The 114,898-nt window shown below is 44.7% G+C and overlaps 2 protein-coding genes across 9 annotated transcripts; one reads left to right on the plus strand and one right to left on the minus strand.

Moving 5' to 3' along the window:
- Positions 1 to 21,142: 21,142 nt before the first annotated feature.
- Positions 21,143 to 76,013, plus strand: MED24 (mediator complex subunit 24). 8 transcript variants are annotated; one of them, XM_035135212.3, is made up of 27 exons: positions 21,143 to 21,262; positions 24,450 to 24,591; positions 30,983 to 31,065; positions 32,127 to 32,165; positions 34,563 to 34,636; positions 39,213 to 39,436; positions 40,030 to 40,141; positions 40,252 to 40,402; positions 42,134 to 42,247; positions 44,962 to 45,009; positions 46,282 to 46,364; positions 49,080 to 49,166; positions 50,030 to 50,062; positions 51,206 to 51,317; positions 52,844 to 52,986; positions 57,477 to 57,514; positions 59,081 to 59,163; positions 59,567 to 59,745; positions 60,700 to 60,799; positions 61,249 to 61,424; positions 62,295 to 62,559; positions 63,875 to 64,056; positions 65,388 to 65,481; positions 66,761 to 66,875; positions 70,038 to 70,118; positions 71,041 to 71,189; positions 73,852 to 76,013. In XM_035135212.3, exons 2-27 carry the CDS (start codon positions 24,459 to 24,461, stop codon positions 73,966 to 73,968), a joined length of 3,015 nt encoding a protein of 1,004 aa, XP_034991103.1. In that variant the 5' UTR covers positions 21,143 to 21,262; positions 24,450 to 24,458; the 3' UTR covers positions 73,969 to 76,013. The 8 variants fall into 8 exon arrangements, with proteins under 8 accessions (XP_034991103.1, XP_088512395.1, XP_088512396.1 ...); XM_088656269.1 differs by having other exon boundaries at positions 70,041 to 70,118; XM_088656270.1 differs by having other exon boundaries at positions 66,761 to 66,860.
- A 9,093-nt stretch (positions 76,014 to 85,106) lies between these two features.
- Positions 85,107 to 96,600, minus strand: LOC118095137 (myelomonocytic growth factor-like). The gene is made up of 5 exons (XM_035136154.3): positions 96,421 to 96,600; positions 93,870 to 94,024; positions 91,717 to 91,824; positions 88,757 to 88,903; positions 85,107 to 87,827 (listed from the first exon to the last, which is right to left on the minus strand). The coding sequence occupies exons 1-5, from the start codon at positions 96,434 to 96,436 to the stop codon at positions 87,675 to 87,677; spliced, it is 579 nt and encodes a 192-aa protein (XP_034992045.3). The 5' UTR covers positions 96,437 to 96,600; the 3' UTR covers positions 85,107 to 87,674.
- Between the last annotated feature and the right edge of the window lie 18,298 nt (positions 96,601 to 114,898).

Consider the following 114,898-nt stretch of genomic DNA (forward strand, 5'->3'; position numbering starts at 1 on the left):
TGAACATTCTTTTGGAACCCAAACGTCTGATGGGGTTCCTGTGGCTTCTGATTGGCTGCAGGAGCTTCCTGCAGCCAATCAGAAGCCGCGCTTTGGTTTCCGAACATTTTGGAAGTCGAACAGACTTCTGGAACGGATTCTGTTTGACTTCCGAGGTACAACTGTACAGTTAAAATAAAGATTAAAAGATACTAAAAAACCAGAGGCAGAAATACTCAGCCCAAGAGTAAAAATACTTGAAGGTTGGCAGCCCTATGCCTGACTTTACTTCATGATTGGCCTGCCCTGTTCTTCCCAAGCTGCTCCTGCTCTGCCCACTGAGAACTCGACAACCTCCTCTCTTGTAAGCAGAGAACAAGCAAAGTCCTTACACTGATATCACTGTGGATGAAATGGGGGAAATGTACCCCCGTGTATAGTGAGTGTATGGCATTCTCAATTTGTGCCTGTGAATAGGACCTAGCAAACACTAATCACAACCACCATTTATATTTTATATGAGAAAAGTTTTTTTAAGGGGGGGGGGGAAGCTTGCTCACCTGACTTCACTTAAACACCCCCACCCCCATGACATTGTGTGAACAAAAGAAAAGGGGTTAAATTGTTTTTTAAAAGGATGAGCAGTCAGGTTTAAATGCACATGTGAACGCTCCCCTCCTCCTATTGAGAAGCCAAAACAGCATCCCATTATTTCTCCTGGAAAGGGCAGCGAGACCTGGGTGTCTTATTTCAGCTGTCATTAATAAAAATTCTGTCTATTAAGATCAACAGTGCACTTCCCCCCCCTCACCCAACTACTTTCCACATCTCCCAAATCCCCAGGAGATCCACAGCCTAGTGAATAGCTAATAATGAGAATTAGCTGGCTTTTGTTAAAACCGACTTTCATGCAATTACCACCCCCTCTTGCTCCCCCCCCCCAAACAAACACCCAGCTAGTATTTACCATTTCTTCTGCAAATACACCAGTCTTTAATTTTAAGCCTGCCTGGCAGTAGCAACTGCTGTAACTCAATGCTGGGAGGTGGGGTGCGATATGGTGGGAAGAGGGAGGGGGTACCTAGTCATTCAGGAGTAAGGGGAAATTTGCAGCCAACTGCCAAGGGGCCTGTTTACAATAGCTTGCTGCCCCACCTAGCTACCAGAGACCTTCTATGAGATTTGTAGCCATTCTGAACCCACCCTGGTTAACATATAGCTATATATTTAATAGCAGCTTGGTCTGCTGACTTTAGCACACAGGCTTGTTTTATCTCCACATTGCAGAAAGCTTCACATGCTGATTTCTGCACACTGAACCTGCTGTTACAAGCATAAGAGCAGAGCAGGCTTCCCCCCCCCCGGTCAGTTGGCAACCCCACTCCTGACATTTTTGTTTTAGATCAATAACAGCAAGGTGTGTAGAAGGTGCAAGGTGACTTTTCTCTGAGCAGTCTAACTTGAGCCACATCTCTCTATCAGGTATGCTATTTCCTGGTCGGATCCCTGTGCTTCAGATACCTGCCTGACATGTAGAAATTCAACAGGTGAAGCATTAAATCCTCACAACAGTTCCCCATTGGACAAAATCATGCCTGGTGAACTTCTGCACAGGAGTCCTGCAAGAGTGGGAATCTATATACTGTATATAAAAAGGTAAAAGGTCCATGTTTGTGTTTTATGACCTTTCTCCGCAACCGCTTGACCGATTGCGTTGAAATTTGGACACAACGTCACATGTGAATATCCCAGGGTTTGCATACCGTTTGCGTAGACAGATGCCACACCTACGGCAGATAAAGCAGGTAAAACCCACTGTTTCCGAACACAAAACTCAGACAGCTGGGGATGCTGGGAGCACAGGAGAGGTTGCACAACAGCGGCCTCTAGCGGCAGCTACACTGGTACTGCAGGTAGGAAAGCTTCTCTCCCCACAACATCTCGGCTTGGCTTTACAGACTCTCCTGGGTGGGGGGGGGAGGAGGGGGCGGGATAGGTCATGGGTCGGGACAGGGTGGGGCCAATCACAGGGATGACCCACAGCAACGCGTGGCCGGGCCAGCTAGTAAGGTAATAAAAATCAGAAATATGAGGTGACTCCTGCCCATTTAAAAAGAATTCTGATATTAATGTGTCACCCATCCCATCACAATGGAGACAATAACTTCAGGAGCAGCTTTTCCTCCAAAACAGGGTTTCTCAAACTTGGGTCTCCAGCTGCTTTTGGACTACAGTTCCCATCTTCCCTGACCACTGGTCCTGCCAGCTAGGGATGATGGGAGTTGTAGTCCAAAAACACCTGGAGGGGCCAAGTTTGGGAAACCCTGCTCCAAAATTAGCTCGAGCGAAAGGCACATCCTTGGCCCATCTTTCCTTCCTCAGCCAGTTGACAAGCCAATCATTCTCCCTGGGCCTCATAGAACCATAGCTTCTTGGTAGCTACGTAAGTTATCAGAAGCAGAAATGGCTTCTGGTGTCGCAGCTTAAGAGCGGCTTCCCATGTGACAAAGAGATGGTGACAGAGGAAGGGATTCCCTGAGGGAGATGCCTAAGTTCCTGCTCTTCAGGAAATGCCAAATGAAGAAGCACGAGTCGCTTTCACTTCCCTCATCTCTGCCTGTTATATGATGAGGAAACTTGGCTAAGTTTGCCAACCTTTCCCCCCTGGCTTTGCCACTGTGCCTTCAACATCCAACTGATAAACATAAGCCAACTAGGTTAAGGTTTTCCCATCAATTATGCAAGGAAAAGTTGCATGCCCTACATTACCGCACAGAAATTTGCTGTGAAACGTGCAGGAGCAGAGCTAGAGGAAGACAAAATGGAATAAAGCAATTGATCGTAGCCCTTTACAGAGAAACACAGAATCACAGAATTTGGAAGAGACCACGTGGGTCATCTAGTCCAACCCCCTGGAACAGGAATTTTTTTGTCCAACATGGGGCTTGAACTCATTACCCTGTGATTGATAGTCTAAGAGCCTGAGTGGCATAGTTGTTTGAGTGTTGGACTAGGACCTGGGAAAGCAGGGTTTGAACCACCACTCAGCTCTGAAGTTCACTGAGTGACCTTGGGCCAGTCACCATCTGTTCAAGTGACAGAGATTGAAATGAAGGTATCCTAGTCAGAAATATAACAGGAAATGAGGAGAGAGTGGTAAGTTTTCAGTTATTCAGCTAATTTTGTATACGAGTTGGGGTGGGGTTTTTACAATCCACTCGAGCCTATAGGACAGAAACTTAACTGAAGAAGCATTTGGGCTGCTTCAAGTTGCTGGCCCCGGATAAACTGTGTTTGGAAGAGATGCTGGCATCCACATTAGGAAAAAAGATTTGCCTTGGAGGCAGTCCATTGCTCACCTAAGCAATGCATGTATGTAGCCCCGGGAAGAAATCCTCTCCATGGCCAGTCCCCAAGGGCACGGTGACCTCAATAGCCAACCCCAGGCCAAACCACAGGCATTTTGGATGGCTGAATGGACAGGACTTACCGTAGCTGGAGGAAGCTGCCTTTGAAGGGCAGAGGTGTAAAAGCCAATGTTTGCAGCAAGAAGGGAACCTGGTGCCTGAGAATAAACATCAACAGCAGGAGCCCCTTGTTCTCCTTAAAGGAAACAAGCCTCAGTTTGAAGTCTCCAAGTGTTTGAAGGCTCCAAGTGTTGCTGCTGATATAAGGTGGGGTGGTGGGTTGCTTCTATGTCTTTGCCATCCAGCCAATGTTTTTTTACATTGTAATTTTATGTTGTGAACTGCCCTGAGATCTACAGATAAAGGATGGTGTAAAGGTAAAGGGGCCCTTGACCACCAGGTCCAGTCGTGTCCGACTCTGGGGTTGCGGTGCTCATCTCGCTCTATAGGCCGAGGGAGCCGGCATTTGTCCGCAGACAGCTTCCGGGTCATGTGGCCAGCATGACAAAGCTGCTTCTGGAGAACCAGAGCAGTTCACGGAAACGCCTGCCGGAGCGGTCCCTATTTATCTACTTGCACTTCCCGCCGGAGCGGTCTCTATTTATCTACTTGCACTTTGATGTGCTTTCGAACTGCTAGGTGGGCAGGAGCTGGGACCGAGCAATGGGAGCTCACCCCGTTGCAGGGATTCGAACCACCGACCTTCTGATCAGCAAGCCCTGGGCTCTGTGGTTTAACCCACAGCGCCACCTGGGTCCCTAAAGGGTGGTTTACAAATGTTAATAATAATAATAATAATAATAATAATAATAATAATAATAATAATAATAATAATTCATCTTATTTACGTACTTATTTCCATTATCTAAATAAATAAAATAAAATGCACGTGAAAGCTTATACCCAGAACAAACTTAGTTGATCTCTAAGGTGCTACTTATATTTTTTAATTTTTATTTATTTCTTTCAACTGCGTCAGACCAACACAGCTACCTACCTGAATTTCCATTATCTGTATAAGCCACCTTTTAGGGCAAACCCTCCCAAGGAAGCATACAATAAAAACTTTTAAACAATATAATAAAGCCATATCATACATGACTTTAAAAAGCAACAAAAACGCGCAACGGATAAGTCAAAGGCTTGGCAAAACTGAAGCATTTTCAGGGCTCACTTTAAAAGTCTGAAGCTGGCGAGGGAGTTGACCAGAGGCCATTGACCAGAGAGACCTGCCAGCTTGGTCATGCTTAAGGGTAGGCCAGAGAGCAAAGTCTCTTAGTCTGAACTTAGGGCCCAAGAATATCAAATATGTATAGGCAGTCCTTCAAATAAACCAGTCCCAAATTGTTAAGGCTGATAAAAGGCATATCTGGTTACCAACACCACCAACACAGTTGTTGTTGTTGTTGTTTATGAGATTTATGTACAATCTCAGGGCAGTACAGAGAATAAAACACAGGATAAAAACAAATAAAGAAGTAAAACCATACAGGAAAACAATAGCCGCCCCCTTCCCACAGACACAGTAGAATATTAATCACCCAAAGGCCTGGCTGAAGAGGAGCATTTTCACCTGGTTTCTAAAAATATATAATGAAGGCGCCAGGTGAACTTCCCTGGGGAGAGCATTCCACAAACGGGAAGCCACTACAGAGAAGGCCTGGTCTTGTCTTGCCACCCTCCAGACCTCACAAAAAAAGGCCTCAGATTATGAAAGCGGAGTCTGGGGCAGTTTAAATGGGGAGAGGTGGTCCTTCAGGTATTGCAGTCTTGAGCAGTTTAACGCTTGATAAGTCAAAACCACCACTTTGAATTGGGCCCAAATACTAACTGGCAGCCAGTGCAGTCGGGCCAGGATCAGTGTAATTAATACGCTCACACCGTTTTGTCCCAATGAGCAACCTAGCTGCCGAATTCTGCACCAGCGGAAGCTTCTGAGCCGTCTTCAGAGGCAGCCTGATATTGTGAGCCTGGCTCTTTAGGGGGAGTAAAACCTCATCCACAACTGGCTGAAAACCTCCATCCAAATTAGCAGTCTGGCCAACTAACACCAGTCCTGTCTTGTTTGGGGCTGCTTCCAGACGGGGCCTTAATTCTCAAATGGGTTGTTTCAGCTTGTTTCAGCCCTCATTTATTCTAAAACTGCCTCCAGCAACCTGTTGAGGGTTTCATTTCTTACTGTTGGCGTACGTATATGTCAGAGCCTATGCTTGTGCCTGACACACCACCAGTCACACGAGAGCGGTGGCTGCACTTGCAGCCCATTATTGCTAATGGGTGTCTTGTGAAAGCTATTCAGGCAGCTCCCCATTTATGCATCGCCGCGAACCCAGAAGTGGCACGAAAAGGGGCAAAAACGGACCAAAAAGAGCAAACATTGCAAGTAAACAGCGTCTAGCAATCCCACAAGCCTTTGTGAGTGCAACCCCGGGAGCCCTTGCACTGACCGTTGACACCTGTGGAGGGTTGGAGCTAGAGCAAGAACGTTTGGAGGAAGAGGTTGTGTGGTGGAGTTTGGCGGATCAGGTAAGTGCTGGTAAGTACTGGGTGACCTTGGGCGAGTTACCATCTCTTAGCCTAACCTACCTCACAGGGTTGTTTTGATGCAGTGTTTCTCAACCAGTGTGCCTCCAGATGTTTTGGGACTACAACTCCCATCATTCCTGACCACTGGTCTTGCTAGCTAGGGATGATGGGAGTTGTAGTCCCAAAACATCTGGAGGCACACTGGTTGAGAAACACTGGTTTTGAGGATGTAATGGGAAGGAGGAGAAACATTTGCACCACCTTGAGTTCCTTGGAAGATAAAGGTGTTTATAAATGTAATAAATAAATAAACCCAGGCTCAGGACTTCAAATATGGCCCAGTCTAAGCAACTCTGTCTGGCTGTTGGGGCTCTCCCTACATCGCATGCCCTCTTCTCAGAGCACACCCCACAGCAGCCCTGTTTCTAGGGATGGATGGGGGAGAAATTCAATTCAGCACATGTTGAAAGCTGAATCTATCAAATTTGTACTTTCCCAAATATGCAAATAGAAACACAGTGTTTCTTTTAAACAACAACAACAAAAAAAAACTTATTTGAATTTTGCGATGTAGTTCTCCGACCAAATAATGCTTACAAAGATGCATACATGAGGGGGAAGCATGCATAAAAATGAAGGTGTTGGTGAAAGTAATGATCAGAATTGCATTACATTAGGGATATTGCTTGCAAAAATGTGTACACTCATCAAAAGTACAGATAAATATGTATTTACTGTATTGGGAGAAATTCGCACTAAGATGCTGGTGAATTTTTGTGAGGAATTTTTAAAAAATGCTGTCAAATAGGGGGAACTGAATTTAAGGCTGGAGAAATGAGAAACGAAGGGAGCTGAAAATGACAGATTCTTATATCCCTACCTGCTTCACACCCTCCTTTTTTGCCTGCCTGGAATGTGCCCTTGAATTTTTATAATGAATCTTCCTTGGCTCAATGGAGGATTGTGTGTGTGTGTGTGTGTGTGAGAGAGAGAGAGAGAGAGAGAGAACTCCCAACCTTACGAGCAATATGTGCATTGCCAAGGTTGTGTATGTTCCTTGTCTGCACCACACAACTGCAAAATGTGGTGACATGCAGAATTCAGCACCCTTGTTTTTAAAAATTAACTTATTCTACCCCTTCTGGCTCTGAAGATAAGCTTGGAAATGTTCAGGCAATATCTGATGGAGTCTCAGAAACTGAGGATGAGCAGGATTTCCAGTTGTCAGAGGATTGGGGGAAGGGCTTATGTGCCCCATCTAGTTATGTGCATCTATCCAGAAAAAGCAGAATAAAATTATGCAAACTAATACTTGCACAATGTTCCCAAAGGGCAGGTAACTAAAGCAAAATAAATAAATAGATGGCAAATCAGAGTAACATCTACTAACAGACAATTCCTTGAGATTGTCCCTCTTTGCTTGATGATCCCAAGGGGCTATTGAAAACACGCAGCTCTTGCAATGCTTTCAAAAGTTAGTTTGGCTTGGACTTGTGAATCTGCACTGGAAGTGAGTTCCAGACATGCCTCTCTGTAGGCTGTTGCCAATTGATGCATAGTGTACAGGTATATTAAAAGGGAGCCCCCCTGTGGTTTCCTAAGACTGCAATTGGAATTAAAAAGTAGGCGGCAGATGGTAACTACCCTGTTTCTCATATTTTAAGGCATCCCCATAAAATAAGCCATAGCAGGATTTTTAAGCATTCAAGGAATATAAGCCATACCCCGAAAATAAGACATAGTGATAGGAGCAGCAGCAATGCCGGCCGCGGCAGGAGGAGGAGGAAAAAAATAAGACATCCCTTGAAAATAAGCCATAGTGTGTTTTTTTGAGGAAAAAATAAATATAAGACGTGCCTTATAATATGAGAAACACGGTACCTGGGAGTAAGTCCTGCATAGTGAAGTAACCATGCATAGGACGGAGCTTAGGGTTGCCATATAGACCGGGGCACCCCGAAAGTTGTTGAGCTTTATTTATTTATTTATTTATTTATTTATTTAGTAATGTCCAAAGGTACAAAGGTTCAGATGGTTTAGCTCAGGCATCCCCAAACTGCGGCCCTCCAGATGTTTTGGCCTACAACTCCCATGATCCCTAGCTAACAGGACCAGTGGCTGAGGAAGATGGGAATTGTAGTCCAAAACATCTGGAGGGCCGAAGTTTGGGGATGCCTGGTTTAGCTCTCCCTAGGCATAGACTCACATAAAGCTGGGGGACCTACTCCTATTATTTATTCAATTTGTAGACCGCCCTTCATCTGTAGATCTCAGGGCAGTTCACAACATAAAAATACAATATAAAAAATATAAAAACACAAAATACATAATAAAAATAAGAACAAACTAACCCAAAAACATAAGTTGCACAAATTCTTCTACTCCTGCTTCCAGAGTAAAGGTAAAGGTAAAGGTAAAGGGACCCCTGACCATTAGGTCCAGTCGTGACCGACTCTGGGGTTGCGGCGCTCATCTCGCGTTATTGGCCGAGGGAGCCGGCATACAGCTTCCGGGTCATGTGGCCAGCATGACAAAGCCGCTTCTGGCAAACCAGAGCAGCGCACGGAAACACTGTTTACCTTCCCGCTTGGAGCGGTACCTATTTATCTACTTGCACTTTGACGTGCTTTCCAGAGTACTCAGCTGTAATATCTGAACTGGGGGAGTCCAGATCTCCAAGTCTTTAAATCCATGGTTTTAAAGCAAGCACAGAAGACCAGCCCCAACACAGCAGCAGCAGAAGTGGGAGGAGCTACACCATTGAGTGTAGGGCTCAACCGGTTATGTAGCGTTGCCATATTCTGAAGAGCAAAAAAGAGGACACATTTGCCGACTTCTGCTTTTAACTATGGATCTCTATGACGACCCTCCTTTTACGTACCCTGTGAAAAAGAGGATGTGTCCTGGGGAAAGAGGGCATATGGCGACCCAAGGCCCCTTAGAACACCAGCCTCATTACAGATAACAAGACACTGTGAACATTACAGTAGTCATGTTTTAGGAAAAGAGAAAACAAAAGCAAATTAAAAGAAAAATAGCTGCTGAGAGTCTGTCTTGCGCACGTACGTGTTGTGAGTTGGTGAGGCTGGGCCCACGCACTGAAGCATTTCCTACATGTGGCTAGAAATTTTAATGTTTTGCTCCATTTCTGTTCAGGTTTGGCCTCCAAACATCTGATGCTCTTACTCAGGGAATTTGATAGATTTCTCCTCCCGCTCCGTGGATTAGGTCTGACAAGACATGACGTTCCCCTCCCCAGTTTCCCGCAGTTTCATGGAAGAGCTGCCCTCCGACAAGCTTTCCCCCATCCCCCCACCTCAGTTGCTGGAGCAATAATAAAAAAAACTGGAGCAGCATCGGGGTCTCCACAGGGTCAGAGCCTCCCCGGAAGACAAAATTGGTGAGGCGGCTGCTGAACGACCTCATTGCAGGGGGCATAATAGCATTGTTCTTGGTATGGAACTAAATCGCAGTCACCCTGACGGGTGGAACCATAACCCACTTCCACACCGTCAGGGCTCAGCCAAGCTGGCGCTTCCAATGAATGAATGAATGAATGAAGTTCTATTGGATTTTTCCCAATGACATTGCCCTGTAATCCCCCCCCATATTTTTTTTTGATGCTACCCATCAAATCCTGACAGAAATAAAATGATCAAATATTACCAACATGCAAAAATATGCACATGTTTATTGTTAACAGTGCTTAAGGAAAAGAGCGAGAAACATAAATAACTGCTCACAGGGAAGCACCGCTGTTGTTTTCCTCCTAGGCTGGTGAGATTGTCCTTTTTGCAATTACCATTAGGCAGAGTGAGGTAGCCACTTCAGGCAACAGGTGCTGGGGGTGAAATGACCAGTGGGGAGTCATTGGAGGACAGCTACCTGTGCCCTGTGTTTCCTAACTTAGCCTTTTTGCTGTCAGGTGTGGTGGAAGAGGCCTTCCTTTGACAAGTGTGAAGATGAGATTCAGCAGCCGCTACATGGAATGGGAGGGAGCGACACCTTGTACAGTATGTTGCTTCAGGCAGCAAAATGGCTTGGACTGCCTGAGTTCAGGCCAAGTGAAGGGTCCACATTGCCCCGGCTGTGCCACAATTTCAAAAACAGATGTGAATGGTGGATCTGTGCTTGCTTAGTCTCCCTTGTTCATGTACAAAGTGAAGTGTGTCTAATTTTAACTTCAAAAAGGGTTCTCAAAAGGTAAGGACATATTTCCCCTTCTCAGCGCCCCACAGTTGTTGTTGGGGTTTTGTTTTGTTCCAGGCGTTTTTCTCACAGTTAAGCTCATTTTCCAGTGAGAATAATTCCTGGAGCAACAGACTGTGGGGAGTTGAGAGAGGGGTTCAGCAGCCTTTACTCACACTCCCCTTTTGATGTAAAATCAAACGCTCAACCTCTCCGCTTTCTAAATAGACGAGGCAGACCCAAGATTACACAAATGTCACATCTGCTGCTATTACATCTAATTTGGCCCACAGGTATAATTATGATTCTTGCTTTCTGTGCCCCACCTCTCCCAAAGTAAGTGAGCCCACACCTCCATATGCAATAGAAGAGCCTTTTCCAACCTGGTGCCCTCCAGATCCTTAGGACTGCAAGTTCCATCAGCTCCAGCCAACATTGTTCCTATCATTATATATTTATCTATACCCCATCTTTTCCCCTAACGGGACTCAAGGCAGCTTACAGATAAAAACAAGGACTGCTTCCAGAGGCAAGGTCGCCCTTCCATACGACTGCAAACCTTTCACCTGTAAGATGATTGAACTCTTTTGAGTCTTCTCAGTGAACGTGAGTGAGTTTTCCCTTTTAGTTTTGAGCATTTAATTAAGGTCTTATCAGGGCCATCTCCAGGTGCTTTTTTTTTGTAAATAAATAAATTCATTACACTTACAACTTGGTGTTCTTCCAAATAGCTCGGAGTAGCTTACATATAGTTCCCAAGTATCTTTCTAGCCAGGCAATTAATGTGGCCAAGTCTGATTAGTTTTTTTCCCCAACATGAGAACTGCACCATGTGCCTTCAGAATATTTGCTGGGGCCCCAGGCAATAATCTTAGAATCACAGAGGGTACCTTGTAGGCAGGGACTCTGGATAATTCCATCGGAAATGGAAATGGGAGAAGAAATTGCTGCGATCTGCATGTTTACTCGAGATCAGGAGCAGAGAATCACCAAGCAAACACAAGCGATATTTACTTTCTTCTTCTTCTTCTTCTTCTTCTTCTTCTTCTTCTTCTTCTTCTTCTTCTTCTTCTTCTGTCTGTGAAGGTTGCATAAGTAATTTTGTTATTTTTTGCATTTCTGTTACTGTTTCCCTTCCACTGAAATGCGCTGGCGTTAATTACATAATTAATTATGTTCGTCTCGGCCATACTTTACAGCGAGATAAATATCATAGGCTTTAGCAGCAGCCAAGCTGAAATGGAATGTAGGCAGTGCTGACTGCAATAAACACAGGAAACATGGAAATAGCAGCCTCTTTACATCCCTGCTTGTAGGTCACCTAGTCCAACTTCCTGATTGAGGCAAAAATATATACTGTATATCCAAAAGTAGCCTGTCTGCAAAGTAGCCCAGCTTCACAAGGCAGCTGGTTCCACTGTCCAACTGCTGTTACCAACCACAGACTTCCCATAATGTTCAACCAAAATGTGCCCTCCTGTAACTTAGGCCTGCTCTCTGAAGCACCACACAATAAGAGGTCTGCTCTTCACTCAAGAGAAATCAGTCCCACCCATTGGTCTCCTGAGCATCAGCAATGGAGTGGGACAGGGAGGGATCATGCCAGGATGGAGCATGGCATGGCACAAAATTAGAGAGAGTACAGTCATTTCTGCTCCCTGCAACCTGGAGAACCTCAGGCTTCCTGAGGGGAGTCAGCTATGTCCCGCTGGTCCTGTTCCTGGAGATACAATACAGTGGTACCTCGGTTTGTGACCACAATCCGTTCCGTGGAGGCGGTTGCTCGCCGAAGCGGTCGCCCGCCGAAGGCATGCTTCTGCGCATGCACAAAGCGCCGATAGAGCGCTTCTGCACATGCACGAGCTGCGCAGATCGCGTCTGCGCATTCGACGCTGTGGAACCCGGATGTAAACACTTCCAGGTCCGCGGCGGTTGCTCGCTGAGTTAGGCGTCAACCGAGGTTTGACTGTACTGATCTCTCTCTCTCTCTCACACACACACACACACACACACGTGCTGTTGCTAATAACAATAGGGAGCATTTCTCAGTACAAGAAACAATGAACTGGCTACACCATCATCTCATGAACACTGCACACAAATAGACACGCCTGCATCTCTCACTCACTCACTCACTTACCTTGAATGAGAGAAATAAAGACAAGCGGGCCTGAGAAATACTCAGGTGCCCAGTTGTTCAGATTCTTAAAACATTTGGTGTTGGCATCCAAAGAATGCACGTATGAAATATCTGTGCAGAGGTGCCTAAGAATTTGAAAATATTATTCCAGCACTTCTGCACCAAAAGGACCCAGTAAGTTAGGCTCTCAGTGCTGCAACACACCCATCTCCTGTGTCAAAACCCTTCATTGTTTCCCCTTTAGCTGGCGCAGCAGGCACTGCTTGGGCTGCTGCCTGAGAGGGAAGGAAGGAAGGACGTGGTGTCCTTCACTACCAGCTGTGCATCCAGAGCCAGGGGCAGGCAGCTCGATTTGCAGTCCAAACAATAACCAACAGCCTTCAGGGGACCAAACCATCACTAGGCTGGTTACTTGCAGCTAAGGGAGCAAGATGAACATCAGCTAAAGGGCTGAGGGGATTGCTAGCGAGAGGCTCCCCGTACAATGCCTCTAGTTTAGGAATGAGGCAGCACACACAAGGACATTATCCCTCTGGTCAATTTCTTTGGTATTATTGCGCATGGTTGTGTAGCAGAGCAGGCCAGCTGGCAGCCCAAGGCAGGACTGACCTGCCCATGAGGCAACACTGAGACAGCCGCCTCAGCCTCTGGGGGCACCAGAGAAGTGAGGAGAGGCGGCTCTGGTGGCTTCCACATTTTGGCGAGATCTTGCGAGGTTGCCCAGAGGCCTCATACAACCTCCCCGAAACCCCGATAAGCGATGCACTGGGAGTCTCAGGAAGGTTGTGTGAGACCTCTGTGCAATCTCACAGACCTCTTGAGAAATCTCAGCGGAGGAGCCCAGAAGCCGCAACCATGCAACCCCAGAAAGCAAGGCCTTGGTGAGGGCAGGAAGGGGGCGCAGAGCACATACACAAGGCAGCACCTTCCCATTTCATCTCAGGCCTCAAAACAGGACAGGCCACCCCTAAGGGCCGGCCGCACCCCTTGAAACGCTTCGAATCTGGTCCTTAAGGGGTGGCTTTACAAAAATGGACTAAAAACGTGCTCACCGTTCCCGAGAGTGGGCGACTGGTAGGTCCTCAAAGACAAGTAACCACCCACCAGACAGCCTTGCGAGGCATGAACCCTCCCTCCAAACATGAACACACACGAACACACACAGAGAGAGTCTGCCATAATTACGGGCATTCTGTTAGTTATTAATAATGATAGTTCAAAGAAACAGAGAGCGACTTGAGGCACAGCAGAAGGGGTGGGAGAATCGCACTGCAACATTATGACTCCCAGCCTCAGATATTGCTGCCAGGACTGATTTCAGAAGTGTGCAGAGCTATCTGGAGCACAGCTTTTATAATTGCTAGAAAGCCCTTTGCACCCTGCCCCATATCTTTCTCGCTGCCATCAACCTCTCTCACCCTGTCCAGTCCAAGTTCTCTGGCTCCTTTCCAATACAATGAAGGATATCAGGCCTCAAGGCATGTGGGTGGGGTCCCTTTGGCTCACATTCCTGTTGATGAGGTTTCCCCCCCCCCATACCTGTTCAGGTAAGGCCTCAAGCAATTCCTGGCCTGGATTCAATTGCTCACCTGGAGCAAAGCTTCTGTTTTCCCCACACTCTTTTGTGAATGGGCGTGGAATGTCATTGTCGGTTTCGCTCCTGGCAAGCTTGCTGTGCCTTTTAACAACTGCACAGCAGCCAGAAATTCGGCAGTTATGGAAATGTGGGGGGGAAGCTTGTCCTGATGAATTTCTTCCTGGCAAGGTTTTGCATTCAGATGTCTTCTAAAGGTTGTATACTTGCCCCCTTGGCTAAGGGGTTGAATAACTCTATACCCTGCAATATTTATCTGATGAAAATAGGGACGTCCTAAGGAAAAGCAGGACATTTCAGGATCAAATCAGAAACTGGGATGGCTTCTGTAAATCTGGGACTGGTAAATAGGGACACTTTGAGGGTCTGCTATTTAGTCCAATACTGTATTGCCTATTTAGTGGTAGATGCTTCCCAAGGCCTCAGGTAAAAGTAGTTCCCAGTTCTTCCAGCTGTTAACTTTTCAGATTGGAGATAGCAGGGATCGAACCCGCAACTTTGATGCATGCAGAGTATACACCAGGGGTCAGCAAACTTTTCGGAGGGGGCCGGTTCACCATCCCCCAGATCTTGTGGTGGGCCTGACTGCGCGCATGCAGTGGAGGAGGCTTCTCTCTCTCCCCTCTCTCTCCCCCAGCCCCTCCCCTCCCCCTGCCTACCTCCTCCGCCACTCTGCCTGCGGTTGGGCAGCGGTGGCAGCGCCTCTACTTTTTGGGACAGCTTTCCCAGGCGCCAGGCGCAGGGCTAGCAGGCGCGCCAAGCTCCAGCACACAGCGTGGCCATGGGGAGAGGCCGGTGGGCAGCTGGCAAGGCTTCCTATCAAAGCCCAGCCAGGAAGAGGGAGGGAGAAGGGAGGAGGAGGCGCCGCCGCCGCGGTGAGGGAAGGGGGGGATGGCAAAAAATGGCACCATTGGAAAAAAATGACGACCATGCCGATCCAAGCAGCAATTGCAGAACCATTCGTGGGCCAGATCCAGAGGGCAATTGGGCCGGATCCGGCCCACGGATCATAGTTTGCCGACCCCTGGTATACACTGTACTGCTAAGCTCTGCCCCCTCCTTTGTGTGCCTTATTAATGTTTCACATGTTCCAGTGCTGAAAACATGGCACAGAAAAACAGATTCTGAGGCCCATTCCCAGACTCAGATGTAGCTTTGCCATGGAAAAATTCTGCAGTGATAATAAATAAAGTCTTCTGTTTATTGTGCATTATTATGCCATGATGCAAGCCCCTCCTTGTCCTTCATATCATCCAGTTATTCTCCCCACCCCACCCAACCCCCAATTATCCTTGGGATAACTTTTTCATCCATTGGACAATATCTGTTCCATCCTTGTTCTATTAAGAAGAGAACACCTCCTACAGCTTTCCTGGAGACCTATCAAGACCTCCCCCTTTCTTTCATTTTTTAATATTATTTTTATTCCCAACATGATGTTGCAACTGAGTAAACATTTTACACATTTTCCCTGCAGCTTCATCTGAAAAAGGAAAGTAGGGGGGTATATCAGATTTTGTTTTCTCCCTCTAATTTGTGCTCTAAATCTGCAGAATGCGCTTTAGAACTGCCCAGCTGTTTAGAATATAGATTGTAATTTGGGACTGTGGGAATAGAGGGGGGCGCGCAGAATATGTTGGAGGGAAATCATTGGAAGCCAGCCTGAGCAAATGGGATAATTGGATCTCAGCCCACGTTCTATAAGTGGGTAAAGATCCATTATCTAGGGCTGTCAACTTGTTAACAAAATTAGTGGATTAAATTCACTATTTTGAAATGTAATCAATTAATTGATTTGCATACCGACACAATTTACACAGCGGTGCCTTTCGGAGAGATTGACGCAAGCAAAACATGACTTAACAATTTAATAAACAAGGGATACCACTCAAATAACATTTTAATTTTATATTACAGTCATAGCTGTCAACTTCCGGATTGGAAAATAAGGGATCAGCAGCGGCGCGGCACCGGAAGTCGCTTCTGCGCATGTCCAGACATGTGCAGAAGCGACTGCCGGTGCTGGCTCTGCCCGATTTCCAGTGCCCAGACATGGGCAGAGCAGCACCAGAAATTGGATCTGTGCATGTCCAGACATGCGCAGAAGCGACTTCGGGTGCCGGGCTGCCCGTGTCTGCATATCCGGGCACCAGAATCGGCAAGTGAGCGAGCAGCCAGCCGGGAGCCAGGACATTTACGCAGCTGAGGAGCCTCCCTGGCTAGCAGGAGCTGCTTTCTTATAAATCCGGGGGATTTACGGGATAGTTTGCAATTCGGGATAACAGCGGGAAATGGATTTTAATACGGGGGTTTCCTGCGAAAAACGGGAGGGTTGACAGCTATGATTACAGTACTATATCTGAGCCAGCATAAGAAAATGAAGCTTGGCCATTACCTGCCAATTAAAGTTTACCATCTTCAGTTAAAATATGTAAAATAAAAATTGTCCAGTAGCACCTTAGAGACCAACTAAGTTTGTTCTTAGTACACTGTAGTGTATCTGAAAAAGTGTGCATGCACACGAAAGCTTATACCAAGAACAAACTTAGTTGGTCTCTAAGGTGCTACTGGACAATTTTTTTTTATTTTTTAATATATTTTTTATATATTTTGACTGCATCAGACCAACACGGCCACCTACCTGAATCTTCAGTTAAAGCTATCCATCATCAAATCAGCCAACTGTATGGGGTCCTAGCAAAGCTAGCAACATTTATGGGTAGGTTTCTAGTAAGTTGTTTTGGTACCTGAGGGAGAAAATCCCACAAGCAGCTCTCCAGGAGTAAAAATAAAAATAAACTGAATTGTAGAGAGGTGCTGAGGATCATCTAGCGACCAGGCATGGCCAAACTTGGCCCTCCAGATGTTTTGGGACTACAACTCCCATCATCCCTAGCTAACAGGACCAGCGGTCAGGGATGATGGGAACTGTAGTCCCCGAACAGCTGGAGGGCCAACTTTGGCCATGCCTGATTTTAGTCCAGGCACCCCCAAACCACAGCCCTTCAGATGTTTTGGCCTACAACTCCCATGATCCCTAGCTAAGAGGACCAGTGGTCAGGGATGATGGGAATTGTAGTCCAAAACATCTGGAGGGTCTAAGTTTGGGGGTGCCTGTTCTAGTCCAACTCCCTGCAGTGCACAGATCTCAACTAAAGCATCTGTGCCACATAGCCATCCAGTCTCTGCTGAAAAACCTCCAAGGAAGGAGAGTCCTCCACCTCCCGAGGGAGTCCATTCCACTGTCAAGCAGCTCTTCCCATCATAAAGTTCTTCCTGATGTTTAGTCGGAATCTCCTTTCTTATAACTTGAATGCATTGGTATAGGTCCTACCCTCCAGAGCAGAAGAAAACAAGCTTGCTCCATCTTCCATATGACAGCCCTTTAGATATTGGAAGATCATATCTCCTCTCGGTCTCCTCTCCCCTGAGCAAAACATTACAACTCCCTCAACCGTTCCTCATAAGGCTTGGTTTCCAGGCCCATGATCATATTGGTTGCCCTCCTTTGCACACATTTCAACTTGTCAATATCATATTATTAGTACAGTACATATTAGTATTATTTGTATGCTACCCATCTGACTGGGTTGCCCCAGCCACTCTGGGCGGGTCCCAACAGAATATTATAAACACGATAAAACATCAAATCCTTCTCAAATTGCTGCCCTTTCATGACAAGCAAAGTCAGCTGTCTGTGACAGACACCTCACTCTGTCTCTTGGGAGAGGTTGCAGTTAGAACATCAAGCCAAGATGGAGAAATGTACTGAGGTCATTTGGGTATCTCGTGACAAAGCTAAATCTAAAACCACCTCCCAAACTACTAACCTGATCCTTTGGAGGCCATGCAACCCCATCTAATACTGGATGAAGACCTATTTTCAAACACGTAACCCATCCAACCTCAGAACTTCCGTCTTGCTGGGGCCAAGTTTGTTTTTGGCCAACATCCAGCTTGTTACCATCTACCTGGGTGACAAATGCCATTTCAGTTCTAAAGCTAGGCCCAAACCCACACTGGATGTGAGTTACCTGTTTCATTGACAGCGTTGGGTGCTTCCGATGGGTGTTTATTGTGGAACTGGTGCCCCGTACTGGTAATTATTATTTTTTGCAGAATCCAAATGACTTCCCCCAAAGAATCCTGGGAACTGTTGTTTGTTAAGAATGCTGGGAATTGTAGCTCTGGAAGGGGTAAACAACAGTTCCCAGTATTCTTTGCGGTGAGTCATCCCATTTAATCTGGATTCACCCCTTAAGATGAAAGCTAAACAAAAGGGCTTTCTTTTAGCTGGAACTTGCTGGAACTCAGTTCTGGCATCTCTCAGGTGGGCACCATTGGCATTCTAAGAGGAAAGGGAGGCAGTGCTATTCTTCTAGAAAAATAGCAGTGCCTGCTACAAACAACTGTTTTGTGGTATCTCAATTAACCATCTGCCGTTTTAAGCCCTCATCAAGCAGCACCTTTTTTAAAAAATTGTACTGTATTGGGGAATAGGTGTTGCAACTATTGAGAAATGGAGACTGGTGTGGGGCTGGTCTTGGCTTTTGGCAAGGCTTAGTGTATTCTGTACCACAAGGAGGGTTTTTAAAAACCAGCACTTAGATCAATAAGGTAAAAAAGGTAAAGGATCCCTAGCCAGTTAAGTCCAGTTAGAGGCGACTATGGCTCATCTCGCTTCAGGCCGAGGGAGCTGGCGTTTGTCCACAGACAGCTTTCTGGGTCATGTGGCCAGCATGACTAAACCACTTTTGGAGCAACAGAACACTGTGACAGAAGTCAGAGCGTACGGAAACGCTGTTTCCCTTCCCGCCGCAGTGGTACCTATTTATCTGCTTGCACTGGTGTGCTTTCAAACTGCTAGGTTGGCAGGAGCAGGGACAGAGCAACGGGAGCTCACCCCGCCATGCAGATTTGAACCGCCAACCTTCTGATCAGTAAGCCCAAGAGGCTCACTGGTTTAGACCACAGTGCCACCCGCTCTCTGCCACTTAGATCAATTCACAAACATATGAACGGCTAAGATCTGCTGCCCCACAAAATTAAGACTTATTATAAGGCTTTGCTGGGAACTGTGAAGGATAAACTGCACTGCCCAGAATTCTTTGAAGCAAATAATGTGCTTTGAAAGTATACCGGTAGTGTGTACACAGCCTACACCTGCAATTTATTGGTGTTTTCGATGCTTGCTGGATGTTTTAATGAGTTGCTTGATATTATCGACTGAAAATGCAAACGCAAATAAAAAGTAATAGGTGTTAGTAAAGAGAAGCTGCCTGCCCTGCCACGATTATTTTCTCCCCTGCATGTTTCATTTTTCCTGTGGCTTCCTTGATGCAAACACCTAGACCTCGTCCCTACATCCTACTACAACTAAGTCTAAGTGCATGCAACCACAGTAATTGCATATTCTTTCCCTTCACCCCCCCTACCTCTATTCCCCACCTCCTTCCTCTCTCGTCTCCTTTGGGTTATTTTCTAGATTGTAGACCTCCTGGGGCAGTGATCTGTCCACTCATTCTTTCAATGGATGACTCCATATAAACAATTAGTGATACAGTAATTATATTTGCAGCCAATGCCTTGCCTCCTTGTGATCAGCCGCCTCTGTGTCAAAAATTATGACATATTCCAGGGGTCCCCAAACTAAGGCCCGGGGGCCGGATGCAGCCCAATCACCTTCTAAATCTGGCCAGTGGACGGTCCAGGAATCAGCATGTTTTTACATGAGTAGAATGTGTCCTTTTATTTAAAATGCATCTTTGGGTTATTTGTGGGGGCTGCCTGGTGATTTGACACTGTTCACGCTGCTCTTGCTGTGGGATAGCTCAGCCTACCATGCCCACCGAGGCTTCGGCCACCACCTCGGTTTCCCATCTATGTGAAATGGGAATTCTAAGAACCTGCCTCATTGTTTCTGCAGGGGGAGGAAGGGGAAGAACGAACTCCAGATCAAGAGCGATTAGTACGTGATAGTGATATTTAAGTTGTTAACAGCTGGGGGGTGCTTTACTCCGACACCTCTGGCACCTTGTGCAATGGTTCCCCCGCTGAACTGTGCCTGGAAGTGCTGATGCAGATCTCAAAGCAGCCGGAATCCTATGTAGACGGAAGCGAGGTGGGGTACAGCTTCCAACACACTCAACCAATGGGTGCTCAACTGCATATTAGCCGTTGCACGTCAGCCTTGCAAGCTCCTTTTGAATGACAACAGCACAATATTTCATTCTCCCAAGTTCAGAACTGGAAGTGTAAGGCTGGGTGAGACTATAGCAGGAGTTCCCAAACTAAGGCCCAGGGGCCAGATGCGGCCCAATCGCCTTCTAAATCTGGCCCGCGGACAGTCTGGGAATCAGCATGTTTTTACATGAGTAGAATGTGTCCTTTTATTTAAAATGCATCTCTGGGTTATTTGTGGGGCATAGGAATTCATTCATATATTTTTTTCAAAATATAGTCCGCCCCCCACAAGGTCTGAGGGACAGTGGACCGGCCCTCTGCTGAAAAAGTTTGCTGACCCCTGCTTTCTGTTGGACTTAATGTATGGTTCTGTCGTACTTTTAGGTGAAGAAAGATTTGTACTATTCTAATAGTACAGTGCCTCTCTCAGATCATTGTAGCAAGTTATTTTTGAATGAAATATACTCCGGGACTTCATAAATATGACCGCTAAAATATTTTTATGTGTGCTGTTGCTGTTTTGCAATTATATCCTGCCTTTATTCTATCCTAGAACCCAAAGTGGTGTACAGAAGCTTCTCAGGTTGCCAACTGACCAGGAAGAAGCAGCCTAGACTGTTTTTTAGCCTCCTTGATGGCAACAGAGATAAGCTTTATAAACTTCCAATGCCTGCTCATAAAGCTGCAGACTTGAAGAACTGTTCTGACAATGGCTATTGGTCATAATAGTTAAATGGAGGCTTCACTTGCCAGAGACTTGAGGCAAACAACACCTTCCTCCCTGGCAGCACTCTCTCATGTAGAGGATTACATGCCCATGGGGACAACCATAAATTCAGGTGGTGTAGTTTTGCATTTGCACTTCAGCTCGTAAGTTTCAACTGGCTAATGAGAGACATTAAATAAAGAAAAAAAATAATGATAAGTAAGAGGGAAAACATAACTGAAAACCCACTCGCCCTAAGTTGTTTCTTCGCAGTGTTGATTTAGCTTACAGATTATAGGGAAATTATAGCCAGACTCAAATAATCACACTAAAGTAAACTCATTAACAAGGTCTGTTCAACAGCCTTTTCGCCTTTGTAAGCGTGCTCCGTCTCGCAGCCTAAAACTACACTTCCCAGAAGCCTGTGCGGCTTAGGTGTTGGTCCCAGCCAATCCGGGCAAGGTTCTTTGTTAGGTGCAAAGATGGCGGAGCCCAGGAACTAAGACAATTGTGTTTCTTTTGTACAGGGAAGGAAATCGGTAAGTGTTGGCAGCGCATTCTCCCCTTTTAGCGGCCAAATCCCGCTTTGGCCAACCAGGTCTCCTTGCCAGAGCTAGTTATAGAACCCGGGCATCCCAATCTCCCACCTTTGCTTTAATTCAGGGGCTAATTATCTTCAGCTTTGCGCGATCTCTTTATTTGTTGAATGAATACACCAGGTTCGATGTGTTCAGAATGTAACAGGGAATCCCATTTGCGTGCACATGGATTAAAGTCCCTCAGTTTAACGGGATTTACTCCCAAGTAAGCATGTTTAACATTGTAACCTAAGAGTATACACTCAGGATCTCCAGATCAGGCATAAATGGCGTGTATTAAATGATCTTGAGTACTTCTTCTTGTTTCAAAGTATGAAAAGTTTCTTGCTTGCTTAGACCAAGGTCCAGCATCATTTATTTATTTGTAAGAATCCTAGCACGTGCCAGGTGGTCCAACATAAATTAACTAGCAGTCCACTATGATCTGCCTTCTCCCAATCTCTTTTCTAGTCTACAATATTTTCCTAGGATTTTTTTAAAGGGCTAGTGTCTTTGACCTGGGTTCTCAGACCTCACTAATAGATGAGGAGTAGTTGGATGTAGTTATTAAAATGTGAAATGAAGGTATTTCATATCATTTTACTTGTCTCAGGCATTGGTTAACAACCACTTCATGGATTACTCTTTTCTTTTTCTTTTTGTAATGTAGCCTTAGGTTGACACTGTTAGACTCAGTGGAACGTCCAAATAAGCATGATGCACAGGAATGGATTCTCAACATGTTACAAGTAGGGTTGCCAGACTCAATAGAGGACAGGACTTCTGTGCCTTTAATTGCCCTGCTCTCTTTTGAGTCTGGAAACCTTAAAGAGAAACCAGCAGACCCTTTGCTTAAACAAAGCAAAGGCACAGAAGTCCTGTCCTCTATTGAGTCTGGCAACCCTCTTTACAAGTACAACTGTAAAGTGGGGACTATGATGTGTTGCTGTGTCTTCAGAGTGCACCATCCAGTGTTCATTGTGCTTTAAAGAGGACAGGTTTCTTCGCTGAGGCACTTACAGCCTAAAACGTGTCTCATAAACATATGCTCATTCAGGAGCGATGGTTAGTAATGGCTCTGTGAGTGTATATTTAACAGCAAATACTGGCTTGTGAAAAAGCCCTTGTTTTCTGAGCAGATGTAAGCTGGTGTGCATGCCTGCTTCTCACCTGTTCTGTGTGAGAGAATCCCTGCATAGGTGTGCTTGTTCTCCTGGTCTTATAAACATAGGACCAGCCAGCTCTGCTGGTTTACTAGTAAACTGGGATTTTTCCAAAAGAGGCATAAGAAGAGGACTGCTGGATCAGATGAAAGGTCCATCTAATTCAGCATCTGCTTTCCCACAGTGGCCAATAGACACCTCTAGGATGCCTACAAGCTTGTTTTGAAGATAGTGGCCCTTCCCAGGTATTACCACCACTATTACTGGTATTCAGTGGTTGACAGCAAGAATATGGAAGCTCCTTATAGGCATCATGGCTAATAGGCATTCATTTTTTTTCCTCTTCAAATTTGTCTAATCCCTTTTTAAAACTATCACCACATTTTGTGACTGAGAATAAATAAATTATACATTGTGGTGATGAAGGACTTAATTCTGACAGGAATCATCTACAAATCAAGTTCATTGTGTGACTATGTTCTAGTGCTATGGGTTGCCATTTTCTCCACTATTTATTTATTTTTCTTTCCTAACCCCCCTCCCAAAAAAAACCACCCAAGCGAGTTATTCCTTCCTCCTGGGAAAGGTACTCTAACCACTTGATCATTTGGGTTGCCTCTTTCTGCACCTTTTCCAGCTACCGGTACATATCCTTCTTGAGATGAGCTTAACAGAATGCATGCCAAAGGGGTAGGGAGGCCTGACCTGGGCCTGATCCTTCTCTCTCCTACCTGCAGCAAATGGGGGGGTGAATTAGAGCAGGCTTTCTCAAACTCGACCCTCCAGATGTTTTGAGACTACAATTCCCATCATCCCTGACCACTGGTCCTGCTAGCTAGGGATCATGGGAGTTGTAGGCCAAAAAACATCTGGAGGGCTGAGTTTGAGGAAGCCTGGATTGGAGTGATGTGCAAATGTGGTCTACCTGTCCTGCTGATCTCATTTAATTTTGGTTCTGGGTCAGGCAAACCAGATGGAATGGTGGGATTTACCAAATATATTCTGCTTTCTGTAGCTCAGCCCTTCTGTTTATTAGGGGGAAAAAGCATTCGAATTTGACAGGCGGAAATGATTTCCTTCCTAGGCTTGGGAGTATAAACCAGGAATTCAGGTTTCCCACTTTTTCTACCACCCACCCAACTTTACAAGCTGTGCTTGTAAGATTGGGTGGGTGGTAGAAAATTTGCAGGACCTACCAGTGCCATTTCATATTTGCTGCATTTGAATAGGCATGCAGCATTTGAAGCAAAGTTCAGAGACTTGTTTTTGATCATTTGCAACATTAAATTGCAAAATCACGCTATATTTTAAGCAAAGGAATTTATGCCTTTGGTCATCAGTAATTAAATGGGGTGCCTGACATAGTCATTCAGGCTGCAGTCATAATAAACATAATTAGAGAATTGGTTCTTTTGAACACAGAGGGACTTACATCCTGATTAAAAACATGCATAGGATTGGCTTGTTTAAAACCAGTGGGCTGGTCAGAGTTGCTCCTGTAGAATAACAACCTATCTAAAACCTGGACATGTTTATGTTTGTGCACAAGCTATATGAACGATTGTGAATGCTTCCCTCCCTAACTCAGCTAGCACCTCATGGCACTAGCTGCTTTTCAAATGTAGTTTGTGGAGGTGGAAATGGAAAGGGATGCTGGGCTGAGGGGCAGGATCTGGCTGCCTCTCACATTTGAATGTCAAGTACTGTAATGCTCTTTGAGGGAAACAGCTTGCCATAAGCTAAATGACTGAACAAAATGGGGCCTGTATATGGCATACAGGAGGTGGGAGGGATAACACAGTTTTTTTGTGTACAGGAAGTACATGGAAGGCACTGAGGAAGGGTTCTCTTAGCCTAAAGGATGTAGGGGTTACTCTGTGCACACTGAAAAATGTTATAGGGTTGTTTAATAATAGCGGGAGTGCTGGAAACTCGACAGGGATATATGGCAGAGTTGCTGCGTCATGTTTTTCTGTTTCCTTTAGGACAGGAAGATGATGAAAGTGGTCAACCTCAAACAGGCCATCCTCCAGGCTTGGAAGGAGCGGTGGAGTGATTACCAGTGGGCCATAAACATGAAGAAGTTCTTTCCCCGGGGGACTACGTGGGACATCCTGAATTTAGCAGGTCTGGTTCAAAGTTCGTACAAATCATAAGTGTTGAGTTTGTTTTTCCTAAAGTTAACTTTGTGACCTATAAGCAATAAACTGCAGTTGCCTACTGTTTTGACAGCATAGATATTAGCACTTGACTGAAAATGCCCCAGCCACTGCGGTGGTTTCTAGTTCTTTATAGTGCTGCATTATATTAAGTTTAGTCGCTACAGGGAGATCCATCAGTTGCATCATGTTAAGAGATGATGCAGGTGGTGCTGCAGGTTTGGAGTAACTACCTTTTTCCTCCTGAAAAGAAATATGTTTTCTGTAGTTTGGGTGCTGCCTAAAGAACTGTAGCAAGTTGACAGCTACAAATTACAAAATGGATAAAAAAAGTAATATTCGAGTCTTGCGGCTTTTCCAAATGCCTCCACATGAGTAAGAAGGTGTGTGTGTAGTTTGTTTGCTTTCAGATGTTTTAAATTGTTTTTCTGTTTTGATTTGTACCACCCTGTGCTCCACTGGGAATAGAATAGAAATTTAATAACCAAACAAAAAATCATTTCATGTGTATTGTGTCAGAATACAAGGCAGTAAACATGGCTAAATCACAATGTAGTTGTACATTTTGGTGCTGCAAAGGAAAATTAGTTAAGCCGAATGGGCACCATGGAACTGAATATTCCGGATTCATCAGTTGTTTTATATTTTGTATTTTAAAACTCAAGTTGTGGGCAGTTTTGAGAGAGGCTGCTACTGACATTGCCTCTGCCTGCTCCTGTTATGAAGATGCGTGCAGATAATTTGACAGAGACCGATCTGTCTGTGTGTGCCTGATTTGTGTCACCATTTGCCCACATAAAGGATGTATATCCGCATCTCAATTTTTTTTGCTGTACCCCAGTACTATTTTTCAAACATAATACCAAACCATGGTTTAGCATTATGGCCAGCCTAGTTTGCAGGCAAATTATGGTTTGTGTTCAACAAACTATGATTTATTACGCGGTGGGGGACTGAATTTCGCTGGTAGGCCAGATCCAAAAATCCCTCAACTCTCTGCAGGCCACACTGGTGGGTGGAACCATACACCTCTCAGCCATCTGATGTTGCATGGTGCCTTGCTTCAGAGAAGCCATGGGCTGCGAAAACAAGAACAGACCTTGGTTACAGCTTGTGATTTGTGTGGAGCAAGACAAACTACAAGCCTGGGTTTAGATGACATGCTAAGCCAAACAATGGATTACCTCACAGCAGCAGGCCCGGAGAAGGAACAAAGTGACTGCAAGTTCCTCTCTGGCTACCCTCACGCCTGTGTTCATGCTAAGCCATAGTTCGGCTTAGTGTTTTGAGCAAGCCAGAGCATTCTCAACTCTGTTAACATTTGTCTTTGCTTAGGCTCTTGCCAGTGTTTTTGCCTAAAGTTTTTGTTGATTAGTCAACCAATTAAACTGAGGTTGGTCAGACTGGCTTGCAGTGGCCTTCAGACATTTTGTTAAGACTCATCTGTCTTCTGGTAGGCCTTTTGATGAGCTGTAACTTTAGCAGGTCTATCTCCGTACTGGTTCTTCAATTTTATTGCACATCTTGCAGTCATTGAAAACGAATCTGAAAACTTGTACAAAGTTTTAAGTTGGCTTTGGAAAGTTTAAATTGGGTTTTTTTTGGTCATTGGGCTGATGTGTGGTTCTGATACAGGCCAAAAGGTGAGATAGAAAATGAATTAAAGAGCACATAGTTATAAAAATTAGAAGCATCACTTTCACATTGTGCGCATTGAAAATTAAAGAAGAAGAAAGGCAGAAGGAGGGACCTAAGGGAAGTCAGACCAACTCAACTATTCTGGGGTCTGTTAATGTTCTGATTGCTAGAACTGGAGTGATTGAGAAGAAGTAATGGGTGGAGTTATGAGAGCAAAACTCCTGGTTGTCTTTTTGGAGCAAGAATGTGTAGTGCAGAGTTCAAATGAATCTGATGTCTTGTTTAAACTTTGGAGCAAGCCTGTTTTCAAATCATGCTGTCATTGCTCTCGAGTAGAAGGTAAAGGTAAAGGATCTCTGGGTGGTTAAGTCCAGTCAAAGGCAACTATGGGGTTCCGGTGCTCATCTTGCTTTCAGGCTGAGGGAGCCAGCGTTTGTTCATTGACAGCTTTCCAGATCATGTGGCCAGCATGACTAAACCGCTTCTGGCGTAACGGAACACCGTGACAGAAACCAGAGTGCACAGAAATGCCATTTAGCTTCCTTCCTGCCGCAGCGGTACCTATTTATCTACTTGCACTGGTTTGCTTTTGAACTGCTAGGTTGACAGTTCTCAAGTAGAGAACTATGGTTAAACCATAGTTTATCTGTTGTTTGTCTGGATTTGAACATAATGCTAAAGGTAAAGGGACCCCTGACCATTAGGTCCAGTCGTGACTGACTCTAGGGTTGCTGCGCTCATCTCGCGTTATTGGCCGAGGGAGCTGGCGTACAGCTTCCAGGTCATGTGGCCAGCATGACAAAGCCGCTTCTGATGAACCAGAGCAGCTCACGGAAACGCCATTTACCTTCCCGCTTGGAGTGGTACCTATTTATCTACTTGCACTTTGAGGTGCTTTCGAACTGCTAGGTTGGCAGGCGCTGGGACCGAACAATGGGAGCTCACCCCATCGCAGGGATTCGAACTGCTGACCTTCTGATCGGCAAGCCCTAGGCTCTGTGGTTTAATCCACATCTGTAGTAAATTACAAACAGAAGTGGAAGTGTCTGAGCACCTCTTCATGGTCACACCAGAGGATGAGGACGACATGCAAGCCTGAGATTCTCCTTGGCTTGTTCACATAATGATAAACCATAGTTCGCTGTTCCATCCGAGTGGGATCACAGTGAAAATTAAACTAGTTTCAGATTTAATTTCCTAATACAGTTATACCTTCAGACCATGTTGCCCTCTAGATCCTGAAACCTGAGACCTAAGTAGACACTGTCCACAGGTTGTCATACTTGGTTTCATAACATTAAGGACTAAAAGCTTGCTTTTTAGGGGAAAATAATTTTATATATATATGAGAGATACTTGGAATTCTTCTATATTACTGAATTTTGTGTTACCACTTCTCTGTAGTTTTCTGGGCTTCCCTCTCTTTTGGCTGTTGCTCTTTTGGCTCTTCTGTTTTAATAATTTCTCTTCTTTTCAAAACCCAGATGACATTTTAATGGTAATTTTAGTTCTCTTTTCTTGTATGGTACAAGCTTTGGAATTAAGTTTGCACAGCACTTAAAAAAAAAACCTGCTGCAAAGCTTTTACGGCTGGGATCTGTTTTGTTTAATTTTGTAACATACCATGTGGATTAATGATGAACTATAAACAGCAGTGATCATCATTAATACTCCTGCGTGACTTCTGGAGTTTTCCAGCTGAACCACAGAAGATTTGGGTTCTCTGTTTGGACATGACAACTTTATGTCGGCGTATGCCGTGGAAACTCTCCTCCCCACAAAGGCCATGGATGGAATGCAAAGATGGGTGACTTTGTGAGTAGCTGTAGTAGTTGGAGGAAGGGAACGCTGTGGATGTAGCCTATCTTGATTTCAGCAAGGCCTTTGACAAGGTGCCCCATGATATTCTTGTAAAGAAGCTGGTAAAATGCAGGCTAGACAATGCTACCATTCAGTGGATTTGTAACTGGCTGACTGACCGAACCCAAAGGGTGCTCATCAATGGCTCCTCCTCATCCTGGAGAGTAGTGACTAGTGGGGTGCCACAGGGTTCTCTCTTGGGCCCAGTCTTATTCAACATCTTTATCAATGACTTGGATGATGGGCTTGAGGGCATCCTGAGCAAGTTTGCAGATGACATCAAATTGGGAGGGGTGGCTAATACCCCAGAGGACAGGATCACACTTCAAAATGACCTTAACAGATTAGACAACTGGGCCAAAGCAAACAAGATAAATTTTAACAAGGAGAAATGTAAAGTACTGCACTTGGGCAAAAAAAAAGAAAGGCACAAATACAGGATTGGAGACACCTGGCTTGAGAGCAGTACATGTGAAAAGGATCTAGGAGTCTTGGTAGACCACAAACTTGACATGAGTCAACAGTGTGATGCAGCAGCTAAAAAAGCCAATGCAATTCTGGGCTGCATCAATAGGAGTATAGCATGTAGATCAAGGGAAGTAATAGTACCACTGTATTCTGCTCTGGTCAGACCTCACCTGGAGTACTGTGTCCAGTTCTGGGCACCACAGTTCAAGAAGGATACTGACAAGCTGGAACGTGTCCAGAAGAGGGCAACCAAAATGGTCAAAGGCCTGGAAACGATGCCTTATGAGGAACGGCTTAGGGAGCTGGGTATGTTTAGCCTGGAGAAGAGAAGGTTAAGGGGTGATATGATAGCCATGTTCAAATATATAAAAGGATGTCATATAGAGGAGGGAGAAAGATTGTTTTCTGCTGCTCCAGAGAAGCAGACAGGGAGCAATGGATTCAAACTACAAGAAAGAAGATTCCACCTAAACATTGGGAAGAACTTCCTGACAGTAAGAGCTGTTCGACAGTGGAATTTGCTGCGAAGGAGTGTGGTAGAGTCTCCTTCTTTGGAGGTCTTTAAGCAGAGGCTTGACAGGCATATGTCAAGAATGCTTTGATTGTGTTTCCTGCTTGGCAGGGGGTTGGACTGGATGGCCCTTGTGGTCTCTTCCAACTTTATGATTCTATGATTCTATGAATCATGGTGTTGACATTGATAACTCTCAAAAGGTCATAGAAGATGGATATGAGGGACATGCCCATTGGTCCTCATGTTGTGAACTGGTTTGGGTAGATGGAACTGTGAGTAGGCCTAGCAGTTGCTAAGGCAACACTGTGAAGGATACCTTAGGAAGGACTGTAATAAACTGGGCCTTGAGTGGGCTGGTCAGCCTTAAAAGGGCACACCTGTGGTGGCTGTAGCTGTTGCTACGGGCAACTCCAGAATACAGATAACTGAGAAATGATGCATTGTAAGCAATAGCAGTAGACATAGGCTGCTGCACCACTGGTTAGGCCTAGCGATTGCTAACACTGGAACAACTTAATGGCTAAGATTGCTGTTTGGGGTAGCACCCCCCCCCGGCCTAAATTGTTGGTAGGGGTGTAATTCACTGTGAAGGTGTGCATCGCCTGAATTGTTAGTTTGCCTTTGGCATAGTCTCTTTCTAGTTGTGGTTGGCGACCTTTTGAGTACACTGTGGATGTTGATGGGACGCATGGCCAGATTTAGGTTTGATGACGCCCTAAGCTACTGAAGGTAATGGGGCGCTCTATATGTCCAGCTGTCCTTTGTCAACAACAAATTGTCACTGTTTTTTGTGTTGAATATATGCTATATGTCCTAATAGGTCCATAAACAACACAAAACACTGTTGCTGTATGTAGGTTTTATTTGTTTTGTACGAGCACCCCGAAACTTCGGCTCTCCAGATGTTTTGGACTACAATTCCCATCATCCCTGACCATTGGTCCTACTAGCTAGGGACCATGGGAGTTGTAGGCCAAAACATCTGGAGGGCCGCAGTTTGGGGATGCCTGGTTTTGTATCTTATATTTTGGAAATGTACATTCCGTTTTTTTTCCTTTAAAATTTTTTGGGGCCCCCAAGAGAGTGGGGCCCTAAGCTATAGCTTGTTTAGCTTATACGTGCACTGGTGGAAGGGGTGTGTCTTTTAGACACCCGTAGGCAAAGAGGGCCAACCATGCAATGGAAGATTTTTGGTCTGATTCGAAAAGGGAGTGGGGAGTAATAGTTAAAGGGCACACTGCAAACTGGGTTTGACTTGGAAAATCCCCCTCCCACACCCTACACCCCCGTTGTTATTCAGATGGTTAATCAAAAGCTTGACTGACCAGATAAGACGTATGCTGCCTCTTTCAGCCTTGCCAAATCTGGCATGTTGGCAGGCTGCCACTGGGAAGCGCATGCCAACAGTTGGTGCTCGTTCTGCTGAGCGATCTCGCCTGCCATCTCTCCAAAGCCCTTTCCCTCCATACCACCTCAGTCTTAGGGAAAAGCACCTGCATATGCTGCGACTGCCAGTGAGCAGAGGTGAGGTCTGAGAAGAGTCTGTGTACATGTCCTTTTCCATCTGAGGCCGCAGAGGTCAGGCAGAGGTCATTGCATCGACTGCAGCAATTTCTGCACATGGGGAGAGTGTGTGGCCACGGTGTCCGTTTCCTATCCAGAATGCCACCAACTGCCTCTTTTCTTTCTTGAATTATTTACTCTGCTGCTGCTGCCGCCGCCGCCACAGAATGCAATATTATAGCATCCTTGCAATTCCTGAGAGTTCCCCACGTTTTGTGAGACGCCTTTGCAATAATAGTCTTTATTCTTCATGAGAGTGTATATACATTTCCCAGATTGAATTTCTTTCCTTTTCTTCTTCTTTTTTAAATTGCAGACGCACTTCTTGAGCAAGCCATGATTGGCCCATCGCCAAACCCACTGCTCCTGTCCTATCTGAAGTATGCCATTAGTTCCCAGGTAATAATCCCACCGTAGACCCTTTTATCTTCAGTGTGTGTGAACACATTAATGGGTGAATTATTTAGTTAGGAAATCTGTACGTTTTTTAAAAAAATTGTGGGTTTTTTTACAGAACCATGACCTAAGTAACTCGACAAAGTTTTCCTGCTTTTTTCCTTTCTGAAGTACTTGACCACTTTTTTTATAATGCAGAATTTTTATGAAATAAATAAATATTTTTTTATTTTGCATGATTCTGTAGTTCTTACTTGTTTGCATAATTTATTCTGGTTTTGCTAAATTGTAGGGAAGGTGATATGCAGGGCATTGAAACTCTACCCCAAACCACTGGAAATCTTATTAAGTGCCTTTTCTAGATTATGAAATTTCAAAATACTGTAAGTTACCCACACACTTCCGGGCACATCTTTGCAACCACAAGTGCTAGACACTTGCTTTTTTAAAAAAGCAAAACATGTGCATCTGAAGAAGCAGAATTCTGTGCCAGTGTAGTCTTGAATGTTACATTTTTGGTTTAGGAGTTCAAGGGTTGTTACAAGCCGTTGGACCAATTAGAAAGAAAAATAAGTGAATGTTTACTAAGCAGTTGCTACTAAAGGCCCCGTGGGTCTGAAAGAGAATCTTGGGATATCTTGTTCACCTTACTACGCCAAGTTGATACTGACAGTGCATTTTCCCACATAGCAATTTCCCCAAGATGAAAATGACAAATGGCCTTTCCCCTCTCTTCCTCTTACTACCAGAGGTGCTTGGCTCTGTGCATACAAGATGCTTGCAAGACCCCTTGCCACAGAGAGAAGCTTTTCAGTTGCTTTTTAACTTCTTTCCTCCTCTACTTGCTCACTGTAAAGTTGATGTGAAGCAAATATGCCATCACCTAAAAATGTCTGTTTAAATTTGTGCCAGACCAGTGCTTGAGCAACAAGCTGCGTCGCTGTTAAGTGACCTTGTCGCCCCCCCTCGGCAGTCGAAATGGCAAGGCTTGTTTGTGGATTGGTTTGTTTAAATGTTATCTTTGGCTTGTAACCATTTCTCTCTCTCGTTTGTATTGTTTACAGATGGTGTCCTATTCTTCAGTTCTGATGGCCATCAGCAAGGTAGCATTCAAGCATTTCTCTCTCCACCTTTACCTAAATCCTGAGCACCGCTTTTCCCCCTAATATCCCTTGATAGAAGGCATCAGTCAATACTGAGGGATTGTGGGAACCTCACTGCAGCATTATGTATGATATACAACCAGCAGCTTTTGTAAGCTCAGGAGAGAAGCACAGCAATGGCGTGTTTCTACCCCTCATCGTTATGTTCAAAATGTAGTTACTATTGATGGCTGAAAGCTGTCAGAATATACGTTGCAGGTTTTGCTAAACTGAACTTTTGAGAGGAGATGAGGCTTGTTTGCATTCTAGCGTTCTCTGAGTTTATCCCTGCCTTCTTTTTCAGACATGTACCTTTCCTTTCTTTCCTAGTCCTTCACAAGTGAATCAGTATACGCTTCACAATATGGTAGAAAATAAAATAGAAACAGCGTGGTTTGTTGCTATTTCAGAATCCAGGGTTCTTTACAGAATTTGAGATTTTAAAAGACTTACAAAGCCCTTTCTAAACTGGAGGGGGGAAAAGATCATGATGTTTAACAGGCAGCAGATCTGCATACAGCCCTCCTGAGCCTCTCAAATGGTAGTCTTGCTCACCCCCTACTTGAGATCCATTAACTGCAGCTACCAGGAGTTGAACTTGAACTCTCATATATAAAAGCATCCTCTTCACTGCTGGGCTTCCAACCCTGTATAAGTGTAGGCTGAGTAGAGGTTAGCAGACAAAAGCCAACAGAAATCCAAACGGATGGAATATACAATATTTTTCCTTTAGGGTTTCTTTGCAGAGTTTCTTTCCTCAGTTACTAAAGTATTTGCAAAGTGGGCCTAGTTTAAAAATGTACGCCCCAGAGGGTGTTTGCCATGAACCCCCCTCTTGCCCCCTCTCCCCTCATTTTGCACCAGGAAGACTCAAAATCACTTCTGGATTTCTTTAACGGATAGCCAGGGCAAAATGCAATCCAAACCAAAACCAAGGTGCTGATAGTTGGTGATTCAGTGGATTGGGGAGTTGATGTTTTGCCCATTCTGGATTGAGTTGCACTCTCACTTAAGGAGCAGGTTTGTAACTTGGGGGTGGGGGGTGTTCTGTTACATCCAGCCCCCTCCTTAGACGCTTGAATTGCATACATGGGACGAAGCGGCTTTTCATCAGCTAGGCGTACTAATTATGGCCCCTTCTAGGCAGAGATGGCCTTGGTGCAATTATCATTGCTCTTCTAACAGACAGGTTGGGCTATATGAGGTGCTGCAACTGGTTCAGAACATCGCTGGAGTTAAATAATTCTGAAATAATTCTGAAACTCCAGTACTGATTCTAAAAAATGTGCTGGTCCTGGTGCACTGCTGGACTCAATTTGAGGAACTGAGCTTAATTGCACTACCGGTAGTTGTTTATTTTATTTATTTCATAAAAAAAATGGTATGGCACTTGATTGTAAGAAAAAAACCTGTACAGTACTGTATTTTTGGACTGTACCACTTCAAATGGAAGGGAATTAACAAAAACCTATGTAGGAAGAAAATGAGGATCTCCAGGTCTTATCCTAGCCATTTCCTCAGTGTGTCAGTTTACTATATAAAGTGTGAGGTTGATGTAATTTTAAAAACACTGTCCCACAACTCTGCTCTAGAGTTGTACGGTCTTTGACCTAGGCCTGGTCTATATCATTCAAAACAGTTTGAAGTTCGTATCATGATATTGGTTTCATATTTTTTGACCTGGCAGTATATTGCAAATTGTGTGTGTATGTGCTATGCAAAAATCTAAATGTGGGAGAAACCATGAAGCCAGCCAAAATCTCTACATAGCTCCATGCTTATTTCAGACATTGTGATATATCAGTATATCACGGTGTTTAGCTGGTGATATATTACAAAGCTGAAAACCAGACATCGCCCAACCCTACTGTTCACTTCTACATACTGAAGTTCCATCCATGTTTCAGACATTGTGATATATTGGTTTATCACGATGTTTACCTGGTGATATATTGCAATTTGTATTGAAAACCAGATATCACCCAGCTGTGACTCTTAGCTATGTTTCTAAGACTAGGTGTGCACTTCCAGCTCACAGTTCCTTTCATTTCACGCTTTGATTTCTCTCTTCTCCTAGAATGTGTGAAGAGCCTTATAAATCAGACCAAAAGCCCATATAGCCCAGTATCCTGTTCTTGTCGTGGGCAGACAGGTGCCTATGGGAACCCTGCACACCAGACCTGAGCACAATGGCGCTCCCAGCTTGTGATTCCAAGCAACTGGCAGTACACAGCCATCATGGCTGGTAGCTTTACAAGCCGTGAATTTGTCTTCATTCCCTTTTGAAGCCACCCCAATTCCGTGTTTTGCATGCTTTTCCTTTGACACCAGCTCTTGCTTTTGTTTTACCTGTTTCAGTTTGATGACTTCTCCCGTGACCTCTGTGTCCAGTCGTTGCTGGAAATCATGGATATGTTCTGTGACCGGCTCAGGTAGGGAGTGAGGGATACTTTTCAGTACACATGTATGTAGTGCGACATAATCCAGGGTGGGCAGAAGCTAAACAGTAATCAGCTAATGGACCACCTGGCACCGCTTGGTTGTTGGGTTTGTTGAAAAAGAATTACTGAGTAGGTGGGCCTTCATCTGATCTGGCAAGGTTCTAAAATAAGAGCATGTACCGTACTTTTCTGTGTACAAGACTAAAAGGGTGGGCGTTTGATTGGTTGCTGCCGCAGCTGTTACCAGCTATTGTGCATGTTATTGGTTGCTGCGTCAATGGTTGGGGTTGATTGGTTGACGCTGCGGCAATTGGGCAGACGATTGGCAGCTTTTGCCGGTGAGGGGACAGATGAGAAGTGGACTTTGCGACGTGCTGGTGAGTGATTTTCAGCAATGCAACCCTAAAAAAATCTCAGCAACCCTGGGTAATCCCCCCAAAAGCTCAACAACTCTGTGCCATCTCCCCCCATTTTCTTAAATTTGAGTCCCCCCTTATACATGGGGGTGTCTTATACATGGAAAAGTACTGTACTCTGTTTTGCTGAACTGTGCCTTGACTGTTAGATCCTAAGTGTGCACTCCTGCATTGTAAATTGGATCATGGTAATTCTAGCTTTTAGGGAAAAAAAGCTCCTACAAGACTGAAATAGACCCACAACAGACATAAACAACAACTAACAGCCACCAACTACATCTCCTAATAATTAAAGCAGAACTAATTTACATTGGACATACAGTATACTTGCCTGTGTAAGAACATGAAAGTGTAATGAGAGGTTTCTTCACCCAACAAAATGCTTACCAGAAAAAGATTAGAGAAGGGGAAGACTACGCTGAAATGGCAAAACTGACCAGAAAGCTCAAGGACCAAGAAGACAAGAAATTCAAGAAAGAATGGGAAACGTTTATAATTTATTTAGGAGACCACTGTAAGCTGATGAAGACACTGGCAGAGTTTTAATCTCCCTTGTAATGTAACAAATACTATGGATGATATGGATAGGTTTGAAATATAGATTATGAAATACTATGCAGTTGAAAATGTTGACAATAAGACCCATGGAGGGGATGGGGAGAAGTCTTGAGATTCAGAGTAATATCTTTATATGGTTGTGTATTTGGTATGGTTATAAATTTATGCTCCATGGGGTCACGAAGAGTCGGACACGACTAAACAACAAAACAACAACAACAACAATTTTATCTCTGTAAAGTCAAAAATGATTTCAAAAAAAAGAAAAGAAAAAAGAACATGAAAGTGTATTGCTAGATTAGACCAAGTTCTGGCTAGTCCAGAGTGTCTTTAGAGTATGTTCTTGATATAGCATCTTGGAAACAATGGGGCTGTGTGCCATGCTAGTCCTACTCAGAGCAAATCTATTGAAAATAATGAACCAAAGTTCATCTTGTCCATTAACTTCAGCGGATCTATTCTGAGTATGACCAACGTTGGATACCACCCTATGATGGCATACTAGAGTGAAGGTGGTTTCTTAGGTAGGTTAGCCGCAAAAGTCCTTGTAGCTCAAAATCAGCTACTAGACTTGTGATGTAAAGCTATGGGGAGCCACAGGAAAGCTTTTTAGCCTATATAACATGCTGTATGACAGTATTAAATGTGACAATGTGCTACTTTTTAAATATAGATTCATCAAGAGCCTTATCCAGTGGCCGTAAGTAGCTAGGGACAGAGTTTGTACAGGACACGCATATGCATGCACACAAAATACAGTGTGTTGGAGTTTGGCGGAGGAAGAGCCCTTAGAATGAAAAGACCTAAATTGGCAGCAATATGTGCTTAAACCCCTGAGTTGCATGCAGTGACTGATATTGCAAATGTTATATTCGCCACCGTGAGTACAAGAAATGCGCTTTTTAAAATGTGCAGACTGATGTATCAGTAAAAGAACACAAGAATTGTCAGGAAACCCAGTTCTGCCCTCTGTACAGGAGAACCACAGTTTTTCATGGAACTCTTATATCTTTGGTTTTACCAAAGAATAAAACGCCTGTCTTTCTAAAATCTTGACAAAGCCTGTGATATTTTTTTCTATAAGAGCCCTTAGTTTATTTAGAGCTAACAGGTGAGTACAATGGAGCAGACTGAAATAGGAGGAAGCAGGAACTCTCCCTTCCTACAAGAAAACAGAAACAATGAATATTAACCTGTCACCAGAATGGTGATAAACAGCTGTTCTCAGCCGTATACAAAGCCGACGACTTAATCCTCTCCCTGGTTAATTCAATCTTCTGTTTTTCAATTTGATCAAAACCCTTCAGGTCTGGGATTATTTGTTCCTATTGCAGTAGTGCTTGTCCCGTTGAGAGGGTTTCTTCCTCAATCCTCGTTTGCTTTCTGAGCCAGGCCACTTTAATCATAGGCTTGGATAATTTTCCTTTCCCCTTTTTTAATTTGTTTAAACAAAGGCAAGTACTGTGGCGATTGTGAATGTGACAGTGTACCCAGCAGTGCCACAGGGTGCAAGCTCCAGATGCTTGATTTCTTCCAGTCATCAATTCTGGCGTCCCAGGATGATAGGAGAAATCCCCCATTATCCTCTCCCTTCCTGGGGTTGCTGTGAAGCCCCAGTAAAACAGTATTGGGCAGAGATGCTTGCAAGCTTAAGGAGGTTGGGCAACAGAGTTTTGTGACTTGAGCCATTCTTTGAGCCCCTACATTCTCCAAGTATTGCTGTGGGATTGCAGTAAGGATACGCCACATTATCGTGAATATTCAACTAGCTTTACGTACATATTATCTCAGTGATTCTTAAAATAGTCCTGTAAGGTAGGTGAGTGTCATTACACTTATATTGCAGACTAGCTGGCCCTGCCACGCGTTGCTGTGGCTGATCCCTGTGACTGCCACCACCCTGTGTTGATCCATGACGTATCCCACCCCCGGCTTTCCCCTGTGATTCCCCCCAACCTGTCTCGTCCCCTCTTCCTCCCCACCCCCCACACAGACGAGTCAGTACCTTCATTCGGCCTAGTCTGTAAAGGCTTCGGCCTAGTATGTAAACCATTCGGTCTAGTCTGTAAAGGCTTCGGCCTAGTATGTAAACCATTCGGTCTAGTCTGTAAAGGATTCGGCCTAGTATGTAAACGGCAGCCAAGGTGCTGTTGAGAGGGAAGGTTCTATCGGTGCAGTACCAGTGTAGCCGCCGCTAGAGGCCACTGGTTTGCAACCTGGTTCTTTTCCCAGCATGCACTTTTGGCTGAGTGGTGCGTTCTGGAACGGGGTTTTTTGGGTTTCACCTGGCGGAGGTGTGACATCTGTCTTTGAAAACTTTATAAGAGCCTTCGGACATTTGCTTTGGACGTTGTGTTCAAATTTGAACGGAATCGGTGAAGCGGTTTCGGATAAAAGTGGACACAAACCCCCACATGCCCTTTTTACATTTTTATATATATATAGATGGAGGGTTGAAGCTGAGATAATTGCTTACCTGAGCACCCTGGCAAGTTCCTGTTGAAGATATTATTTGAACCAGGAACTTCCTGGTTTGCAGTTTAGTCTCTTAATAGGCTGCACAGAGTCCCTGAAAATGTACTTGGTCTTCTTTTCACTGAACCACACAGCTTTGCAGCTTTTCTTCACTACTTCCTGTGGATGAAGTGAAAGCATGCACCTTATGTCATAAATGCATCTGCCTCCCCCCAATCCCTTGTCTGTTGCATTCAGCATCTTCCCATAGTAAGTATGCCTAGACTTGCCAGACCATTGGGACTCTCAGGAATGAGGCTACCGTATCTCTTCAGAAAGAGCAGTTAGAGTGCTCAGGCATCACTGTGGAAAAACCAGTTACTGTACTGTGAAACTCACATGAGGCAGCTGAAGAAGAGAAAAATTTCAAACAACAATTTCCAACCCCTTTCAGTGTTTCTCCCTTCTTGCTGTACTCAAACAACAGCAGAAATTTGAGTAAAGCAGGGATGGAGAAACACTGAGGGACTGTTCTTTTTTTAAAAAAACTAGTTTTTAACGAGGAGAAATAGCAGAGCTGGGGGTAAACAAAAGGAGAGAGGGGATAAGGCAAGGAAACGGGGTTTATCTCTGTGCAAGAGAGAGTTCAGAAAAGTAAGGAGGATGTAGGAAAAAGGGGAATGAAGGTGAAAATGAGAGGGCAAAGGGGGACTGCACAAAAGGAGGGAGTGTGAGGCATGGGAATGGAGTTGAAGATGAAGGTGGGGGCATGAAAAGGTGTTTAGGTGGCCATTCACTGTGTTTCTACTAGTTCAGGCCTCCTGCCCTGCTTGTCTCATTTGGCACAATAAAGCAGAACACAAATAGGAAAAGGCTTTCCCTGATTATGTTCACATTCAAGTTGTCTGTCCTGCCTCCTCCTCCCCCTGAGAAGTTACAGGATGGTCCCCGACACACTTTTCTTTTGGTGGTTCTTTCGTTGTCTCCCAAGTTCTCACGCGCATCTGAGTGGAGTTTGGAGTGCGGGGGGGGGGGGTAATGAGACCTGGAAAATGATGCAGGAGTCCCAAAGTGAAGTTCTTTGGGCCACCAAAGTCATGTGACTGAATTTGCCCTCTCTTTTTTGCTTTTTGTTGTAGCTGCCATGGCAAGGCAGAAGAATGCATTGGCCTCTGCCGTGCCTTGATGAGTGTCCTCAATTGGATGCTGCGCTGTGCTGCCTTCTACACAGAGAAAATGAAGGAGCCTCTGGAGCAGGGGTCTGCTGAGAACCAGCTCACGATGTGCCTAGAGCGGCTGGCAAAGATCCTGGGCAGCACCAAGAACCGGGCCCTGATTCATATAGCCAAGTTGGAAGAGACACGTACGTGGCTGGTGGTCTCGTGGGAGAGATACAAAATATTTACATTGAGAACTGTAGGGCTTGATTTGAATCCAAGATTCTAGTGCCAGCTACAGAACTCTCCTGTAGTTTTGATATGGATTCCCCCCCCCAAAAAGCCCCCCACAAGGGCCCTTTACAAGATCTGAAGTAGCACCACCCCAGTCTTCTTTATTCACGGGCCTTGTTTCTTCTTTATTGCCTACAGGGAGATTGCATTGCTGCTTCCCTATTGGGCAAGCCTGCTGTTTCACAGCTTTCCCTCAAAAAATTTAATATTTGGAAGTACTCTGATGCCTGTTTTTAAACTTCAGGGTCTCCATTGCCTTTTTAAAAAGTTCAACATGGAAGCAGCATCTTCAGCATTCAAGGTGTGATCCCAAACTTTAATAAACTTGCCTGGTCACGATAAAAGCCTCAGTTTGGGGAAATGGTTTCGCAAAGAGGTAGACTACACGCTTAGAAGGTCCTGGGGTCAACCCCTAGCAATCTCCCAAGGCAGCAGGATTGGGGGAAATCTCTTACCAAGGGCTAAGAGCTGATTGGAACTTAAAATTACTGCTTTTCCTCTCTAGCTTCCTGGAGCGCAATCGAACAATCTCTTTCCAAGCTGGGAGACAATTTAGGACACATCAGCAACAGCCAGTTACAAAGCCAGGCAGAGGAGTGCATTGGCCTTGTCAAGAGGTGGGCAGATGGCAGCTGCACAGTGTGGAGCGAGCGATTTCCTCTCCGTACACAAACGGAACCGAACTTCTAATACCTCCTCTTCCTCCCTGTCCCAATTTTCCGCACAGTATCCCCACTATGCTCTCTGTGCATGCGGAACAGCTGAACAAAACTGGCTTCCCCACGATCCATGCCGTGGTGCTGCTAGAGGGGACAATGAACCTGACTGGAGAGCCGCAGCCACTGGTGGAACAACTCATGATGGTCAAAAGGATGCAGGTATGGCTGGACTGGACCATAGGAAGGATGCTTGTCTCATTGTGCTGACTCCCACTGGACTGGACTGGGCAGTCTCATCACATGGTAGAAATGCTCCGTTTCAGACTGCAGCTGGCGGGTTGCATATTTGAATTTTCTTCCGTGAATAAAGAAGAACGTCCAGCACTTCGGTAGCTAGCATGTTGCAGGGAGACTGGGCTAGATCCCTCCCCCCTGGCACAGAGTTTTCTATATGAATAACATGCTTGTACAGCAGTGAATTCAGTCTTGTGGTCCCTCCTATGCATTCCGAAACGGTGCTGTCCAGGATCAGTTTTACCATGAGGCAAACTGTTTATCTAGTCTGGGCATCTGTTGTACCTCTCTTTTGAAATACAAATTAAAACAATGGAAAAAATTAAAGAGAGTTAGATGACAGTATACTGGCTGTATAGTGCTGGCTTTGCCCTATAAGTTTGGGGATGGAAAGAGGGAAAAAGCAGATAAAGCTTTTAAAGCAAACTTTCTGTGCTTTTGGCTGGAAACTTGGGAGAGCTGTGGGAGCTTCTAGTCTCAGGAGAGAATGCCTCAGCATAATTTCTCCCGCCGTTATTCACTTAGCAGGCTGATGACCAAGGCCCAAGTTTTCTTGTGGTGCTTCTCTCTTTCTCTCTCAAGTGTAGCAGGGGATGGTGGCTTCATAACTGGACGTAAGAGTGCTTAGTAGTTGAAATGTGTAGGAGGAGGAAGATGCAGGAAGTTACCCACAGAGGTGGTGTATGGGGGAGCTTGCAGTAAAGGAGGGAGGAATGGACATGAGGGTAAAGGTGAAAACAGGTGCGTGGTGGGGCTGCAGAATACAAAAGAGAAGTGGCTTCAGAAATGCCTTGGGAAGGTGGAAAACAAGCTTAGCAATTGTATGGGGTGGGAAGGGGAAGGAAGCTCTAGGGGGTTAATGTGGGAGGAATGGCAGGGGGTTGGTGAGCAGGGGTGCAGCTCCTAGTAAATGTGGTTGTGTTTGGTTGTGTTGCTGCAAGGAAGAGAGCAAAACATGGAGTGGGTGTCCATGATAGGAAAGGATCTATTTACTGGCCTTTTGCCCCTGGTATTGAAAATGGAGTCCTACCTCGCTGTGCATGGGCATGAATGAATCTGTGTAGAAGTGGGTGCAAAGAACAGGGAAGAAGCTATTTGAGTCGAGAGAGTTTGGAGGAGCTGAGACGGAGGCATTATTTTTGTAAAGAGCTGTCGGACAGGGGTTGGGAAAAACGAGGACTAGACTCTGGGAGAAGGAGGCTCTGTTATTTAGTAGCATATGTTATACTTGCAAGGGAGGTGGGGGGGCCGTATCTGCTTTCTAATAAGAGAAGTACACAGGAGCCATGCCATCTGTCCTCTAAGTCCTTCTCATTCATTTGTGGGTGGGGGAGGAGGAAGGGGGGGGCGCTGCACTCGCTTAGTGGAAAGAGGCACTGTCGATGCTTATAGGCACTTATTCTTGTTGGCTAGGATAAATTATTTCAGGTTATCAAGCCCAGCTGCAGTTTGTGGGCTCTTGGCTGAAGGATCATGATGCACACACACTTGGGGTGATGGTGGAATGGGACTGCTGGATAGTCCAACAAGTGTGCTAGAAATCTTGCATCCAGCCTTTTTTTTGTTGTTGTCAATACTGCGCCACTCTGAATCCAAACTGTGTTCCCTGAGGAAGATCCTGAGGCCTTCTCTCCCTGTGTCTCTTCTCCCTGCTAGCGCATTCCGTCCCCGCTTTTCATTCTGGAAATCTGGAAAGCCTGCTTTGTGGGGCTGATAGAGTCTCCTGAAGGGACAGAGGAGCTCAAATGGACAGCCTTCACGTTCCTCAAGGTAAGGTACCCTTAGACCCAAATGAGCTGGGGCTCACCCTTTCCTAAAGTTCTTTTGTTGCCATCCGAGTTTCCCAGCTTACCGAGCAACAGAGGCCAAAAGGATTATGGGAAGTTGGTTAAATTTGTGGTCGTTTTAGGGCATCATGTACAAGAGAGAGGGCAGTAACTCAGTGGTAGAGCGCATGCATTGCATGCCCAAAGTTCAATCTTTGGTAATCCTGGAGACAGTTGGTCACTCCCAGTTGGTGCAGACAGTACTAAACTAGAGGGACCCGTAGTCTTGACTTGATAGAAAGCAGTTCCCTGCATTCCTGATACGTTGCCTTAGCCCATGTCTCTTCTTGAGCTGTGTGGCTGACCTAGGTGAAGGGAACGGGTTTCTCATTATCCCTCGCCTACCCCGCTTCTTGGTAATTAAACAGTTTTCTCCCTCTTGCATCAGGCTTCTTTCTGCTTCTATTTTCTGACATTGCATAGGCTTGATAGATTCTCCCAAATATCTGGTTCTCCAGCCTGGTTGCACACACACACACCCAATTAGCCCTGGGGTCTACCTGCAGCCCCCTGTCCCTGGCTTCATTTTTGATAGGGACACCTTTGGAAACATGCCTGTGGAACATTCAGACACTGATTCCAAACTTTTAGGAGAACCTGTGAGTTATATGTTCAAGGCTGTGGTTGTTTTCTGCAACTGAAATATTATTTAAGGTCTAGAAATATTATTTAAGCAAAACGGGGAAGGAGAGTGTCTCAATAACCTGGCCACTCCAGTGCTCCTTTCTAGGTTCTCAACCAGGGAATCTAAACCTGTGGCCTTCAGGTGTCATTGGACTCAGACTCCCATCAGCCTGAGTCAGTTTGGCCAGGGGTCAGGAATTGGGGACTGTAATTGAATGACATCTGGAAAGCTACAGATTCTCAATCTGTGCTTAAAACCTTTATTGAACTCTGGCTGGGACCCAGCCTAATGCGTACCTGGGGCTGTGTATGCTTGGGCCTTGGAGTTCTCTTCAGGAATAGAAGGCATGGATAGGTGTGTCCAACAACGACCCCTGCGATTGGCAGGCAGCACGAGACCTCTGGATTGGCCAGTCTTGTGAACACTTTGGAGCCCAGCCTTTTGCTTTTGACTGGTCAACAGAACAGTAACTTCTGCCAACTCTACTCCAGTTCTCACCTCTGGCTTCAGGAACCCCGGGTTGGAAAACACACTGCTGATCAGGATCAAGTATGGCTGCCCCTGTATCAGTCCTGGCACAACTCAGCTGCAACATTAGGGATTAGGAACGAAAAGGAAGAAATACCAAAGTCCTCTAGGGTCTTGGTCAAAGACTTTTCCTCTCACACTGTAACCTCTGCCGTGCTAATTCTTGCCCTTTGTAATCATAGTTTCCCCCATCTGCATCAATGGAGGTTCTCAGATCTACTGGCAGCCCGGGGTGTTGGATGCCATTCACTATTATAGTGAGTGGAAACACTAATCTCTTCTTATGCTCTTTCTGGGCTGTCATCCTTGGTAGAGCCTGGAGGAGTATCTGTATTTAGCTATATACTTCTTTAAATTTTTTATTTTTTTGCAATGTAAACATAAGCCAGATGGCTCTGTCTTCCTTCTCCCTGGTTTTCTTGGTAAACACACTCTGACGCTGCTAGATTCCCCCAAAGAGATCCAGCAAATTGCAACTTAGCATTCCCTGCCTGCTCAGTAAATCTCCATTGCAACTCAAGTACATCATGTAACTTATCAGCCATGCGAAGAGGAATAAATTAAGAAGTATGAAAGAGACAAACACACACACACACACTCCTGAACAAACTGGAAAGCAAAAGAAATAACAAACAGTTAATCTCTGGGGCTTGTTGCCATATGATAGCATGAAGATCAGATTAGGCATGCCTAATTCTACATTTAGGAGTTTGTTGGTTTTTTGAATATTTATTTCCAGTTTCGTGTGCAAAATGCTTTCTTATCTTCAAAAGCAAGGGAGAAATCGGTTTCATAGCCAAGTTGAGATATGAAACCTTCCAATCCAATATTTAGTGCCCTTGACCACATTAGCGCACCCCCCCCCCCAGATTTGTCACTGGAAGTAATTAAGCCGGTTTGCGACTTGGACTTGGTTGATAAGGACACCAGAAGCAACAACCAGACTGACTTCGAACCTTTTCTGAGCATTAGTTAGGCTAGTTTCATGTCATGGAATGTTCGTAGATGGAACATGAAATGTTCCAACATCGGAGTGTGAAGATAATAGTAATAGGAAGTTGAAAAACAGCTTGGCATTTATGAGGAAAGCGAAGGCCAGTTTGCGCAGGGTCTGTGTGCAGTTAGGGCTCACGGGAGAATAGAGATAGGAAGGGGTTTTGGGAAAGAGGACTACAAGCAGCTGTGGAAAACTTTGGATGCTCGTGATATGGCTGAACCATCCTTGTCCATGCTTGCTGGGGGTGATGGGAGTTGTAGTTCAGCAACATCTGGAGGGCCAGAGGATTGTTAAAGGGCAATGGGACTGAGTGGAACAGAAGTCAAGAACAACTGTCTTACAGGGTCTAGGGAGAGGAGGAGGGGCTGTGAAAAGGGGGAAGGAGTGAAAAGGCAAAGGAGTTTTGAGCAGTCCAGGACATGTGAGTCAGGGAGCAAAATTCACAAGGAGATGAAGGGGGGGGTAGCTTTGAGATCCCTTATTAAATTCTTACTTTGCTCTTTTTCAGATTCCACAAGTACTCGTAAAATTGAAAAAATATCCTCAAGGAGAAAAGGTAAATATTGCTTTTTGAAAAGCAAATCATCATCATCATCACCATCACAACAGCTACGTCAGTGTTCTATTTACAGTGGTACCTCGGGTTACAAACACTTTGGGTTACAAACTCCGCTAACCTGGAAGTAGTTGATCCGGGTTGCAAACTTTGCCCCAGGATGAGGACAGAAATCGTGCGGCGGTGGCACGGCGGCAGCAGGAGGCCCCATTAGCGAAAGTGCACCTCAGGTTAACAACAGTTTCGGGTTAAGAACGGACCTCCGGAATGAATTAAGTTCGTAACACGAGGTACCGCTGTATTTGTTTAGAACTGCTAAAAAGTATTTGGGAAGAAAAATGGAAGCAAGTCATCATGATTTTAGTTTTGCAATTAAGAGTGCTTAGGTTAAAGATGGGATTTTCAGTGAGAACAAGGCCCATCAGTGACTCTAACCATGATGGGTAAGGGTGAAGAGCCAGAATTTCTATGATTATCATGCTTTAGGTCAAAGAAGAAAGGCATTTCAATCATACCCTCTTTGTGAGCTTCACAGAGGCATTTGACTGCTGTCTGCTGTCTTAGACAGAATGCTGGGCTAAATGGAGCTTTTGCTTAAAAAGTAGTTCTTCTGCCGCTGAGTGAGTTTATGGCTAAAGTGGGATTCGAACCTGTCTTCCCAGTCATAGAGGTCATCTAATGTGGTCTTTAAGAGAAGCATATGGAAAGAAATTAGCCTCAAAGCTTAACTTTTGAGACTGCCTCCTTTTAAAAATACAAATAAAAAAACCACCTGCTATTCAGATTTCCCCTTTCAAACCTCAGCATAAGTTTTCTTTTTCTTTCTAAATTCCATACCGCATAAAATCTGGGGGAGACAAAAAGTCAGTTCCACACACATTTATCATATTCTCCCTTACTCAATAAAACCCCCAACTGCAATGTACCACTTGCAAAGAGCGGCTCAAAAGAAGTAATTCTTCACTAGTGTCTCTGCAGAGCTTCAGTTTACATAATCAAGTGGTTCAAGCTTCTACACCACAGAAGGGCGTGGAGAGAAACAAAACAACCAACCCTTTAAGTTTGCTGGATTTTTTCCCCAGCTCGCTCAATGGCAAATTTTGTAGCATGAAACTTGCCAAAAAGAAATTACCAGGAGCTAATATTCTCAGTGTGGGCTTATTGGGATGCGCTGCCTTGGCCTGTTTGTATAGGGGGATTATGGGTGGGGATTCCAGTATAGCACTGACAGACCCTTTAGATGTAAGGAAGAAAATAATTGTGCAATTGCAGGACTTCACCGAAGATGTGAATTGTGCCTTTGAGTTCCTCCTGAAGCTGACGCCCCTTCTGGACAAGGCCGACCAACGCTGCAAGTAGGTTCCCCTTCTTCGTGGCCCTTCAAGAGCCCAAGGGCTTTTCCTGCTTGGCCTGGGAGTTCTTCTCTCAATTTCACTCCCATGTTTATCATGGTCTCTGCTCCCATCAGATGCCACTCTCTTAGCTGCCAGCCACCAACCTTTGTCCCCCAAAGCTCCACTACTTCAATCTCAGGGTCTAACTCTTAGGGAGCTTGGCAACCCTAGTGTTACTGTCAGGATGAAGGCTGCTTTTTAAATTTGTTGTTGTTGTTGTTGTTTCATATATTTAATTGAACACACAAAAAAATACAGCAAGTGACTAGAGACAGGACATAAACACATCATTACTGTATTTTCCCCCATTGAACCAAGTTGAATAATGAGCGTTGAAGACTAGGTTGGAGGGATATTTTGGCCAAAACCAGTTTGCTATTTGGAGTAGGGGCAAGCAAGGTGGGAGAACAGTCAAGGTTGAGATGGGAACAACCTGATAGACAAGGCAGAGTTGAGCAGGCTTAGATAGTGGGAGAAATTGCTGAGGTGGTTATCATGCAGAGGAAGTTAAATGGACCAACTCGTGCGGGAGGTGTGTTTGTTACTCAAACTAGAACCTGGTATAAGCTCTCTGAAGTGGTCACCAGTCACAGAAACTGGTTTTGTTAGTAGAAGGAGCCTGTGGGAGGACTGGGCCTCTTCTTCACTGCTCAAACCTGCTCCCTGTTTTCTTAACACAATAACATTGGTTGACTGAGTTTACTTACATGCTGCTTTCCCACAATGAGCTGTGTCCAAAGCGGCTAACACCAAGCATTCAAAACATCAAAAGAGAGCATTGGAAATACGGATATACAGAATACAGAATGATAGCACTGACAACAGAAAAGTAGAAGCTAGCACAGTTTAATCTGAAACGGGAATTTTTCAAGGAAAATTCCCTGTTTCCCCCCTGCTGGGTAGGATATAACAGGAGATTAGAACGGGGGGGGGGGGGGGAGATGGCCAAGGAAAGCGGACAGCCTTGTAAACAGAATTTGATGTGCATAGGTTTGCTGCTGATGTTGCAATTAGAACTGTTTGTTCTGCATGATAGATTAAGACCCAAACTCCCCAATGTGTGAAGCAGTCAGTGTCGCTCTTGCATAAAGTAGTATTTTGAATCAGTTTGGTTCAATTTTCTTGTGCCCAGCTCTTGAACGCTTTGTTCTGTTATGCATAAGCACAAACCTGAGGTGGTTCTTTCTTACTCTTAATCCTTCAGCCAGGGCTGGATGTGCTCTGTGCTAGATACATGATAAATTGCCTGCCAAGGAGCTGTAGGTTAGAATGGGCAACTCCTGGGTTCTGTACATTCTGTACTCCCGTGATCTCAACTTGGAAGTGCAGAATTGCAGAATTGTGCACCTTGAGAATCCAGATGTTTGTTTTAGGTGTCTGGTGGGTTTTGGGGTGGTTTTTTTTAAGGTGTCATGCCTTTAAAGTAGCCTTGAAAATGAGTGGATAGAAGCTCAGAAACATTCAGTAGTTAAAAAAAATTCCTTCAGTAGCACCTTAAAGACCAACTAAGTTTTTATTTTGGTATGAGCTTTCGTGTGCATGCACGCTTCTTCAGAAGAAGTGTGAAGAAGAAGTGTGAAGATGAAGCATGCACACTTCATCTGAAGAAGTGTGCATGCACACGAAAGCTCATACCAAAATAAAAACTTAGTTGGTCTTTAAGGTGCTACTGAAGGAATTTTTTTTATTTTACTTTGATCCAGACCAACACGGCTACCTACCTGTAACCATTCAGTAGTTAGCAACCTATCTATCATGGCTGGCAGAAAAACTCCATAGATTATGCAAAGGAAGTGAGTGTACACATGCAAATGTGCTTTGTTTACAGAATTGAGCCAACCAATTTGGTTGGTCTTGTAAGTAGCTGTGTAGTAATGGGAAGAGCATTGAGCTTGGATGGAGGAGACCAGGGTTCATTTCCCTGCTCCTCAACTAGGAAGCTGGCTGGGCAGCATTCAGCAAGCTTCTGTCTCTACCCGGAAGGCATTTGTGTGGCTAAAATGACATATTCTCCATGAAAGCAAAACTTAGGAGTAGCACAGATACAAATGCAAAACATACCGCAGTGGGCCACTGAGGCCTCCAGAGACAAAGGTGGATCTGTGGCCATTCTCAAAATGCTAACCAGTCCTTGAGTGGGGAGCACAACCCCCTTCAGGACAGGTTGAGAAATTTCCTTACTGGGCCCAAAGCGAAATTTAGAGCATGCAGGTGTCAATCACTGAAACCACACAGATCCTTTTTGAACTTTCGAGCCTTTCAGCAGCGGTTGCTTCCACTCAAGGTTTGTCCTTTTCTTAACACTGCGAAGACTAGAAGGTTGAACCCTGGTATCCTCCTTTGTATTCCTCCTTTTCCCGATCGTTACTTTATTTGCAATGTCAAAAATGGCGCTCAATAAAAAACTCTACAACTTTTACGGCAGCTGAAACACAAGGACTTTATACCCGATCAAAGAGAGGCATTTTAACGGGATTCTTTCTGTGCCTCCCAGTTATATTCTTTTACCTTTAGTTGTATTCCCACCATCTCTTCCTTAATTCACCTTGTGCCATCTAGTGTCCTTCCCCAAAAGGTCCAGCGAGAGAACAGTCTGTCTCCATTATGGACCATGTTTGTTCAGACATTTTTACACATGTTTTTTTCCCCTCTCTCTTTTGGTTGTTGTTCTTCCAGCTGTGACTGCACGAGCCTTCTTTTTCAAGAATGTGGCAAGCAGGGTCTGCTCTCCGAAGCCAACATGAACAACCTTATAGCCAAACGGTAGGCATATCTACCTTTGCACAAAAGGGACGATAGGCTAAGTGCAGGGGCAAAGATGCATATAGCGGTTGCTTCAGCATTTCTTGAGCTTCTGCCCCTTAACTTGTGGGGAAGAGGAAAGGAAGTTCTCAGCTGCCTGACAACCGTCTTGGAGACATTCCCCCAGCAGCCGCGCATTATTCTCAGCTTCTCTAAAACCATGGGCGAATGCATGCGATCAACTTGTCAAGTGGTAAATGCAAGGAAGCTTGCCCATTTCTTAAATAATGTAAAGCTTAAAAGTGCAAGTGTACACAAGTGACTGTGGCAGGCTTTGTTTTAATCTGTGGCTTCAGCCTCATTTACTGACTTGCTTTGCTGCAGTGGAGGGAAGACATCGCCCTCTGTGCCTTGCGGCAGTGTTTTGTCACTAGTTCTTTCTTTAGGGAAGTGGATGGTTAATATATTCCACACAATCTTAAGGGTTTATTCCTACTGATAATGGTATCGTTGTTTCAAATAGGCCAGTGAAACTTCTCACCCTCTCTTTCAAATTTTATTTCTCTGAAGGGGGAAAATTACTGCTTTTTTTATATATATATAAAAAGATTGCATTTGTTTTAAGCTGGCAAAATCATTAAATGCATTGCTTTTTAGGTCCGCGAAGCATCTGCTGTGCTTAATTTCACACCTTTTAAACTGGTTGGTGGGGGAATTGTGTTCTCTCTCCCCCTCCCACCTCTCATCACACAGCGCAAACTGATGCCTTAGCAGATAAACCCTCACATACACTGTAGTAAGCTGACCAGTGTTGATTTAGTCTTGTTTTATTAGTATGGATTGGGCAAGGATGTACGTAGACTTTTCCTTCCATTTTCTTTCAGTTTCTGCTCAGGGTATCCAGCCACAAACAGCTTGTGAGTAGGAGTTCTGTTTGCATATTAAAAGGTTGCTCCTCGACAAAATACCACTAAAACTTAAGTTAATAATTTTTTTAATTAAAAAAAACACCTGTCAGAGGCTGCAGATATTTCAGCATGTTTAAATGATAAACAGCACTTGGAATAGATATCTGAACTCATTTTAAAAAAACAAAAAACCTATGGTAAAAAAGCAGGGGGACAAAAATCTAGCTTTGAAAAGACAGCAGTATCTGTGAAATGCTATAACTCAGGGGCTGTGTTCCCTACTCCAGGTCATAGTTGCCCGTCACAGATTACTAATACAGATGACCAGTTTATTAAGTTGGGACTGCAGGGCTTCGTCATTTGTCCTTCTAAAAGCCCTGCAACCTTTTGCTCCTCCTTTCCTTGAAATCCTTCTATTCTAACTTGTCATTGCAAGAATTCTGTAGCTAAGAAATAATAGTTTCCGAGTTTGCTTCCCCACCCAACCCCTGCACCCACCCTCTCAGTTGCATTTTCTTCTGTGCCATGTCTTTTTTAGATTGTAAGCCTGGAGACAGGGACTGTCCTGTCGCTGACATATTTACCGAAGAGTAGAACAAAAATGTTTCAAATAAATAAGCCGTAATGTTGGGGAGCCTAGCCACATGATAAGGTCTTCAAACTTTAGCACACATTAGAATGAGCGGCAAGCGGATGGGCGAATCCCACCACCTTTTCCTTAATACTGACTGGGGATGGGATACCTACGGTTCTCCAGATGTTGGACAACAATTAACATCACCCCCTGACCATTTGCCACGCTGGCTGAATCTGATAGGGGTTGGAGTCCAAAAGCTTCCAAAGGATTAAAGAGTATAGACCATGCAAAACCATGGTAGAAAACTTTACCACTCAGTCAGTTTGTCATCTGCATTCAGCCCACGGGGACTTGGAAGTCTTGTTTCTGAGAACCCACAGGTTAAATATGCGAGTTAACCTGAGTCAAACTCTCATAAATTAAAAGTTCATTGCCCTGAATTTTCATCAGAAGTTTATAGATATGTGAATTTTGTACTGTTGGGGTGGCCCTTAGAGCAGAGCATTCCACTTTCATTGAAGAGCTCTTTACCCTCTTATTTCAACTCTGGGTATTTTTCTTCTGACCTCACCCAGGACCGCTGATCGGGAACACGCGCCACGTTTAAAGTCTCCTGAGAATGCTAACATTCAACCCAACCCAGGCCTCATCCTGCGAGCAGAGCCCACCGTCACCAACATCCTGAAAGTAGGCACTAACCTTGTGATGGCATCTTGAACACAGAAACTGGATTACCTTTATTATTTTTAGTATTACTGCTGTAGTAGTCTTTGGTGCTACTGAGGCCTAGACACACGAGGGAATAACTTCCACTGAACCCGGTGGGCTTTAGCCTCTGTGTAGACATGCATAGTATTGTAATTGTGTTTTAAAATGATTATGTTTGGCTATCTTCCCTTGAAGTTGCTCAGAGCAATGTTTCATCTCAGAGCTGTTATGAGATTAAGGCTACAAACTGGAACAACCCCACTTACCTGGAAGTGAAGCCCACTGAGTTCGGTGCTATTTGCATCCAAGTAGACATGGTTTGAATAGCACTGTAAATTAGGTTGAAAGAATGTATCTTGTCTTTGGCTGATAGCAGAGCTTCACGACTGGGGATTTGAACCTACGCCTTGCGTATCGAAGCTTATCAAATGAATTCAAGGCATTTTGGGCAAAGGGAGAGGGCACAAAATATCTTGGGACAGTGGTCAGCTGTTTGGCGCAAGAAGCCGCTTGAGTAGTTTGTCTGTGCTTGTATTAGAGAACACAGTAAAACACACACTATTCTGTTGTTATGTCACACCCATTGGGCTGTCACTCGTAAATCTGTAGTGGCTATGCCCTCTGGGACAAAGTGACACAGCAATTGGGGGTGGCACACCAACATTTACCAAGTTAGCAAACAGCGTGACCCTAGACATAAGGTATATGAAAGTATGGTTTATTGGTGAAACAACTACCAGTTTTGCTACTCTGAAGGTTAAGTACAGCCAGGCACATTTTTACAAGGCCTGACAAGCCTTTATTGAACATGTAACCGAAGAAACAATGGGTAGACCCTCATCTGAAGTATACAAATGCCTCTGGAATGACATCCAATGACTAGTCTAGGAAATGCAATCCAGATATATCTGTTAATTCTCTGAAGACTTCTCTATGTTTCTTGTTACCTTCTTGTATGTTTTGATACTGCTTGTAAAGACAATCAAGACAATCTATGGCAAGTTGCGCATTCTGTGTTTTTTCCTCTTAGTTGGTGCTTTGTTAATGTGTGTTGATTGATTGTGACTTAGTCATATTTTTTCTTTTTAAAAGAATGGAACCGGAGACATTTCTGTGTTAATTCTCTTTCTAATATTGGACAAAGCCTTCGCATTCCTTTTAGCAATCGAAATATTTTCGCCTTTCTTTAGTTCAGGGATTCCCAAGCTGTGATTTGCAGACCACCAGTGGTCTGCTGGCTTCATTCAGCTGGACCACGGCATGTCCACATTCACCTTGATTTTTAATTGTATTTTTATTTCTTCTTTTATTTCTCATACTGCATTTTTTTTTAAATTACAATTTGAATTCTGTGATATGGTGATGAATACCCATGGGCATGTAGTTAAGTTGCTAAGAACTGATTTCTCTTTACACAATTCTCTGTAGTTTGTTCCCTGCTGGCTACCAATCGGGAACATTCGTCGACTCAATTACCTTCTTTATTTATATCTCTGCTACTCCAGACAATGGATTCAGATCACTCGAAAACCCCAGAAGGGCTTCTGGGTGTCTTGGGACATATGCTGTCCGGGAAGAGCTTGGATCTGTTGTTGGCAGCTGCAGCAGCTACAGGGAAGCTGAAAGTCTTTGCCCGGAAATTTATCAAGTGAGTGGGTCTGGATATGATTGGCCACTGCCTCTTTTCAAGTTGGGGAGCTAGAGTCTGTCACTAAGGTCACAGAGCATGCAAGTGCTAAAACACGCACCCACAGCTTGGTTGAGCTTCTGCTGTTCTCTAGAGCCGGAGCACACACAACTGGCCAATTAAAAAAATAATAGTCTTTATTAATAGTAAAATAAAAATAGTAAAATAAAATAGTAAAAATAAACAATGGGGCATTAGCTCCGCCCAAGGCATGATGGGGAGCAGCAACAGCTGGGAAAAGATAGACATAACTTACAGAACTGGAGAAATCGAGAGATACATAGCCGCCCCGACACCTTACCTCTCCTTTCTCCTGTCAAAAAACACTAGAAGGGCTTTTACACTTGCCAGAAGCGCGGCATTGCCCACGCCTGTGCTGGAGGGGCTTTACAAAAAAATCCCATACGCCCAAAGACTCTGCGTATGCCCATTGGGGGAAATAGGAAGCCCAGAGCACTTCCTCTTCAGATGCCCCCTATATGAAGAAGCTCGAAGGGAGATCCTGGACCCCATACTGGTGAGCTTAGCAAGCCTCCCGGAAAAGCAATTATACAACCTGCTCTTGCTAGGCAAAGACCTGAAAACAACCAGGGCGGTCCCCAGATTCTGTGCCCAAATATGCAGACACAGACTTTCTTCCCAGCCCGTCTGATTTTTTCCTCAATGGCACCCCGAGCGAGCTAGGCTCAGCTTTCCGCAGCCACTATTTTAAGGGTTAAACTTTTAGCACTGTTATATAATTAATAATTTTCTTTTAAATCTGTTCAAAGCAACTTTTATACGTTATGCTCCCGGAAACTGTTTTCAAAGGGATCCGTTTTATTTTTATTTTATTCTTATTTTATTTTACTTCTAAGAGCTGGTCCTCGACCGTAATAATAAATGAATGAATGAATGATAGACATAACATTTTACAAGGACAGGAAGGAATACCACGGATAGAATAATTGTCACACGCAGGAGGAATAAGGAAATAGTTTGAACGCTTCACTTAAAGGTTTATAAATCATTTAATGTGTTAAGACGAATAAATGTCCTAATATTGCAGTTGTTGTATGATGGATTGTTATTTTGAATGGAATGTAATTGAGATGAATAAGATGTTGGAACACAGAAACAAAGTAAATAATCAAACCATCTGTTCTAGCGCGTGGGAGGCCACACAGATTTTATAATTTGACATTTGAATGATTGGGATTAGTAATTGTACTATGATTTGGCATTGTTATTATGAGGCTACCATTGGATTATTGTACAGTACTGTAATTGAAAACTAATAAAAATTATTGGGGGTCGTCGGGGAGGTAAAAATAAAGTGAAGTAAAATAGTAAAATAAAGTGAAGTACAGTGGTAGCTCTAGTTACGAACTTAATTAGTTCCGGAGGTTTGTTCTTAACCTGAAACTGTTCTTAACTAGAGGTGTGCTTTCGCTAATGGGGCCTCTTGCTGCCGCTGCGCCAGCGGCACATGATTTCTGTTCGCATCCTGGGGCAAAGTTCTCAACTCGAGGTCACCTTCGTTTGTAACACCTGAAGCGTTTGTAACCTGAGGTGTTTGTAACTCGAGGTACCACGGTAAAATAGTTAAAAAAAGTAGCAAAATAAAATAGAACAGAACAGATAAACAATATGCTCCAAGGCTATTGTCCAGGGGTCAGCAAACTTTTTTCAGCAGGGGGCCAGTCCACTGTCCCTCAGACCTTGTGGGGGGCCGGACTATATTTTGGAAAAAAAATGAACAAATTCCTATGCCCCACAAATAACCCAGCGATGCATTTTAAATAAAAGGACACATTCTACTTATGTGAAAACACCAGGCAGGCCCCACAAATAACCCAGAAATGCATTTTAAATAAAAGGACACATTCTACTCATGTAAAAACATGCTGATTCCCAGACTGTCTGCGGGCCAGATTTAGAAGGCGATTGGGCCTCATCCGGCCCCCCGGCCTTAGTTTGGGAACTCCTGCTATAGTCTCACCCAGCCTTACACTTCCAGTTCTGAACTTGGGAGAATGAAATATTGTGCTGTTGTCATTCAAAAGGAGCTTGCAAGGCTGACGTGCAACGGCTAATATGCAGTTGAGCACCCATTGGTTGAGTGTGTTGGAAGCTGTACCCCACCTCGCTTCCGTCTGCATAGGATTCAGGCTGTTTTGAGATCTGCATCAGCACTTCCAGGCACAGTTCAGCGGGGGAACCATTGCACAAGGTGCCAGAGGTGTCTGAGTAAAGCGCCCCCAGCTGTTAACAACTTAAATATCACTATCACGTACTAATCGCTCTTGATCTGGAGTTCGTTCTTCCCCTTCCTCCCCCTGCAGAAACAATGAGGCGGGTTCTTAGAATTCCCATTTCACATAGATGGGAAACCGAGGTGGTGGCCGAAGCCTCGGTGGGCATGGTAGGCTGAGCTATCCCACAGCAAGAGCAGCATGAACGGTGTCAAATCAGCAGTTCCCGTTTCTCTTCCCAGACATCTTGTGAAACACTACTCATGACATAACACCACTGCCTGTTGTGTTCCTCTGCCCTGGGAGTCAGGAAACTCGAAATACATGTTGACATGGTGACTTAGATGTTCGGTTTGGGGCAGCCAATTACAGATCTGCTGCTTACAGTGACAGCCAGGCAGCTTCCCTAACGTTTAGCACTGGCCTTGAAGCCCATAAACCAATCTATCCTAGCAGAACACAGGTAGTATATGTATTTTAGCTGAAAGTCTGTTTTGCTTTTCTAAATCCCTGCCAATGACAAGAGATCAACTCCCTGTCTCCATTCCTCTTCTTTTATTCCACTGCCCATCCCCACCCCCAATTCCATGCAAGGGTGCTGCATTTTTTTCCTGAACCCATTTGGTTCTTAGCTGAAGGGGCTATTAGGTAGCCACTCACGAGGCTGTTAAACCTCCCACAAGCGGCTATTTTACAAGCACACTCTGGCCTTTCTGTACTTGAGCAAATCAAGCAAGATTGCAGGGTGCGGGTCTTCTCCCACCCGTTATTAGAAGCAAACAATTCTCCTGCAGGGTAAAGACAGATTTGTTTTTGATGTTGCTGCCAGGAGGGGGAACCGGGAGTGGGAGGTGGGGCTGGACTATCTTTCGAGCCATGTGATGGTATATTTCTGTCACAAGACTCCTGTCTGAATAAATCTACTCTACTCCTCCACGTATAAGCTGCAAGATTGCGAGCTCTAGCTCTGTGGTCTTCTTCTTCTTTGGCGATCACTCGTAGCCGAGTAAGATTGTCTTCCATAAACACGGTTTCAACAATGAGCCCGTAAGTGACGGTGGAGGCCAATTCTGAATCCGCACGTCCTTCCACAGTGGGGACATTGGTTTCCGGGCGGGAGTTGACCACGGTGTGGATTTGCCAAGCGTGCCTTCCTTTTAGAACATTTCTATAGCTGCTGTGGCCATAGGTACTCTACACAAGTGTGGAATATGATACTGAGTATGCTATTCAGCATCCTGTCTGAGGTTGAAAGCGAAAGGCTGTGGCATGCCAGAACGCAGGGCTTTCTTTCAGCCAGAACTCACCGGAACTGAGTGTGTCTGAGTTGGTGGGTTCTGTCACCCATGTGGCACGTTCCAGCAGCTCTGTAGCATTGCGGCACGGCGGTGTGCGGCAGAGGCTGCGAGCGGCACATCTGTGTGGCAGAGGGTTGGTGGCGTAAGGGCGAACTGGTGGTGGGGCGAGCGGGCGAAGAAGAGAAGCTTTTTAGGCAATCCCACCCCTAACAAAAGCTCAACAACTTGGGTGCTCCTCCTAAATAAGTTCCAGCACCTCTTTTTCTAGGGAAAAAAAGCCCTGCCAGAATGTAAAAATGTTTGCATTATGGGAACTTAGCTTGCTAGATGAGCCACATCTGGGTGGGAAAGGCCTGAATCTTTTCCAAAAGAGTAAAGGCAGAATAAGGCTGCACTCACACTGTATATTCTCAGAGCATATCTAAAGCAAGCCCTCCCCTCAAAAAAAGGGGGGGGACTGTAGCTTACCCACAGCAGAGCTACAATTCCCAGCACCCTTTACAAACACTAGTTGCCAGGATTCTTTGTGAGAAGAAATGTGAATTAAATGTCTAGTGTGTGCACAGCCTAAGAGGAGAAGAACGGAGGCGGGGAATGGCCAGGAAGGTTTCACCTTGATTAGATTGGTGCAAAGAAGAAAGGATGGGGCAGCACCCAAATTCAAGTCCCACTTGAGATGTGCATTTAGTCTTGCCCAGTTGCTGTCTTTGTTCTTCTTATCATCTGTAGAATGGAAATGATTGCGACCTACTTTTTAAGTTCGCGTTGTGTTTTGCACAGCAAGGCGACCAACATTTTAGAAAGCAAAAAAAAAAAAAATGTGGGGGCAGTTACGATACTTGATTTGGTCCCTTACGGAATAAATGGCAGCCTTAGCTCATTTTTTCCCCATTTTCTGTTCCTTCACCTCTCATTTTAGGCTTAATGAACTTACCAAGCACATCAGTGGAGAAGGCTGTAAGTCCCTGTTTTGCTTTATTTCTTTTTATTTTCAGTCTAATGTTACTGCAGCTCCTTCCTGAGGCTCTAGATTTTTCGCGGGTTAACTGAAGAGTCTGGAGGGGGTGGGGAAGAGTTGAAAGTGAGCCACGGTGCCTGGCAGCGTAGGCAGTGCCAGCACAGCATTCCTGTTGCAACAAGGGGGGCATTCAAGTTATGACTGGGGTCTCTTTGTCTTTTGGGCTACCACGTGCACATCCTCCCGTTTCCCCACCACCCCTGAGAATAGTCACTTTGTGTTGCTTGGTGGGGGACCTCGGCCCTGGGAGGGGAAGGGTTAACTTGCAGCTGTGAGCTTGCCCTCCCTCTCCCCTCCCCTTCCTTTCCTCCCCACAGTCCTCAAGTCCTTTGGATGGAGTGATGTGTGAATCCCACTTACTCCAAGATAAGGATTCTGAATGTGTTTTTGCATGTGATTAAATGCACAAAAGACCCTCTGACCTTCCACTGGACTGACTGATGGGAAAGGGAGCTCTCTTTAGCCATTGGCAGTTTTTGTTTCCTCCTTGTCCATTTTTCAAGATGTTTGGAGTGCTTTGAAACTGTTAATCTTGGTCACACCCTCAAAAGGGTTTGATAAAAAGTGAGGAGCTGGAAAGAGGGGCCTGAGTCCGATTTTCATTAGGGGTGTCCACTGCTCTGTTCTTGCTGCTTTTTATGATTACTAGAAGGCCAATAAATAGACAGAGCCTCTTGGGCTTGCCGATCAGAAGGTTGGCGGTTCGAATCCCTGCGATGGGGTGAGTTCTTGTTGCTCTGTCCCAGCTCCTGCCAACCTAGCAGTTCGAAAGCACACCAGTGCAAGTAGATAAATAGGTACCGCTGTGGTGGGAAGGTAAACAGAGTTTCCATGTGCTCTGGTTTCCGTCCCGGTGTTCTGTTGTGGCAGAAGCATTTTAGTCATGCTGGCCACATGACCCGTAAAGCTGTGGACAAACGCTGGCTCCCTCGGCCTGAAAGCGAGATGAGCACTGCAACCCCATAGTCGAATTTGACTGGACTTGACCATCCAGGGAATCCTTTTTAAATAAATAGATAGGCACATGGGTTTTTTTTGGGGTGGGGGTGTCATTTATATACACATGTTTGGAGGAAAGGCAGAGAAGAAAGATGCATGTACCAGAAGCTCAGTCAACAGCACCATTTTCAAAAGATGTCTAAAAGAAAGCAGGGTCAAACCCTGCCGGACTTCTCTTGGCAAGGAGTTCCACAGGGCAGGGTCAGCTCAAGGTGCAGGCTAAAGGCGCAGTGAAGGCATATGGGATGAGGGACTGCCAGAAGTGCCACATCAGAGGCTGTCAGTGATCAGTGTGGGACGTAAGGACTCAGGAATGGAAAGAAACGAAAAAGCACAGAGCGAGAGAACTCCTCTTGTGTCGGTACAACGAACGAGAATGTAGTTGCAGAGCACTTCTTATGCATCAGATGTCGTTAATGATCATAGTAAAGTACTGATATATCTCGTTGTTGTTGTTGTGGTGGTGGTGTGAACTTATCATTGTGGGTTTCCTCCCACTTCTCTAGCCAAAGCGGCGTCAGTCAGAGCGCTTCTCTTCGACATTTCCTTCCTCATGCTGTGCCATGTCGCCCAGACCTACGGCTCTGAGGTAGGGTCTTCTCTACGCTGTACAATACAGGGGCAAGGGAGAGGTAATGGTGGAGGAAATGTTCTCTGCATAGGCACAGAGATGTAAGTAAAAGGGGGTACCTTCCGAGCTTTCCACTCTCTTCTCCCCTCCACCTGTGAGGAATATTTTTAATTTGCTTTGAGTTTTGTCGTAAGCCACCCTGAGAACTTGGCAACAGGGTGCCATGAAAATGCCATAAATAAACAAATTGGGTGGCCAGAATCCTGACAGTGAGAGCTTATTCCAGGCACAGGAAACCAGGTCCTATGTTCATGCCCTGCATGAACACTAACCTGTCACTCACTAGGTGGTGCTGTTGCTGTGGTCGAGGGCTTCATGATGTCTCTACCCTGCTCAACCCCTTTGGCCGTCTCTCTTTCAGGTGATCCTTTCTGAAGCTGCTCCACCTGGGGAAGTGCCTTTCTTTGAGACCTGGATGCAGACCTGCATGCCAGAGGAAGGGAAGATCCTCAACCCTGATCACCCTTGCTTCCGGCCCGATTCCACCAAGGTGGAATCTCTAGTTGCTTTGCTCAACAATTCGTCAGAAATGAAGTTGGTGTAAGTAGCTGTGCTAGAATAGATTTGCTGAGGAATTGTGTCCTAAAAATAGTGGGCCGAAGGTTCCCTTCTCTCCTGAGTGCCAGTTGCTTTCTTCATGCTGCAGGGCTGTTCGTTGTTTTCTCTGTCCATGCCGTAGAGTGGATTCCTAAATCTCTTGGCTTTCGATTTCTTAAAGCAGGTTTCTAGTCCTCATGGTTGAACACAAGGCAGGCAGTCTCAACAGAGCTCTCTGATAGTTAAGATGTGGATTTTCTGTGCATCCCTTGCTGCTCCTGCCTCCTTCCTTATCCTGTATACATGGTTTCACCAACATTTAAGTTTGCTGCTAACAAAACCTGCAAATGGTGCCTAATTCTGCTTCTGCTTACTGGGGGAGGGAGAGACTGGAGCTCAGCCCTCTGCCACTTAAAAATCTTTGCTCAACCCTTGCTTTTGAGCTTTTAGCAGGTATCATTAATACACTTTTAAGAAATAAAAAAATTCCTTCCAGCAGCACCTTAAAGACCAACTAAGTTTTTATTTTGGTATGAGCTTTCGTGTGCATGCACACTTCTTCAGATACACTGAAATAGAAGTCCCCAGACGCTTAAATGTAGAGAAAGGGTGGGGGAGGGGTATCACTCAGAAGGGTGGTGGAAATGGGTGATTGACTGACTGATAGCTGTTGACGACTGTGAACGACTGCAAATGGTCTTGCATGAAAAAGCAAGGGGTGAGATCGCTTTATCATGTATAATGAGATAAGAATCCAACGTCTCTGTTCGAACCAGGTCTCTCCATGGTTTTAAGCTTGGTGATAAGTTGCAACTACCTGTAACTAGAACACTTTTAAGAGAAGAGGAGGTGGGTTTGGAATTGGGGGGGGGGGGATAATGGCTAATGATCTCCTATATTCCTGACCAGTTTTTCCCTTAATTCTTTCCCTCCCTGTATATCTTTGCATCTGAGCAGGCAGATGAAATGGCAAGAAGCGTGTCTGAGCATCTCTGCTGCTATCTTGGAGATCCTGAACGCCTGGGAGAACGGGGTTCTCACCTTTGATTCCGTCCAGGTAATGACAAAGAGCAGGCGTTTCTAGCGAGCCTTGTACACAAAGGAGATGTGTTGCTATTCACCTTTTAAAAGCCCACCATCATTCAGAAGCAAAAATCCGAATCGGGAATGGTGCAAAAACATTGTGGGCAGTACCATGCAACAGGGAGGCTGCGTGTTTCTCCCTTTATAGAAAACCTCTCTGAAAAGAGAAAACTGTAACAACAAACTCACTACACAATCCTGATGATTTGGTGCTTTAGGCTTGTTCTTTCTCTTGCGTCGGTATGTATGGGATGCATAGAATTTGAGAGTTGGAAGTGATCTTAGAACTACTGCTGCAGTTGCAGTATGTTTGGTATTCAAACCATCCCTCAATGAATGAAAAGTAAAAAAAAATCTAGAGTCTCAACAGCTGCCTTTTTGCCTCACTTTCCCATCTCCTCCTCCTCCTCCTCCCTTCCCCAGAAAATCACAGACAACATCAAGGGGAAGGTGTGCAGCATGGCTGTGTGCGCTGTGGCCTGGCTCGTAGCTCACGTCCGTATGCTGGGCTTGGACGAGAGAGAGAAGTCATTGCAGATGATCCGGCAGTTGGCAACTCCCCTGTATGCTGAAAACACCCTGCAGTTCTACAGTGAGAGGCAAGTAAAAGTCTGGGTAGCAGAAAACAGGGTGTTAAGCTAAGGGTTAAAAATGTGGGGTAAAGGCTGCATCTACAGGGCAGGATAACCTGCTTGTATTCTGCTTTGTGCCCCCGGTGTGTGTTCTGCTTTTTTGTATGATTTCCATGGTGATATCATGTGTCTCATAAGAAACACTGAATTAAGCATCCTGAAAGATCAGAGATAACTGGGAGGCGGCCCAGGCTTTTTGCTGCATGAAAAAAAAAAAGCTCTTTGGTTAAAGCATAGTGCTAACGCCAAGGTTGCAGGTTTGATCCCCGTATGGGACAGCTGCATATTCCTGCATTGCAGGGGGTTGGACTAGATGATCCTCAGGGTCCCTTCCGACTCTACCATTCTGTGATTCTATGGCTCCACAGGCAGTACGGGCAGTGAGCAGTTGATCAGCCACGTCAGGCTACTCTGGCTACCAGGCCACACTGTCGCTGTTCTTAAGGTGGCCATCCTGGGACAAAAACAACATCAGAGGGAACCTGCAATGTGAAACTGCTGAATTGTCACTCATTCATCTCAGTCTGAATGGAGACAATGGTTTCCTGTCCCAGTGCGAGTGTTAAATTTACACAGCAGCGCTAAGATAATTCTGTTATTCCCCGATCACTGCTGCTGTGAAGGGTCATTTTGCAAATATTAAGCTCTGGTCAAAGACTGCTTCAGCACATTTTGTAGGCTGTTGTCTCCTTAGAGCCTCAACCCGATGCCTTTAGTTGACGTTGCTTGGAATTTGGGGACATCAGCAACTTGGAGCTGCCGAAGAAGCCTTGATAAGGATGCAGGTTTAGGGTGGTCATACTTTACTCTTTTTTCTCTCCCCTGCCCCCCCTCTAGAGTGGTGATCATGAGTTCAATCCTTGAGCACATGTGTGCTGATGTCCTGCAGCAGACAGCTGCTAATATCAAGTTCTCAGCCACAGGAGTCGTCACTATGCCCTACTGGAACTTCCTTCCTGCCAAGAAGCCAATCAAAGAGGTGCTGATGGGTGTCTTCTCCAAGGTGCTGGAAAAAGGCTGGGTGGACAGTCGCTCCATCCACATCTTCGACACCCTTCTGCACATGGGTGGAGTCTACTGGTTCTGCAACAACCTTGTCAAGGTACGGGGCGCGCGCGCGAGTACTGCACTTTTTCAACAGCTAGAAAAAAGACTTCACCTATTGGAGGCTTATGTTGTAAATGGTTTTCCTGAAGTTATTGTGGGTGCCATGCTTTAGCAGAAGATGTGGGTTGTAAATGCTTAATAAATAAGTGGAATAGCTTTGCTTTTCATAATACAGGTTGCTTTACCTAACTGGTCAAAGGGCTCTGAATTTGTTCTGAAAACCCTCGCCCACTCTCCTGCAAGGCAGAAAAGTTTTCTTTCTGCATTCCCAGTTGGGTGAGGCAAGACTGAAGCAGAGAGAGTGGCTTACCTCTAAGTCACCCAGGGGATTCTTACGATGACGCCATGATTTGGATTCTTGGCCTCGTAGCTCATTAGCAGCTACATTCAGCCTAGATGAGGATACTCAGAATTGCAGTCTCTTGATGCCTGGCCTCAGCTGCATGCCTCCCTATATGCATATTTGAGAAAGACCTGTGATCTAATTAGGAGTAGTCAAGTCACGCAGTTCTAAGCTCACCCCCCCCCCCGCTCATTACATTACCTGCTGCTGCTGCTACTACTACTACTACTACTATTATTTACTTACACCCCACCCATATGACTGGGTTGCCCCAGCCACTGTGGGCAGCTTCCAACAAAATATAAAAAAGCAAAGAGAAACATCAAGCATTAAAAAACTTCCCGATACAGGGCTGTGTTCAGATGTCTTCAGAACATCTGATGGGAGGGCGTTCCATAGGGCAGGTGCCACTACCGAGAAGGCCCTCTGCCTGGTTCCCTGTAGCTTCACATTTTGCAATGAGGGAACTTCCAGAAGGGCCTTGGAACTGGACCTCAGTGTCCAGGCTGAGCGATGGAGACAGAAACTAAATGTCCACATTGATGGACTCAGGTGGAACTGCAGAGCAGACTGATTCCAAAGGTTCAGGACCATGACAGACACAGCCCTGGGGGTATTTGTAGCTGCTTGTGGTGGACTATATGCCTCCTAAGTAGATTCCCTGCTCCTAAACATCTGAGAGGTGAGCTTATGTGGGTCAGAATTGTGCCTCTCTACCTACCCCCTCCACTTCTTCATGTTGGGGATACTATAGTAGGAATGTTTCTTCTGCATTTAGCTGCACAGTGCTTTTCTATGAGGCTGTTTCTGACCACTGTGGGCAAGAGAGAGTCTGCGTGAGTTTTGTCTGCAGCCCTATGCTGCCATAGGCTTCCAGAGTAGCTCGTCACTCATGGGATTAAGCGAGGAAGCAAATGTCACTGCTCATTGCTCCTTGTCACTTCTGTCGCCCTCTCTTCCCTTTCAGGAGCTGCTGAAAGAGACACGGAAAGAGCACGCAATGCGGGCTGTGGAGTTGCTCTACTCCATTTTCTGCCTGGACATGCAGCAGCTGACGCTCACCCTCCTCGGACACATCCTGCCCAATCTGCTCACAGACTCCTCCAAGTGGCATATGCTGATGGACCCTCCGGGCAAGGCTCTTGCCAAGTAAGAGATGAGCAGACAGGTGTTAATGAGCCTCAATTCTGTGCCGGTATGAAATCTACAAGCCAAAACCTGATGTGAAGTTAAGGACATGGGCGCCATTTTTTTTTTGTACAGTTTATTCTGGTTGCCATGAGAAAGGGGAAAATATTGAGTGCTGAAGCTCTGTCTCCAGCTTCCTGGGAATCTTGCATTCAGTAGTTACCAGGTACCAGTGAGGTTACAGGGAACCAGGCAGAGGGCCTTCTCAGTAGTGGCACCTGCCCTGTGGTGCCCTCTCATCTGATTTCATGGAAATAAGCAACTATTTTCTTTTAAAAGACATCTGAAGGCAGGGAAGTTTTTAATATTCATTTGGGAGCCGCCCAGAGTGGCTGCGGGAACCCAGCCAGACGGGCGGCGTATAAATAATATATTATTATTATTATTATTATTATTATTATTTATTATTATTATTATTGCCCTGTACCCTTTCAAGCCATGAAAACTAGAGTCCTTCCTTCCTTCCTTCCTTCCTTCCTTCCTTCCTTCCTTCCTTCCTTCCTTCCTTCCTTCCTTCCTCCATTTTCTTTCTTTCCTTCCTTCCTTCCTTCCTTCCTTCTTTCTTTCTTTCTTTCTTTCTTTTCTTTCTTTCTTTCTTTCTTTCTTTCTTTCTTTCTTTCTTTCTTTCTTTCTTTCTTTCTTTCTTTCTTGTGAAAACATTTTGCTGAGCACTTTGAAGAAAAGTCAAATAATGATAGCTGAAAGCTAGAAGCGGGGAAGCAATAAGACATGGGAAGTTGAAAAACGACCACAAATTGCAAATGCTGTTAGAGGCAAACTTTGGGAATGAAACACGGGAGTCCTTCCAGCCCATCTCCAAGGCCCTCCTAGAACTTCAAAGCTGAATTCCCACAAACACTAATAAGAAACATCTCTTTATGCATCAAGGCGGTAAAAATGGCACAGTTTCACAACCCAAATGCAAGCTTCTAGGGTTCACTCCATTAAACCACAAGCTTGGCTTTTCTCATATTGCCCCAGCAATATGTTGCTTCCCCCCGTTGGGGATGCCTTCCAAGCTTCACGTGACATCTTGTGTGCTGGGGTACCAGGGATGATGGGGTCCAGGGAGCGGAGTGGGAGTGGAAGAATGCATTTATTGATGTAAACTTAAGGAGACATTCTCTGATTACTGATCTCCTCCAAATATGATGCTAGTTTCCCTGTACTCCATATACGGTATGAGAATGTCGTGGTTCAGAAAAATCCGCATCATAGTAGGAAAAAGGAATAAATAAATAAATAATAACTTGTCCTTCTTTGGAGCTGATGTATGTTTCTTTTTCCATTAGGCTGTCTGTGTGGTGTGCCTCCAGCTCTTACTCCTCCCACAACAAGGGGCAGACTTCGGCTTGGCAGCGCAAGAGGCACCGAGAAGATATAGAGGTAAACTGTTCCCACAAAGATGTTGGGAAAAGGAAAACAGGCCACAGTGGATTGATAAGTGCAATTGGAGTGGCTGGATTTGAAGAGGCGAGAGGGGAAGGAGAATTGTGCAGAAAAAGCAAACTTGTACAATTTTCAGTTGCAAAATTTAATTATGGTTTTTTCATTTTTTAAAAAATAATACCCCAGTTTCAGTCTTCAGCATCTCCTGGTTGGGCTGCAAAAGACTTCTGCCTGAATCCTTGGAGAGACACGGCAAGTCAGGGTAGAAAATACTGTGCCAGGCGGACTGACAGTCTGACCTTGGTACAAAGCAAGCTTCCAGGCTGGTGACTGGGAGTGGCTACCGAGACCATATAGCACCGGTCCTGAGAGACCTACATTGGCTCCCAGCACGTTTCCGAGCACAATTCAAAGTGTTCCTGCTGACCTTTAAAGCCCTAAACGGCCTCGGCCCAGTATACCTGAAGGAGCGTCTCCACCCCCATCATTCAGCCCGGACACTGAGGTCCAGCTCCGAGGGCCTTCTGGCGGTTCCCTCACTGCGAGAAGTGAAGCTACAGGGAACCAGGCAGAGGGCCTTCTTGGTAGTGGCGCCCGCCCTGTGGAACACCCTCCCATCAGATATCAAGGAAATAAACAACTATTTGACTTTTAGAAGGCATCTGAAGGCAGCCCTGTTTAGGGAAGTTTTTAATGTTTGATGTTTTATTGCTTTATCATCATCATTATTATTATTAATATTATTATTATTCTGTTGGGAGCCACCCAGAGTGGCTGTGGAAACCCAGCCAGATGGGTGGGGTGGTATAATAATAATAATAATAATAATAATAATAATAATAATAATAATTGTTATTATGATTCCTCTGTTTCCATGAGGTCAGTGTGCAAAAGCAGCTTGTCACATTTGCAAATGGAACAGACATTTTACAAACAAGAGGAAGGATAGCATTTCGTTTCTGCAGTGTGTCACATCCATTGTGGAGTATCTCAACACTGTGAGGTAGGTTAGAACTGGAGTTTGAATTGGGGGCTTGTAGGTCACAGCTCAGGCATCACACTACAATGGCTCTCTGGCACCTCTACTTCCTTCTTTTAAACATCTTGATGTGAAATGGAGTATGTGAATCATCCTTTTTTTGAGAGAGGCAAAGGTAGGAGAGTACAAGTCCATACATGAATGACAAAATCAGGACCAGACCGCCTGCCTTGTTAATGGTTGTGTATATCAGTAACCGTGATGGAACTCTTTTCTGTCCTTTTGGTTCCTCTCCAGGATTACACCAGTCTCTTCCCGTTGGATGATACCCAGCCATCCAAACTGATGCGCCTGCTCAGCTCCAATGAGGAAGACACCAGCATCCTGTCTAGCCCCAGTAAGTGGAATCATGGTGAGAAAGCTTTTCCTGGAATTAATGTGAGTCCAAACAGGCTCCCTGGAAAAGACTGGCCAGTCTTGAATCTATTCTAAACCTGACTAAAGGTCATTCCACTTTCTTTCTCTCTCTCTCCTTTTAATCACTTCAAAACAACAACTTCTCTCCATCTAGGAGGATTCAGATAAGATGGATCTATTTTTTAAAAATTAATATTTTGCCTTAAAAAAAAGTTATTTATTGTGAACTGTGCTTCCTCCAAGATTATAAGTAAATAGGTATGCCCTCCCACCAGAGGTCAAAGAGAACAACAATTACCAGACCTTTAGAAGGCATCTCAAGGCAGCCCTGTTTAGGGAAGCTTTTAATGTTTGATGGATTTCTGTATTTTAATATTTTGTTGGAAGCCGCCCAGAGTGGCTGGGGAAACCTGGCCAGATGGGCGGGGTATAAATAATAAATTATTATTACTATTATTATTATTAGCCACAGGGAATGAATGTGGGGATTACTTTGTTTGCTTCAGGGAAAATTTAGGTGTGCTGTTTGGAATGGGTGGAGGCGACAGAGCTCAATGTAGGTCATGTGCCAATGCAGCTCCTCAGCTATCTAGCAATTCTGGCCCTTATTGGAAGCTTCTACACATAATTTTGATTTGTAATTGTGCCTGGGTATGGGTATGCTACCAGGAGCATGTAAAGGTAAAGTTTCCTACCTTGCTGACTTTTTAAAAGTTAAGGATTGCAGCACACTGTCAGTAGTGGAAGTGTCCAAAATGGTGTCTGGCACAGCGTAGGCATCCAACTCGGATGGAAGAATCTCTTGATATGAAGGAAGAGATGGTGCAGGAACTAAAAACCAAAAACTACTCAATGGAAAGAAGACAAAAGTCCCTACCAGAGAAGAATGGCAGGTTAAGTTGATATGGCAAAAATGACCGGAAGAAATCAGAAATCAGGAGGACCAAAATTTCAATAAAGAATGAGGGAAATGTATAATTTATCTTAAAAAACCATTGTGTAAACAGTTTAAAGCATTAGTAGGATTGGAATAATGTTGAGTTTTGGATATAATGGAGATGTAAAAGATTTGGGTTAATATAAAAGACGCAGCAGGAGGAAATGGTTAACACAAGGACCCACAAAGGGGAGGAGAGAAGTTCAGGAGGTTCTTTGTTTTTATGTTGGTTGCTGGATAATTGACTGTAAAACTTTAAACTGAAAAACTAAATAATTTTTTTTAAAAAAAACCTAAAGATTACTTGGAAAGAACTGAGACATGGGTGGGCCGTGTCCAGGAGGAGCTGTAAAAGCTAGTAAAAGGTGCTTCATGCCACAAATGCCACTTGGGCTTTCTGTGTTCTGGGGGACCAAGAGCTCACAGATGAGAACCAGGAGGTCAAATGATCAGTAACTTTGTCAGTAGGGGACACTGGTGACCTCTTGTTTATGGTTATGGAGAACATCACTGCTCATCTCCTTGGATTCTTGCCTGGTGATTCAGAGATCTTGTTTTTGTATATTTCCATTGCTCTCGAGGCCCGTGATTTCCCTTTATTTCGTTATCCTTTTGTTGTGGTTTTACTTTTGTCGACATAACAATGCAATTGGGGAGTTTTCTCCCCCTAATTCCTCCTGTCAGAGCAGTGAGTTGGCACACCCGTGTTTCCTCTCTGATTTGCATATGAGATTATTTACAGCCAAGCCTCTATCCTTGATCCAACTATGAATCAGAGGGAGTGTTGGAATTTAACTTCCTTTCTTCCAGCATCATTGCATCCGATTTCACTCTCTGCAATTCCATGGAAGAATTGTGGAAATGGATAGAGAAGGTCTGTGAAACCCACCGTCCAAGGCTGGACTGCTTAGCTTTTAAACACTTGGTGGTACAGTTGATTTTGTAGCGTATCTTTGTACATTCCTCAGTTATGCCATGTAGAACAGATCTGGGCACAATTGGCACTAGATTTAACAGTTGACCAATCTCTGTGTTCATTTCCTCTTAAAGAAGAAGAAGTTTCTAGTCCTCTTGGGATATTTGCAGCAGGTGCTCAATCACACCTTGTTCATTTTTCTTTTTTGGTGTTCTAATGTGCAATGTGGTAAGATGAAGTTAAATCTTTACATTTATATAGTGCAGGGCTGGGGAACTGGTTATAACTAGTGGGCCAGATCATTCCCCCCCCCCCCTCTCTACCAACAGCCAGGGCCAAATTTCACAAGTGGGCATGGCCACCTCCTGTCATTCACCTGACATCACACAGTGACATCAAGTGACCCTTATTTGACCACATGGTTTGAATCAATGTGCTGGCAGAGGGACAGCCTTCAAAGTGCCAGTGATTAACTGATTGTCGGATCTTGGGAATCCCCTTGCAAATCGCTCTGGAAGACCTGATGATCTTCCTGGATCTTGACGAACTCTTCACAGGACTCGATGATCAGCTGATTCTTGAATGTTGCAAAGGCCTTGCACAGTGCTTTGCTGGTGCCACCAATCAGCTGATCGCCAATGCTGCAAACGCCCATTTGGCTTGAGCCAGGTCTTTCTGCCTCCCATACCTGACACCATATATTACATCAGGCACAGGACAGGTGCCCAGGGCTTGTCCAAAACGGCCTCATAGAACAAATTGGGAGCAGTGGGCTGGCAAAGCCTAATTATGGCTGCAGCCTGGAGCTTCTCCACCCCTGACAGACTGCTTTCGTATGCCCAAATTCTTTCACGTACATTTCTAGCTTGTAATCCTTCCAATAGTCGTGCATAGTAGGTCAGTGCTGTTATCCCCATAATGCAAATGCGGGGCTATTTCCCAAGAGAAAGTGGCTTGAGGCCTTGTGGAGGTAATGTACGTTGAACACTTGGAAATACTAAATTGTGGTGCTGTTAGTTTAGTGCAGGCACCCCCAAACGCCCGCCCTCCAGGTGTTGGACTACAGAATTGGACTACAATTCCCATCATCCCTGACCACTGGTCCTCTTAGCTAGGGATTATGGGAGTTGTAGGCCAAAACCTGCTGCTGCTTCTTCCATCTTGTCATCCCGAGCCCCTCAGGCAACCATTAGAAAAGGGAAGGAAGGTCCAATTCAAAGGCATTTCCTGTTTGGGACGCAAGTAGTTAACCTTGCATGCCGAGGTACTGGTCAACCAAACTCTGGTATTTTCTCTACTTTCAGCAGACCGCACGATGAGCACTTCACTGTCTGCCTCGCAACTGCACACAGTCAGCATGAGAGATCCTCTCAACAGAGTCCTAGGTAAGCTTCTTCAGTCCTAGCTAAGTGGAGGGGAAAGTTATAGAAGCAGGCCAGGCACCCAGCTGGCCTGGTTGAAATGTAGCTCAGCTTATGTGGGGCTTCGTTTGGTGATCACTAGGGGTTCAGCTGTGAAACCTGCTTTTGAACGTTTCATGGAATGATAGAGGCGGAAGGGGTCTTTGAAGTCATCTAGTCCAACCCCCCTTTTATCAATGCACGATCTGCAGTGTAGAATAAAACGACGACATCCCTGCCAGGTGGTCATCCAGACTTCACTTAAATCAAAGCAGGGGAACCTATCCCCTCCTGAAGCAGTCTGTTCCACTGTCAGGCAGCACTATGTTAAATCTCTCCAGTACCATGAGCTCCCTGCTTGGTGGCCTTGGGCAAGCCACAGCCTGCCGGCGTGCGGTTACTGATGTTGGCATGAACTGAATCTGGGACCTCGTGGCTGCCAAACAAAAACCTGTTGGAGATATAACTGCAACAATAGCACTTTGTGGGGTTCTTGTAAGGATCACAGAGAAAAGATGCACTTGAAATTCTATCTATAGATATAGATGCATGTAAGTATGGTAAATACTACTATGAACATTATTACAATCGTACCTTGGAAGTCGAATGGAATCCGTTCCGGAGGTCCGTTCAACTTCCAAAGCCTTCGGCTTCCAAAGCACAGCTTCTGATTGGCTGCAGGAAGCTCCTACGGCCAATCGGAAGCCCCATCGGATGTTCGGCTTCCAAAGGAGCGTTCAAAAACCGGAACAGTCGCTTCCGGGTTTCAATCGTTTGGGAGCCAAAATGTTTGAGAACTAGGGTATTCAAAAACCAAAGTATGACTGTATTTTTAAAAACTGAAAAGGCCTCAGAATGGGGGTTTAGAGGAAGACAGTGCTTAGTTCCTTCTCCTTCTGCTCCCCAGCCAACCTCTTCCTGCTGATTTCTTCCATCTTGGGAGCCAAGACAGCCGGGACACACACACAGTTTGTTCAGTGGTTCATGGAGGAGTGTGTAGACTGCTTGGAGCAAGGAAGCCGTGGCAGCATCCTCCAGTTCATGCCCTTCACCATGGTGAGCGACTCCCATTTTCCTCTTGAAGATTTCTGTCGTCTCTCTTCGGGCTCTTGGTCCATTGCTGCTCTCTAGCAAAGCTTTTGGCTTATAGGGGGCATAGCTGCCAAGTTATCCCCTTTTTAAAGGGATTTTCCCTTATGCTGAATAGGCTTCCTCGCGAGGGAAAACTTGGCAGCTATGATAGGGGGTTGCAGGGAGACTTCTTCCATGTGACCTGAGTAAAGGCCCATTCCCTGCAGTTTTGCTCACTCAGGAGTCACAATTCAACATGGCCCCTAGGAAGTAAGGAATCATTAAGGGAAGCCACCTCCATCCCTTTGGGTGCCCCTTGAACTTCTGAGCCATGTGGGGGAAAAACTGTCACCTGGATCTTGGTCCTAGTTGGTTCTTTGCACTTCAGAGTTCAGTTTTGGATGAATTTAACAGATACAGAGCCACATAATGTTAGGGGTGTTTGCTTCCAAAGTGGCTAAACAGTGGTGTACAAAACAGGTGGGTTTTGCGTGTTTGGCGACGATGCACTATATGCCAGCAAAAGTGTTACTATGAGCTAGGTTGGGGGGGGGTGCCTTCTAAGTACCCAACAGTCATATGACCTGGCCCAGAAAGGCACAAGCAAATCTCCCCTTTGCAGTTCCCCAATGGCATGTAGACCAGTCTTCTCCAACTTGGTCCCCTCCAGATGTTGCTGGACTGCTGCTCCTATCTTCCTTGACCATTGGTGTTGTTGGCTGAGACTGGTGGGAAACATAGTATAGGACATCTGGAGAGCATCAGATGGAGGAAGGCTGGTACAGATGATCCATATGAATCCTAAGAGTTCAAGTCTCTTTGGTCCCTGTTGTTAGGAAAGGCAAACGCTAGAGGGAGTCTGTTGGCAGGAAATGACAGCTCCAGAGACAATGACAGAGGAGTAAGTGACGGTCACCCTAAGATGCAATCCTGTGTACAATTACTTGGTGTAAAGCCCATTGAACATAGTGGGACTTAACTGCTGAGTAAGCTTGCATAGGAATGTACCATTAAACACATGTCTTAGGTTGAGAGAAAATGTACTCAAGGAACATAATTGATCCCTTTCTCTGACTCGTTCATGCACATACCTTCCTCTTTGAAGAAGCACTAGAGATGTGAGTTTTGCAGAAATATGAATGTGGGAATTGTCCCCAGCTTTTGATGGTGTCTGTTATGTGCATGTAAAACTATACAGGTGAAACTCGGAAAATTAGAATATTGTCGAAAAGTGCATATATTTCAGTAATGCAACTTAAAAGGTGAAACCAATATATGAGATAGATGCATGACATGCAAAGCAAGATATGTCAAGCCTTTATTTGTTGTAATTGTAATTATTTGTCGTTAGGCGGGTCAATTATAAATGGAATGTAATTAATGAAATGTAATAGCGATGTTTATTTTTGTTTATTTTTGTATTATTTTAACTATTTGTTTTATTACTGTGGAATTTCCAAAAGAAAGCATTTGTAAAAATTAAAAGAAAAATAAAAAATAATAAGTTGCATTACTGAAATAAATGCACTTTTTGACGATATTCTAATTTTCCGAGTTTCACCTGTGTGTTTAAAGCTTTATTGAGTTTGCACATTACAGAACATTGGGGTTGATGTAGAATGTAATCCTGCAGACTTTTCAAAATCAACCAAATCATGTGTATAGAAAAACAGTTAAGAGGGAGCAATTGTGAAAGGAACAAAATACTACTAATAATAACTGTTGTCATTATTATATTTAAAAGCATCCTTTTAATATTTAAACCGGGGCTCAGGAACCTGCGGTCTTCCACCTCCCATCAGCTCCAGCCAGTGTGCCTAATTGGGGATGATGGGATTTGTAATCCATCAACATCTAGAAGACAACAAGTTCCTGCTCCTGGTTTAGACTCAAGCAGAACTTCTGCTGTACCTGTTATTCTGCTTTACCTGTTATTCCACTTTGAGTATAACAGGTAAGGTTCCAGTATCTCCTCAGCTACTGTTAAACCTATGCTGGGAGTGCCCAGGCCAGAAGGTATAAATTCTCATTATCAACCTCTTCTTAACGGGAAAAAGATTTCATGGGGAAATCTACTCCCCCACCACCCTGGAATTTCCAGCTTCCTCAGCATCCAGAAGACTCTGGGAAAAGAGGGTTGTGTAAAGGCCAATTAAAGACTTTCATGCCTTGAGGGAAAGCAGAAAGGAAGAAGCCCAGGCCAGGGAGTTTAGGTCATCAGCTCCTGAACAAACTCCCAGTGGCCTGAGTTATGCCTGCTGTTCTCTTTTGTAACTATCCTTATCCCCTGTATTTCAAATCTGTTAAGTGCCCAGAATGTCTTGGCAGAAAGACAATAAAAATATATATATTATTGACCTTTTGTAGCTATTTATAGCCTACAATTCCGTGAATCATGCCCAAGTCTGCTAATATTTACAAATGCAGTAAATAAATATAAACACCCCTACACGTGGTATGAGACACAGGCTAGGGCAGTGTATCTGGACTAGTGCCACAAACTCTCTTGAGTTGTTGCTTTGCCATGGAGGGAAATGGGTCGCTTCAAAGAGGAACCTACACTACACCCCAGAGCTCATTCTGCTAGTATCTACATGCCACTGACATGCCCTCCTTGACCTCTTTCCCCTTCTTTACTTCTGGGCAGGTGTCGGAGTTGGTAAAAGCATCCACCATGTCTAGCCCCAGAATTGTGCTGGCCATCACGGATCTCAGCTTGCCTCTGGGACGCAGGGTGGCTGCCAAAGCCATCGCTGCCTTGTGAGCATCCCACGGGCCCTGCTGCAGGTGAAAGGGAGAACCCTAGGACCAAAATCCCACCGATGGGATAATGGAGAACACTCTCTGTTCCAAGGAAGCTGCCACGTGGTGTGTGTTGAATTGTGCACATGCTCTACAGAAGTGGGCATTGCTGTGATGAGAAAATATGCCAGGGCAGACCCCCAAGTCGGTTTCCAAGGCATCTCAAGAGTGTCCTTCTAGTCGGTTTGGAGTTCCCGTGGTTGCCATTCCAGCTTTACCAAGGATCCTTGGCGTTCCAAGTCTTTCAAGCCACACTTCCCCACTTCTCACACCTGTGACATCTTGAATGTGTCCATCGGTTTTTTGCTAATGTTCCCCCCCCTTTCGTTTGTCTTGTTTTATAAACACCTGGGTGTATATATTTTCTCTTTAATGGTCAAATACCTGAACGAAGCTACATTTACAAGGTGTCTCAGAAGTGCCATGTCTCAAGATATTTTAGCAGTATGTTTAAAAAAGTTACAGAAATCATTATGAAAACAGCTATATTCATATATATATATATATATATATATATATATATATATATATATATATATATATATATAATGGGTGTGTATATATATATATGTATAGTTTTTATTCTATTTCAACAATATAGCAGTTTAACAATGTATAACATGTATTCTCAATCTAAAAAATACAAAAACAAATAAAAAACGTTTCTGATCAAGACATCATTATAATTACATTTAACAGCTTTCTAATTAGGTCCATTATGTTTCATCATGGAACAAAGCCAGCCTGGTCTGGGGCAACCAATTTGTACAAGAAGTGTTTTATATGATTGGCTAGCACAGAGGTAAATATCTTGTACTATTGATTTATCAAATAGCTTTATTCTATAACACTATTTTCCTCTTCAGGAATATAGAGGCTGAATTTTGCAAACAGGAGAATCTTTACAATCCTACATGCTTCCCCTCCTTGTCTTTGTGCATATAAGTTTAGACAATTTCAATTGCTTTTTTGTATAAATTCTGGGGAGAATCCTTTTTGTCCCCTCTTAATAAATTCATATGGTGAAGCACAGAGCTATGTTTATCCCCTGGTTCCATGATCATACCTTGGAAGCAGAGAGTTTGGGATTGCACACATAACTGAACATTCTGGGAATCTCAGCAAATTTCTAATCATGTTGTTGTTGTTGTTTAGTCGTTTAGTCGTGTCCGACTCTTCGTGACCCCATGGACCAGAGCACGTCAGGCACTCCTGTCTTCCACTGCCTCCCGCAGTTTGGTCAGACTCATGTCCGTAGCTTCGAGAACACTGTCCAACCATCTCATCCTCTGTTGTCCCCTTCTCCTTGTGCCCTCAATCTTTCCCAACATCAGGGTCTTTTCCAGGGAGTCTTCTCTTCTCATGAGGTGGCCAAAGTATTGGAGCCTCAGCTTCAGGATCTGTCCTTCCAGTGAGCACTCAGGGCTGATTTCCTTCAGAATGGATAGGTTTGATCTTCTTGCAGTCCATGGGACTCTCAAGAGTCTCCTCCAGCACCATAATTCAAAAGCATCAATTCTTCCGCGATCAGCCTTCTTTATGGTCCAGCTCTCACTTCCATACATCACTACTGGGAAAACCATAGCTTTAACTATACAGACCTTTGTTGGCAAGGTGATGTCTCTGCTTTTTAAGATGCTGTCTAGGTTTGTCATTGCTTTTCTCCCAAGAAGCAGGCGTCTTTTAATTTCGTGACTGCTGTCACCATCTGCAGTGATCAACGAGCCCAAGAAAGTAAAATCTCTCACTACCTAATCATAATGAATGCAAAAATAGGCTTTGAAAAGGAGACTATTTTTGGTGGGAATCCCAGGAGCTCAGATAGGATAGTGTTGGACTATTAAGCAGGGGTTTTAAGACCCCCAACCTCATTTTATTTAGCCCTCACCACGTTAAAATTAAAAGGGAGTCTTGCGTTAGCTTTATTATGGCATAAGCTTTCATGAACTGGAGCCTACCATCAAAAAAATATTATACCATATTAAATTTGTGAGTCTTTAAATGCCACTAGACTTTGATTATTCTGCTACAGCAGCCTAACCTGGTTACCCTTATGGAAATATGTTTTGCCTTTACATTCCTGATCTAGGATTGCTGTAGATGAGGAAGTGCCACTAAACACCTATGGTTTCCTGGAAATTCCAGAATTTGTGAATGTGATCGCTCATCGTAAACCATTTTTCTTATTTTATTGCACACATGAGTAATAGGCACTTCATCCTGCATTCCTTCTGATCCTTGTGGCAAGGTCAAGGGGTGGTAGTTTTTTAAAAAATTACCTTTGGGATTGTTTCCTTGCAATATACCATGGAAGACTTGGTGAGGATCATTAAGGAGATAGCTGTAAAGATTATTGCCACCACCAGTTGAATTCTTTGTGACATGGCTTGAACCTGCCGCCCAATGTGTAGCGTATGAGTTCTAGCAAGTTGGACGTGGGATGTCAGAGAGCTGGGTGGCTTACAAATTGGGGAAGAAGAGTCTGACCAACAGACTCCGCCAGAGGCTTTGTGTCATGCACTTATATGCCACACAGCTGGGACAGTTTGCTCATGAAAGTGGTGGGGTTGCTGATCTAGAACCCAACCATTTTCATGCTGGGTTTTCAAAGCCGAAAACAGTTAAGCCTTTGTGACGACGTTGACCCCACCCTACACATTGTAGGGTGGCATCATCCTGGCAAAACTGCAGCTATGTCAGATAGACTCCCACCTAGCCTCAAGCAACTTGTGGGTGGAGGGGAAAGTTGTCCAGAATCCATTCATGAAGATGAATGGGCTTTGCTCATTTGGTGGGGGTGGAATTCAATTGTCCCAGTTCTGTAAGGAAGTGGTTTTCCCTCCAGATCAAAACTGGTTAATTAAGTGCGTACAGAAGAAATATGGGCAGGAAATTCAAGCGAGTGAATGAAGCTGTAGTTGCTTGGTGAAGCTGCATGAAAACCCCTGCCCACTGAATGGTTCAACCTGAGGGATGGGGTGATAATTCCTTCCCCACCACAAGTACCATTCCTGTCCTGAGCCAATATTTGTTTGCTAAAAGCAATGTCAGTGCAGAAGGGCCGAAAAGAGCATCTTGTGAAACTTATTCCGACACTTCCAGCTAACATCCAATGCATCAGACGCCATCTGCTTCGCCTGCAGAAAGATGTTGCAGGGGGCTTAATATTTAGTTGTGTTCTCTACAGCCATGTCAGGCACTGCAACCTGCCAAAGCTTGACCTCGCCCCCAAAGGCATACTCCTCCATTGTCTCCTGAAACGGACCGATGAAAGCTACATATTACCTATCTATATGAATGCATCCATATATCCTGGTGACTAAAGTGATACAATCCATTCTGCCACCTCATTCCTTCCTCATTGTGCTGCATGTGTAGACCAAGCCTGAGCTGGATGCACATCTAAAACTTGTGCGTGTTCCCACAGCTAAGATGCCAAATCATCATACTGGACATAACCCACAGGCATGGAAAGAAGAGTCACACTTGCATTCTCTTTTCCCCACCCCACCCTCTGTCCTTCTGTGTGAGATCCAAATATTATTGGGGCTGAGTTTAATGATATGTTTAGTGGTTCAGAAGTCCCTGATCCCTTATAGGGAGGGGGACTAGGGAAATTCCCAGGATCTTCAGTAAGCCCTTCCTGATCTCCCATTGGATCCAGTAATATCTGAGTGTAATTTACAGGTATTCACAAAGCCGCTTCATTCAGGATATCCTGGGTGTCATAGCAGCTCTTTCACATTTGCGTCAAGCGTTTCCCAATATGAATCATGAAACCCCAGAGAGTCCAAGGCATTCTAGACATGAGCAGGACCTAAGCATGAGGTAAGGAAACCTCACCACCTGCAAGCCATGCTTGCGGGAATTGCCTGTGATGTACAAAGAAGACGGCAAAGGAAAAACTGGGAACGAGCAGGGTTTTCAATCAGATTCTAGACTCTTTGTTTGGCTGGCGCATGGCAACATCCCCATGTCTCAATCACACACAGGCGCACAGCCAGCGCACAGCTAGCCTGAAAGAGATTGCCAACCAATCTCTGCAAACTGGACTCTGCTGATATGTAGTCCATACAAATTTTAATGGGAATTGTGATCTGAACTTGGTAGGATGGTCAGCCTTTTGCCTGGTTGGCTTGGTGAAACATGTAAAAGGGACCCAAGTGGATTCTGTTCTTGGAGCCTGGGTTGTGTTTCCTTCCTGTTTGGCTGGATGAGGAAGCAACAATTGACCCCAGATCATTGTCCAGACCACTGTTGGTTGCCAGGACTTGCACTGGAGCAAGTACGCATGAAATTAATCTCAGGGTGACTCAAAGTAAAGTGGTTACACTCTGTATTGGAGAGTGCTTATGTCTGTTTTTTTCCTTCTTGTTTCCTGTGAACAAGATATAAATAGCAGCATGAGTGGTTGTCCAATTCTTATGTAACCCCCTAGAGTTGGAGTGACTTCTGAAAAACGAAAGAGTGGGCCATAAATCCCACAGCCCAAGGAGGGGGTGATCAAGGTCTATTGCCTGTGACAGCAGTTGATTGACGTTGGTATAGCAAAGGACTACAGAGGCCAAAGTTGTAAATCTAGGAGTTGAAATATGATGGAGGCCTTTGGCATGCGGAAAGTACGTCTGCAGAGCCTAGGCTCTAGCATGACAGGGTGTGATAAGAATGTGAAAAGAACATAGCCCAAATGAAGCAAACTACCAGCCCCTCTCCCGCCCCAGCTTCATGTTAGAGACTGCAGTGGCCCAACAGTAGAAGTGAGTAGCCTGTGGGCCATATCTGCATGCGCCCCCAGCAAATTAGCAAATTTGAAAACCCAAACAGCTGCCAAAATAGCTACATCTCAAAACGGGCATGTTTATTGTTTTGTAATCAGAACAGTGTATGCTTTCAGATTACGGAAGTAGCACCTGATACTATGTTATATTGAGTAACGATATATGACAGGCATCCCCAAACTTCGGCCCTCCAGATGTTTTGGACTGCAATTCCCATCATCTCTGACCACTGGTCCTGATAGCTAGGGATCATGGGAGTTGTAGGCCAAAACATCTGGAGGGCCGCAGTTTGGGGATGCCTGCTATATGAGTTCTGTTTTTCTATAGTGTATTACATGTTTTTTTTTATTGAAGATTGTTGTTGTTGTTGTTTAGTCGTTTAGTTGTGTCCGACTCTTCGTGACCCCATGGACCATAGCACGCCAGGCACTCCTGTCTTCCACTGCCTCCCGCAGTTTGGTCAAACTCATGTTTGTAGATGATTATTGAAGATACAGGGGCAAAATTATATGAAAGTCCAGCAGCTGTTTTATTTCCCTTGCATTTGGACACACTCTAAACCAGCAGAAGGTAAAACTAGAGATGACTGACGCACACAAACCGAGGAAAAACAAGTGACAATTGCAAGCAAAAACTCTTGAACTGTCTTGTCTCATTCAGAATCCAAACATTTTAAAATTTTACCATCTTACAGCTGTCATTGTGCAGACTCTCTGTGCAAGATTTCATGAAGTTGGGACAAATAGTCAACACAAATAGAAATGGATAACTAAGGAGTATTCCAAGCCTGTGTGAAACTTACACATTTTCCAAAACTGCTTTTTCTATCCAAAAACTCATGGCCAGAGTCACAAGCTTGTCCTGTTGACCCAAACTGAAAGCAATGTTGGTTTGTGGGACAACCGAGCTCTCCTGTTGAGAAGTTCAGTCCCTTTTGTTGGTAGCTGCAGACACTTCTCAACATTTTGCAACTCAAGACTTCCCTTGGCCCAGCCTGTTGAAGCTAAGTCATGCAGATGTGCTTGTCAAAACTGAGGTTAGGAAAATGTGACTTCTGCAGGGATCTGTCTGAACGTGTGGAAAGCAGAAGGAAATCCTTTCGCTTTCTAAGAACTTGGCCTAGCAGAATACGTCATCAATTCAGAATTTGGCAACAATGAGGAATGACTTCAAAGAATCCCACAGATATCTGAGGGACCTCAAAGTAGGGTAGGGTGTCATACTCATTTTGGTGCCCAAATTTCAAGCAGGAAGCCAAGAATGAGGGAGAGTGAACAACTTCATGGTACCCAACTTTTCAACTTCCGCTAACCCACTAGAGTGGTTGTATGTGGAATCATATCTGTGAAATCCAGCTTTCCTTGCCTCCCCAACCAAAGTGATGTTCCTTCCTTCATTAAAGGTAAAGGGACCCCTGACCATTAGGTCCAGCCGTGACCAACTCTGGGGTTGCGTGCTCATCTCGCATTATTGGCCGAGGGAGCCGGCGTATAGCTTCCAGGTCATGTGGCCAGCATGACAAAGAAGCTTCTGGCAAACCAGAGCGGCACACGGAAACACCATTTACCTTCCCGCTGTAGCGGTTCCTATTAATCTACTTGTATTTTGACGTGCTTTCGAACTGCTAGGTTGGCAGGAGCTGGGACCAAGCAACGGGAGCTCACCCCGTCACAGGGATTCGAACCGCCGACCTTCTGATCAGCAAGCCCTAGGCTCAGTGGTTTAACCCACAGCGCCACCTGGGTTCATAGCAGTCAATTATTTTAAACATTCCACTGGCCCCTTCAAGGAATGTGTGACCAACCACAAAACTCAGAAAGTACCACTGTCAGGGTGAAAAGATTGCTAGCAGCTTGAAATAATACTGTAATGCCAGACCCAACACAGTTGGAACACATCCCCCTTTTGGGCTATTTTTTTGGTGGTTCAAAATCAGTTGAAGGGAGTGAAGTAGTACATGTTAACATTTAAAGGCACCCGCTGTAAGTTGCTTAACTGCACAGCTGTCTGGATTACATACTTGGGATATTCAACATAATGCTAAATCCTGATGTTTGGAAACAAGTGTCCCCATCTCCCCTTTCTGCTTTGCATTTTAAAGGTTTTTCCTTGTTTGCTTTCCCACTCTCTATGTCCCGTTCTCCCCCCCCCCCCGCTTTCTTTCTGTTTTTCCAGTATTTGGTCTTAACCTTCCAACACTAAGCTCTTAACCTTTCGTTTTCTGCACCTCTCTGGTCCTGCAACCTAGGCAAGCAGGAAGTGCTACTGAATAATGTAGCAATTTCGGAAAACTTTCTGGTCTAGGGCTGATATGTCATGGCAAGCTGCCCAGGAAGTGGAAAAAGTAGGTATGAACCAACAAGCTTCAACAGAGATCTGACCCTGCGACCAAGTTTGGGTAATCCTGGTGCAAAAGTTTATTTGCCTCAGGAACCATACGCGAATGTGTTGCACTTCTGAAAGGCTCAGGCCATTTCCACACCATACAATTAAAGTGCTATGATACCACTTTAAGCAGCCGTGGATTCCCCACAAAGAATTACGGGGGCTGCAGTTTGTTAAGGGTGCTAAGAATTGTTAGGAGGCCCCTATTCATCCCACAGAGCTACAGTTCTAGGGCTGGTCTGCCAATCAATCCTTCCTTACAGGAAACTCTGACAGTTGTAGGTCTGTGAATGGAATATAGACCTCCTCACAATTCTCAGTATCTCAGCTGCTGCCCCTTCTCCCACCCTTGGCCACCAGCTTGGCCGCACCCAGATCTGGGCAGGGGGCTTGCCTGCTGCCACTGCTGATTTGCCTCAGTTGGCAAAATATATTGGGTCAGCCCTGGTTTCCCAGGATTCTGGGAGTGGGAGGGATGTGTTTTTAAAGGTATGGTGTCTATGTGACGAGATCTGTGGTCAGAGTCAGAAACTGGGATTGTAAGCCTGCAGACAAAGCAGTGGGAGAGCTGAGTCATGGGTCCTCCTCCCTTCAAATCAAGTCAATAAGATTTTAAGATGACTATACTGGAAACCTGGAGAAGTTTGTGGGTGGAACCGCCCCCTCTTTCGCTGTTATTGGGGGTGTAGCTACATGTGATGCTAAATGTGTTGCTGGAAATCTATTTCAGGTGTGTGACAAATTCAGATTTAAGTCTGGACGCATTCTAGACCAGCCCCATCACCTCAAGGAGCAAGATGGCCCTGGCAGAGATCCAGCTGGTAACTCAGCACCCAGGAGAAGTGTTTGCCTTCAGAGAAGGTTCAGCTAGTCTGGAACATGAGAACGACTTGAAGTCTACAGTACACTCTGACCTGTGAATCTTTGCTGACGAAGAATTGTCGAAACAGGGCCTTGTCCTGATTTTTTACTGGAATTTATTTTTATTTGCCTTCTATACTGGGATTGATTCCTATCTGAACTCTTCATCACACAAATAAAACCTTGTGAAGATATATTTGAAATCCATTTTTCGCCTGGCCCGAGTTCTTGCAATTTACTGTTTAGTTCTGGACTTTACCAAGAACTCCATTTTCTACTACAGTGCCTTGCCCTGCATCTCTTTAGCCAGAAGTAGCCAATATGGTACCCTCAAAAAGTTGCTGGACTCCCAGTTCCCATCAGCCCCAGCCAGCATGGCCAATGGTCAGGGATGAGTCCCTGCCCTAAGCTTTCTTACTGTGTTCAGGTGTGGTAAAGCTGCAGTCAGCCACTTTAGGTTGTGTCTGTGTCATTTCGTCCTTCAGGCAGCAAAATGTTTTGGACCAGCCGTGCTTCTTAGCCTAGTGATTCTTCCATCACACTTCGTGTTAGCCATCAAATGCAGGTCAAGTGTACGGAGAAATTTTTTGGCAATTCTATATTAAATGGTTTTAATTCTGAATTTTATATTATTGTTACCTGCCTTGGAACCTGCTTGTGAAGGGTGGGTAAAAAATTTAGTAGCAGCAGTAGTAGTAGTAATAATAATAATAATAATAATAATCCTTGGCCCTGCAGCCATCTTCTCTTCAGCCATACCTTTTTAATAGTGCCCCTTCATATATTTGGCATGTTCCAAACACAACTTGAAGAACCAAAATAAAGCTGTGTACATACCATATGTTTAAAGTAGCCTACATCCCCACCCACCCTCACAAAGAACCCTGGAAACTGTAGCTCTCTCTAAGCGTGCTGGGAATTGTGAGGAACAAACTACAGTTCCCACAATTCTTTTGAGGCAGTGCTCTTTAAATTTACCCAGGCATTTGGTAACTGAAGAATTTGGTTTCCTGGCAATCCCGGGATCGCCAGAAGGAATAGCGGCCGCTGTTTTTAATGCTTTTAAATGTAATTGTTTTAGAATGTTTTCGCTTTGGATCAGTTGGCGGCCCTGGGCTCCTTTGAGAGGGAAGGAGGAAAATATAAAGCCAATAAAAAAATGGATTTATGGCATGTACACAGCCTAAATTGTATTTACTACAGTACTACAAACTACAGACAAAAAAGGGATATGGCTTGTTATGTGCCACCATACATTTAAAACTTTTAACAGTCATAACTTTCCCCCAAGGATCCTGGGACCTGTAGTTTACGCCTCACGGAACTACAACCCCCAGCACCCTTAATCTACAGTTCCCAGGATACATCTCTGGGAGCCATGACTGCTATAGTGGTTTAAATGTGCTTTAAACGTATGGTGGCAATCCCTCTGCAGGTTATTTTGCCTCCTCTGAAGGGACTTTTATGGCAGGGTCGAGACGCCTCAAGCCTCAGGGCCCAATGTAGCGCTCTGGGCCTCCCTGTTTATTTTTCATATTAATTATGTAGAAATTTATAGACTGCTTCCCAGCATTAAGCCATATAAGGACAGAATAAAACACAGAAGCACCAGCTCACAGGAATTAAGCCAGTTCAGCAAAGCCTGAGAACAGCCTCAGAGCTCTTAAGTGGCGCTCAGAGGCCTCCTCACGCCACAGCCACTCATGGGATCATTCCTACACATCCCTGAGGCGCTTTTGCCTAGCCAGAAAGTGTTTTAACTGTGACAATGCCTCTAGGTTTCCTGTATAGTGAGATATGTGTAGGGTGTGCATAGAAACTTTCTGCTTTTGTGTAACTGGAATGTTGCCTTTGGTACAAAGGTCAGAGTCGCATCCGTTGCTCTGCTCACTTTTGCCTCTGGTGTTGTAAGAATTCTAAGGTCTCAGATACAAATTCAATGTTCATAAATGTACATGGCAAGCACATACATAAGTATATAAACCACGTGTCTGAAATAAGTACAGGAGAGCAATCCTGAAGCCATTTTGAACTCTCCCGGTGACCTCAAATATTTCTCTGCAAGGAGAAAGGAAATGGGAAAGCCTCCCCCACTGTCGTTTGCTTACAAATCCTAAGGGCGTATTTGTGTATGAATAGGGTGAGCCTGTGACCTCCTGGATTCGGGAACTAAACTATTAACCATCACAAAAGAATGGCCAGACTGCCCAGGTAAAGCAATCAATGACCATTATCAGGTATCTTGGCAGACAGGATTTCTGTTGTAGACCGCCTCCTCCTGTGATGCATTTCTGTTGTAGACTGCCTCCTTCTGTGATGTATGTCTGATGTTTTTTTGGGCTGGTCTTGAGCTACAGGATGGGCAATTTCCAAAGTCTATACATATAAGGGCTTGCGCACCATTGATCTGGGTTCTCTTCTCCCTCCTGTGTGTGGGGAGTGGGGACCCTGTTGCCACAGTACGTTTCTATTGCAATAAAGATCAGGCTTACTAGCTGCTTTGCTTCTCAATATTATCTGGCTGGCCTCTGTTATTTTCTCCTACCGATAAGGAACCCACTTAAGGACTCTATACGGGCTCTTGGATACCCCATAAGGGCAGGTTTTTTTGCCTCTGGCCCTGCTCACCACGAGCATTTGGCCCCTGGAAGGTTACCCCTGGGGAAACATGACCCTCACGCTGAAAAATGAGCCCCTTGCTTTGCTTCTTCAGAAAACGCCCCTGCCAAGCCTTAATTTCAACCCCCACCCACCCATTTCTGCCCTCAACCCACTAAACAAAATATCTGATGCCTTGTCAGCCTCTTGTTACAGAGTGTAATGGATAAGGATTCCTTTTGTTTCCAGTTTTATGTCTTCACTTGCTCATACCTCATGGCCTATACCTAAGTTACAGATGGGGAAACTAGACATAAGACCTGTCTTTGGCATGTGAACAATGTCGCCAGTTAAAAAGTGACATCTCAGCTCCCCCAACTTACACCCCGCATCATATGAATTAGTTACTCCAATACTTCATTTGTTTTCATTCATGTTTCAGTTGGGTCTCAACACATTAATAAAGTTCAACACCACATTTTTGATTGAACAAATGTTAATTTTTATTCCTCCTCAGAAATTGCATACACCACATAATAATAAATCAAATTCATTTTTGGAAGAAGTACCGGTAGTAGCAGAATTAAAACCCGATTCGTATTACAATGGAAGCATGGATAGAAATATTAAGCACTAATCAATGACCCAGTGGCCAATTATTTCCACCTTTTAAAATAAAAATACAATTTAAAAGTACCATGTCCATTCCATTTAGTGTCATGGTCAAATAAATAGGTATTTATATCCTGCCTTTTCTACTCATGTGGGGTGTTCAGAGCAGTGTACAGTTACAATAAAAGCACAACTACTCCTGCAGTGATACGACAGAAAACCTAAACAGCTTTAAAAACAAATGCTTTGGAATGCTTCAGCTGAGCTTAGGCTCTTAGCCAAATTCCAGATATTTCTCTATCACCTCATGACAATTACAAGTCATATCATTCCAACTGCCTTCTGTTGCAGAGGCTTGTAATGGAAGAATGTGAAGCTAGCAAGAGTTCCAGTCCAGTTTTGAAGGACAGTTAGCATCAGTTTTGAAGAACAGTTAGCATCAGTGGTAGACTAAAATCTACAAGCAGGATCGTACCTCTAGCAAACTGCAAAGCGATTTTAAACAAAATACGAAATGGAATTCTGCACAGATCGATTTACGTTGGTGTAAAACAATTTAAATAGCAAACAGAATTTACAATCATAAGTTAACATTTATTAAAAACCTCAGTAAAAACAACAAAACATCCTCTAGCATAAAACGTTACAGGAATAAATCAGATAGCAAACGAGCAATTAATGCTTTGGTTTCTAGATACATCTCTCTGTCTAAAGCAGGAGTGGGGAAACATATGGCTCTCCAGAGAGGTTTGATGGATTACAGCTCCCAGCAACCCTGACTAGTGACTACCATGGCTAGGGTTGCTGGGAACTGGAGTCCAGCAGCCTATAGCTGGCCACATGTTCACCATCAGTGGTGTAAAGGCAGGACCAGCCCTACCATTCAACAGGGTGAAGCGGGTTGCTTCATGCAACTGCCAGGGCTGATACATATGTTTGTGTTAACTTTATTTTACGGCCCAGTACTACACAATTCACCAGGCAGCCGAGTCTAGCTGCCATTTTAGTTTCTCACAATTCCCCTCAACAAGAGGATTGTGGGAAATTTAGATGGCAGCCTCTGGTCAAATCAGGGATCCACTGATTATACAGCAACTGTTCGTAGCAGTTTCAGAATTATCTACTGGTGCTGTTCCAACAATAGGTATGTGTGCTTATGGTTCATATTCAGTGGTACTTATCTATAACAAGTACAAGAAGATGCACAGCCCAGCATGTACCCAGGAGACTGCCAGAGGTGGGAACTAGATACTCCTGTTGTTCCCCCGCCCTCCTGCAGTTTGGTCCGACTACCAACAGCCAGTACTCTTAATGTTTAAATATTAAACAGTGATTTAACATTGCATACATCTTGGCATGTGTGCCACAGCAAGGTTGTAAGTGTTGCAAGATGCACACGTAAAACTTGCTGAAACTCCCTTGCCTTTGATAAACAAAGGTTCTTATCAAACAGTTAATCTGACAGGTATAAATATTAAATAAGTAATAAATACTCTTAATACCAGAGAAATGACTAAAGGTCTGAGGGCAAAATTTAAGATGCAGAACATTATTTGTTTTTAAGATACAATAAATTAAAATTAAAATAAATAAGCACAATAAATTAAAAACACGCAGTTGTAGGAATTGACTCTTAAGGATATTTCACTAGAAATCCAGCAAAGCAAACAAGATCTTTCCATACAAATGTCAAGTTGGCATTGCAGGAAGAGTACATTTTATTAAAAGTCGAATCCAAAATTGCAATTCTACAAAATGCTTGAGATGAGCCAATTCCAGAAGTAGCCAGTGTCTTGGGTTGACTCCAGTTCCCATCATCCCTGAGCATTGGTCATGCTAGCTGGGGCTGATGGGAACTGGAGTCCAACATCTGGAGGATAGCAAAAGTTCAGCCATGGAGTTGCTGCAGGAGTCTCAAGTCAACATTGATAAAAACAACAACACCCGATTGCTAAAGATGCCCTACATCAGTATCTTAAAAAGGCTAGGTTTTTTTTAAAAAAAACCAACGAATTTAGTTTGGCACAAACAGAAATGCTGAATGCCCAAACATGGAGAAGGCTGTCCAATAAATTTGGAGGGACATCAGAATATGGTGCTGTACTTGACTTTTGATTATAAAAAAGAAAGATTAGTTCAGTTAACAAGAGTTACTTCCTGCTGGTAGCAGCAGAACATCAAACTGAGCACAAAGTGACTTCTTAAAAATGATGCGTATGGTGTCCTGCTGCTTCTTTCTCTAAATATTCTTGTGCCTTTTGTTTTTCTTGCTTTTGCACGATAACAAGCGGCTTTTAAATTTTTACAATAAATACAATAAATAAATAATAAAAAGTTAGGAGGCTGGAATTCTGTAGGTTGGGAAGGAGTCCAGGCAGAAAAAGGATGCACAGGACCCTTCTACTCCAGGGTCTTACGGGAGAATCCCTTCACATTATGAATAACAATGCCTCAATGCCCGGGCAATCACTTCCGTGAATTTCTCAAGGTTGCGGATGACAAGATAGCTTCCGATAGCTCTCTGATTTTGCAGGTCCAGGGTTTCTCCCTGGGGGTAGGTGACAGTGGTCGCCACACTCTCAAGTATCTGAAGCAGGGAGATAGAAAGTGGGGTGGGGAGAAGAGAAATCACATCTGTTATTGAAATGCGGCTGTTGGCCAAGTGCTTAGAGGATCATTTTTTCTTTACAGTTGGATGGCCTAACTTGGTACCCTTTTGCACCTTCCCCCAGAGCTTAGAGAAGCTAAGAAGCTTTCTAAAGAGAGATCAAACATTCCTTGAAATACAGAGTACCAGTCTTCACAACATTAAATATAGAGAACTCTAGATTAGGGTGGGACTCCCATTAGCCTCAGCTAGCATGGCAAGTAGTTCAGGATAATGGGATTTGCATCTATGGGGCTATAAGCTCCCCATGCCTGCAAGTTGGGAACACTGAAGGGGAGAAGAACTGAAGTTCCGGGGCCTGTGTCTTAAGGAGGAGGGGATTGTGGATCATCTATTTCCATGAGCAGGAATTATCCTAAACAATTACAGTACACCCTTTAACAATCCTTGAAGAAAGGACACAATGACAGCTAGAGGTATCTAAGGTTAATACCCTGACATGCTAATCAATATGTTCCAAAAGAAATCAAGAAAGAATGAGGCCAAGGGAAGCAGAAGGGATGAGCCACCTGTCTCAGAAACAGTCTTCATCTGCAGTTAGTCTTCCATATTCTGTCTCTGCGTTGCCCATGGAATTTGGTGGAACAGACACTGATACAATTGCAGCCAAGACAAGCCATGCCAGAATAGGCATCTGGGTTGGTGCAACTGCGCTAGGGGCATCACCACTCTTCCAGGAGGGGAAGCAACTATGAAGTGCAGACAACAGACCCTGCTAAAATGGCTACAGATATTCCTGCTCCCACAGAACTTGGTGCAAGCATGCAAGGGCTTCTTCCCATCTCCTTCCCACCTGTTCTGCCCCCTCCCTCAGCCCAAGCTGAGCAAGTAGTAAGCCAGCTTCTCACCTGCCACTGGATGTTGGTGGAGAGGTTTGAGAGGTCCAGCTGGAGGTCAGTCACTCTCTTAGAGAAACTTGGCAGCATCTGGGCAACGTGCGAGAGGCTGTGCAGGTAGGTGCTGAGGCCTGCCTGTATCTGGTTGAAGCAATCTTCCTGCAAGAACAAGATTTAAGGGTGGGGAAGAAGGGTTACAGCTTTTGTCTGGATTGATCTCTCTCGCTCACACACAAAACTTTCCCTGGTTCCCATTTAGGCTGGAGACCACAATTTTTCATATCCAGAGTGTTGACAGTATTTTAAAAAGGGGACTTGTTTAAATTATTTAGGACATTCATTCTCAGGGCAGTTAAGATACAGTCAATCCATTTTTGTGTCTACAGAGCAAGATCATTACAGTGAGGCAGAAATGTGTTTCCAGGTAGGCTGATGAGGATCTTTTATAGAACTACAATTCCCATGAACCTGAGCAAACACAGCCAATGGCCAGAGATTATGGGAGCTGTAGTTCAGCCATTTCAGTAGGGACACAAATTTCTTCACACCTAATGTGGATCAATGAAAGCAATGCCTCTCAAACCAGTTTAAACTCTTAAACACTATACACAACAACCCAATTTAGGGTGTGTTGTGAGTGCAAGTAAAACCATGTGAGGTGAGATATTAGAAGTGGCTCAGTTTGATCATATGTGGTGGTGGGAGAGAGCAGAAGAACAAATGAACAAGTTCAAGTTGGTATAAAGGAGAATGCTCAGTTTCCCCTGCCAAAGAACAAAGCAGAAAGAGGCTACAGGTTTAAATATTAACTTAAGGTGGGAAAATTAAGAGGGTCACTCAGAAGAAGTGGCAAGAGGAGAAAAAGTTTTCCCATAGTAGGCAAGCCAAGACATTGACATTCCTTACGTACAAAGGCATAGCAGTCCAACATCTATGTTATTGCTCAAGCTTTCGCCGAGCAGGCCGGCAGCAATAAGATTGTTAAGAAATATTTGCTATGTGCTAAGAAAACATGAAGGGGATTTTTTCTCTGCATGTTCTTATCAGGGATACTTAACTATTTGGTAATAGTCCTCTCTTCTTGAGAAGTTGAATACACATGTTACAGACGTATGCCCTGAACATCCCCTGGAAATAAGGGTACCCCTCACCAAACCTCATTTGAGCCCATTATCAGCCTCAACTCATTTTGAGTGCTAGGAGGGGACCTAGGGAAGAGTATTTGGGTATTTGAGCATGTATGGAGTCTTCTTCCTTCGTCACTGGTTAACTATAACCAAACTTTGTAATGAATGGGCAGGGCTTCTAGATAAGAATCACTGAGGCTAATATGTATCTAAACAGCTAGCCTTAAAGTGCAATTTGTTTTAATTTGCTGATGGCTACCAATTTCATAGCCCACGCTCAACTGAATGTGCATATGTAGTTCTAAAGAGAAAGCATGTATTGAATATAAACAGAGAATCCATGTGGCACCTAGGCATTCATTTTGGAAGAGGGTTGTCTGTGTGTGCGTGCGCAACTAAGACTGCACCTATAACCAGCAATTTTATTGTGTGGGTGGGGAGGGCAGTCATTACTATAAGTCAGTAGCCCAGTAGAGAAAAAAAATGCTCCTGGTTGATTTGTAATAAAGTTGTCCAATATATCAGTGAACATACTACAGTAATGCTAGATATTCTGGTGCAGTGGGCTCTAATCCATTATAAATGCAGTGAAGCCATCAGGGCTGGACTTTGGGGGCAGAGGTCCAGTGCTATGCTCAGCAGAATGAGAAGGAGCCCCCACCTGGGCAAAGCATCGTGGCTAGCTTGCCGTGTTAATACACATTGCCCCCTAAAAAGCTTCCCCTCCACATAGCAACCATTTTGTCCAAAATTAGTCAAGTACAGCATATTTTAAGTGTGCCATAAAACTCCTTTTACTGCTTCCAATAAATGGAGCTACCCCCTGGAAATTGTATTGCTACATATTTTTAGATGGCTGTCTAGATGCCCCTGAGATTCTTTCCTCTTCTAAAGTTATGTTCCCACCAACCCCAGCCTTTTGCAATCAGAAAAGGCAGATCCTTCTGTTTCTCATGAGCAAGCCCTTCTGTTAAGTACATAGCTAATCTTATCCACTCAGAATCCTTTACTTTGCTAGCTCATTGCTTAACCTGCAAATGCGTCGAGTCAGGATTGCAGCACCAGGGGAAATGGACGACATCTGGTTTGGTTACCGACAGGAATTCCCCCTTAACCCTCAAAAGTATTTTTTTGGCAGTCGGCCAACTACTACGTCAGGCGTGGACTGCCAATCCTAACCAAGATTTTGACATGAATGAATGATAAGGCATTCAAAACACATAGAATTATTGTCATAGACCCTGCTCGTCCACACACACGTCTCCTTGCATTGGAGGCAGAGTCAGGCATTTGCTGAAGGACCACACCCAAGCAAGGTGGGGGGCATTAGCAAGAGCCCCCTAGACCAAGCTCATTCAAGGATGGAGCTCACAAAGGGTATCACAAACTGGCCATTGTCCATGTTATAGCTGTGCTATCGTTTTGTCCCCCAAATGAAATGGCCTCGGTTATCTAAGAATTTCCCTACAGCTTTATAGCTAAACGAAAAATGGAGAAATGACAGATACTTGCTGTTTCTTATAGCAGGCATGAGAAATAAATGTGGGAAGAAGCTGGAGGTGTGGAACCTGGCAAGAAGTTTCCATAGCTGGTAGGCAAGCAGGAAGCCGCTTGCTCACTTCTTTGAGGACCCAACACTCCTTTTGGTTCTGGCTTCCTTCCACCTGTTGCTACCTGCATTATTTGTAATCAGGTTTTTGCAAAGCTCCCACCTTATTGAATTGTTGTTGGGTTTTTCCTGGAACTTTCTGGGGCAGTGGGAGTGGGCGGGAAATATAATTGCATGTTAACAGGAACGGGAAATATAACTTTAGGGCTTGTTACCGGATGGTGCCTTCTACTCACTTTGTTACAGAGCTCTTTCCGACAATGGGAATAATCAACTTGCTCGATGCGCAGGATTTCCTGCACCAGTTGCAGTTCGTTGTCACTGCCAATCCTGAATTCTTTACGCTGTGGGCAGCAGGTGGAGGGAGAAACAAGGAATTAAGGTCAGAAGAGACAAAGGCCCCAGTAGCCAATACAGACATATAGCATGCTTGCTCCTTACTGGCAATGCCATGAGCTCCCACCCCTTGTATATTTTACAATACTATAAAAAGGCATTGGTTATACTACCAGGAAGGCAAGGGCTCCCCAATACTTGCTGCCCACCACGCAGCCTTGCAGTTCATAAGAGTACAGAAACCTTATCTACTCATTCTGTTAATGCAAGACCTTGTCTCTGCCCTGCCCTCACAAGAACCTAATCTGCCCTGTTATTTAGTGCCTTCACTTGAATAAGGAGTCCATATTAAAGGACTACACGTCAATAGACAGATCAACATTTATGGGGTCACTTGGAATGCAGCAGTAAATTATTTCATAGAATAAAGGGAGGTGTGAATTCTATAGGAACACTACAATAGTACAGAATGGTTATAACTTATGAGTGCAGTGTTTGCAAACCACCAAGTTTCCAGTCCTTATGACAGGAAGCCAAGTTATGCTCTCAAGTGCATGAACTCTCAGAAGTCAGAGGAAGAGACTGATGAATACTACTTCTAGTGTTTGGAAAGAGACCTGCAGAAACCTCTGCCTTATTTCATAACAAAATTGGAGTAAATTATGCCACACTGAAACTACTGAAAGCACCAGCACACAAATAGCATACACCCAAAACCCAAACCAAAGAATCTGATTCTAGCTAAAGGGTGGCAGACTGAGCAGCAAATACTGGAATTCATCACAACGTGATTTTTCTTCTGCTTTAAGTTAGGCTTGGATAAGAGGAGGATTAAATGCATTTTTACGTTAATTTGACAGATCTAGTCAAACTAGGCCCTCTGCACTCTGAGGGGAAGCCAATGAGAATGCCAAAGCTTTATTTGTTGTCTGCAAACCATTTTTCTCCTTTTGTCACTGAGGGAGGTGACCTTTCCAGGTTGGCACAACCTCACAAATGCTGGGAAAGGTAAGTTCAATGCATTTGTTCAGGTTAAATGGGGCCAGGGCTGGGAGAGACTTCCACAATGCTAGAAGGGAGAAAGCTACGCTCTCTATGAGGTTAATTCTCCGGGACAAGCTGCAATTTCAAGGAAATGCCTGGAAAGGAGTCCCATACCAGAACAACTTGCCAACTATTTTGTTTATCCAAGAACTCAGCCCGATGGGAACGAGTTATTTGTACTGGAGTTTACAGTGGTTCAAAGTCAGGAGCTGCACACTGTCAGGGCATAATCACTTTCAAAGTTGTTGTACTACTGGGGAGGTGTGTTATATACAGGATAAAGTAGGCAGTTTTTCAGGAGCGGGCTCCACCTTTTGCTCAAACCCACCCTGGCACAATATTTGGGAGGATCATCAGTCCATACCATAGCTGCCAAGTCCTGGTTAGAAAAATCCGGGATCAGCAGCGGCGCATGGACATGCGTAGAAGCGACTTCCGGTGCTGGCGCTGCCCGATTTCCGGTGCCCAGACATGGGCAGAGCGGCACCAGAAGAAATCCGGGGGAATTACGGGATATTTCGCCATTCAGGATGACAGTGGGAAACGGCTTTAAAAACGGAGGTTTCCCGGGGAAAACGGGAGACTTGGCAGCTATGGTCCATACTTGTACTTTGAGATTCACAGTGGCAGTTTCAAAGAGTTGACACATTTTTAAAAGGTGAGGGGAAAGGGCTATAATATGGAGAACTGGAATTGGTCCTTCAGGATTTCTCAGGAAGTATTTTATATCATTGACGAAGGCATCCCTTTTAGATAACTGCCTAAATCCACAGCTTCTGCCAGTGTGCATAAGCTGTGGATTTAGGCTTTGATCGTAAGCAACATTATCCAACCTGTTGGCTTCCGAGTGTTGTTCGGCTACAGCACCCATCACCCCTGATGGGGCTGATGGGAGTTGTAGTTCCAAAACACCCGGAGAGCACCAAGTTGAAAAAGGCTGCTCTAGACAAACTTCATCTCTGCACTATTCCTTGCCCAGCATTTTCCTCTTTTGCTCGCAACAACTCACCAGATCATTCTTCGTTTTAGCAACATCCTTCCTAATCCTAAGCACAAATTCCAAATTGCCGAGGACGGAGTCTGGGTACCCGGAAGTCTCTGGCAGGGGTGTAGCTGAGCACATCCACCACCACAGTGCAATGCTGATCAGGGGGAAAATAACACCTGGAGGAGGGAGGGAGAGAGAGAGAATGAATGAATGAGGTCATAAAGATAGTCAATGGAAAAATGAAAGAATAGTTTCATTGATATAAATTAAACCAGCACTAGTATCACTGGTTCCATGAGGTTGTACGAGAGAACTTCCCAGTGAGCTGCATCCTGCAGGTCAGATCTCCCAGGCTCCCACTCCCACCTTTAAGGGCAGCTCGTCTTCCCCACTTGTCATTTCACCCTCCTATATGATGGGAAGGAATACCTTTCAAACAAGCTCAGAAAAAGCATGAGAAACACATGCAAAACTGGGGAACTGGATGTGCTACTAATCTCAGAGCCATGGCTACAGGGAGGATGGGAGGCTGAGCCTGGCCTGAATTTTAAGATTTCAATTTAATCCATAATAAGAGACACAAAAGGAAAGGCTTTTGCTGGCCGACCTAGTGTGATACAGCAAGTATCCTGCCCAATATGGGTTGATACTTCAAAGATTATTAAAATGCAAACCTGGCTTTTAAAAACCACACAGCTGCCCTTACTAGCAACTCAGCCCAAACAGTGCATTCTATTTTAACTGGAGTTCGGTCCACAAAGGCCTGGCCCACACTAGGCAAGGAGGAGATGGAGAAGTCCTGTATTTAGATCATAGAATTGTAGAGCTGGAGGGCACCACCAGGGTCATCTAGTCCAACCCCTTGCAACGCAGGGACCAACGTGGGGCTCGCACCCACAACCCTGAGATTAAAAGTCTCATGCTCTACCGGCTGATTACACACAAATGGGAGAGGGGTGTAAATGAAAGGATCTTATTCCTTTGGAGGAATCTCCCCTTGGTCACGTTTATCTTCAGGCAGGCGGAGGAAGTACCGTAGCTAGAGCACTCCCGTTTCCACGTGTTGCTGCCGGGCCGCAGCGGGTAGGCTACTTTTGCCTATTTTTTTTGTTCTCCCTTCTCCTCGCAGTAAGTCATCTCCTTGCTCAACCCATTTTTGCGGTTTTTTAGTTTTTGCAAAGAAATTCATTAGTTGGAGAGGGGGAGGCGGGGCTGGCAACTCGCGCATACACTATTTATTTTCTCAAATAAGAAGCCGCCGCCCCGTGGAGTCTTAAAGCCCCCTCGCCACACATTTAGGATGCGTGGGAAAAAATCCAGAAGTCCCTACTCGAGCGTAAAACAGAACTGGCGCGCGTTAGTTTATGCTCCTGTTAAGGGTTGGAGATGGGGAAAGTCGGGGGGGGGGGACACACGGTGGAACATCCACCCCACCCCGAGGATCAATCTCTCTCTTATCTCTCTTTAACATCCCGAAATTTCTGCCCCGCCGCCCTTTGGTTTAAAAAGCGGCGAGGGAGCGGCAGCCGCCGAGACGCGCCTGGGCGCGGGGCGTGGTTTCGGCTCGATTGGGTGGCCCGTGGCAAATCACTTTTTAGCTACTAGAGGCGGCAGACTTCATAATCTGAGCCGGGTGGAAAAGAAAGCCCCTTGAGAATTTAGCTACCGTATTACCCCAGGAAGTTGTTTCGAGGACGAAAACTAAACCGCGCTCGCAGTCCTCCGCGCAAAGACCCACCTCTGTAGTGCAACTGAGGGTGGAGTTTAGCTGCCGTTTGTTTACTAAAGCAACCCGGAGTGAGTCCTGGCCGGTTTTTTGTGTTTTTTTTGCAACCTGCCGGGAGATCCAAGATCTCCACCCGCAGATTTGAGAGTAAATTAGAAAGCAACTCCAAGACCCCGGAAAGGACTGCTAAAGTAGTGTGGAGATCAGGGAATCATGCGGCAGGCAGTTCCAGAGGTTAACGCTGTTCCGCCTTTCCTAAAAGTCACAGGGCCAGTGCCCTCTTGTGAAACTTAAAAAGTGTCTCCTTCGAGCTCGTTTGAGGAACGATACGAAATGTAACCGAAAATAACTTTTAATAGAAATTGGATTTTCTTCTTGAGCCCGTGGAATAAATAGGGAGGCTAGGAAATCTGAGCGAAGAGTAGTCCCCCTGCCCCTTTAAGACCAAAAACAGGAATCGGCCCCTTACTCAGAAAGGAAGACCTAAACAAACGAACAAGCCCAAGGTTTATTAGCCTTAAAAATCTCTCCAAGCTGGTTTTAGCTTAACTACTTTCAACCGAAGAGCCCACCATCCTTTGCATAAGAAAACCTGCTATTTTAGGCGGAATGCCGAGTTTCGGGGTCGGGAGAGAACTCCTCTTCTAAACCTGGGACTCTTCCTCCTTTCCCATCTGCCGCCCCACAAATGTATGAAACAGGCTTTCAGCAGGGAATAGGTAACTAGATTTACCCTCCTTATAAATAACAAAAATCCAGCCGCGCTTGTCCCAAAGCATGCAACTTACCAGCTCGGTCGACCTCTGCGCCAGGCGCCTAGAACGGGCTGACCAAAGTTCTACTTACTTCGTTCTGAGCTCATCCTTCAAAGACCTTTGAATCTCTTTGCGCTGGACCTCCTCCCACTTTTTCCCCCTCTCTCCTCCTCTCGAGATGCCGGATGCTGGCTTGCCTGCGCTTCTGCCGGGAAGGAACACACCAGGAGCAGGAGAGGCTTGGCTGCTGCTGTGTCCAAAGGGGAGTGTGAAAAGATCCTTCAGCCATTAGGGGTATTTATAGGAAGTTTGGGGAAATTCCTCCGATGGAATTAAAGGTGTGGCCATTAACGCAAATTGAGAAAGGGGAGTAATTTTTTTTTAAAAAAATATATTTCCTGTGGGTCAATGAATAAATAGAGTAATGGGCTCTGATCTTCATAATGTGCTTGGGGAAAGAAAAACAATCCAAGTTTTTAGTTATCAGGGCTCCAATTACCTTTTCACAGTTAACCTTATTTGTGCAATGGGAACTTCCTTTCATCCCCCCTCCTGCGGAATGGGAGTTTCAGTGACCTGGGCTGTTTTCAGGTGTTTTGCTAATTTGATTTAAATTGATTGCATTTCCTGGTTCTGTGGTTGAAATGTAACACCTGTGTTGGTTAAAATGTATGTTAGATTTAAAAACTGTTGCCCTTCTGTTTTGAAAAAAGAATTGTTAGAACAATAATGCAGAAAAACGCACCACAAATAGTAACCAAGTTAAGGAAACACCCACATGTGTTTAAAACCTTGCAATAGTAGAAATTAATCAATGGTAGTGGTCTCTCAACAAAAGACCATTTCTCAACTATTTAAGATCCCTCCTTACTTTCACATAACTGACCAGATTTGACATTAGTGCCAGTTCATACTTCACATCCCCTCAAGCAGCTAGCTCTCTTTAAGAAGATACAACAGATTGCATCCATTATCTTGCATACAGTATCGTCACAGTCACATTTATATAGGCTGCTGTGTTGCCTTGGGGCCGATGGGAACTGTAGTCCAAAACATCTGATATATAATAAAGCAGAGGCTGGTGTATAATAAAACCCCTGTGTCTTTAGTTGAATTAGCTCATTTACATACATGGTTTTAAAACCTAGTAATGCCTCTAGGTAAAGAGAATATGCCAAACAACTTTCTATCTGGGTATTGGTTTAACTCCAAAACACGTTCGCTGAAGCGAAAATCCGCTGTACGGTTGTCTCCACATTTTTAAGGCACTTCCAACACTTGACTTATTACAAGAGGTTACAGATTCATCAGTTAGATTAAACAAACGGGAAGCTTTTGACTGGCCACAAGGTTGCCACCAATCAGCAGTTTAAAACTGCTTTACATTTTGTGTTGGATAAACTGGTCTGTTGCCTGGGTGATTTCTACTCCTGAGGGCATCAGGTAGTCCCTAGGGGTGCTCCTGGGTACCGCTTTGTCATTTGAGGCTCAAGTGGCCTCAGCAACTAGGAGTGTCTTTCGCCATCTTCAGCTGGTCCAACTATTCCTGGATCAGGATAACTTGATCACGGGAGGCACTGGGAACTCGCAAGACCACCGAATTATTGCAATGCACTCTATGTGGGGCTTCCTTTGAAGTTGATCAGGAAGTAAGATCCTACCAGCATTTTTTACTTCCTTGCAACAATCTGCATTGGCTACTGATTCATTACTGGACTGTTCTCAATGTTTTTCCTCTTTGGTATTTAATGACTTAGGACCAGTTTACTTAAGCGGTTGTCTTGCTTTGGCTTGTGGAACTTGCACTTTTAAAGTGCCATATACTGTCCACGCCGCATTTATGAGCAGTCGATCTTTTAGTGCGACGGCACTGGTACTTTGGAAAATGCTTCCCATTGAAACCAGACAGGCCCCCTCACTATGTTGTTTTAGATGCCTACTGAAAACTTTTTCTATTTCAGGAAACCTATCAGCAAGACACATGATTTAGTTCCCAGATTTGTTGGTTATTGGTCTTACCTTTGTTTTGCACTATGATGGCTTTATGTGTATTTGCTTTTACCTGGTTTATGGATTTCAGCTGTGTTTTTATCTATAATTTCACTTGGAGAGCTGCTTTTTTAAAATCAAGTTTACAAAATTTACCCTACTACTTCCCAGTCATTATAAATTAGACAAACCATGTTTATAATCGTTGTCCAGAGTTTGTCTTAATTAGTTCCCTCTCTGATATAATGGTTGATTTGTAGCTAAGTGCATGGAAAGCCAATGCCATATCGTGATCAGAGTGTCAGAGACCAGGGTTCGAATCCCCCCACTGAGCCATGATGCTCACCGGTCCAGTTTGTACATAATGCTCAGCCAAACTGTGGCTTCGCATGAGTGAGTAAGGATGTGGGTTCCTAGAAAGCCACTTCACTCTCCCAGTGCTGCTGCCGCCATCGATCATGGTGCTGTGGTTTGCTTTCCTGTTACTTTCAAACCCAAGCTCATGGTTTATCTCTCCCAGACAACCTATGAGCAGTAAGCCATAGAATAAACCTTAGCTACAGCTTATCCATAGAACAAGATTTGGCTTGTGGTTTCTCCGGAGTGAGATATACTATAAGCCCACGTTCGGATGGAATGCTGAGCCAAACCATGGCTTAGCTCACAGCAATGTGACAGCAGCAGGATAGGAGTATGGGGCAATGTGGCTGTGATTTTCTCTCTAGGAACCTTCAAATCTTCTCATTCATGGCATGGGCACCATTGGACAACTAAACATTAGTCTGCCTTTGGTTTTATTTGTTGGTTTCTGGGGTGAGGTGGGGTGGTAATACATTTTTGTGGTCTCTGCTGTTTTCAAGAACAGTATAAAAATTGTTTTGTATTAAATAAATAAATAAATCAGATATCTAACCAGACTCACTCACTCTCTCTCTCTCTTCCATATATTAACAGCTAGCTTACAGAATGAAGAGGAGGAGTTTAGCTTTGATGTTCTCCTGTTCTATACCTAGGTTGGGCTTTTCGGGGGGGGGCAGGTGTTATCAAAGAACTTGTGTGAACATAAGGATAGGATCACATTACCTCCCAAATCTCACCCTCCTACCTAAAGAAGTGGCCAGGTCTACCGAAGAAGAAGAAGAAGAAGAAGAAGAAGAAGAAGAGGAGGAGGAGTAGTAGTTTGGATTTGATATCCCACTTTATCACTACCCGAAGGAGTCTCAAAGCGGCTAACATACTCCTTTCCCTTCCTCCCCCACAACAAACACTCTGTGAGGTGAGTGGGGCTGAGAGACTTCAGAGAAGTGTGACTAGCCCAAGGTCACCCAGCAGCTGCATGTGGAGGAGCGGAGACACGAACTCGGTTCCCCAGATTACGAGTCTACCGCTCTTAACCACTACACCACACTGGCTCTCAGTGTCCACTTCAGACTGACAACTGAATCCTTCCTCCTCCTCCTCCTCCTCCTCCTCCTCCTCCTCCTCCTCCTCCTCCTCCTCCTCCTCCTCCTCCTCCTCCTCCTCCTCCTCCTCCTCCTCCTCTTCTTCTTCTTCTTCTTCTTCTTCTTCTTCTTCTTCTTCTTCTTCTTCTTCTTCTTCTTCTTCTTCTTTGTTTTAACAGTTCTCTATGTAATTTCACCTTCTTCATAAAGAGAAACACTACTACTACCGTACTAATAATAATAATTGCAAGTAGAAAACTAGCCCAGCAGCAAGTGGACTGGGCTGGAATCTTTCTCCCTGATATGCTAGCTTTTGTATGTGGGGAACTGCTTTTAGGAAGCTGGTTGTGTTTTTTTTTAAAACCTAGTAAAAATACATTATGAATTATTATTTTTATTTGCTGGATTTCTTTTTTTAAACACCCTCATCATTCCAGTCCACTGGAGTGCTCTTCAGCTATGTTCCAAGCGATGCAGAGAGAATCCATTCATCGAGAGCACGACCTTGGTCTTTCAAGCTAGAGTAAAAGCACACTCCAGTCTCTGCCACTGACCTCAGGATCAAAGACCACTGTGAGGCTGGATCCCCAAATTCCCAGGAGGAGCATTGCTGCCTGGGGAAGACCAAAAGGACCCCATCCGTCACCCAGAAAAGGAGCAGCTGATGGGAGCTTGGTCTCCTGTCCCTGTCAGAAAGAACACTTGGAGCAGTCGTAATTGTACTGCATTATGGGAAATTCTTCATAAAAAATCTTTTTAAAAAGGAAGAACACTTGGTGCTAGCTGCCAGTTCCCTTGAACTGCAGCAGAAGCAAGAGGAAAGGGGGGGGGGAGAGAGCCATAAACTGCTATTTAAGCAAGAACAGACATGGGATTCAGGGGCCTCACTGTAGGGAAGATTTTTGCACCCCACTTTGCACGTTAACCACAGAAGTGGGGAAATCAGGGATGTAGGTCTTGCATGACACATTGCTGTAGGCTGCAGTTTGGGGGGGGGAGTGTTTTCAAATATTGTTGTTGTGGTTGTTTAGTCGTTTAGTCGTGTCCGACTCTTCGTGACCCCATGGACCATAGCACGCCAGGCACTCCTGTCTTCCACTGCCTCCCGCAGTTTGGTCAAACTCATGTTCGTAGCTTTGAGAACACTGTCCAACCATCTCATCCTCTGTCGTCCCCTTCTCCTAGTGCCCTCAATCTTTCCCAACATCAGGGTCTTTTCCAGGGAGTCTTCTCTTCTCATGAGGTGGCCAAAGTATTGAAGCCTCAGCTTCAGGATCTGTCCTTCCAGTGAGCACTCAGGGCTGATTTCCTTCAGAATGGATAGGTTTGATCTTCTTGCAGTCCATGGGACTCTCAAGAGTCTCCTCCAGCACCATAATTCAAAAGCATCAATTCTTCGGCGATCAGCCTTCTTTATGGTCCAGCTCTCACTTCCATACATCACTACTGGGAAAACCATAGCTTAACTATACGGACCTTTGTCGGCAAGGTGATGTCTCTGCTTTCAAATATTACTCTTACCTTGATATAAGTGAGTGCCAGGACAAAATGGCCAAAATGTCTCAAAGCCAGCCCTGCTTATAGGGCATACTGTCCTGTCTTGCAGAGTCACCATCTCTTGATGCTTTTGTGCAGATGGATGGCAAGAGGTCCTTGCTTAATGGCCATTGATAGCTGGTGGCTACTGCACTGGGATTTGCAACGGACACTGCATCATCCACTTATGCAGGGCTGGGTAAACACATGAGGCCAAGGTCTGTAGCTGGCTGGCTGGAAGCAGCCGTGGGAAAGGGAAGCAAATGGAAAAATGATTGTTTTTGGAATTAATACTGCTTTAGGACTGGCTCTTTAGGCTGCCTGAGTGTCTGCGGTCTCCTCCCTGCTCAACTTACTTATTTGTAGCTAAACAATCTCACCCTCTACCCCACAAAGCACCAGAAATTGCAGTAACTTTTTTTCAGTGGGTGCTGATCCTGTAAAAGCCTTCCCCTAGAACCTTGCACCGTTAGACAGTGGTTTTAAATTGTCTACTTTCAGGAATAAAACACAGTGAGATGACCAATTTTAGGTGTCATGAAAGAGCAGCGAATGGTTAGTTGTTTCTTCTTCTTCTATTATTATTATTATTATTATTATTATTATTATTATTATTATTATTATTATTATATTTTACTCTCAGAGGATGGGAGAGGTGGGTTTTGCTTTTTTTGCCTCAGGTGTTGAACTATATTGCCTGGTCTTGGATGCGACACACCCTGACTTGGGGAGCAATTCCTGCTTCACCTTGGGCGGCAAAATGTCTTGAACCAGCTCTTGAGGGAATGTTTTCTGCATCACCTGAGAAAATAGGAAGCCTGGCATGTGGGAAAAGGATTTTGATCCAGTGTGGTGTAGTGGTTAAGAGCGGTAGACTCCTAATCTGGGGAACCGGGTTTGTGTCTCCGCTCCTCCACATGCAGCTGCTGGGTGACCTTGGGCTAGTCACACTTCTCTGAAGTCTCTCAGCTCCACTCACCTCACAGAGTGTTTGTTGTGGGGGAGGAAGGGAAAGGAGAATGTTAGCTGCTTTGAGACTCCTTCGGGTAGTGATAAAGTGGGATATCAAATCCAAACTCTTCTTCTTCTTCTTCCTTGGGTACAGGCCCCCCTGGGTCTCCTGAAACATTGGAAGGGAATGGTAGGGGGGCATAAGAAGTGCCCTACTTTGTCAAGCCAAAGGCACACCTTGTCCTGGATCCTGTTCTCACAGTGGCAAACCACACACCTCAGGAAAGTCCACAAGAAGGATATGAGCACAATGGCCCTCTTCCCAATTTGGATTTCCAGCAACTGGTATTCAGAGGCCTACTGCCTTTGACACTGGAGGTAGTATCAAGCTCAACCTCCTCAGGCCCCTATTTTTGGAATGTCCTCCCTAGTGAGGTGTGTCTGTCTCCCTCATTTTGGACTTTCAGGAAGAATTTAAAAACATCCCTGTTCACGCAGGCATTTGATGGCTGAAAGATCCTGATCCTGGCAACCCTGAACATTTTTGGGCTGGGAGAATGTGATTATAGAATATTTCTAACGGTATTGGTGTGTTTGCTGCCCTGGACTGCTTTGGGAGGGAGGTAAAGGTAAAGGGACCCCTGACCATTAGGTCCAGTCGTGACCGACTCTGGGGTTGCGCGCTCATCTCGCATTATTGGCCGAGGAAGCCGGCGTATAGCTTCCAGGTCATGTGGCCAGCATGACAAAGCCGCCTCTGGCAAACCAGAGCAGCACATGGAAACGCTGTTTACCTTCCCGTTGTAGCGGTTCCTATTTATCGACTTGCATTTTGATGTGCTTTCGAACTGCTAGGTTGGCAGGAGCTGGGACCAAGCAACGGGAGCTCACCCCGTCACAGGGATTTGAATCGCCGACCTTCTGATTGGCAAGCTCTAGGCTCAGTGGTTTAACCACAGCGCCACCTGGGTCCCTCTTGGGAGGGAGGGTGGAATCTAAATTGAATCAATCAATCAATCAATCAGTAATACTTCATGACCATTTATAGCCTTATCTCCTGTGAATTTTAAAAAGACCTTTCAAAGCTGGCCACGTTGGTGGCCATTGCTGCAGCTTGTGGTAGAAAATTCTTCCATTTAACTATGTACTATGTAGAGAAGTACTTCCTTCTGTCTGGGCTGGGATATTTTCCATTAAGCCAACTACTCTCTGGAATGCCTTGCCAAGTAAGGCACACCAAGCCCCTTCAGACAGCTGGTAAAGATGTGGCCAGGGGAGCCAACTTGAACAAAATATTGGGGGGTGGGCAGCTCCCTCAAATATTTTATTGAGGGGGCCGAAGACCCCTCATCCCCAAGGAGTTGGTTCCTATGGATGTGGCTGTTCGAAAAAGACTTACTTATTTCCTAGTGGGAAGTGCCTGGGGATTTGTATAATTTTTTATGATAAAAAGTGGTTTTTAAATGGATAGTGCAGTTTGTGAGTCTGGATCAAATATCAATCTAAGCCAAAGTCATGTTTTGGTCTGCCGTCTTGATTCAAAATAGCAAACAATGACAGCTACCCCTACTGCTTAGGAATACTTGTGCCAAGTTATCTTGAGAGGTGGCCAAACCTATGCCAAAAAATGGGTGAAAGTCACATCAAAGTGACAATTTCGTCTGCCATCTTGATTCAAAATGGCACCTGGCATCCGGACGTCAGTGACAAATGCTGCCCTCAGCTCGGAAACTCTTGTGCCAAGTTTGTAACTTATATTTTGGGAGGTAGCCGAACCCATGGAGAACAGACAAACCACTTTCCAAAATTTTAACTTTACCTTACCTTAATATCTAGGGTTGCCAGACTCGATAGAGGACAGGACTTCTGTGCCTTTAATTGCCCTGCTCTCTTTTGAGTCTGGAAACCTTAAAAGAGAAACCAGCAGACCCTTTGCTTGGAAATTAAACAAAGGGTCTGCTGGTTTCTCTTTAAGGTTTCCAGACTCAAAAGAGAACAGGGCAATTAAAGGCACAGAAGTCCTGTCCTCTATTGAGTCTGGCAACCCTATTAATACCCACCTTTCCTCGAAGGAGCTCATGGTAAAGTACATGTTTCTCCTCATATGAATATTCTCACATCAACCCTGTGAGGTAGGTCATGACTGAGCAGGGCTTTGAACTCTGGCCTCCCACATCCTAGTCCAGGCATCCCCAAACTGCGGCCCTCCAGATGTTTTAGCCTACAACTCCCATGATTCCTAGCTAACAGGGCCAGTGGTCAGGGATGATGGGGATTGTAGTCCAAAACATCTGGAGGGCCAAAGTTTGGGGATGCCTGTCCTAGTCCAACACTCTATCCACTAACACCACACTGGTTTTGTATTGGGACTTTTGAGCCATCATGAGTTTCCTGCAAAGTAAGCAAGGTTTTAAAATAAAACACACACGTACATAAGCACCTGAGAGAGAGCTCCGTTAGGTCCCAAATTAATTAATTATATATATATATATATCCCCTGTTTCCTGTTCCACATGGAAATGCCCAAGAGGGCATCCCAGAACACCTTTGATGACGCTACTTTGTCTCTCCTTTCAGTTGCTTCCACTTGCCGTCCTGTTGTTCCTGGAATGTGTCTGCTGCTTTCTCCCCCTTTCAAATCATCCTGTCATTTCTTGTTCCAACCTGCTCAGTTTTAACAGGATATAGTCGTAAGAGGATATGACTGAAGCAGGCTTTTTTAAAAAAAAACACATGTACACACTGAAAACAGCCCCTGTGCCAGTGAGTAAGAGCAAATAAGGAACTACTCGTGTCATACCAAAAGCAGAAAGGACTTGTGACTGCCTGGGATTTAACTGTGTGCTGGGTTTTGGAGGGGCTCGTCCCCCCCAATGCAGGGAATTGTGGAAGGAGCCAGAGGCTGCAAGAACCATGTTCTGCTGTGACCATGAAGTGCAAGGATTTATTCACTTCCACGAGTCTACAGCAAGGCCCACAAACTGGCCAGGGACTTGGGTGCACAACTAGCAGGTCAAAGGCCAGATCGAGAGGCAGACCACAGTCTGGTCACACGGAGGATGCAGTTTTGGCAAGACAGAGGGCTGGTGGCAAGATATTTGGTTGTCTCCAACATGAGCTCAACGTTCCATTTGCACAACAATTTCCCCCGTGTGTTCTTCTACGTATGTGTACAGCCCCTTCACACTGATGCCGAATGTGAGGTCCGGGGTTGGAGCTTGGCGGGTGCAATCCCATTGCCATTCTCAGGTATCAAGTTCTCCTAGATATTAGAGGGGGGAAGGGAGAGAGAGAGGGAGAGAGAGAATGTTTTTCAGCAGCAGCGGTGCTTTTCGTGTGAATTCTAGTTTGACCCTGAGTACGGATGTGGGAGAAATCTTATGCGTAGACTGCACAAATTCATTTGCTTCCGAGGAAAGGAGGGTTGTAGTCGTAAGCACAACTACCACTGTAGTAAGCACAGTACACTGTCTAAGTAGTTCCATAGTTTTTTTTAAAAAAAGTGTCTCCATCATTCTCAACGTTTCCCACGCTGAAGCGGGGAAAGACCAAGTGCAGTGACATCACATCAGGCATCTGTATTGCTAGGTACAGTACAGGGAAAGGAGAAGCAGGTTGGTGGTACCCATGTGCTTCTGCAATGTCTAGTTAGGTGCAGTCGGGCTGATAGTGATCACAACAGTGATACTCATTTGTTGGAACCTTTTAATAATAATAATAATATTTTTTTATACTTTTCATGTGTGTGTGTGTGTGTGTGTGTGTGTGTGTGTGTGTGTGTCACTGATTTTACAGTAATTTTGACGTTTTTAAACTTGACTTCCTTCCCCCTCTTTCTGCGGTTCCTTAAATTTATGTTTAATATCTTCTGCATATACAAATTAACTTAACTTACTCATTTATTTAACTTCTTTAAATATATACTCTTATGTAGCTGCAGGTCATTACAGTAATCCACCCAGTGTTTTTTTTAAATCTGTTTACATTTTATCTGTAAATATTCAATAAACCATTTCCATTCTTTTATAAAAATGTTTGTTATCTTGATTTCTTATTCTTCTGGTAAGTTTCGCCATTTCTGCATATTCCATACGTTTTTGTATCCATTCTTCCTTTGCTGGGACTTCTGCTACTTTCCATTTTGGGGCAAGTAACATTCTTGCCGCTGTAGTCACATACATGAATAAATTTCTATACGATTTAGGTAGTTCTATCCCTGTAATTCCCAAGAGAAAGGCTTCTGAATGCAAGGGAACCTTTCACCCCTTTGGCACGCCTTCACCTTTCTAGTAGGTGTCCTCTTATCCCTGCCTCCAAGGATATTGCTAAGTACTTACAGGATGTGGGCCACAGGCCTATGACACAGATACACATAAACATTGCATATGTCAATGAATGTGCATGGATGCCTTTGGGCAGGAGTAGCCAGCAGGGTGGTGTGGTGTGGGGGCTAAGTTGCTCTCCAGCCTCCCAAACGCTGCACATCGCTTCTGGCTACTGAGGGAAGGGCAAGGCAGTGGGCAGTTTGGTTGGCAAGGTGCAAATGCATTGTCGGGACTGTTGCATTGGTGCTGCACTGAGCTAAGCACCCTCACTCCCCACCCTGGATCCCACCCTTGGGTGAAAGACACGGGCTGGGAAATCCTGAAGGCTTTATGAAAGCACATCGCCTGAGCATCAGGATACATGGCTCAAAAGGTACATCGGCAGGATCTAGGAGACATGGATGGGCATAAGCACAAGACACTCCTCTTTAAGGCATCAGGTGGGAGCAGTCGTTTGCGTGATTCTCACCCCAAGCGAGAAAACTGCTTGCAAGCGAGTTCTTCTATTGGGGTGGGGTGTTGCATCTGTTGGTGACAGGCCTCAAATCCAACCCTCTAACTCTCTCTGCCTCTGATCTGGCTGGCTCCACCAACTGGCCAGTCCGCCAGCTCCTCAGCACTTGACTGGTTTTGGACAGCTCCCCTTCTGCTTTTGGGACATCCAGCCACCCCAGGGAAGGACATTTATCCAAGTCACTGTTTGAACTGCCTCCCCCCCCACCCCTTGGGATCTGGATCAGATCCTCCTCCGACGGATCCTGCCCTCCACCCCTCCCCATCCTGCTTGGAGGCATAGACCCCATGATACCTGCTGCCTTGCCCCTCTCCCTCTCGGTAACCAGCAGTGATGTGTGGCATAGCCCCTCCTGCGCCTTACAATGGCAGGTACCTGGAATCTCCCCAGTACTTAACTTTGCAATGCGCCCAGCTGCACTGTATGCAAAGGTTTTGTATTTTTTAGGTTAGAGAAAAGGGGAGAGAGGGACAGGAGATCTGTGCAAAAGGACTCAGAGTTCGCTGTTGTTTAAAAACTTATCTTCTAATTCAATGCTGCAATACATTTTCAGCTATATATATATATATATATATATTTATATATATATATATTTGGAAGACATTAAAACATTAATGCAATAATACTGAATTGGGGGGGGGATGTTACATCACTAAATTGAACAAGGATTTGCTCCCATTGCTTTTGCCTTTGACACCATTTAAGCAATGTGCCTATTTCCAGCTGTACCCCTCCCACCCCAATCTGCAGTTTGTCCTAAATAATTTGAATTTTTTAAAAATGTTAAAAATAAGCATACATATATCTATATAAATAAATGGATAGTTTTAATGCTATAAATATTTAATTGTACTTTAATGTTTGGTTTTTCTATGGTTAAAGCCGTTTTTGTTTTCATCTGTAAGCTGCCTTGAACCCCATCAGTGAAAAATGTGGGGAATGAATGAAAGAATGAGAGACTGTGCTTTTAGGGTGTAGCTGTGCTTTGACCCTGAGTGAGATGTGGGAGAAACGGTATGGACGTCACAGACACAAATCTATCCGCTACCAAGGAAAGGCGAGGTGTTTGGCTAAGTCTGGTCATCAGCAGATTACCTTGTCGAAGTAGTTATCTGGTAAACGAAACATGCATCATTCTCAACATTTCTCACCCTCTCAAAATATGCAGCAATACTTAAATGGGGAAATGCTATATCTGCCCCCTATTGCCTTTCCATTTGCCACCATTCAGGCAATGTGATCATTTCTGCAAGCGCCCCCCCCCCGTGTGTAGATTTCTCCTAAAAAATTATGAATATATTTTTAAGAAAAGTGAGGCCGAAGGAAGTGCTGTGATTGTGAAACTTGCAGAGACAAAGCGATTGACGACAACATCCTCGACTCCCCCCCCCCGCCTATTTAGCAAAATAGACAAATATATCGGCGAATCATCTTAAATCAAAGCTTCTGCGGAAGTGGTGGATGGGCAGCTGCAAACGATGAATCAGAATACAGATGAAAGGGAAATACTGAAGCTTTCCTGAGAATGAACTTGCAGATATTATGTGGTTCAAGGCAAAAGCGCTACTTCCAAATTGTGGCTGCAGATAGGAAGCTAGAGTCCATCTGATGTGGAACGCTAAACCATTTAGCATCAAAATCTAAAGCTGAGCCAGCTCCTCTCACCATCTTGGTCTCACATGTCAACTTTCCCGCCACAGCTGGCTGCCGGAGTCTGCGAAACTAGTTCTCAGTAATTAACCGATGGGAACAATTGAAATCCGTTTCACACCAGCAGAGCTCCGGCTTCATAAGCAGTTGAGATGTCTAATCAGCATCTCGGTTAAAACTGGCCTGAATTAAGTGGTCTTCAATGATGCTTTAAAAGCCTGTACAGAGGGGTCTTTTCACATAACTGTTGGGAAGAAGTTCGACAAGTGTTAGCAATAGTTCAGCACAGGGAAGTAATTCGCTTCTAATGGTGCAATCCTTTGCTTGCCCATTCAGAAGCAAGTTCTATTGAGCTGTATTAGACTTACTCCCAGGTAAGTATGTGCAGGATTGCAGCCTGAAAAGGCCTCTCCAGATTGGTGTGTTATTGAGGGCGTATCCTGCAATAGTGTTCCAATAGTGGGTCCGGTGGTCAAGAAAGTGTTTTCTGTGCATGCTGCAGAGGGAAGTGAGGGGCAGATGCGGCTCGTCCACCTGGGGAGATAGTCTATCTAGGAGAAGGGAAACTCATCCTAAACCTCTGCTGCTTTGCATAATATCTTTGGAAGGAGTAAACCCTACACAAATCTGGAGTAGAGTCCCTAAGATGGTTGGATGGAGCCTTGTATGCCTCCTTCCGGCAACTCCTGCAGCCCAGCTGGCGCCAAATGTATTTTTCTACTTTCTTTTGGGCCACATCAATGACGCGAAGAGGGGGCTGAGTCGACTGGGCAGCCCAAGACCTCCATGCACACTGCCCAGGCTTGTACCCCAGGGAGGTCACTTCGGTGCTGCTAATGCAGCAGTTTGATATCACCCCCAGAGGCGCACTCCGTTGTGTCTCGAGACAGATGGGTGCCAGGAACAACAACGATTCTGCAACATGCTCAGTCTAGACGCAGCAATAGTGAATTTATTAGGCTTTAGTTTGTCCTGTGGTGGGAGTAAAGGTAAAGGTAAAGGAACCCCTGACCATTAGGTCCAGTTGTGACCAACTCTGGGGTTGCGGCATCTCGTGTTATTGGCCGAGGGAGCCGGCGTACAGCTTCCAGGTCATGTGGCCAGCATGACAAAGCTGCTTCTGGCGAACCAGAGCAGCACACGGAAACACCATTTACCTTGCCGCTGTAGCGGTACTTATTTATCCAGTTGCACTTTGACGTGCTTTCGAACTGCTAGGTTGGCAGAGAGCTGGGACCGAGCAACGGGAGTTCACCCTGTCGCGGGGATTTGAACCACCGACCTTCTGATTGGCAAACCCTAGGCTCTGTGGTTTAACCCACAGTGCCATCCGTTTCCCTGTGGTGGGAGTACCTGTTGGCAATTATTGGTTTGCCATATTTGGTTTACATTTTCAAGCGTACACTTACGATTGCCTTAGGTGTGCATGTAATATAACGTGTGAAGCAACCCTACAGTCACCAGAGTTTGTGCAATATCTGGAAGCGTCACCTTGAGGAAAATTCCAAGACCCCTGTGCTTTTATTACTCTACAAACTGATCATCAGGGAAAGCTCTTCGCATGACAGAGCCTGGAGACATATCCTTTCTATATCCTGTGATCAATCCATATTGGGAAATCCAGGACTGTCTAAAATTTCCCCTCAGGATGCCTGGGGGAGGGGAGCAACAAAATGTGTGCAACACACTCAGGAAAGCTGACATCATAAAATCAGTGATGTGATGGAAAAACGTGTGGTGTTACTGGAAGCGTTTCTGATTAGCAAAACTTGGAGAGTTGTTCTGGAGATAAATTATAGGAAGCTGGAAATTGCCAGTATGTTATTGTCCATGCTGTAAAATGTGCCCCCACTGGGCTTTGTGCTATGAACTCATATGGACATCGTTTTCTATTTGTCTCTGTTTCCTAATCTTCAGTTTTCTATACTTCCACATAAGTTTGTGGTTTTTTTAAAAAACATTGTGAAAATTCATCACCATTTTATCATGAATTTCTTCAAAGATACATACTTTTGTACCGGTTCTTGTATATTAGTTTCACTAAGGTATGTATTTATATGCACAGTTTACCCTGGTATGTGCATTTTTATACAACTTACTTGACTGGAGAGCTGCACTCCAAAATTGGGAGAAGTGTGAATTTTGAAGGATGCGTTTCTGATGGTGCATTGCTTTGAAAAGCGCCAATCAGATGAGTTCATTTTTAAGTGCAAGTTGAAATTAATTTCTTCCCAACCTGCATGTTCTAGCCACAAGTTGCTTTCCAATGACATGGAGGGGTTAGGTGGAAATGATTTGACTGTTTGTAAGGATTCGATGGCTCCTTGAGAACAAATGAGCTCCAGTCTTGTCAGAAATCTGGAAAATGATAGTGGAATCAAAAATAAATTCCGCATGCTATCTTGGTCTCGGAAATGGCATATGGTGTGCTGAAGATGTCACAAGAAAAATAAGAACTCTATTGGATCAAATCAGCGCTATCTCGCTATTTCCTACAACAGCCAACTACAACTTGAAGACAATACGAGTTGTGGGAGCCATCTTCTTGCTCCTGCTGACGGATATACAAAGATATACAGGCAGCAACCATTTTAGGCACGCCCAATATGTGTGTGACTGTGTGGTGTTGCACCAAAACCAGAAGTGTCCCAAAAATGTCCCAAAAAGGGGCAGAACAGGAAGGGGCAGAACGTAACCTCCACATAGATTGGGAGTTGCCTCTACTGCCTCTGAATGTTACTAGCAGCTATTATCCTCCAAAAATGTATCTAATAATATTTTCAATATTTTGGCCATCACTAGACCCAGGTGGCGCTGTGGTTAAACCACTGAGCCTAGGGCTTGCTGATCAGAAGGTCGGCGGTTCGAATCCCTGCGATGGGGTGAGCTCCCGTTGCTCGGTCCCAGCTCCTGCCAACCTAGCAGTTCGAAAGCATGTCAAAATGCAAGTAGATAAATAGGAACCGCTACAGCGGGAAGGTAAACGGCGTTTCCATGTGCTGCTCTGGTTTGCCAGAAGCGGCTTTGTCATGCTGGCCACATGACCTGGAAGCTGTACACCGGCTCCCTCGGCCAATAATGCGAGATGAGCACGCAACCCGAGTCAGTCATGACTGGACCTAATGGTCAGGGGTCCCTTTACCTTTACCTTTTAAGTTTTGCAGCAACAAATTGCACATGTTAACTGCTACACTGTGTGGTGAAGGAGGACCTTATTTTGTCTATCCTCGTTTGCCCATGATTCAACTTCATTGGATGGGTCCCCCAGGGTTCAGGCTTTATGAGAAGGGAAGGAAAACTCATCTCTGGTCTCTTTTTCCACACTGCACACAATCTTATGTAACTCTATCATATGCTACATATTTTTCTAAACTTAAGTGCTCCAAATGTTATAATGTTTACTCTTAGGAAAGTTTCGTGGGTGAATTCCTCACCAGTCGCTCTGACTTCTTGATCAATGTGGTTGCTTTTTTTCCTGCACCATTTCCAATTCTACAATATCCTTTTTGAAATGTGGCAATGATCCCTCCCAGGGGACTCACCTTCCTCCATGAGGGCTGACATATTCATTGAGATATCAGTCCCAATCCCAAGATCTCTTTGCTGATTATCAATAGCCAGTTGAGATCCCGACTGTTTCTTGGTCAAGTCGGGATCTCAACTCTCGGGATTGAGTCCAGGGTCACTTCCTCTGGGTGACCAACTGCACAGTCACATTTAGAGCATCTATTCAAAATATGTCGTCTTTATCATGACCCAAACATGCATTTAGTTAGCTTATGTAAGGGTAATGGTGTCGCCCGTTATTGCACTTTATCCTTTGACTGCCCAATTACTTTTCTCACTCAGAAGCTCACCCACAGCTTTTTGGTCCAGGGTAAGAATTGATAGGATCTCGTCTGTTCAAAATTATGTTGTCTGGTATTACCACCCAGTCTGCTAAAATGTTCTCGTTTATGCACTCTTTGACACAAAGAACCGTATCACCCTTGACACACCCTTCCATGAACATTCTATAGAATTTGTATTGTATCCCACTTCTTCTCTGGAGCCCACCATGCTTCCATTATTCCTATTACCAATGTTCCTGTTTAGCATACCACAACTTCCCCATGTTGGTTTCACAGGCTTGGGGAACCTGCAGCTCTCCAGCTATGGTTAAGACTCCAACTCCATGCTGCCTGCAGCTGATGGGAGTTGGAAGTCAGACATCATCATCAGTGATTGTTCTCCATCACTGCTATAAACATATACAGTGGTACCTCGACTTACGAATGACTCGACAACCGAATTTTTCGACTTACGAATGGGGCAGATGGCCGCACGCTTACGAATTTCTCGACATCCGAACGGAAACCACAGCGGTTTTAGATAGGGTTTTTTCGACTTACGAATTTTTAGATGGGGTTGCTTCGACTTACAAATTTTCCCATTTCCAATGCATTCCTATGGGAAATCGCGTTTCCAATGGCGCTTTTCGACTTATGAATTTTTCGACCTACGAAGGTGCCTTCGGAACGGAATAAATTTGTAAGTCAAGGCACCACTGTACCATGGTTTTTGAAGTCACAGGCTAGTAGATCTCCTCCTATGGCACAATTCTGGATTGCATCTAGCTTAGCATCAGTGAACAAGGGTCTGATCCTGGCTTATCGTCCTGAGATACAAAGAGCAGCTATGGCTTAACACAGATATGAATCTCAGCGCTGAATGCTGAGGAAGCAGGCAGCCATGACACTTGGAATATGTAGCATCTGAAAGGTCCTAGATTTCAACATCCTACCTAGCAACATAAATATTGCTTCTAGGATCACATGGCATTTCCCAGTGTTATAGGTGCCTACTATATAAACCCCTGCTGCGGGTTCTTCCCACTTGTTATCAGCCAGTCTATCTAGATCACAACCGTGTGGTCGATACACTTGTCCACAAACACTGGTGCCATTTTTTAAAAAAAGTTCTTTTGTGGATGACAAGTCTTAAAGGAGAGAAACTTAAAGAGGAATATTATAGCTAGTCACATTTTTTCTATAGAACATACAGTGGAACCTCGGTTTATGAACACCTCGGTTTACAAATTTTCGGTTTACAAACACCGCGGACCCATCTGGAACGGATTAATTCACTTTCCATTACTTTCAATGGGAAAGTTCGCTTCAGTTTATGAACGCTTCAGTTTATGAACAGACTTCCGGAACCAATTACACCTATGCTTCGGGTTAAGTACGCTTCAGGTTGAGTACTCTGCGGACCCGTCTGGAACGGATTAATTCACTTTCCATTACTTTCAATGGGAAAGTTCGCTTCAGTTTATGAACAGACTTCCGGAACCAATTGTGTTCATAAACTGAGGTACCACTGTAGTAGAATATAACACTTTGCATGTAGATGGTCCTCGTTCAATGATGTCAAAGGCAGCAAGACTGAGAAAGATGCCTCCCTGCCTGCTTGAGATGTTGCTTAACTGCTGCCAGTTACAGAAGTGAAGGCCTAAACAGATGGGCCAGAGGCCTGATTCTGATTAAAGCAGCTTCTTAAATCCAAAGAGGATACTGCCAAATTTTAAAAGGGAAGTTTTAAAATTTGGGAAGGTGTCCCCCCCTCCCCCCGGTGTTCATTATTCAGTGAATGTTCTGGGATTATCAATAAAAGGGCAAGCCACAGATATTTAAGAGTACCCTACCCTTCATTGCTATTATTTAATATCTTGTAGGTTTGAGGTTTCAACATTGGAAATACAGTACCTAGGTTTCTGGCTCAAATTAAGGATTTATTAGTAAGCCTGTGTGCAGGGTTAGGCGAGGGGAGCGTGGCTTGCTTTTGTGTCTTTTAACAAATGAATCAGTATTAGCAGTTGCAGCTGTCACAAATACCGGTAGCATCATCGGTTAACAAATGCTGCTTTATTAAAAGAGTAGGTTGGTTGAAAATAATAGATTTGGTCTCTGCAGATATGTGTAGTCAGTGCAAGTACAACTTGGGGACATCTTCAACAGGCATGATCCAAGGCCTCCAAGCAACATCAAGGGGTTGATGATATACTTGGAACTTTCACCAAAGGCTCCCAAGTATACTTAGCAGTCATGTGATAAAAGGGCAGTTCGTCTTATGGGTTAAAGGTAAAGGGACCCCTGACCGTTAGGTCCAGTCGCAGATGACTCT

This window comes from Zootoca vivipara, chromosome 12 (assembly GCF_965207765.1).
Source record: "Zootoca vivipara chromosome 12, rZooViv2.hap1.1, whole genome shotgun sequence".
In the NCBI taxonomy this organism is placed as follows: Eukaryota; Metazoa; Chordata; class Lepidosauria; order Squamata; family Lacertidae; genus Zootoca; species Zootoca vivipara.

Coding starts and splice junctions, on each gene's coding strand:
- MED24 (XM_035135212.3), top strand. CDS start 24,459: ATGATGAAAGTGGTCAACCTCAAACAGGCCATCCTCCAGGCTTGGAAG. Junction 34,637..39,212: donor ATGTTCTGTGACCGGCTCAG/GTAGGGAGTGAG, acceptor TTTTTGTTGTAG/CTGCCATGGCAAGGCAGAAG. Junction 51,318..52,843: donor CCGTCACCAACATCCTGAAA/GTAGGCACTAAC, acceptor CTGCTACTCCAG/ACAATGGATTCAGATCACTC.
- LOC118095137 (XM_035136154.3), bottom strand. Junction 91,825..93,869: donor CTAAAACGAAGAATGATCTG/GTGAGTTGTTGC, acceptor TGCTGCCCACAG/CGTAAAGAATTCAGGATTGG. Junction 88,904..91,716: donor GGAAAGAGCTCTGTAACAAA/GTGAGTAGAAGG, acceptor TTGTTCTTGCAG/GAAGATTGCTTCAACCAGAT.